Here is a 142242-nt window from a genome sequence, read left to right as displayed (position 1 = left end):
GCTGGATAATTATGGTGAAATTGGAGCCCTAGGTTTTGGTCAATTGGGTTTTAGATAATTTTAATAGTTGTTTAATTTTAGTTTTAATTAGTTGTTGCTTTGCAAGTGATCTTCCCTAATTCTTCATTATTAAGTCTTGTTATTAGTTTTAATTGAAGCATAGTTATTAGGATTAGTAAATTGCATACAAATCTCTGTGGGATCGACCCTTGCTTTTGCACACTAGACTACAAGAGCAATTCGTGCACTTGCGAGGTTATATAATTGTTCATCAAGTTTTTGGCGCCGTTGTCGGGGATTTGTTTTAAGTTATTTAGCTTTCTTGATAACGTGTGCTTTAATTATTGTTATTTAATTTAACTTGTATTATTTTTATTTGGGTTATTTTTTTTCTTTTGTTTTTGTTTTCGTTGGTGTGTTTGTTTTTGAATGCAAGGTCACCGATCACTTGATAAAGAATTAGTACCTTACATGGATAGAGTGGATTTGAATGGTAGAAAGAGGAAGGAACTAGAACTTCCTGAAAATTCCTCAGATTCAGATTCGTCATATTCAAGTTCAAAACCAAAGATAATGGCTGAATTACCTCGTCCTATGAAGGAGTATGCACGTCCTACCATAAGAACGTCGCTATCTTGCATAGTGCTGAATGAGGCAGTAAGGAATTACAAACTGAAGCACATTAACTTTCAGATGTTAATGTCATTCTGTGGCATAGCCACAGAGGACCCACTTACCTTTATTCGTGATTTTTATTTTATTGTTCTAACTTTTCCTTTGCAGAGTTTGACAGAAGACCAGTTGTGGATGCATTGTTTTCCTTAACCTTGAAGGATGCAGCTAAAACATGGTTCATGTCATTAACTCCTACTTCACTTACCACATGGGATGTAGATTATAAAAAGTTCATCGATAAATTATATTCTCATGCCAAAATTGCAAAATTTAGAGGTAAGATTGCTACTTTCTCACACATGGAAAGTGAGCCATTCCATGAAGCTTGGGAACATTTTAAATTGATTTTAGTTTGGTGTCCACATCATAGATATCCTTTAGAGTTACTGAACCAATTTTTCTATTATGGACTAACACAAGCTTATCAAGCCCTGGTTGATAATGCTGTAGGTGGTGCTAGGGGAGAAAAGACTGCACAAGAAACGAATGAGTTATATGAGATGCTTGGAGCCAACTCACAATAGAAAAATGTTAGAGGAAAATCAAGAGGGATGTATGAAGTAAATACTAACACTGAGTTGGCAATACAGGTTTCAGAGTTAGCCAAGCAAATGAAAACTAGGTGTAATATGATGATGGGACAAGGACAAAGTATTGTCAAAGAGGTATGTGCTATTTGTGGTAATATTGGTCATGTTACTAACTTGTGTCCTTCTGGTGGGAATTTTTCAGAGTATTCAGAGCAAGCTAATATGATGAACTCTTACAACTCGAGGCCTAAATATGATTCATTTTCAAATATGTACAATTCGGGTTGGAAGAGTCATCCTAGTTTTTCATGGAATAACAATCATCAGCAGTCTCGCTTAAACGATCAATCAAGGATATCTTCATTAGAAGAGACATTGAATAGCTTCATCCAAGTGCCTCACCAGAACCAATAGAACTTTAAACAAAGGTTTTAGTAGCAAGCGGTGTCCATTAGAAAGCAAGAGATTCAGATAGGATAGATAGCAGAGGCAGTACAAGGCCATGTTCTTGGAAAATTACCAAGCCAATATGAGCAAGCGAAAGTAGTCATAGTGCTTCGAAATGGTAAGGTAATTAACAAGGAAATTAATTCTGAATTTAATAGGCCTTTATTGATCATGCAGGGGAAGATAAAGTGAATGAGAAGCAATCAAGTGTATCCATTCAGAATGAGGAGATCAGCCCCATCATTGCTCCACCAAAGCCTTATGTTCCACCTATTCCTTTTTCGAACCGATTAAAGAAGAGCAATTAGGATAAGTCATTCTATGAAATTTATGATATTTTATCTAAAGTTAATGTGAATTTACCCTTGCTTTATGTGATAAGGAATATACCAGCTTATGCAAAGCTCTTGAAGGATTTGATTACTCACAAGCATAAGTTTGAATCTAATGAAAAAATGATGGTTCCTAAAAAGGAAAGTGTTGTGCTTCAAAGGAATTTGCCACCCAAATTGAAAAATCTAGGTAGCTTCATCATCAACTTTACCGTGGGTGATAAAAAGGAAGAACGAGCAATGCTAGATTTGGGGGCAAGCATTAATATCATGCCTTAGTCCACTTATCTGCGATTAGGATTGGGGGAATTAAAGCCAACAACAATGTCTCTACAATTGGCTGACAATTCAATTAAATATCCAAGAGGTATTATAGAGAATGTCTTAGTTAAAGTTGATAAACCGATAATTCGTCTTAGATATGGAGAAAGTTGTCAACTCATGATAGAGATTTGCCCATTTTGCTCGGCCGCCCATTTATGGCTACAACTAAGACAGTGATTGAGGTTCAGAATGGCAAGCTCACTATGATAGTTTTGAATGAAACAGTGGAGTTCTTAGTTTTAAATTCCTTGGTGTTTCCCTCAGATTCCAATGATTGAGCCTAAAAGACCTTGCATTTTGTCTTATGTAGACGTTAAGTAAAAAACTTACTGGGAGGCAACCCAATTTTTTCAATTTTTTTTTAATGTTACATTTATAATTTGTGTTAATTTTGTTTATGTGTTAGTTATTTATTTTCATAAGTCGAATAATGTAGATCAAAATTATTATTTTTTTATTTTTTTTTCAGGAACATCTGGTTCACGCTGCAACCTTGCTTCTCTATGCTGCGGCACAAAAAGGGCCAAGAAGGAAAAAACTTCATATTGCAGCGTGGAAATTCTCACGCCACGGTGCAAAAAGGTGAGAGCTTCAAACACGAATTCACGTCTTGGCGCAACTTTACCACATCTTTGCATAAAACCACCCTCCAAGATAGAAACTTCATGCCGCAACGTGAAGTAAATGGCGCTGTGGCGCCACACCGTTTTTGATGATGTCTCTAAAAGGGGGGTAACTTTCTCTTTCCTTCTCTATTTTTCCTTTCTAATTGTTATATTAAGGACAATTTAGGTTGTAGGTTGGGGGTGGGGAAGTTCCCTTTTCCTGAATTTTCTTAATTGAATATTTTTCTTAACTTTTGTGATTTTTTTTATTTTTTATTTTTTTTAAGATTTGGTGTGATTTTATGTTATTGTTAATTGAGTGTGTTTCAGTTTTTTCTAAATTAATTTATATTTCAATGATAATAACATGATTGCAATGACATGGGCATTTAAAACAAGTCAAATTTTACTTTAGTTTAGGAATAATTCTGATTGTTGGTTTTGCTTAAGTTTAAGACTCTCATGAATGTGGTTTGTAAGGTGGGTTAGTTCTAGCATTTAGGATGTTTTGTGTGTAATTATCCTATGACATTGTTGAGATCCCCAAATTCTAGAACCTATTTGATGACCACTTGTTGCGAAATACTAGATGACACATGACTAAAGAAATGACTTAGGCCATCTTTGGACCGTTTGTGCCTTTCAAGCCAACCCTATATTTTATTATCTCTTGTCACCCTTGTGTGTCGATATTGAATTTATATTAGCCTTGATTTTCTTTCATTTATCCCACAATAACATACCCTTTTAACCTTTAAACACACTACTCTACCCATGATTTTTAAGAGGATTTAAACTGAATTTATGCAAAGTGAGAGTGTTTTTGTGTGGCTTAGAGTGTTTTCTCAAAATTTTGAAGGATATTCAAAAGAATGGGTTGGGGGTTGTGGTGTATTGTGAATATCAAGGTAACAAGGGGAATGATTGTAATATCCATGCTTCCTAACTATAGTTTCATTCAAAAAAAAAAAAAAAAAAAAAAATTGGAAAAAAAAAGGAAGAAAAAGAAAAGAAAAGAAAAATCTGAAAAAAAGGAAAAAAAAAAATGAGTGAATCAAGGAAGTATGGAAAGTGTGTAAATGCAAATGTGGTGGGGAAGAGAGACGTAACAAAGGCTTGGGAAATTTAGAGAGAATGTGATATGCTTTGAGCGATGTTGTTGCAAATAAGTAAGATTAGTCCTCTTATTTTGTTTGATTTCTTTCCATTCTTTCATAACCCAATACCTTAGCCTACACATTACAAGCTCAATAAAGTCCTAAATATCTAAAGTTGTGTGATTGTTCTACATTGGTAGAGAGTGGTTTGAAAAGTAGGCCTGTGGAGTTTGTAGTTACATAATTTTATTCATATTTCATAATTATTGGGATCAACTTTTTGTCTATGGATGTTGCATATGGAATTATCTTTGGTGTTAGGATTGACAAATAGTGGATTGATGGATGTTAGAGAGTTGAGAACGAAGGTGATAGATTCGGATTCAGCGAAATAGCTACCTGTCAACGATATGGTTACCGTGCAATCAAAACCTTTCATCATCTATTATCTCATCGAGACTAAGGCATAGAAATAGCGTCAACCTCAGTTATCCTCGATATATTTATATTCAGTTACTAGACCAATGACTAGAATAACAAATTAGATTGAGCAACAACTCAATCCTACTATGATCACAAATTTAGTGTCATTGTCATTAACTGAATTGCGCCATGAGATAACTTCTCCCGTACCCAAGAGTGATGAATCCTTTGTCGATCCCCCATAGTTTTGATACACTCCTCGATGCAGCCAATCACTACCATATTGACAGCTCTGAATAGAACTGCGTTGGGCTAGTGTCAAACTACACCAATCGGTGCATAAGGCGCTCCGATGATCTCAAGTCTAAGATCACATGCACCACCATTCGTTAAAAGATTTGTTCCATAGACACTGGGGTTACCATCTATATGGAATCCTCTAGTGGGTCAGTCCAGTGAACTTGCCTACAACAAGCACCTATGTGTTGCACTAGGTTGTCAGCAAACAACCTTGACAAGTGAGATCAGTCACTATCTTTCGACAGGGTCGTTCAACACTCTGATAGCCTTACCGTATTATCTATGTCTTTGGTCAGAATAATACTGGGGCTACGGACATTTCTAGAATGGCCACCATATGTGCTCATAGGGTTCTCACTATCAAGATTTGAAACACTTGATACCGTTGTCACGATTCTACCATCCTAAGGACATATATCAATACATACAAATATGATTTATATGATATAGTAGATAATGTCTTTTATTCATTAATAGACATTATTACAAAGAGTCAATTCCACAATAATTGATAGGCTCTAGGGCACCTACTCCAACATAGTCTAGCCTAATGATTAAAAACCCATTAAACATAAGAGCACTTGAAATCATGAATAAATATGCATCTGTCAGGGCGTATGCACAAATACTAATTATTCAAGAAATCATGAACCAATTTTCATTTTGTCAGGACATATGCACAAAATACTAATCATTCACTCACACGAGCTAGTCAAGATTAGCTAGGGCGTGTAGTCTAACCTTGTCTCACACAATCAGTTAATTATATTTAATGGTTATCAAGCAATAACATCAATTAAAGATTGAATAAAGGACAATGAATAAAACTAGAATTGCAATGGATTGATAAAACAAATAGAATTAATAAAGTTTAGGCTGCATTGGATCCCTAGAAAAGTATTTAGTTACACATGATCATAAGGAAATCAAACCTCAAACCCTTCAAAAACATGAGGTAGAGAAAAAGATGAAACCCTAGGTAGATCTCTTCTCCTTGCCTCTAATTCTCTCCAAGTTGAAGTAAAATTCTCCTTTAAAAATACCTAAAGACATCCTTTTATAGTGCTATGGTTGTGGGAAACTAATGGGAAAAATCCTATACAAAATAGGAGAATGAAATTCAATTCTAGATGAAATAGAACACACTAGCTTTTGAATACAGAAACGTTCTGAACATATTAATTGTAGGTCTTAAATATAATCTTTTCAGCGCTTCAAGAATCATCCAAATCCAAGGTCTACAGCTCGAGTTATTGTAGAAACACTTAAGCATATTCTAGAACCCGCGTCTGCTTGTCTTCCATGCACCGAGTTAACTTACGTCCCCATTTTTAACCATTTTCTAGTTTGAACTGGATCCTGATAAAAAAAAATAAAAGATGTATATCTGTCTCTTAGATTTAAAGCGCCACTAGCATTAGGTCAATCGAAGTTGTGTAGCTTAAGTTATGCCTATTTTTGTGCAGCACGTTCTAGCAGAAAAACTCCTGAGCATAAAATTCACGAAAGGTGCCCGACATGATTTAGTGGTGCTGTAGCATGAAGTTTCTGTCCATTTTGCAACTTTTTTATGCTGCGGTGTGGGAATAGTTCCGCTGCAGCTCATGAATAGTTCTGCTGCGGCGAACAATCTTAAAAAATTCATAACTTCTTCGTTTAAGCTCCGATTCTTGAATTGTTTGTTCCTACACAATTCTGATTCTTTTCTTTTCAATGTCCATGATTTAAATCCTCATTTTTCAGCACCTAAATACCTTAAAATTTACAAAACATACCCATGATTTTAGAAAACAAAAGAGATACAGAAATTAAGGAAAATTAACCAATTAAACTTAATTCCCATACAAATACCCTTAAAATCACTAAGTATGAGTGCACTTCCAAGCACTCATCATTGGTCCATTAATCACTCTTTTTATTAGTTTTGACACATCAAAACAAATGAGGGCTCAACATTCTATGACTAATTATTGGATCAAACTTGTCAAAAATTTCCTTAAATACGACATTTGGAGAGAAATTATAATTTATTGAAGTTAGAGGTTTTTAAAGGTTGTTAGGTGTTTACGTTTAAGGTGGAGAAGAAAGAACTGAGATGAGAAGAAAAACAGTGAAATAATTACACTTCGTGCTTGAGGTTTGAGCTATGTTGTAGATTGCCCCAATATTATGGGATACGAACACTTTAGTCATGTTAGATGATTGACATTAGTATTTTTAGCACATTTTCTTAACATCGTAAGGGTAAATTAAGGATGACAATGAAACCCAGCAGGGTTGGGTACTTGGAAAAACTCACTCCCATCAAGTGGAGAATCCCCAAAAGATTTCAGGTCAAGGTTTATAAAGTTTTCATCCTTGTTACCAAGGACAAGTACAGGGGCAACTAGAGGTGTCTACTCGCAAACATCAATACCCGTCCCCGTCCCCGTCCCCGTCACCGTCCCCGTCCCTAGTTAATAGTTTATTAATATTAAATGACAATAATCCTCCTGAGGTATGATAAAATAACAAAATTTCTCCTAAGGTTTAAAAAATAATAGAAATCCCCCAGCCGTTAAGTTTTAGGTGTTAAAACAAATGGTAGAAGGGTAATTGGGTAATATTTATGAACTCTTAATAGTGTAAATTAACATCTTACTAACAACTGATTAACAGAAGGGGAATTTTTGTTAATTTATCATACCTCAAGGGAGGTTTAATTTAACCCATATTATTAATTTTCAATTAATTTATTAAATAAATGTTATATACATATGACTTGTATAAGTTTTTCTTCATTTATATATCAAAATTGGAAGGAAATGGTTATAAATATATTGATTAATTGTTTAATATATATGTTGGGTGTATTTTTTTCTCTATGTTACAATGACCAATAGTTAGTCCAAGAGACTTCCAAATAATAATCCAATACAACTTTAAAGAGTATTATAATTATAATTTTATTTATTTTTCATTAAAAAAGAAGAAGAAGAAAATGTGTTGAATTTTTTGGAGAAGGGACGAGTATGGGCATGGGGATAAATTGTAAATCTGCACCAACTCGAGTGATCCGATCGACTTTGGTGGGATCAGAACTGGTGCGTGCATGATTACGGGTAACTAGCAATGAATGAATAATGAATGCAGTAAAGAAAATGGCAAAGGGATTTTTAAAATGGTTCGGCGAGGTAAACTCTCAAGCCTACGTCTACTGTTTTTTGTATTTGTTGTAAGAGCTTACAATAGTAATACTAGGAATAATTTCCAACCCCTCTCTCATTGTTTGAGGGGGTTTATATACAGAGTTTGTACAAAGGAAAAAACAAAAATAAAGGGATTACAATTGAATTGAGATGCAACTCTAGTATTCTCACGATTGGGCGTTGTGATTGCGCAAAAATTGATGTCAATCTGATCCCTTTCGAGATATCTAGGATCTAAAGTTATCGGATAGTTGGTTGAATGATCACACGGATTGTTTGTGACTAGCTTGTGCTAGGTCAAGCACTCGACGAGCTTGCACTGGGTTGGACAATCGGTGAAGTCAAGCTATTTTCGGGTTAGGCTATAACCTCATGATACTGTGAGCTTGATGGAAAAATCACACACAACATCTGCCTTCTAGTGTTTGATGCTCGTTTCGAGCTTCGAAGACTATTGCTTGATTTAATATCAAGCTCAGCGTCGTCAGTAGGCCATCAGATGCAGGTTCGATCGAGCTTTGAGGGTTGAACCCATGCTCAATCAATATACTTCACACTTGGATCTTCTCTCTTCTATGACACCTATCAAACTTGGAATATGAATGGTTAGGACAATTATGTAAATTCCACGCAGTTATGTCACATTAAATGCAGCAGCCTTTAACAGTCACGTTTCATCCCACGTGGGCGACTACAGCTAACCACGCGTGGAGTTAAGGCGATGTGTGGCCACAGTTATGATCACAACAGTCTGACGGTTCATCGTCCCTCGTAGATAGCTGACATGTGGCCATGTCCAAGGGCTAGGATTGCTCGATAAATAGAGGGTCAACATTCACTATAGATCGATGGCTACGATCCAACCCCGCCCTTTCGTCTCCCATGCAAACTACTATAAAAGCGAGCAAAGTAGTAAAAAACTTACTCTACTTGGGAAAATTTTTTGACGTCTTTTGCTTATTCTATTGCTGCTTCATTGTCGTCACGGTACCCTTTCCAACGAGTTCTTTCCATTCTTTTGCTCTTGTAAGGCTTTTTTCCCTCTCTTAGTTGCTTTCTCTGTTTTTGCGGCTAAGGGTGGCCATTATCCCTACTTCAACCGGGGCCATTACTTCACACCCATACGAGAGAGAGAATGAAGTTTCTCCTGTCGAGCTCCTAGCCATTGTTCTGTAAGACCACAAGGCTTCAGGCAATTCTTCGGCCCATCTTCCCTTAAAGGCATCAAGCTTTTTTTTAATGGTGTGCTTAATGACTTTATTTATAGCCTCTACTTGACCGTTGACTTGAGGCCGGTAAACAGCGGTGAAGCTCTTCTTGATGCCGAGTTGTTCGTAGAAAGATCTGAAGTCCTTATTGTCGAACTATTTCCTATTATCGATTATTATGGTGTGGGAGATTCCGAACCTACAAATGATGTTTTTGTAGATGAAATCTTTTAGCTTGTTCGACGTGATGGTGGCCAAAGACTCAACTTTTGCCCACTTGTTGAAGTAGTCAACGATAACCACTATGAACTTAACGCCCCCTTTTCCTTGAGGCAAAGGGCCGATCAGGTCGATGCTCTAGATTACAAATAGCCAGGGGCTTGTCAATGTAGTTAATTCTTGAGGTGGAGCTCGTGGAGCATCTACAAATCTCTAGCATCTGTCATATCTGCACACATAGTCTGTTGCATCGTCAAAAACTGTTGGCCAGTAATAACCTTGACAAAACACTTTGTATGCTAGAGATCGCCTCTTGCATGGTTCCCGCAAATGTCATAATGGATCTCTCTCTAAACATAGTCTGCATCCTCATGATTGATGCATCGCAGTAGTGGTACACTACACCAGCACTTATACGACTTATCATTGATGAGCGTGTACTGAGCTAACTTTATGCGGAGTGTTTTGGCTTTAATTCTTCCTTCCGACAGTGTATCATCCCTTAGGTAGGCAATGATTGCATCCATCTAACTATATCTCTGACTGGTCGCTAAGACTGGTTCATATGTAGCGGAGATGCTTGGCCCTGAGAGGAACTTAATTGATATGGAATCAGTTTTCTCTTGGTTCATAGCAGAGGCTAGGCGAGCTAAAGCATCAGCTATTGAGTTCTTCTCCCTTGCGATCTGAAGAATTGTGAAGGATCTAAACTGCTTGAGCTTGGATTTCACCGATTGAAGGTAAGATGCCATTTTGTCTTTCTTCGCTTAGTACTCCTCGGTAATCTGATGGACTACGAGCTGCGAATCACTATAAACTTTGATAGACTCTGCCCCTATTTCCTTGGCGAGGCGGATCCCTGTAAGCAACGCCTTGTACTCGGCCTTGTTGTTAGAGGTGGTGAACCCAAATCTTATTGCGACTCTGATCAGGACTTTCGAGCAAGAGCCCTGCTCCTACTTCGTTCTTGTTTGAGGGGCCATCCACATACAAAGTCCACTGCCATAGGTCGTCGAGCTTTGGCTTCTGCTGCTCGATTTCTTCTAAGATATTTGCCTCTAGCGGGCTTAGTTCCCCTTTTGGCTGATAGGAAAATTCTGATATAAAATCTGCCAAAGCCTGACCTTTGATTGCCATCCTCAAAATGTACATGATATCGTGTTGACTCATTTCCATTGTCCCCGATGTCTCGGGCTTTTGCATATTTTCTTCAACAAAAAGTTGGTTAGCACATGAATGGAGTGCGCTTGGAAATAAGGTTGTGGCTTCCTGGCGGCAATGACAAGGGCATAAACAAGCTTCTCCATTTCAGGATATCTCGTCTCCATATCGAATAGCCTCTTGCTGACATAGTATACTGGTCACTGCACTCCCCCTTCTTCGCATACCAAAGCCGCACTGATAGCGGACTTTGACACTGACAAATACAATAGCAGTGGCTTACCTTGGATGGGTTTTGATAACAAAGGAGGTTACTTCAAATGTTTCTTTAGCTCCTGGAAGGCTTTCTTGCACTCCTCTGTCCACTTGAAACCTTTATTTCCCTTCAAGGTCTCAAAGAATGGTAAGCATATGTCTGTGGCTCGGGAAACAAACCTGCTGAGTGTGGCCACACACCCTTTCAAACTCTGCACCTACCTTATGCTAGTCAGAGTTTTCATATCTAGTAGAGCTTGAATCTTATCTAGGTTGGTTGTAACACTGCACTGATTTACAAGGAAACCCAAGAATTTTCCCAAGCTTACTCTGAAAGCACATTTTAGGGGATTAAGTTTCATTCTATATTTTCTGAGGATGTCGAACATTCCCTCTGGATGCTCAATATGGCTTTCAGCAACCTTTGATTTGACGAGCATGTCGTCAATGTACACCTCCATAGTTTTGCCAATTTGGTTGGCGAACATCTTGTTCACCAAGAGCTAGTAGGTCGCCCTAGCATTCTTCAAGCCAAACGGCATAACTTTGTAACAATAAATCCCACGGTCAATAATAAATAAGGTATGCTCTTCATCGAGCTGATACATCAGGACTTGGTTATATCCTGAGTACGTATCCATGAAGCTAAGTAGTGCATTTCCACCTGTCGCATCTACTAGTTGGTCAATCCATGAAAGCGGGAAGCTGTCTTTGGGATAGGCTTTATTTAAGTCTGTGAAGTCGACACAAGTCCGCCACTTGTTGTTCGACTTCTTAACCAGGACTGGGTTGGCGAGCCAATCTGGGTACTTTACTTCTCTAATGAAGTTGATGTTCAGGAGTCTTGAACATCAATTTCATCTTTAAGCGCTTTAGGACGCTCTAAATCCATAGACCTTCTCTTCTGTCTTATTGGCCGAGATTTTGGGTTGATGATCAACCTGTGGCACATTACTTTGGGACTAATCCCCACCATATCCATATGCACCCATGCGAACATGTCGAGGTTTTTATACAAAAACCCCCACTAGACTATTGGCCATTTCTTTGCTCAGGCTACTGTTGATATTCAATATGTGAGTCGGATCTTTCTCGCTAACACATATTTCTCGCAGCTCTTCTGTTAGCCCTATTGTGGGCTCTTTTCTATGGATGCGAGGATTTATGGTATCCTCGAGAGGTCCAAGGTGTGGTTTAGACTTAAGGTGTGGTTTAGACTTTGTAATAACCATTGTTCTCGGAAGTGGCCATTTTAGTGCAGCATTATGGCCCGGTTGTAACATTCCCGAGATTCTTTGTTCGCAGCTCTTGATCATCGCAACTCCCTTGGGAGTCGGGAACCTCATTGCTTGGCAGTGCACTGATGTGATTGCACTCAAATCATCCAAGATCAACCTTCCAAGCATGACGTTGTATGTAGTCGAGCAGTTTACCACTAAGAATTCAACCATTACTGTCCTAATTTTGGGCTTTGTCCCCAAAGTCACGGGAAGGCCAATCGTTCCCTTGGGGACCAGACCGTCCCAGGTGAATCCATAAAGTGGTAAAGGACATGCCCTCAAGTCCCTTTCTATGAACCTCATCTCTCAAAAGGCTCCTAAGAAGATGATGTTCACTGCATTTCCGTTATCGACCATCACCCTCAGTACTCTAGCATTGTCGATCTTAGCTGCAATTACAATTGCATCATGATGGTGGCGAGGGGATTCTTTGCATTCTTCAATAGTGAACCCTACCACCTCACTCTTATGTTTGGGCCGCTTTGGCGGCTTCTATTCACAGCTTATTACCCGAGGGACCGAATTTGTTTTGGCCTTGCGAGATATTGCTTGTAGGCGTGCCTTGATCTTCTTGCTTTGTCAGGCCCCCCGTAGATCATACCCACCAAGACATCATTGTTGGTGCTGGCTGAAGCTTGTTCGACCTGATTGTTTTGTTTGCCAGTATTTTTGCGAACTGGTGCCTCCTTAACAAATTCTTTTAGATGGCCCCTTCATATCAAGTCTTCGATGGCATCCTTCAAAGCCTGACATTGGTTGGTGTTGTGTCCAATGGTATCGGCAATATTTTTGTCGATCTCTTCTACCTAGAGCCCCTATCATTCTTTCTAGAGCGAGCAGCCTTTTCACCTCACGGGAGACTTCGTAGATGTGAGCTATGTCTTGCGTGAGGGAGATATATTTTGCATACCATAGGAAGGGTTGTCTATCCTCGCGGTTATCTATTTTTTTGGGGACCTATTTTGATCCCTATCATTGTGGTCTTGGCCCCTCCACTTATCTGATAGGCGATCTTGTCGCCTGTCTGGGGCTTTTCTTGGCGAGCTTCTGGCTAGGGCTGCTAGCGAGCTTTCTACTCACTGGTGCTTTGTAGTCATATGATAAAACTTTGTCAAGCTCATGTGATCTTTGCTTTGGAGCTCTTTCCACAGCTTCGTGTTTGGCCTAATGTCTGCAATTAGCAAAGTTTAGATTGACTCTTCGGGTGCATTTGCGACCTTTGCTTGCTTGTTCTGGAACCTTGTTAAATACGAGGTTAAAGTTTCATCTCTTTCTTGATGAATGTTGCTCAGGTAGCTGAGTGGCATTGCGAACTGTCTCCTCACTTAAAATTTATGCAAGTAAAGTGAGGAGAATTGTCACTACGATCTAATGTAGTTCACCCTGAGTCTCTTCTACCACCTCTTGGCATCCCCTACTAATGTGACCGCGAAACAACGACACTTCGCAAAGTCACAGACCTAGTGCAACTCCATCAGGTCATTGAAATTGTCGAGGTGGTCTCTAAGGTCTCCTCTCTTATCGAACTTGCTCTCTGGTGTCCTGAATCCTTGTGGAAGCGGGGTCTGGCGAACCTTCTCTATGAAAGGGGAACTCACTATTTCTTCCACCGCGCCGTTCTGGCAAGCTCTGAGATCGTCGAGCATTTTCTGCACACGATCTAAGTCTTCATTATGATTGCCTTGGCTGACTCTGTTCAGCCTTACCTTGAGCAAGTGAGTTCGCAAATTTGTCGCTTGTGAACCCCCTCCATTATGTGCATTGATGCGCAAAGTTAAGTCATGATGGTTTGGTTGATAAGTGTTATCATGCTCGTCAGTGTGTTGCTCATGACATCGGTTATAATCGGAACGTCGGTCATTGCCAGATTGGTGCATATTACTCGTCTCGCGAGCCTGCGAGGGTCTAGCTTGCTTTGAGCATGGGTTAAGATTGGCATACTAACGCTGGGGATATCGCCAAGTAGGTTAAGCATCTCGTGGGTGATCATTACCTCCACTTTCACCCACTGGTTGCTTCCCTAGCTGCCTCCCTAGATTAGTTTGCCCACGAGACTCACGTTGGTGAGTGGAGTGCACTATGTGACGTCGGGGGTGTTGGTCGCCTCTTGGCGCTGATGAGCCAAACTGGTCTCTTGCTGAATTCTGACCCGTTGGGGTGGTATCAATGAAACATGATTGGTCAAGGTTTGGGCAATTGGTTATTGATTTCTCAGCTCAGCCACGTTCTATTGCACCGCCTATGCAACCATTATTCTGATCATCTCCACCAATTGGCCATTTTTTAGGTTTGACGTCCCTATCCCCTAGTTATTCGTGGCATGTTGAGATGACGGCAATGGTGGTTGACGCCCGACGGTGTCTTGGTGCACCTCCTGATGGGTGATCTCCACATCGTCATGGTTTCTGGTGATGGTTTTTGATCTTGTACGCACCATCGTGGGCCTGAAGTGGTTAGATCGCTATGGCTGTTTGCCGGAATTTCTAAGATGTTGGCGGAAGCCCTCCTTCTAGCGCCAAAATATTGATACAAAAATCTACACCAACTCGAGTGATCCGATCAACTTTGGCGGGATCGAAACTGATGTGTGCGTGATTACGAGTAACCAACAATGAATGTAGTAAAGAAAATGGCAAAGTAAAGTGGTTTTGCGAGGTAAACTCTTGAGCCTACGTCCACTATTTTTTGTAATTGCTATGAGTGCTTACAATAGTAATTCTAGGAATAATTTCCAACCCCTCTCTCATTGTTTGATGGGGTTTACATACATAGTTTGTATAAAGGAAAGAGCGAAAATAAATGGATTATAATTGAATTGAAATGCAACCCCAGTATTCTCACGATTGGGCGCTATAATTGCACAAAGATTGTTGTCAATCTAATCCCTTCCAAGATATATGGGATTTGAAGTTATCGGAGAGTTGGTTGAATGATCGCACGGATTGTTCGCAACTAGCTTGTGCTGAGTCAAGTTGTAACTTGACGAGCTTAGGCTAGGTCGGACTATCGATGAATTCGAGCTGTTTTCGGGTCGACTATAATCTCATGATATTCCGAGCTTGATGAAAAAATCACAAACAACAATCCCAAAAAACTAAATTGGAGAAGGGTCTGGAAGAGCTTTCAGCATGTGATCATTTTCAACCCCTCCAGAATAGTCTATTAAATAATTTTCCCATCTATTTTGCGGGATAATTTGTGTGGAACTGACTACTGAGTCCTTTCTTCCAAAACTGTGCAGTCAAAAACAATTACTTGTAAAGTTTTAACTAAATTATTACATTCACCCCTGCAAGACCGCTAAATTATCAGTATCCAAGAATTTCAGAAAATTTCACAGTCCCCCTGAGCGATCAATTTAGTTTCTAGAAACGCCTAAAAAGTAGCAACCCCATCTATATATTATATATACGATTTTCATTTATTCAAATAAAAGAGGATCAAAAATCCAAAACCCTAGATAACAGCGATGGGAGTAGAGAAGCAAATTTTGACCCCCGGAACCGGCCCCAAACCAACTGCCGGCCAGAAGGTCACCGTTCACTGCACCGGTTATGGTTAGTCCTTACTGCTTGGTTGCTGAGAAACTGTAGTAGACTAAATTGATTTTGGGTTTTTGTTTACATTATTCATTTATATATTATTTGTTTTAGTATTACAATGGTGAGAATATTCGGCTATATCTTTTCCTTTATAATAGAAAATTTGGGATTTCGATAAGATTTGTCAAATGTAAGCTCAGTAGCCTTTCTTTGGGGCTTGTTGGCTTCAGCCATTCACTAATTCAACTGAATTAGAAGATATTATGTGCTTTATTGAGTGTTTTTGTTCAGTCTTTCTATGTTATCAAGTCGGAAAGATGGCTGTGCGTTTAAGTTAGAATTCATGTTTGTTACAAGTTTGATCGTTAATATAATGCACTAAACTATAGTTCCATTGAACCATATAATTTGATCGTTAAAGTTTGGCATGTTTTTTTATTTGTCAATTGACTGTATAAGGAATGTAGTGTTATATCCTAGACTGGCATAGGTATTTCCTAGCAAATTGCTATGAGTTTGGGTTAGCAGAAAGATTGCAAAGGGGTTATGTGAGGTAGAGAACTGCAACCTTTGTAAGAAATGATAGTGAAAGGACTGTTTTGAATAGTTAGTTTCCCTATCTTTTCTACACCTTATTAGTTTTCTGTGCTACAGGCAAAAATGGTGATCTCTCTCAAAAGTTCTGGAGGTGAGGATTTTTCCAGTACACTTTTACTACATTTGGAATGTCAGATCATCCTGGTTTGTCTTTGTCATTTGGATTACTTATATTCACCATTTTTTTTATTTCAGCACTAAGGATCCTGGGCAGCAGCCTTTTAGTTTCCAAATTGGCCAAGGTTCTGTTATAAAAGGTAACTCTATGGTATTCTTTGCCTACTTTTTTCTTGTCCATGGTAGAGTTAAATTTTCTCCAATAAAGGTTTAAAAATAATAACATGTCATTTTTTATAAATAAATGGCTGTTTTGTTGAAATTTTAGTATTATTCAAGAAAAATTACTTACAGTTGTCAGTATCTTTCTATAATATTAGCATTACAAATAGGACAAAGAAATTTAATATATGAAGAATATACTGGTAGTATTTGCTTTAATCATTCCCTTCAATTATGCTTTGCATTTGAATTTCTTGGTGGCATTAGATGAGATTGCTTTTTAGATGGGAGTTTGTTAGAAACCCCAAGCTTCTCCTGCAAAAGATCACTCACAAACAAGCACCTAGATCACTCTGAAACTCCAATAGTCAACAACCCAGAAATTCCAGTCACACCAGAACAATTGAATCACTTCAAAGCGGAGCCCTTTCAGTTTCATCACCCATTTTTGCTGGTCTTCACTCAATAGCCATTCATTTAGGAAGTGTAAACTCCTCTGGTCCGTTTTTATCACAAAGTGTCTGCCTAATAAATAGTGCCGTTATTTTTGGATTGCCATGACCATGGCCATAAGTTCCCTCTCATAGACGGACTTAAGTCTGGACTGCAACGACAACCCTTTACTCAAGAATGCCAATGGCCTGCCCTCTTGCATCAGAACAACCCTTAAACCATGTCTTGAAGCATCTGTCTCAATCACGAATTCCTTGGAAAAATTTGGCATTGCCAAAACTGGTATTTAAGTCATGATCTGCTTCAATTCTTCGAATGTCCTCTGTGCTTCACTGTTCCATATAAATGCGTCTTTCTTTAATAGTGTAGTCAGAGGAATCGCAATTTTACTGTACCCATTGACAAACTACTGATAAGACCCTGTCAAGCCAAGGCATCCTCGGAGAGCTCTTAAATCTTTTGGAACTGGCCACTGAAGAATATTGTCGATTTTTGAAGAGTCAACTGCTATTCCTTCCGACAATATAATGTGCCCCAGATACACGAGTTTTTTCTGCCCAAAGAAACATTTTTTGTGGTTGGCAACTAACTGATTCTCTTGAAGTGTCTGTAGGGTGATCTTTTGGTGTTGCACGTGCTCTTCCATGGTCTTATTGTACACGAGAATGTCATAAAAAAACACCAGAATAAATTTCCTCAAATACGGCCGAAAGATATCATTCATTAGAGCTTGGAAAGTTGTCGGAGTGTTGGTTAATCCAAAGGGCATGACTAGGAATTCATAATGCCCTTCATGTGTCCTAAAAGCCATCTCAGGGGTGTCTTCTTCTCTCACTCTAATGTGGTGGTACCTCGATTTCAAATCCAATTTGGAGAAGATTGTAGCCCCACCCAATTCATCAAATAACTCGTCCACCACAGGAATTGGGAATTTGTTTAGAACGGTCAATTTGTTTAAAGCTCGATAGTCAACAAAAACCTCCATCCTCCATCTTTCTTCTTGACAAGTAACACTAGACTAGAAAATGGGCTCACTCTCGGTTTGATAATGCCTGAAGCTAACATTTCTCTCACAATTCGCTCGATCTCATTTTTTTGGTAGTAAGGATAACGGTAAGGTCGGTTGTTTGGTGGTTGGGCATTGCGTAAGAGCCTAATGGTGTGTTCATGGTTCCTAGTGGGGGGTACTCCAACTAAAGGGTTAAATACCGACTAAAACTGCTCCAATACTTCAAGCAACCTACTGTCCATGTCATCCCCATCATCTGGCTGTTTTTGCAAAGAGTCGAATTCCACTAAATACCCCTGCCCTTCATTCTGTGTTGTCTTCAACATAGCTTTCAAGGATACCAATGTCTTGCTCAATGCTGAGTCACCACAGAGTTTCACAGTTTTGCCCTTATCCTTGAATTTCATTACTTGGGTCTTCCAATCTATAGTTGTTTCCCCCAGTGTCTCTAACCAGGCCATTCCTAACACCACATCCGAGCTATTCATGTCGAATGGGAAAAAATCCAACAGAACCGAGACTCCTTGAAGATCAATACAAACTCCTCGGCACTCACCCTCACTTCTCACCCAATAACCATTCCCTACTCTTACTCCAAATGACTGCGTTCTAGTGACAGGTACCTTTAATTTCTCAACAATCCCCCTACTAATAAAATTATGAGACGCCCCACTATCAATCAAAACAATTAATTCTGTATCTTGAATCTTACCCTTTAATTTCATGGTTCGTGGTCCATTAATTCCCACCACAGAGTTGAGTGACAGTTCGATGTCATTCTGGGTAGCCTCCTGGGACTCTTCGTTTGTGTCTCCCACCCTAATAGGCTCGGTTTCTTCCTCCTCTTCATCCACAAGGATGACTTGAAACTGTCTTTCTCCACAACGGTGACCAGGAAAAAACTTTGCATCACACCTTCTCTTTTCTTCTGAATCTCATTCTCAGTCATGTGTTTAAATGGAAACTCTCTTCGAATAGAAGGACTCTGCTCTAAGGGTTGATTCATCGTGGAGCTGCTACCTCTTTGACTATTGGTTGGATTAACACTTGGAAGTTGTTTTTGTTGATCATGAGGGATGCTTGTTTTGGGTGTGTTTGCGAACGAGGGCTGGTAGTTTTGTGATCGAAACCCATTGTTATTGAATCCTAATTGACGACTTGACCCGACCCGACCCAAGCCCAAAAGAACTAAAGCTTTTATTTATCCCATTAAGCCCACTAGCTCGTGAACACTTATTCAACCCACTCTTAAGCTCATCGAAAGCCTAATTCTTTTCTTCGATCTTTTGGGCTAACTCTATCAGTTGGACTAAAGTTTCAGGCTTGCTCAGTCTCACCTTAGCTTTGATCCCGGGCTTAAGCCCATTAATAAAGGCAGCCCATAAAATGTCTTCCCTAACCTCACGCAATGGAGTAAAGGTTGCCTCAAACTTTCGACGATACTTCTTAACAGTTCCCGTTTGTTTGATCGCCATTAGAGCTTCATAAGGACCTTCCTCTTGAGATCCACTGAACCTATGGATAAGGGAGAGTTTGAAAGTGGCCCAAGAGTTCACCGGAGCTCGAACTTCCATCCATTGAAACCAATTCACCGCTTCGCCTTCCATGCACACCGCAATCGTGTTTAGTCGCTCCTTCTCCTTTGTGATTCGATACACCCTAAAGTACCTCTCGATCCTAAATAGCCAACCATACAGATCATCTCCTGAAAAAAGCAATACATCTAGTTTTCGGGTACCATGCTCTGGTCTTCCTTGTCCCTGATTATCTTGATTGTCATTCCCCCCCTATTTGGTTCGTCCCCACCATGTAATTCAGTCGACCTACTCCCTTCTCCTCTTCTAGCTTCTCCATCTTTCCGTCTCATCCACGCCTGCAGCTCCACTAGACAATCTCTAATCGTACCCAATTCTCTCTCAATATTATCAACCCTATTCTCCATTCTAGTCCCAACCATAACCTTGCTCTGATACCACTTTGTTAGAAACCCTAAGCTTCTCTTGCAAAAGATCACTCACAAACAACCTTCTGAAACTCTAATAGTCAACAACCTAGAAATTTCAGTCACACCAGAACAGTTTAATTACTTCAAAACAATTGAAGAACACAAGCGATACTGAATAACCTCAATTTATATATTGAATAGAACCTCTGTGACAACGCTACTTTAATAACAGTTCATCTACAACTACAATTCAGCATAATAGAAGATAAACATAAACCAAACCATTTAAGATGAATTTGCTAAGAACAAAGAAACCCGCTGGACTTCGAGGGCCAGCACCTCCCCAACCCCAACCCCTTTCCCTTTTTACTATTTTCCAATCTTCCCAGACAGATCCTTTACATTCTCTTTTATTCTTCGTACTCTCGTACTATAACCGAATTCAGCTCCCCATCAATCATTACTTGCCACTTGTCACTCTCTCATAAACCTAATACCACCCACACACTCACACATACAGCCTGATAATTAGTCCCTCATCCCCTTTTTTACACCTTTATTTTTCCTCCCATACACTAATGTGTTGTTGGTCTCATCAGAGTTTTAACTGCATATACCATTCTTCTGATTATTTTCTCAAGCGAGAAAGCAGTTTCTTGTGAACTTTACCTTTTTGACCTGAGAAATTTATCTTCCTATAGATCCAACTATTTTGTTTGTACTGAAAAAACCCTGCATGTTGTCCTCAATGACATTTTAGGGGATGACAAATATTTATGTACTCCACTTTGCTTTTAATACATATATTGGAAACTTTTTCGTACACAAGTTGCATTTCAGTATTTTTGTATACTCATCAACTTTTATGATGATTTTGTCAACTTCTTCCAACAGTTTCTTGACATTTGAATTGGCACTAAAATAGTGTTTTTTAGAATATTCTAATTTATATTTAATGGGGGCGCTATAGTCATGCAATTATTTTTTCAGACAGGGATATCTCCTGTTTTCAAGATATCCCAAGTTAAGAATCGTGCTTTTCTAAGATGGTCATGACTTTCACTTTTCTTTTCTATTCATATATTTTAGACTAAATAACCATTGCTGATATGATATTCTTCAAACTAACTTGGTGAACTGTTTGAATGTGTTTGATTAATTTGTAGGATGGGATGAAGGTGTGTTGGGAATGCAAGTGGGAGAGGTTGCTCGTCTGCGGGTACTTTTCCATTCTATTAACCATTTTTCACTTTTCTTCTATACCACTTTCTCTGTTAATTATGCTTTGGTTTGATACATGAATATAATGGCTGTGATTTTAAACACTAATAAAAATATACGGAGCAATACTTATGACAATGCAGTATCATATTACAGTTTTTGATGCTTGGCGATACCTAGGGAAATATTTGGCGTGTTTTTCTTTTTTTTTTTTTTCAGTAGATAACTGTACTTGATCCTTCTATATTTTGTTGAGGACCCTGGTCATTAAATATAGTTGTTTCATTAACTGTTTGGATTTTCATTTTCATTTTGGTTTTGAATTTATTTGCATCATGACATATTTGTCAAATTATTGTTGCTAAACCAAAGCCTAAATTTTGCAAGGTGTGTAGCTCTCTCTTACAAATTGAGTGTTTGATACCCATACATAGCTGGTACTTCCCAAACCCATCACCAGAATTCATATATCTGGACCTTTTGCCTAATAATTATCAGATGGCTACATAATTCTTCAATGATATTACAACTGTAGTATGCTTGCAAACAGACATAAATTTTTTTATTCATGGCCCTGATTTTCATCAGTAGTAACTCCGTCTTTGCTTCAACAGTGTCCCTTTTTTATTTTTTCTTCCAATGCTAGTGTCTTTTCTGCTTCCAATATATTTCCTGGACTATGTTCTCAATCATGGAATCTACTTATTGCTAGATAATTTCAATAATATTTTGAATTTGTTGCCATGCTCATTAGCATTTGTTTTGCTTTCAGAAATAGTTATCTAGTTGTAAAAGCTGTTATGTGTTGGCGTAGCTTGTATTCTTCTCTGATATCTGCTGATCCCCTTCTATGAATTTGCAGTGTTCTCCAGATTATGCTTATGGTGCTGGTGGATTTCCAGCATGGGGAATTCAACCTAATTCAGTCCTGGAGTTTGAGATTGAAGTCTTAAGCCTACAGTGACTACGTGATAGGAGTTGAAAACAGGCTACAGAACTATCTGGATAATTTGAATGACTTGCATCATCATAGACATTTCTAGATGTTATCGTTATACTTTTGATGAATATGATATGGGATTGATGAATCTATCTGCCTTATTTACTCTTCATTTAATATAATCTGTGCAACTTTTAGCAATAACCTGAATTTTTTATTCTTTCCTCTGGTCCTGTTATTTGATATTTACTTTACCTATTGGGGAGTTGTCTTGCATTTCAGACTGCATGTAGTCCTTCCAGGAAAATCATACTGGTAGATGTGTCTCATAAATCCATATTTATAAACAAAAGACACTTTCAAAGCCTTTAAAATATTCTTTAAAGGAATTAAACCTTGACTTCAAGACAGTTACGGGGTCAAAATAATTCTTTATAATAGATTAAGTTAAAACAAAACTCCTAATTCTGATTTGAGCTAGCTTAATCCCAAATTTGTTATCTAAGATTGAAAATAAAAGTAGGTCAAAATGACTCTTTTGGTAAAAGATCAGACTTATCAATAAAAATGAAACTCCGAATTTGTCATTTGTCAACTTATGCTTTGTATCGTTCAATTTGAATCAACTAGGCTAGAGTCACACTTTTGTGACTTTTTGGACCAATTGCTACTTACTGGTTACAAGGGTCTTCAGTCAATAGAATCCAGCTCAATTAGTCAATTATTCCATGACAAATGAGAATACCCAATATGTGACCCATAGCTATAAATTAAAAGAGGGGCGTCCCACCAATTTTGAATACCACAAATATTGCTCATAGTCACAATTCAACAGCTTAACCAATATCTAGTGAACATGGAGTCAATTTCAGGGCTAAAACCGCGTCAACATGCAAGAACTTTCTCTTTATAATTATTCCTTCCTTTGTTGTCTCTTGACTACTCTTCCCGAATATAAATACATACAATTCTCTTCATTTTCCCAACACAAACCACTTCTCAACTAAGCTGATTTTCTCCAAACTCTTTGCTTTCTAAACCTACATAAAATCTAACTTCAAGGTTTATAAATAATGTAGAACGTCTAGCGGATGAATTCATAGAGTGGGTTGAGCGTTAGAAGCTCATACATAAAGCCCAAAGTTTCTAAATGAGTATTTCTCATTCAAACGTTCATTACTGTTGATCCGGAGGAGTTACCAGACCCGTAAGATATTGACGGAAATCTCTTTTCCAACCCGACGATGTGGCAAACCGCTTTAGCTAGTTGGAGGTCATTTTCAAGGTCAAATTCCACCGTTTTGGCATGTTTCAGGTTGTTTGCGCTTTTTTTCCTGTTTTATTTTGAGTTTTCTTGTTTTAATTAATTTAGATTTTGTTTCCTTTTGTTATTAGGAGTCTTATTAAGGTTGGTTGTCACCCTATATAAACTTATTTTTTGTTTTGGATGTTATGAAATGAATTATTTAAATTTTATCTCAGACTTTGAGGCTTAAGTTTCTGGATTGAGACTTGTTTATCAACCCTAAAGGTATAGTCAAGTGCTAGCCTTGGTTTTTTTCGCTAACTCGCTGTGTCAGTTGGTATCGGAGCAGGCAAAATTCGTTTAATCTAATGGCAGCTGATGAAGTTGTAGGTGGCGGCAGCTCTCATGGCGAATATCAGGGAGTTGAGACCTCACAAGGGGTGGCGTTGAGAGCTTTGGAGCAACGAATGGATCTCAGATTCCAGCGTTTGGAATGACGCTTTGAAGAAATTGCATATCAACTTGATGCTTTGAGCGTAGATGCCAACTGAAATAGGAATGACGAAAGGCAACGTACCAAGGATGACACAGCTCACGGAAGGCCTACTGGCAGACCTGTTTTTGCAAATAGACATAGACAACAAGTTTACGTGGAAGAGTCAGACGAAGAAGATGATTATTATGTAGAATCTGAAAGGAGCGTTGGGTATGGCAGAAATCAGTATGGTGACAGAGAACTCAACAAATTCAGATTGACGATAGATATCTCTTGCGTTAAGGGAAATTTAGATATTGAGGAATTTTTAGATTGGATGGCAGAAGTAGATAGGTTTTTTGAATATATGGAGATCCTAGAGGGGAGAAAGGTGAAACTGGTTGCATTTAGATTAAAGGGAGGAGCTTCTGCCTGGTGGAAAAGATTATAGGCCAAAAGATTTTGTAAGGGGAAAGCACCAGTTAGAACATGTTATAGAATGAAACAATTGTTACAAAGGGATTTTCTTCCTCCTAATTATGAACAGATCTTGTTCCAACAGTACCAGAGATGTCATCAAGGACAAAAATCTGTGCATGATTATACCGCAGAGTTTATGAGGTTGGCAGAAAGGAATGACTTGAGGGAGATTGAAGGCCAGCAGGTTGCTAGATATTTGGAGGGTTTGAAAGCAGTTGTCAAAGACAAAATAGGGGTGCAAGTAATGTGAAATTTAGCAGAGGCACGAAACTTTGCATTAAAGGTTGAATTGTTGTTGCAAGAGAAGAGTAGACCAGATTATTCACGCAAGAATTATAGCAGGGAGAATTGTAGAACAAATAATGAAAAGAATAAGGCAAGTTAGGATGTTCCTACATGCAATGATCGGTTTAGAAAAGAAAGGGCGGTTGGAAAACAGAAGATAATAGATGCGAAGGAAAGGTATAAAGCTGAAAATCCCTATGCGAAATCGATCCTTGGGAAGTGTTTCAAATGTAACCAACCTAGTCATAGATCGAGCGACTGTCCTCTTAGAAAAGTTGTCCATGTTGTGGAACGAGGAGAAGAGGATGATGAAGTTTATTGTGGTCCAGATGGGGATGATGATGATGAAGATGATGGTTAGAACTATGTGGTAAGGAGACTGATCTTGACGTCAAAACAAGAGAACAACACCTAGTGACATCAATTATTTCAAACCAGGTGCACTATCACTAAACTTTTATTTGATGTGATTATTGACAGTGGTGGTTGTGAAAATATTATTAGCAAAGATGTTGTTGAGAAATTCGGTCTGCAAACTAAGAAGCACCCCAACGCATACACTATCGGGTGGATTAAGGCAGCAGGGAAAATTCAAGTAACAGAACGGTGGCAATATAGGGATGAAGTGTATTTTGATGTTATAGATATGGATGCTTGCAATTTATTATTTGGTATACCATGACAATTCGATGTGGCAACACAACATGATGAGAGAGAAAATACCTATGAGTTGGAGAAAGATAGCGTCAAATTCACCTTGCTGCCAATGAAAAAGAGTTCTAAAACTAAAGCTTCTAAAGTGGAAGGGCGAACCTTCTTTATTGTTACACATTCTAGATTAGAGTTAGAAGTTGCTTTCAAAGCATCAAAGGTGATGCATACATTGATTGTGAAGCAAGTATTGACCACTGAAGAGGAGTTGAACATAGAAGAGTACCCAGAAGCAGTCAAGCCATTGTTAGAAGAATTTAGTGAGGTGATTTCAGAGGATTTACCTGATGGTTTTACCACCTATAAGGGATATTCAACACCATATTGATCTAATTCCTGGAGCTAGTTTGTCGAACCTACCTCATTATAGGATAAGTCCAAAGGAGAGCAAGATTTTGAAGGAAAAGGTGAAGGAACTACTGACAAAGGGGTACATCCAAGAGGAGCATGAGTCCATGTGCAGTTCCTGCCTTATTAACGCCAAAGATAGATGGGAGTTGGAGGATGTGTGTGGATAGGAGGGCCATCAATAAAATTACTATAGGGTACAAGTTTTCGATTCCTAGGCTGAATGACATGCTTGATAGGTTACATGGGGCACAAGTGTTTATGAAGATTGATTTATGGAGTGGATACCACCAAATTCGAATTAGACTAGGGGACGAGTGGAAAACAACTTTTAAGACAAATGAGGGCTTGCATAAGTGGCTTGTGATGCCATTTGGGTTGACGAATGTGCCAAGTACTTTTATGAGAGTAATGAATCAGGTACTGAAACCTTTTATCGGAAAGTTTGTAGTTGTTTGTTTTGACAATATTCTTATTTATAGTTAAGCAGATGAAGAGCACATTCAACACTTGCACAAGGTACTAACAGTTTTGCAGAAAAACAAGTTGTACGTGAACCTGAAGAAGTGCAGTTTTATGAAAAATAAGTTGTTGTTCCTAGGCTATATTGTTGGGGCAGATGGTATTCAAGTGGATGAAGAGAAGATTCAAGCAATTAGGGAGTGGCCTACCCCAAAAACAGTAAAGGATGTCCAAAGTTTCCATAGGTTGCAACCTTCTACAGGCATTTTATCAAAAATTTCAGTAGTATCATAGCACCTATTACAGAATGTCTGAAGAAAGGGAAGTTCTATTGGAGTGAGGAAGTTGAAACTAGCTTTGCTGTGTTAAAGGAGAAATTATGCACTGCCTAATTTTGAGGCCTTGTTCGAAGTTGAGTGTGACGCTAGTGGTGTGAGAATAGGAGATTTCCTTTCACAAAATAAGAGGCAAGTAGCTTATTTCAGTGAGAAACTTAATGATACGAGGCGTAAATGGACTACGTATGATAAGGAGTTTTATTCTGTTGTGTGTGCTTTGAAGACTTGGGAGCACTATTTAGTGGGGCATGAGTTTGTTTAGTACTCTTACCATGAAGCCTTGAAGTATTTAAATAGTAAAAAGCGAACTAGTAGAGACATGCATGCCAAGTGGACTCAGTTTCTACAGAAATTTCCTTTCAAGCTAAGACAAAAAGCATGAATACATAATAAAGTTGCAGATGCATTGAGTAGATGTGCTGATTTATTGGTAACCATGAGACAGGAAGTTGTGGGGTTTGAGACAGTGAAGGAACTGTATGAAACGGATGAAGATTTTCTAAAAATATGGGAGCAGTGTGTTACAAACCAACCTGCTGAAGATTTCCACATTCATTACAGGTTTCTCATGCGAGGCAACTAGCTTTGCATCCCTAAAATTTCCTTGAAAGAGAAGCTTATTCGAGATTTGCATGGTGGAGGTCTTGCTGGTCACCTAGGGCGTGACAAAATGCTTACTGTTGATGATATATATATTATTGGCCACATTTGAGGAGAGACGTGACAAGGTTTGTGCAGCAATGCTACATATGCCAAATTGCCAAGGGGCAGTCCCAAAACATTGGTTTGTATATGCCTTTACCCATTCCAGAAAATATTTGGGAGGATTTATCTATGGATTTTGTGCTTGGATTGCCTCAGACACAAAGGGGCGTAGATTCTGTTTTTGTTGTGGTTGACAGGTTTTCTAAGATGGCGCACTTTATTCCTTGTAAGAAGACGTCAGATGCAAATAGAATTGCCAAATTGTTTTTCAAGGAGGTTGTCTGTCTGCATGGGGTCCCTAAATCCATTACTTCCAATCGAGACATCAAATTCCTTGGCCATTTTTGGAGAACATTGTGGAAGAAGTTGTCATATATTCTCTAGCTAGTAATTCTTTGAGAGGTATATGATAAAAATCCACTAAATGTTTCTTAGAAAACATGTGTGTGTGTGTGTGTGTGTGATGTAAAATCCAAAAACACTAATTTCAATTTATTTATATATCTACACAAAACAACTAATATACATTAATAAGTACAAAATATCTTTGGACAGTGCTGCCAAACTCCTCCGCTTATTGACATCCCACCCAACCATATTTCATCTAGTTCCTGCAAAACAGTAAAATAACGGAGTGAGCATTAATTTCTCAGTAAGTAAACCAAAATACACTACTGTTTTTCCTCCATTACTCATATTCTGGCTTTCCTTTCTCACTTCAATCTTTTCTATTATTCTTCATTCTTTTCTATTATTCTAATTTGCTACTTACCGACGTGCAAGAATAATTAATAAAAATGAATATAGTTGGGCACATAAGAAATTCTAGTTAGGGCAAGTAGCACAATACATATGCAAAATAAATAAAATTTTTCTAAGAAATAAATTTTCTTTCTGTTTTTTTTGTCTCTTATTTTGTTTCTCTTTCTTTTTCTTTATTCTATTTTGGTTTGCTAATCGAACTAGGCTGAGGCATGGATTTATAACCCTAGCCGTGTAAGTATATTCTAAAATTCTTTCTAGGTATAGTCCTCATCCACATGCACTTCTAATGGACTGTATAAATTCTGCTTTTCTATTCTGAGGCCGCTTACTGATGGCAGCGTGCATGTAGGAATTTTTTTGCATCTTTGTCACTCACGGGTTCCCCATCGCAACAACCTTCTAACATAACATTTTATATCTCTGAAAAAAATTCTATACACGTTTCTAAATAAATTTCCAAGTTATGGAAATTCTTCAATTGTATTCTTTAATAAGTAGGAAAATATACATATTTACATGTTAGCTTAAAATGAATCTACAAAGCAATTTTCTTTTCTTTCTTTCTCTCACTTTTTTGCTAACATTTTCCTTAATATTCTCACTTACTAAATCAAGTATATATATAATATGCACAATATATGTGTGGCCAAGCCCATTCTTTGATGTTCTTTCCAAATTCAAGTACACAAATTTGAGAATTTATTATGGCATATGATATGTCATGACATAATCTATCATTCTCTACTATCAACAATGTCATATCAAAGTAACAATTTAACATGTAAATCCCTTCTAACACTTTCCCAAAGTCATAAGTTTCACAATTTCTAATTCAATAACTAAATACAATGTGCTATTGAAGAAATACTAAAGGTTCAAGTAACTTGAACCGTGTACTGAAAGCCATTTATCTCATTGAACTAACATAACCAAGTGATATTATAAATTTTGGCTTGGTTAAGCTTAACATAACCTTTCAACTCAAATTCTTTCCTTTCTCTAACAATTTCTTCAATAAGATTTAACAAACTCATGCATGCATTTCTATTTGAATTGTCATCAAACAATTCACATGCACATGCAAATACTTAGTTGGTCACACTTCCACATCTCTCCAAATCCACCAAAATTGGAGCAAAAGCTCACTAAATTTAACTTCAAATCTGGCCGGATTCAACACTTCAAAATTTCATCAACAATTCTTCCATATTTCATCCATAATTCCACCAAATCACCTCATACACATGATTTAATCCATAGTTAAGATTTTGAGTCAAATTAGAAGATATTTAAAACATTACTGTTAAGTTTTTTGTAACCTCATTTAAGGGATTTTACTTGTACATCTTCCTTTAACAATTTGAAGCTTTTCATCACCAAGTTATACTTTGAAAGAAAACTTATCGAGTTTTATAAACATATATCAATTTCCAATTGATGGTTAAAATCGTGTACATGTAAAGATCATAACCATATATAGTCTTACAACAGTTTACTGAACAGTTATTGCAAAACTAGGCTTAAGCGTCATTTAATCAAGTGGGAATTATTAGTATAAATTAAGGGAAAACGACTTTCATGCCCAAGGTTGGCGAAACGACACTTTCCCACCTATTAAGTTTCAAAACGACATTTTCCCACCCTCCGTCGGTTTGTTAGTGTTTTCCGTTTTAAAGAAGGTAATATGGTTAATTTATATCAAGCCACAAAAATGAAAAATAAAAAATTGAAATATAAGTTTTAGTTGTTGAATGGTTGCCACATGGCAGGGAGGTTGACTTTGAAAAAACAAATAACACCAAAAAGTTGATTGTATTCTTTGTAACTGTCTCTCTCTCTCTGCTCTCTGAACCTAAAACGCCCAGAGTTCTATTGTAACTGTAAAACCCCTCCTAGCCGGGTATTTCCTAAGTATCCCTGGCCATTGAGAACCTAGAAAACGGATGCCTAGGAAAGAAGTTTATTTTAAAATCCTATTTAAAGAATAAACTTGTAGTTTAAACAATATATAGATATATGTGTTAATTTTTTTTTTTTAACTATAATAATCATGTATAATCAAAAAATATAATTTCCTTTCTTGGAGTAAATTGAAATCCTAGTAATACTTACTAGAACATACACACTTTTATAAAATTTACTAGCAATTTGATTTCCTTTATTAACACACATATTTACTCCATTATAGAACATGGACATAATTACTACATTATGAGATATGAACATAATTACTACACTAAATATTAGCAAAACCATTCAATAGTCATCATTAAATCCCCTCATGCTCATAGCGTCCCTTGGAATCCTTTCCCAGCTTCATGCCTTAATCGTACCTGCAAAACACTTTTAAAACATTTCGTGGTGAGCGCTAATCGCTCAGTAAGGAATATGGCCATTATAAACTATTAGGGTTCATTATACAAGTAAATTACTTAGGACTTTACCTACCTACAAAACATGACCTTCATTCTTTGACATAACAAGTTCATAAAACATATCATATATTTTGGACTTTTCTCATAAACATAATCATAACATAAAATACATAATATAACATAGAACATAATGACTTATGAAATATTCATGTATGGCATGCTTATTTGTTTTGTCTATATACTTGACGATTTCATTAGTCTTTGTTACCGATCGGATTCATTTGAACCATTACCTTGTTCTTGGTCGTCCCCTCAAAGACTCATGGTTTCCATAAGAATTCCATTCCTCTGATCTTGGTTTATACCTCAAGAGACTCAGGAATTCATTCATTAACATTTCATAATTTTTTTCATAAGACAACTAATAAGCTATATGCATTACCATTATGAATGCAAACATATGGACTAACATCTCCCATGCTCAATCATACTATATTCTTCTACTAAACTTCTTAACTTAATTCATTTAATTTCTCATACAATTCAAGGAATTTTGGTATTAAGTTTATTCAGGGGTTTATTAGAATAGAAACAAATGGGAATTTCCATTAAGAAGTTGGATGCCATATAGTCATCACTTTTCAAGCAATTTTCCTTATTTCCAATCGAACTGGTTCTTGCCAAAACACAAAGTTTTAGTCTGTTTCTCAAATTTTTAACACTTCAAGAATCAACTCAATCAGACTTCTATAACTTCAGTTATGACTGATTCAGTAGCATGTACGTAAAGTCTAAACAGTCAAATCCGAATTCTATTCATTTTAACCATGTCACCTTCATTTGCACATCATATTATTGGCATATCATTCTAAGTATAAAAGGCCATAAAAACCTCCCTTTTTACAGAACCAAAAAGTGCAAAACATCGTCCAACTACAAATCTCTTAATTGGCATAATCATCCCATATGCACACATACACCAATCACACACCCATTTAAACAACTCATAACCAAAACATAGCATCACACTCATATTAACATAAATAATGTAAGTTTCATAAACCCTAGGTGTTATCAATTGTAGTCATAAGGGAGATTTTTTCCTTACCTTAGTATCAAACACAAAGGTACTCCTCCTTGGCTCCAAAGTTTACCTTTCTACCTTACACACATAACCACTTATGAATTTCTCTTTTAACTAAAAAATTCAGAAAAACTAGAGTTTTGAAACTCACCTTAACCCTGAAATTGAAGTTTTTAAGGTGGATGGTGATCTCCTTTAAAAATCAACTTGAAATCCTAAGAAAATTTGAGAATAAAAGCTTGGATTAGTGGCTTTTATGGTGGATTTGAGAGATGAAGAAGAAGATGATATATTTGGGGTCCCCAAGGCTGATACTCTCTCTTAACCTTGTAAATATTCATTCCTTGATACTCTAATGTGATTGGTCAATAAAAGTTAGATATAAAGGTCATTTGGCATAAATTTTTCATATAAGGGCGTTTTGGTCATTTCCACCAACAACATAAGATAAGTACATTTAATGCCATTTGACTTCTTTAAAACACTTAACCATTAAGTAATTCTACTAGGTAAATGACTAATTTACCCTTGGTGCACTTTTATGGACACTAAATCATATGGTTTTGATGAAAAGACCATTATACCCTGGTTACCGCTTATGCCATTTAACCTTATCAATCAACTTTATAACCATTCTACCCTCATTTCTCTTCAATGACACATCCTTTACACTTTATAATGGCCACATCTCGAAATACATATAAATTGACCATTTTACCCTTCCATTCAAAAAGAAATACTTGAAAAGGTAAATTTCAACCTTAGGGCATCGGAATAATAACATGGGGGTTTACAGTAACTCTCTCTGCTCTGTAAAACTGAAGCGTCTTCTCCTCTCTTCTATTGTATCCCTTCTTCTACTCATGGTACGTATTGGCTTCTTTTCCAAACTCAGTTGCCTCTATTTTGGTGTTTCTTGGACTGAGATAGAGTGATCATGGTTGTGGTTTGAATGCACGACAATTCTGTGGACTAACAAAAAGATGATTTTGTGTTTCTTGTTCTTGAAACTGAAGCAATTGGGGACTTAGGTTGGCGACTAAGGATGACGACGGACAAAAAAAGTTTGAAAGGGCAAGCGATGATTGGCTACGACGACGAAAGCTTTGTTTTTGTCTTCTTCTTTTTTTGTTTTGTCTTAGTTTAAAAAAAATGTTGTGTGTTTTTTCGTTTGGTTCTTAGTGGTTAAATTATAGAGCTTTTTAGAAGGAACTAAAAAAGGTTACTTTCTAGAGTGAAGTCCTTTTTGGTGCAAAATATGGATTCTTATAACGTCATTAGTTTGTGAGGCAATTGTTCAACTTTTGTCCCAGTTCTGCTTAAGGAATTTCAGATTTTGCATTGCCATTGGTGCCTTTTGTCTTGATGAGAATCTTCACTTGAAGGTTCTGTGAAATTTTTGTTGCAACATTTTAAAGCCAATGAAGTCCAGAACTCGTCTCTAAAAGCAAAATGTACTAGAATGGATCTTTTACCCTATTAATCTTGAAGTTGAGGAATTTGCTACATGATGAAAATAGATGTCTGACTTGAGTACATAAAATGTATCAAAATAGAATTCCGTTTAATTACTTCATTAGAACTTTCAAACCAAGACGTATGAATAATTGATGTTTTGTGCCTTGTTTTGTGGTTATTTTGATGTTTTCTGTTGAAATTTATGGTTATTTTTTATGGGATCAGTCACAAATTTTGCCTGTCTGCTGTTACTTTGTGTTCTCTATTCAGTTGAAAGAATATTAATAGAATGATATATTTTTTTGTGTAAGGTATCATTCTAACGATGATTTCAAGTGTAGAGCTAATGTTAGAAAGATTGAGATATCATGAAGGCAAGGAGATTGAAGTATTCTAGGAATTTACGGTTTTGGCAACATAAATTATTTTCGGGACAACTTTTGGAAGCAACAAGATAGAAGGGGAAATATATGAAATTTTTGTAATTTGTGGCTACTTGGTTTTACACTTTGCTTCTCTTTTAATTATACAGTACTATTTTTTTGTCTTTGCACAAAGTTTGTGGAAACCTACTTTCTTGGTACTGAATTCCCTATTCTTAGTGGGTTTCAATTGACAAATTTTTTTTATATAAATTCGTTAGTAATACTAGTACTTTGTTTTATTTAGGTTTAAATTGACAAAATTGAAATATAAATGTCAATGTAAGGTTGCAACAACTATAAGGATAAAATGCTAATTTTACAGGTTTTAATATTTTAAAAATCCAACGGTAACTTCATACATTTGAAACATTATTTTTAATAAAAAAAAGGATAAATTGGTAACTTAATTTTCATAAAAGTTGAGGGCATACTAGTGATTTCATTTTTAAAGAGTGGGTATTTTGGTAATTGATTTGTTGATATTAAAAAAATAATAAAAATAATAAAGTCAAATATATAAGGGTATTTTTGTCTTTTCAGTCAAATATTAACGGAAAACACTAACAGAACCTAACGGAGGGTGGGAAAATGTCGTTTTGCCTAACCTTGGGGGTGAAAAGCCGCTCTCCCTATAATTAAATATGCATGAGTTCATGCAAGAAACAAAGTGTTAAAGGTTTATAACAAATATGATAAACCTTATACACTTTGGTCTAAGAGATATGTCCCATGTAAGAGACATTACTCTTATGGTACGTTTGGTTCAGGGAATGTTGTATCACGGGAGAATGTTGTATTACTGAAAAGATAGATTACCAAGGAATCTTTAGAGAAACGTATTTGGTTGGTTGGAATAAATTGATGGGTATGTTATAATAATATGTTTGGTTGAGAGAATAAATGAGTGGGTATGTTATATAGATTACTAAATTGCCCTCCTTTTTAAATAATAATATATTATTATTTTTTAAATTTTTTTTTACCCCGCTACATTTGAAATTTTGCTAAAACACCCCAGCCATATAAATCTTTAATTTGTAGCAAAATTACCCCCATCCACCCCAAGCCACTGCCGGCAGATGCCGTAATGGCGCACCGCTGACCGGATCTGGCTGGTTGTGCACCAGTAAGGCCTAATCCGACCATGGATCAAAGATTCATGGCCAAAAATGGCTAGATCTGGTCGTAAATATGGCCGTGAAACAGCGACCATTTCATAGCCAAAGATTTGCCCTTTTCACGGCTAGATCTATGGCATTTCACAGCCACATCTTTGGCCGTGAAACGGCCAGATCTGGTCATTTATGGCCATGGATCACAAATCCATGGCCAAAAACGTCCTTACCGACACACGAATGGCAAGATCCCATCGGTCTTGCCTCGATATGATGACTTTCGCCAACGGCTAGCGATGGTGGCTAGCGGCCGGCGGTGGTCTTGGGTAACTGGGGGTATTTTGTTAACTTTTAACTTTTTTATAGCTGGGGTGTTTTAGCTATATTTCAAATGTGGGGGGTATGGGCTAATTGTTATTTGGTAGACATATGAGGGCAAATGTGTCCTAAATGATAAAAGATTAAAGGCAAAATAGGGTCAAAATTAAGATTACCTCGGTAATCTTATATTAATACTCCTTGGGAAGGTAATCTGATTACCTTCAATATTACCAACAGTAAACACTTTTTACAATAAAAGATTATATAATATTTTATTACTTGACAACCAAACGAGAGAATCTTGAAAATTAAACAAAGATTACAGGATTAATCTTATATCACCTCGAACCAAATGCAACCTTAGGACAATATAATTTAACTATTAAATAACGTCTACACAGTTATTAGAAGTTATATAATAGTTATTTATCTTGAGAAAACATATAATTTTTATTCATGGTCTATAAATAAGACCCTAAATAAACTCTGAAGATTCACTTTGTTATTCACATATAGAAAATCGTTATGATGTGGGTGTTACATAATCACTCTATGAACAATGTAGCAAAGAGTAGTCGAGGTTTGAGAGTCTTAATAAAATGTGCGGGATGTTAATGAATGGTTTTCATACGTTTATTCTATCCAAACCTCATGGAGGTTTATGGATATTAACCATAATCATAAACCATAGAATGGAAATGTTCGCATACTACGTTGAATAATAAAGTATATTATTTACTAAAGTAAACAACTTTTTTATATAGTTATTATAAGATTGGTGTCTTGGTTGTGGGGAAAAAAGAGAAAAAAAAAAAAAAAAAACCGAAATATAAATGATAAATATTAAATACTATTTATGTGAGGTTGATTACGAAAGTACTTTTAAATAAATAAATTTTGTGTTATTGAGATTATATCTAAAATATGCGTTTGGCTCCCTATTTCTACCCATATTCCTAATTCTATCCTCCAAATATTATTTGACACATTATTCTGGAAATATTACTATATTTTTTAATTACTTTTAGACCCCTTAAGTTTATTTATTTCATTAAATATCCCCAAAAAAAGTTTAAAAATTAACAAAAACACCCCCATCAACCCATTCTTTGGCCTTTTCCGGTCATCGATAGCCACATCTGGCCATAGATCTGGCCTTTTCTGACTAGATCCACCATGGATTTAGCCGGAAAAGGCCATAGCGACATGTTACGACACAAATCCGACCGGTCTATGTCGTAACACAATTTTCGGGCCAAATTTCGACGGTGGTGGCTGGAATCTGGCATTGCAGGTGGTGGGGGTGTTTTTGTCATTTTATATGTTGGGGTGTTTAATTAAATTAGCAAACCTAGGGGATTTTGTTGTAAATTTTTAAATTTTACCTCGTAATACTCCCCTATTCAACTACCCAAATATTATTCCCAAAATCTTATCCAAAATAATAAACCAAACGCACCCTAAATTATTTTATTTTTAAAGTACATTAATCACGTAAGATTGATGGTATGAATTATGATGGGCAATAGTGTGCCAATAGTTGAGTCCAAAGTGTTTAAAAATTAAAATTATTAAATGAGTAAAAGAATTTTTTTCACCCAAATAATGGTTTAATGACACTTTCTCACCCACAGACTTTTAAAATATCATTTTATTATTCGAATTTATATTTTATTTCTAATTCTGACACCATTGCGATCCCACACCACCACCATTCTCTTCCACTATCATCACTCACCAAACCCCTCAAACTCTACTCCTGTCAATCCCGCTAATCGCCAGCAGTCGAGCAATTTAAGTTTATGCCACTGCCTCTTCCAAGTCAAATTTCGATCAATCCCAACCACCAAAATCTAACCTTTAACTACCAAAAGACTCATCTACCTCTTCTCTTCAAAAGCCCTAACTGCTTGGACCAAGTTTGTTTTTTGTTCGCCATCGGAATATAAATTTGGGTAGTAAAGTGATATTTTAAAAGTTTGTGGGTGGGAGGTTCATTAAGCCATTATTTGGGTGTGAAAAAGTAGTTAACTCTTATTAAATTGGTTAAGATTATTTCAACATGTGTCACAGTAATATAACCCAATTAAAAAAAAATTAGACCCATCGATATTGTTAAGTCATTTATTGTCATATTTATTTATATATATTTGACCAACGTATTGCTAATTAAAGTGCGAGTGGAGTCACATGATTCAAGATCATAGTCCCGTGTATAATATTTAATAACTTAGGAAGATAGCATTTATAATAGGGAGAACGATATTTTCCCACCCAAGCTTTGGCGAAACGACCTTTCCCACCCTTCAAGTTTCAAAATGACACTTTCCTACCATTTTTTAGATTTTGTTATGTTTTCCGTTAATATTTTACTGAAAAAATGAAAATACCCTTAAATATTTGACTTTATAAATTTTTTATTATTTTTTAATTAGCCAAAAAGTCAAATATTGAAAAGTAAAAGAAGATAAAATAGTTAACCTTAACCCTACCTAAAAAGTTATGAATAAGTTTATGGAATTGTTTAAAGTTAAATGACCTTCATATTTATTTATTTATAATGTCATAAATATCTCATCATTATTATTCAATAATCTACTAAATATCTAATGTTTTTCATGATATAATAATTTTCATTTTTACTAATTAACATAAAAAATCAAAATTCCTAATTAATTAAATAAACAAAGGAAAAAAAGATATCTTTACACTTGAACTAATAAATAATCAAGTAAAGACTTTGACTTAACTAAATTTTAATTTATAATAAACTATTTAAGGGTATTTTTGTCCTTTCAATCAAATGTTAACAGAAAACACTAACAAAATTTGACGAATGGTGGAAAGTGTCATTTTGAAACTTGATAGGTGGGAAAGTGTCGTTTCGCCAAACCTTGGGTGGGAAAATGTCGTTCTCCTTTATAATTAAATATTACATTTCTATGCTTCCTAATATATCTTATATGGTCGGTGCTTCGATTATTTCTTTTTAAATTTTTTTATAATTAAATGAATATATTTAAGCACATAATAATGTAGATTAAAAGAGGGATTGGTTAGTGAAAATCCAAAATTAGAGTATGTGAAAGTAATTGATTATATACACAATAACAATTCTATAATTCTATAAACAACAATTGCCATGACATATGTAAAAATAAGTTTAATATATATTGTAAAAATTTTCATGTTGAAGAAACAACTACAACTAGCAAATATACTCACAATAATACAATATAATGAAAGTAATGAGAAGGTGATTGTATAAGGACTCCAAGAACATAAATTCTATGGCCAAAATAATGCTAACATTTCCCTTAATAATAGCTTCTGTCGACTCGGACATTAATCAAAACTTAAAATGTTGATGATGAGCCCCGGTGCAGTTCAACCATTAATAATAGTTTCAGTCATCCACACTGACATCAACATACAAAATCCTGCGAAATTTTCACAACTAATAAATATAAAAGCAGCACCCTCCACTTATATATACTTAATTCTATCAACATCAAATTGTATATCCTAGTAAATTATTCAGAGACAGAGAGTGGAGAGAAAGAGGCAGAACTTCAAAAAATAAAATTGAAATACTGGAACGACCATAAGACAGAAGAAGATGCATAATAATTTCAGAAACTATTGTTTTAAGCCAAACTTTTTTATAATTTTATACGTCTTTTCTTCGATTCTAATTACCGTACGAAAACAGAGGCACAAAATGTTCCAAAAACTTAAGAGGAGATTTTCGTATTTTTGAAAAAGGGTAATGATATTTGTACAAAAAAGGTTGTATAAACTGATGTGGTACATTACAAAGTATGTTACATTAATGTTATGTGGACCCTTATATCACGTGACACTCACATGGCATATTACGTCAGTTTGTACAAACTCTCTTTTACAAAGAGTTTGTATAAATAGCATTACCCTTTTGAAAAACCCGAGGGCCTTAAAAGTACCTCTAAAATACTAGACAATCAAGTATATAAGGACTAAAATTTATCTTCAAAAAACTTAAAAATAATAATAATAGTAGGCTAACAAATCTTTTTCACTAACCTTCTCTTATAAATGCGACGTAAGAGTACGTAATTGATTAGACAGAATCTATTGTTAGATAGTCGGGACCCATTGCGAGATGACTAATTTGCGAGAGAAAGTTAGTATGAAAGATTTATCAGCCTATTACTACCCTAAAAATAATACCTGCAAAAGTTTCCAACAGAGACCATGATCTTCTGCTTGAACTTGATGATGAACCAACTGCATATATACAAAGCTCTTTCAGATTCCATTCAACAAGATTCAATAATTTTTTTTTTTTTTTTTCATTCTTTAATCTGTTATCTGTATGTAATCTAATGATCTAACCTGAGTCACAATTTGATGTGGAGTTCAAGTTCCCACACATGCACAGCTGCCTAACCCCATCACTGCCATACCCACAAGTGCCACCAGTGGCCTCACAGGCTCTGCAGAATTCATCGTTCCCTTGAACCGAATACTTCACACGAATCCCATAAGACCACTCGCTCGGCCCATCATTCTGCAACGGCGCAAGACTGTACGCACTAGAATACCCTTCACATTGAAGCTTCGTAAGATTAATCACCTTGATCGACTCAAAAGCCACCGCGCAACACTCCGGTGGGCCTGACCCGAACATCTTGCCCACCCCTTTACGGCCCACCAAACTCCAAGCCGGACATCCGTAGTACTCCTCGCATCCCATGCCCGAAACATTCCTGCACGGCAAGTGCTGCCCCGGAAAACCCTGGAAGAGTGGGGACTGAGCCGAGCATCCTATTAACATGAACACGTTGTCAGCCGTTGGATTGAAGTACGGCGCTCGCCAGTGATCGACGGCGAAGCCGTTGCCCTTGCTGCCGAGGACGATGGTGTCACAGGTTGACATGTGAGGGTCGTGGAGGGTGAGTGATTGAAAAGCGTAGTCGATTTCTAGGACGCGGTAAGATCCTGAGCTGATGTGGAACATTAACACATCATTCACGCAAAACAGGAGGTCTCGGAAACCGGGGTGGCCGCAGCCTTGTTGAAGTGCAAACGGGTAGTCGATGGTTATGTTTCCGCAGTATGATCTGCAATTGTTGACGTGGGCGTCGGCTAAAGTTGAAAGAATGAATAATGGGAGGGCGGCGAAGAAGAGTTTAGACATGGAGGCAAGTAATGAGAGGAAACGGGAAGGAGAAGGGAAGAGAAATGGAGGCAGTAGCGACACTTTGCTTAGTTCAAGAAATGAATTTTAAGGACTTTATTCACATGTATTGTTGAGGAATTTTTCCTTTTTTCTTTTTAAATTAATCATTCTGCTGCTTTTTGTATTTGGGATATAGCTTTAGTTTGCTTTTTGTTGTTGCAGGAAGAAGACGATGGTTGCTTTGTAATCAAGTAAAATTTTGCTTGTCTGTGACTAGAACAGTGGAATTCCAAGGTGCAATTTTTGAACTAAAAAGAGAATCCAGTTGGCCTTGGAGAATGGAGATGTCAAAATATGGGGTGGTTTTGTTGGTTTTTGAAACTCGTGGGGATTGACATCAAACCAAAAGATTTGGGGTGTCAATTAACACTCTCATTAAGTAAATGGGTAATTTGGCTTTTGCCATAACTCTATTATGTTTTTTTTTTTTTTAAGATGAGTGAAATAGTAACTTTGTTCTTATAAGAAAGTGATGGGATAAAGTGATTACTTTGGTCTTATAAGAAAAATGTTTTGCAAACCTAACAACAATGTAACAAAATTAGTTCAAAGAGATATTTGTGGTAAAAAATTTAAACTTTGAAGATCCATTTATGAAAAGAACAAAATTTGTCATTCGAATGATAAATTCAAAAGTCTGTAAGTGTTAGACATGATATTCTCCCCAAATAAAATCAATCGGCCTTAAACATGTCAAAATCAATGATTAGGAACCCGGCTCGACCCAGCCGGTTGAACCGATTCATCTGTGACTCAAAGCCTTCACCAAGTCGACCTACAAATTTTCCTATTCATTCAAAACCCTAGAAATTAAGACATCAATCCGTGAACAATTGAAGGCTAGAATTTGAAGAGGAATGGCTGGTGAGTGGAATGGTGGCAACGACATCAATTTTCGATGAGTGAATCAACCAGAAATCGCAAAATAATGTCACCGAAAAAAACTTCTTGTCACTGGCGATTGGGGGTGGGGGGCGAACGAGGGAGGGTTGAGATGGGTTTTGGTCAAGAGGCTAAGGGGAGTGTTTTCGTGGTGATGGGGTGTAACGCCCCACCCGAGGTACGTAGCTAATGTCTCTTACTTTCCTCTTGTTTGACTTGGAATATTGTTAATATGGTTTGGTTGCCTTGAAATTGTAGAGACTTGGTGGAATTTTGGGGTCACTGTCTTCGCCGCGGCGACGAGCCTAACAAAAAGTTTAATGAAGTTTCTAGAATTCTTCCTTTGGAGCACAATGACCATTCTACCTCTAATTAGCAGGAAAAGTGGGGAGTGAAATGCAAGGTAATTGCATGGAGAATAGTTTAATTGAGGGTGCAATTGTAAGGAATTAAAAGGGAAAAAGTGGAATTCTTAAGAAAGAGTAAGGGTAAAATGGGAAAATATGGAGAAAATATGAGATAATAAGGGTTTAACTTTAGAAACTCATTCATTCATCTTCTTCTCCACCGCCATTCTCCTTTCCTACTTCCTCTCAATTCCTTTTTCATTAGTTCAAGGATTTTGAAAGGGCTTTTTGGAGTGATTGGAGTAGAAAATCAAGCTAAGTCATCCTAAGGTAAGGATTCTTGCTTTGGATGTAAGGTTTTGTGTATTTTTGTATATTAAAGTTGTATGGTTTTATTGTTTAAAGGGTAGAGAAAAGTCAAGCAAATAAAGGAAAGGAAATACTAGTGAGAGTTCTTTATTACAAGGTAAGTAAATCCCAACTCAAGTTAAGATTTGAGAATTCTTTTGAGTAGAGATTTAGTAGAAATGATGTATGCATGTTTTATGTATGTATTTGAGAAATTGAGTAGAGAGATATGTCTACTTGTTGAGAATTAGATTGAGATAAGTATGCATGTTGAGTTTGTTGGATGCTTTCCCTTTATAAGAAGTGTGGATATTTGATGAGTTGAGATGAAGTTAGATGAGAATGAGCTTATATTTTGGGAGTGTTCTTCTATGGTATGGATTATGCCCATGGAAGGGAGTTTTCCTTCCAATTTTGGATGGTTAAAAAGAGAAATAGAGTTATAGTTAGAAAAGAGTTTTATATGCACATGAGTTGTTTGATGAAATGCCTAAGAGAAGCATGAGAATGAGTTATGAACCTTCATTAATGCAACATTGCATATTGGCATTTCCTAAGTGCATTAATAGGCATGAACCATCTATATGCATTAATTGCGCATTGAGAGAGAACTTGAGAAAAAGTTAAGAAAGAGTAGAGAATTACTCTAAGAGTTAAGCTACATTATGATGAGTAGCTAGAGAATTAAAGAAGAGAATAGAGTAAGTCGTGCGATGGAGAACCCGTGAGTGATGAGTAGAATTACGAGAGTGGATGCTTTGTGATCCCCAGCCGTGCCTCCGGTAAGATGGGGCCGTTACCGTCACGTAGAGTGGAACATGAGATTCCAGCCGTGCCTTCGGTAAGAAAGGGTCGTGACATTCAAGAGATATAGAGAAAGAATGTACACTCACATGGCCAAGGGTTTCGAATCCATGCATGACCAAATCCGATCGGTAGAGAAATGAGTAGAAGTCACGTAGAGTGGTAGCGCCCAGCCGTGCCTCCGGTCAGATGAGGCCGTGACACACACCAGAGGGTGTATAGCAAATAATATGAGAAACNTTCTCTCAATTAGTAAAAGAGTTCTCTTCTAGCATCTCTTGTGAGTTTGTGTGAGTGTTTTCTTACTTGCAGGGCTAGGAGCGTGAGCAAGCAAGGCTGACTTAGGGCAATCGTCGGGAGATTAGCACCTAAGGCCGAACGAGTCCGAAGGGAAGCAATCGGGTCGTTACACTAGGCGAGTTAAGCCTAGCCCGCCAAAGCATGTAACCCGCCGCGGGCCGGGCTGGGCGGGTCACTTTTCTACCTTTAGCTAGAAACAAGCCCTATTTGTCGATGCTGACGATCATGTTTGGGGTGTTTTTGCAAGCTTTAAAACCTATAGAGATTTATAAAATTTTTAAGGGTATTTTTGTTATATTTCAAACCTTTAGACATCAGTTTGACCCGTCGGTCAAATCTGTAAAACCACTCGACTCGTGACCTGGTGGCCTAGTTGAGTCACTACATAGGTCGGGTTTCTAATCATTGGTCAAAATACAAAATATGGGGTGGTTTTGTTTGGTTTTGAAACTCATTGGGATTGACTGGTTCAACCAAAAGATTTGGGGTTTCAGTTAATTATCCCTAATATTAAATTATTAAGTACAATAATATTTTGCTTTTCATACAATTTAGTCGGACAAAAATCATATAAAATTTACATAAAATACTAATCTATCTTTTGTTTTTTTGTTTGATTTTATGTATGGTATTGTTCTAATTAGAAATAGGGCTTGAAAGTAATTTCAGATAAAACACAGGAGAATATTGTCATTTCGGAGACTACACTCACCGCAAGAACTGAAGAGAGCCATCACCACACCACAGCGGTTCAAGTCGGCAGCCGAGAAACCGATGGAAAATATATAGAAATCTGATTGATCAAATTCATTATCCCGTACAACCGACTCATCAAGGTTTCAATTTACAAATGGAAGCGCTCGAGAAGTCCGAAGAAACTGTTTCCAAGGTAACTCTCTCTCTTGTTTACTGCATTTTATTCTTTGTGAATTTTGATAACCAACAACAACCTAACCCAAAATTTTTGGATAAAATTTAGAATAGTCAACGACTAGCAGGAACAGTCAACTGGGGAACCGCCACTGTGATCGGAGTGTTCGCAGGGATGTTGTACGGTGGCAGCAAGGAAGCATCTGCTTCAGTGGTAAGTATTGTGTTTGTTCTGTTAAAGAATTTAGTCATTTGTAGCAATGAATGAGAACTAAACTTGTAGATGTGGGTTCATTTTGGGATGTTCATGATAAAAAGTTGAGTAATTTACATCAAAGTTCCTAAGTTTGATATAAGATGGCAGTTCATGTTAATGTTTTCACTATGTAGTTGTATTTTAACTGTGGTTTGATTGTTCTTATGAGATTTTTTTTTGTGTTTATGCAGAGCAAGGATGCAGAAGTGATGTTAAAGCTTGGAAGCACGACAGATAAGCGTGAGCAATATCGGTTGATGAGAGATGCAATGGAGAAAAGGTTTATTCGAGTAACTCGTGGCTCTATTGTTGGTGGAGTGCGCCTTGGAATGTTCACAGCTGCATTTTGTGGTTTACAAAATCTGCTTGCTGAGAAACGGGGCGTGCATGATGTCTTCAATGTTGTTGGTGCTGGTTCAGCTACTGCAGCTACATTTGGGTTAATTAGTAAGATATCATACATCTCTCATCTTACATGTTCAGTCACTGGTTATTGGCTTCGGTTTACATAATCCAGTGGCAACTACTTTACAGTTACTTTCCGTGTAGTCAAATTAACCTGTAATATTTAGCATCATTTGTTTACAAGTTGAAGAGCGATGAATCACAACCTTTCTCTGATTACCCTTCTGATGTCATTTTATTGTACCTCAGTGCCGGGCTCACTACTTTGGCGTGCAAGGAATGTGGCACTTGGATCAGCTTTGGGAGCAGCAATTTGTTTCCCTCTTGGTAATAGATTTACTCCTTTTGTAGCTTATAAAATGGCATGTCACTTGACCTCTAACACATTCTTGATCACCCTTGCTATCTTGTTTGTTGATGATGAAATGTTATTGTTGTTATAGTAGGCATTTTATACGCAAATTAATAATAATAGGAATCACCATATGGTAGTCACTAACCCATATTTGGTTGATAATCATATGAAGTGATAGTATCATTTTAATGATTTTTCATTGCATCAGGTTATTTCTTTTCCACGAAATATCGACATTTTCCTTCTGAATACAGCAAAAGTAGGTTTAGTTTAAACATCCATGCTAAATTTAGTGCGTGGATCTCACCTCTGCTTGATAAGTTTCCTTTTATTTATTCTGTTTTTAAAAGAAAAGCTCTTACATTTTGTAGCTGATTACAACATGTTGGCTGATTCTGTGATGTATTTACAGCGTTCAAGAGTAACTCTATTGTTCATTTACTTTGAGATTAGATCAATCAAATCTACAACAGAGACTGAGAAAAGAAAATTGTGAAATGGAATTGAGCATAGAATGTGTGGTGCAGAACTTGAAAATATGACATTTATTTGATGACAGGTTGGGTTCAGTTGAAGTTGGTAGAGAAAGCAAATGAGGGGAGTATGGCTGCTTACCATAATTCAGGTGGAGGGGAAGCAAAGAGCGGTGTTGGTGCTGCCATTGACCGGCTTGAAGAAAACTTGAGTAAGTAGAATAAAGCCTTCTGATTTTAGGTGGGGAGATAAAAATTCGGGAGAAGGAAGCCAATGGACTGCCCAAAACAGGATGTGACGCTTTTGTCATTCACATATATCTCTATTGTGGTGGCCCAACATATTGAGGAATAACACACTCAATCTCTGTATTACGTAGGAGTTGTTTCTTAGTCTGATTTTATTGAGGTTTATGATATTAATTTCTAATAACATTTCTATTACCCTTGGATTTTGCTTCACATGTAAGAATTTTGTTTGAAATTGTTTCAGTAAGTTATATCTTGATTTTTGAGGGGTTAAAGTCATATGTGTGAAGAATTTGAATAAAGGATTTAAGGTCACTTATCTTGTGACATAAAGTTTTTTGCAGCATAATGCTTTGGCTTTGTTGAAAAAACTGTTTAACGGACATTGTTTTATCTTGAATTCTTCAACACCAACCTCGTCGAGTAAGTTTTATAAAGTACAAAGTAAATGTGTTTGTGACAAACAGAAGTCGTAGCATACAACAGATGAGCTGATAGAAAGAATAATATGCAATGAATAAGTCGAGAAAATAACCTCTTCTTAAAACTAATGTCATCTACAACAGATTGGATGAACAACCTACCAAAATTTTTGCTTCACTAGGAATAACCAAGGAAAGCTAACTCTCTGCAGACCTTTGTATTTGTATGCTTTTTCATACTGCTCCATCAAAACTTGCAAAGACCATGAACTCCAGTAAAGATCATTGGGTGGCCCAGCACTTGCTCTCTTTTCCTTTCTCTTCCCCTGCAGTCCTGAATTTGAAACCTATGCAGAAGATTTTTCAGAGAACTCTCCATACATCAACGTATTCCTTATTCTTCATTGCCTGCAATATTGAGAAGAGTTTATGTGAGGGAGATACATTTCATTAAAATCCAGTATTATTTACCGATAGAGAAGTCAGAGATTAGTCACCATCATTGTGGTTTTGCGATGTGTTCTCTCTTGCCTTCTTTGCCATTGTCCTCTTTGCTGCTTCAGCTGTGACCATGTAGCCCAAAATTAATAGTGACGAGAGGTACATAAATCTTTCAAGCCAACAACTACGAGACAAACAAGAAATCCCAGCCAATAAAACTGTTTCATATTCCTGTTATCCAATCTTACCCTTATATTTCCTTTTCTTGTTAGCTCTTCTTCTCTTCCTCTCTGCCTGCGTTAGTTCTGCTTCTTCTTTCACATCACCTTTGCCAGCAAAGACTTCCTCCGGAGCTAGCATAGCTGCATCTGAAACAGCAATAGGTGCAATCTACCCACAGAAGACATATCAAGTGTATTAGTTTAGAGTTACAGTTTATTACAACAAAGCAAAAACTTCAAATTTTTTTTTCAATAAACCCTTACCTCTTCCATGGCTAGAGCAGGGACATTTGCTTGTATAGACATGTCATCAATAACCTATCCAGGTCAAGACATCAAAGATAAATAAGCAGAGCATTCCCAGAAAATGCATGTATGGCTCCAAATATAGATTATATTTATTATGATAATTGAGAAGCATACAGGTTTCGGAGTGAAGTGGAAATGAGAAAGTGCATCCAACTTCAAGCACAGTTTCTTGAAGAGCATGCTTGCCTAGCAGAAATGACAACAAAAAAGTTAGACGAATATAACACTGCCATTGTAGATTAAATTGAAAGGACACAAAGAAACAGAGTAAAATGGGATTATATATAGTCTAACAACTAATTAGTGAAAACATATTCTTCTAAAAACAAAAAATGCGACGAAGTACAAGAAAGAATGAATTAGGGGCAACAGTGAACACAATAAAACGACTTAGGTAGGTACCTCTTTCTTCTGTTCATCTGAGAAAGACAATGGAGCGGCAGCTGGATTTGTCTTTTGAACATATTCTTCCTGCAAATAAATAAATGACCAATAGTTCAGTCACTAATGCTTGCAACATATATACAACCCAGTCTGCAGAATAACAGATCTAGAAAAGAGGAGGGAAAAAGCATCTAATTCAATAATGTGCACTGGTCATAATGCTCAAACCTCATAAATTTCAGCGAGACCCTTTTTGCTCTTATTCTCATCCTGCAAATTTAACAAAAAGGAGATTGAACATATCACTTTTCATCCTAACAAGTGTAAATAGGGAGATAAAAAATGAAAAGTTAACTATTTCAAAGAAATTGTACTTACCAACTCTTTCAATTCTCTCGGTGCTTTAGTGGGTAAACTAGGAGCCTTTTGAACATCATCAAATTGCCCCTAAAAAAATTATCATAGAAAAGTAACTTGTTAAAAATTTAGAGAGAGAGAGAGAGAGAGAGAATTCAAACAAATACCCAATGATCAATCATAGCAACTGTCAAAAGAATCATTGTACATTGCATATGAAGACAATTAGAATATTAAGTTCACCTCAAGAATCCTCTTTTTAATTATCTCTTCAAGTGATGCTGTAAACTCCTCAGTAATTACAGGGGCAGGCCTCACATTGTGTTGAAAATCTAAATCAACTTCTAAAGCACTGTTCTTCGGTCTTTGTGCAGCAGTTACCTGTTATCAAGAACCATAGTGTCTAAAACCCATGCACAACTTCATATACATAGTTGATTTACATCTAAAACATGCGAATAAAATACAAGCATTTCTAACACAAGATATTGAAGGAATAACAAGCTTACCTCTCCTTGCATGGTCCAAGTTTTTGGGTCCAAATTTGCTTTCTCCATCTTCTCTATTTCAGATTGAAGTTTCTTAAGTTGTTTTTCATGTGTGGAAAGGTTATCATTTTTCTGCAAAAGGAAAGAAACTTCAAGAGTTATCCTCAAGAGTGATTTTCAATCTAATATTTGCTAAAATGAATTGGTTCAATTAATATGCTTAATATAAAAAACAAGTACCTGGTTTTCCATTGCCTTGTCATCATCTTGTTCATCATCCAAGTCCGAATCTTCTTCTGACTCATCAATTGTTGTTGATTTTTTCTGGGGAACTTTTTTCCTTTTCCCACCAAAGAAGTCTTCATACCTAAATATAAAAAAGAAATTGTACAAGGTAAATGAAGGGCAATATAAAGCACACTAAGATTTAGAAATTATAATGTATACAAAAACAAAGCTAGACTCACTTAACAAAAGCATTTGGCACAAAAATTATAAAACACAAGTTCCACCCACGATCTTATAACCAATAAATAACCAGAGCAGACTTGAAAAGAAAAGAAAAAATGCATCTCTGTGATAATCGTCAGAGCAGACTTGAATTTACAGATAAATAGTAATGAGAAAGCACCTGGCATTTTCCAACTCGTCCGCATTTTCATCCTCCTCATCATCAAAAAGACCGAGCTGCAAAACCATGAGTCTTAGGAAGAATGACAAGAAAATAAATGAAAATAAAGAGCTGATTCCTATAAAAAATGCACTGCAACTCCCNCACCAAAGAAGTCTTCATACCTAAATATAAAAAAGAAATTGTACAAGGTAAATGAAGGGCAATATAAAGCACACTAAGATTTAGAAATTATAATGTATACAAAAACAAAGCTAGACTCACTTAACAAAAGCATTTGGCACAAAAATTATAAAACACAAGTTCTACCCATGATCTTATAACCAATAAATAACCAGAGCAGACTTGAAAAGAAAAGAAAAAATGCATCTCTGTGATAATCGTCAGAGCAGACTTGAATTTACAGATAAATAGTAATGAGAAAGCACCTGGCATTTTCCAACTCGTCCGCCTTTTCATCCTCCTCATCATCAAAAAGACCGAGCTGCAAAACCATGAGTCTTAGGAAGAATGACAAGAAAATAAATGAAAATAAAGAGCTGATTCCTATAAAAAATGCACTGCAACTCCCTTGAAAAGATATGGATTATATAGTAAAATTCTCTAAAACCAAGTTCAAACCCATCAAATTTCTCAATATTCACAAACACCGAATAGAAAAAAGAACCCTCACCTCCTCCTCGTCTTCTTCATCCTCTTCATCGTCATCATCCTCGTCCTCATCCAACACTTTTCTCCCTCCTTTCTTCTTCTTATTATCACTATCCTTCTTTATTCCATATTCCCTAGCTTCATCCTCCTCTAAATACTCCTGCAATTCATTTATCTTCAAAAAATCATCTTCTATCCCTCCTTTTCCCTTCTCTTCTTCCTCCATTTCTTCCTCTTCACTCTCACTTCCTTCATCTTCATCTTCATCTTCCTCTTCCTCTTCCTCTTCCCCTTTCACTTCCTTTTCCTCCTCCTCCTCCTCCTCCTCCCTATCATCATCATCATCATCATCATCATCATCAAACCCATCATCCAATTCTTCATCAAAACCATCACTTTCCTCCTCAAGACCCTTCCTTTCCACTCCCAAACCCTTCTTATCACCTTCTAAAACCTTCTTAATCTCCCCAATTTCCCCCGGATTCTTCTCAAACTTCTTCACTTCTCTCTTAAGGCTCGACAACAGAGGCTGCGACTGCAAATCTATCTGCTGCCAAATCTGTTCCGCATCGAACCCGTTTACCAATAATTGATCCAACGGCGATTTTGGGGCATAAGTTTTAAGGAATGAGAACAGCTTTTCTGAAGCACTACGCGCCGTATCAGAAAGCTCCGCACTCGGCGCTAGCCACAATGGTGGCTCCGTTGATTTTAGGCGGCGCAATGCTTCCAAGTCAAGTGACGCTTCACTTGAGGTTGCCATCTCCATCCACTATGCTTCTCTGTAGTGACTCTGGTTAAGGGGTTTTACAGAATTAGGGTTTTGTATTTTTTTAATTTTTCTCATAAAAAAAAAAAAAAAAAAAAATTGAAGCAAGTTAAGTACTTATAGTACACGCGCGCGTGTTCGCACATTACTAAATCATATATTTTGAATATTAAAATTTTCTTAAATAAAATGTAGAAAAACAAAAAAGAAATCCTCTGAGTAAATAGTTTGTGAAAATTCATTATATATGTTTATCGTATAATGTAGATTTAAAAATATTAATAAACAAATAATTTGTGGAGTAATTATTGTATTACTAAAATAGATTAATTAATTTTTTGAGGAGTTATTATTATTATTAAAGGAAAATAAAAAAAGAAGGCAATATGACATACGCAACTTTTTGTCAAACTGAGTATGCTCCTTAATCCGTTTCCGACAAATTAAGAAACAGAATCGAAACAAAGAAAACATAGAAAACGTTTTCAAAATTCTCACCCCACTTTCAAAAATTTCCCCTCTCTATACCTCTCAGTTTGGATCCTCCCAAGTTTTCTTCATTCAATACACGATCTGGGTTTTTATCAACTGGGGTACGTCCTATTGAATCTTTGGTTTTTATGTTAAATCACATCGTTGATTCCGTTTTCAACACCTTGATTCATTAATTAATTGATTCCAAATGAATAATGGAGAGGGAACTCGTGAGAACGCCTCCGAAGTCGCCTCTCCGGACGTGTTTGATTCGTTCCCGCCGAAATCGGACGGTGGTGATGTGTCACCTGCGTCATTGTCACACTACTCCTCGTGCGGGGAATCCGAGTTCGAGCGATATTGTAGCGCGAACTCGGTTATGGGCACACCCAGTGTGCGTAGCTTGTATGGTACTTCATTGAACGATGGTTTAGATTCTGAGTTTGGTTCTTTAAATAGTCTTGGATTCGGGGAGGATGTTAATTTTGAGAATTTTATTTTGGGTGGTGATAGAAAGGTTTCTACTTTAGGTGATCATAAAATTGAGTTTCGCAAACAAAGAAATGATGATAAGGATGAAAAAATAGGGAGTGGTTTTAGTGGGTTGCGATTGTATGATGATAGTTATGAGGGAAGAAATGTTGACGAGGATATGGCATTGAATAGTTGTGGAACCGTGAGTGGAGATAATTTTGCATTGGAAGGTACTGTTGAGAATGTATTGATTGGAGGGAGTTGTAGTAATGTTCGGGTTGGTGAGAGGAGCATGAATGGTGTGAGAGATGCTTCGGATGTTGAAGGGGGTCCTTCGCTTTGTGTGGATAGTGAAGTTAAGGGCAGTTGCCAAGATGGGTTGCATTTGCAATTCTGTTCAGAGTTTGATAGAAGGGAGATGGAGCTGGAGGAAGATGGGACTTCTTCAAGATATGAGCACTCAGAAGGTGAGGATTCGATGTATAACTATGGTAGTGATGAGGAGCATAAAAATATTTCATATTATCCGAGGAAAATGGAATATGTAAAGGAAGCAAAATGCGAGAAGGAAAATCCATTACTTATCAATTCCCGTGTGGCATTTGGTTCGGAAGATTGGGATGATTTTGAACTAGAAGTCGGAGGAAGTACTATGTCTTCACCTATGTTAGATAAATTTCAGGAGAAGAGAGAAGTGAATTTTGAAAGTGATAGGAATCTTTTAGATTCTGTGACCTCAATTGCTATTCCAAGTGACAGTCAGAAAGAGCAAATAAATGATACGAAAGATGTACCTGGAGTCAGTGGAAAAATTCAAGGTGCGGATGATTCTGAAGAAAACATTAATCACACTGTTATGAACCCTGCTTGGTCTTCCTGTCATATTAATCAGGAGTCTTTGGAAAAAGACAAAGACATTCCTGCAGCCAGATATCAAGTTCAAGGTGCTGATGTTTTGGCACAAAATTCCAAAAGCTCTTTCTCAGCCCCCATTAATTTGCCAAGGTTTTCTGGGCTCGATGAAGTTGTAAGTTCTGTTGTCAGAAATCAAGTCCAAAGGACAGAAAATACTAAAAGTTCTTCCCCTACCTCAATTTGTTTGCCAAGATTTTCTGGGGTAGATCATGATGTAGGAGGTATTTCTATTGCCAGTAATGAAGTCCAAGATGCTGATGATGTGACCATGTACCATAATAATGGCTCTGTTAGTAATGCTTTTGTGAGGGAGCAGGACCCAGTGGTTGAGAAGGCTCCCTTGAAGATGGGGTTGGACACTATTGATTCCAGAATGGAAATTATTAATCAATATTTGAGTAACAAGGAACGCAGTACCAATGACAGTGGAAGTTTAGAGAGCGAAGAATTTGGGCATTTAAAAGCACAGTTTCTCCCTCTTGCTGAAATTCCCATAGATCAACTTTGTGCTCCTTCAATTGGATCTGCTAAAATGTCACATTCAGAACCCTTTGAAGACTGTGAACCAACACTATCCCCACCAACATTTGGAAATATCTTGAATCCATCAAAGAATGCTCCAGCCTCGGCAGATCTTTCTGATGACCATCCGGCCTTGACCAAGGTCAGTACTTACTACTTAACATTGAGTAATCATTTTCTTGTTTATTCATTTTTCATCTTTTTTCAGTTTTTCGTGTCCTAATGTTAGTGATTGTACCTTTTTTATTTCAATAATTTATAAGAGTAAGCCCTACTTATTTGTGCATATTATTATAGGTTTTATACTCAGAAACTCCTATATAGTTGATCAACCGCCATATTTGGTGAAGCATAGTGTTAGCTCTTCATTTGGCATGTATTTGTTTCTGTCTCTTCTAAGTTGCTTGTTTTCTTATCTCTATACCATAATATATTGCAGAAAGAGAATCTTGAGTTACATGATTTTTATGACGAGGTTGTTCATGAGATGGAAGAAATTTTGCTTGACTACAATGAGTCCCCTGGGGCTAGGTTCTCTCAGGGTAACCAGATCTTTAAATCTCAAGTTTCTCTACCTCTGAGAGATGGCAGCTCCACAGCTTCTCCTTCTGGTACAGATGATGCTTACCCACTGACTTCACTCCCACTGAGAATTGATGGGGTTGAAGTGGTTGGTGCCAAGCAGAAGAAAGGTGATGTTTCACTCAGTGAAAGATTGGTTGGAGTGAAGGAATACACTGTTTATAAAATAAGAGTGTGGAGTGGAAAGGATCAGTGGGAGGTTGAACGCAGATATCGTGATTTCTTTACTCTCTATCGTCGCTTGAAATCATTTTATGCTGACCACGGCTGGATTCTCCCTTCTCCCTGGTCATCTGTAGAAAAAGAATCTCGCAAGATATTTGGAAATGCATCTCCTGATGTTGTTGCTGAGAGAAGTGTTCTCATTCAGGAGTGTTTACAATCTGTCATCCGTTCCTGTTCTTTTTCCAGCCCTCCTGGTGCGTTGATTTGGTTCTTGTCTCCACAGGACTCATTACCTAGTTCCCCTGTTTCAAACACACCGGTTTCTCGGTCCACATCTTTTACTAGAGGGGCAGATGCACAAAACACTTCTCCTTTAGGGAAGACCATATCTCTTATTGTTGAAATTCGACCACAAAAATCCATGAAACAGATGCTAGAAGCACAACATTACACTTGTGCTGGATGCCACAAACATTTTTTTGATGGAATGACTCTAATACAAGACTTTGTTCAGACTTTTGGGTGGGGCAAACCTCGACTTTGTGAATACACTGGTCAGTTGTTCTGTTCTTCCTGCCATAATGGTGACACGGCAGTCTTGCCAGCAAGAGTATTGCATCATTGGGACTTTACACGATATCCAATTTCTCAATTGGCTAAATCATATTTGGATTCTGTATATGATCAGGTAATTGTAAACCAGCTTTTATTGTGTTTACATTGTCAACATCACATGGTAGATTTGAGTGTGTAGAAGAATTGATGTTATACAAGAGTTGACATAACTAAGAGATTATGTTTACTTTTATCACTTGACTGTCAGGCCACCCCTGAAAGTCCCAACTCAAATCTTGACCATAGTTGAGATTTGCTGATCATAAGAATGGAAAATGAAAGAAAAAAATGTATTGAAAGTGCCTGATGGCCATGCCTACACTAATTTAATAGACTGAAAATCAGGATCAATTGACAACTAAAAGTCTAAATACCCTGTTCTTCATTGGTCATATTTGTTGGATTATTGTCTCTTTTTAACATCTCTAATAAAACCAAAAAAGTAAAAAATGAAAATAAGAAACAAAAGAAAGACGGAAAAAGGGAATTGAAAGGATCTTTTAGCTGGGGTCTCCTAAATTAACTTTTGAATCCTATCTTATGCTGAAGGAAATGTGAGATAACTGCATGTAACTAGATGGTCAAAACTATATTTTTTTATCTTGGATATATTTTAGATTCTTTTGTATAATTCTTTTTTCGATCCTGGACTACTCATCAAGCAGCTCTGTATGTATTGAGATGAAACATTCCCGTGTTTGAATTTCGCCATTTCATGTATTACAGATTCAAGTTAAGCTTTCAAGGTTAACGTAATTCTTAATTAAGACTGTTGATGATATATATCTTTATATTCTTGCAGCCCATGCTTTGCGTGAGTGCAGTTAATCCTTTCCTGTACTCAAAGGTGCCAGCCCTACAGCATGTAATGGGTGTAAGGAAAAAAATAGGAGCTATGCTTCCATTTGTTCGCTGCCCGTTTCGTAGGTCCATCAACAAAGGACTTGGATCTCGAAGATATCTTCTTGAAAGCAATGACTTTTTTGCGCTCAGAGATCTCATTGACCTTTCCAAAGGACCATTTGCAGGTTAACTAATCAATAGCTTCTTTTTTATTTGTTAGTGTGAAGATATTTCTTAAGATTTATGGGCGTGACGGTGGCTCCGTTGATTTTAGGCGGCGCAATGCTTCCAAGTCAAGTGACGCTTCACTTGAGGTTGCCATCTCCATCCACTATGCTTCTCTGTAGTGACTCTGGTTAAGGGGTTTTACAGAATTAGGGTTTTGTATTTTTTTAATTTTTCTCATAAAAAAAAAAAAAAAAAAAAATTGAAGCAAGTTAAGTACTTATAGTACACGCGCGCGTGTTCGCACATTACTAAATCATATATTTTGAATATTAAAATTTTCTTAAATAAAATGTAGAAAAACAAAAAAGAAATCCTCTGAGTAAATAGTTTGTGAAAATTCATTATATATGTTTATCGTATAATGTAGATTTAAAAATATTAATAAACAAATAATTTGTGGAGTAATTATTGTATTACTAAAATAGATTAATTAATTTTTTGAGGAGTTATTATTATTATTAAAGGAAAATAAAAAAAGAAGGCAATATGACATACGCAACTTTTTGTCAAACTGAGTATGCTCCTTAATCCGTTTCCGACAAATTAAGAAACAGAATCGAAACAAAGAAAACATAGAAAACGTTTTCAAAATTCTCACCCCACTTTCAAAAATTTCCCCTCTCTATACCTCTCAGTTTGGATCCTCCCAAGTTTTCTTCATTCAATACACGATCTGGGTTTTTATCAACTGGGGTACGTCCTATTGAATCTTTGGTTTTTATGTTAAATCACATCGTTGATTCCGTTTTCAACACCTTGATTCATTAATTAATTGATTCCAAATGAATAATGGAGAGGGAACTCGTGAGAACGCCTCCGAAGTCGCCTCTCCGGACGTGTTTGATTCGTTCCCGCCGAAATCGGACGGTGGTGATGTGTCACCTGCGTCATTGTCACACTACTCCTCGTGCGGGGAATCCGAGTTCGAGCGATATTGTAGCGCGAACTCGGTTATGGGCACACCCAGTGTGCGTAGCTTGTATGGTACTTCATTGAACGATGGTTTAGATTCTGAGTTTGGTTCTTTAAATAGTCTTGGATTCGGGGAGGATGTTAATTTTGAGAATTTTATTTTGGGTGGTGATAGAAAGGTTTCTACTTTAGGTGATCATAAAATTGAGTTTCGCAAACAAAGAAATGATGATAAGGATGAAAAAATAGGGAGTGGTTTTAGTGGGTTGCGATTGTATGATGATAGTTATGAGGGAAGAAATGTTGACGAGGATATGGCATTGAATAGTTGTGGAACCGTGAGTGGAGATAATTTTGCATTGGAAGGTACTGTTGAGAATGTATTGATTGGAGGGAGTTGTAGTAATGTTCGGGTTGGTGAGAGGAGCATGAATGGTGTGAGAGATGCTTCGGATGTTGAAGGGGGTCCTTCGCTTTGTGTGGATAGTGAAGTTAAGGGCAGTTGCCAAGATGGGTTGCATTTGCAATTCTGTTCAGAGTTTGATAGAAGGGAGATGGAGCTGGAGGAAGATGGGACTTCTTCAAGATATGAGCACTCAGAAGGTGAGGATTCGATGTATAACTATGGTAGTGATGAGGAGCATAAAAATATTTCATATTATCCGAGGAAAATGGAATATGTAAAGGAAGCAAAATGCGAGAAGGAAAATCCATTACTTATCAATTCCCGTGTGGCATTTGGTTCGGAAGATTGGGATGATTTTGAACTAGAAGTCGGAGGAAGTACTATGTCTTCACCTATGTTAGATAAATTTCAGGAGAAGAGAGAAGTGAATTTTGAAAGTGATAGGAATCTTTTAGATTCTGTGACCTCAATTGCTATTCCAAGTGACAGTCAGAAAGAGCAAATAAATGATACGAAAGATGTACCTGGAGTCAGTGGAAAAATTCAAGGTGCGGATGATTCTGAAGAAAACATTAATCACACTGTTATGAACCCTGCTTGGTCTTCCTGTCATATTAATCAGGAGTCTTTGGAAAAAGACAAAGACATTCCTGCAGCCAGATATCAAGTTCAAGGTGCTGATGTTTTGGCACAAAATTCCAAAAGCTCTTTCTCAGCCCCCATTAATTTGCCAAGGTTTTCTGGGCTCGATGAAGTTGTAAGTTCTGTTGTCAGAAATCAAGTCCAAAGGACAGAAAATACTAAAAGTTCTTCCCCTACCTCAATTTGTTTGCCAAGATTTTCTGGGGTAGATCATGATGTAGGAGGTATTTCTATTGCCAGTAATGAAGTCCAAGATGCTGATGATGTGACCATGTACCATAATAATGGCTCTGTTAGTAATGCTTTTGTGAGGGAGCAGGACCCAGTGGTTGAGAAGGCTCCCTTGAAGATGGGGTTGGACACTATTGATTCCAGAATGGAAATTATTAATCAATATTTGAGTAACAAGGAACGCAGTACCAATGACAGTGGAAGTTTAGAGAGCGAAGAATTTGGGCATTTAAAAGCACAGTTTCTCCCTCTTGCTGAAATTCCCATAGATCAACTTTGTGCTCCTTCAATTGGATCTGCTAAAATGTCACATTCAGAACCCTTTGAAGACTGTGAACCAACACTATCCCCACCAACATTTGGAAATATCTTGAATCCATCAAAGAATGCTCCAGCCTCGGCAGATCTTTCTGATGACCATCCGGCCTTGACCAAGGTCAGTACTTACTACTTAACATTGAGTAATCATTTTCTTGTTTATTCATTTTTCATCTTTTTTCAGTTTTTCGTGTCCTAATGTTAGTGATTGTACCTTTTTTATTTCATTAATTTATAAGAGTAAGCCCTACTTATTTGTGCATATTATTATAGGTTTCCTATATAGTTGATTAACCACCATATTTGGTGAAGCATCGTGTTAGCTCTTCATTTGGCATGTATTTGTTTCTGTCTCTTCTAAGTTGCTTGTTTTCTTATCTCTATACCATAATATATTGCAGAAAGAGAATCTTGAGTTACATGATTTTTATGACGACGTTGTTCATGATATGGAAGAAATTTTGCTTGACTACAATGAGTCCCCTGGGGCTAGGTTCTCTCAGGGTAACCAGATCTTTAAATCTCAAGTTTCTCTACCTCTGAGAGATGGCAGCTCCACAGCTTCTCCTTCTGGTACAGATGATGCTTACCCACTGACTTCACTCCCACTGAGAATTGATGGGGTTGAAGTGGTTGGTGCCAAGCAGAAGAAAGGTGATGTTTCACTCAGTGAAAGATTGGTTGGAGTGAAGGAATACACTGTTTATAAAATAAGAGTGTGGAGTGGAAAGGATCAGTGGGAGGTTGAACGCAGATATCGTGATTTCTTTACTCTCTATCGTCGCTTGAAATCATTTTATGCTGACCACGGCTGGATTCTCCCTTCTCCCTGGTCATCTGTAGAAAAAGAATCTCGCAAGATATTTGGAAATGCATCTCCTGATGTTGTTGCTGAGAGAAGTGTTCTCATTCAGGAGTGTTTACAATCTGTCATCCGTTCCTGTTCTTTTTCCAGCCCTCCTGGTGCGTTGATTTGGTTCTTGTCTCCACAGGACTCATTACCTAGTTCCCCTGTTTCAAACACACCGGTTTCTCGGTCCACATCTTTTACTAGAGGGGCAGATGCACAAAACACTTCTCCTTTAGGGAAGACCATATCTCTTATTGTTGAAATTCGACCACAAAAATCCATGAAACAGATGCTAGAAGCACAACATTATACTTGTGCTGGATGCCACAAACATTTTGATGATGGAATGACTCTAATACAAGACTTTGTTCAGACTTTTGGGTGGGGCAAACCTCGACTTTGTGAATACACTGGTCAGTTGTTCTGTTCTTCCTGCCATAATGGTGACACGGCAGTCTTGCCAGCAAGAGTATTGCATCATTGGGACTTTACACGATATCCAATTTCTCAATTGGCTAAATCATATTTGGACTCTGTATATGATCAGGTAATTGTGAACCAGCTTTTATTGTGTTTACATTGTCAACATCACATGGTAGATTTGAGTGTGTAGAAGAATTGATGTTATACAAGAGGTGACATAACTAAGATATTATGTTTACTTCTATCACTTGACTGTCAGGCCACCCCTGAAAGCCCCAACTCAAATCTTGACGATAGTTGAGATTTACTGATCACAAGAATGGAAAATGAAAGAAAAAAATGTATCGAAAGTGCCTGATGGCCATGCCTACACTAATTTAATAGACTGAAAATCAGGATCAATTGACGAGTAAAAGTCTAAATACCCTGTTCTTCATTGGTCATATTTGTTGGATTATTGTCTCTTTTTAACATCTCTAATAAAACCAAAAAAGTAAAAAATGAAAATAAGAAACAAAAGAAAGACGGAAAAAGGGAATTGAAAGGATCTTTTAGCTGGGGTCTCCTAAATTAACTTTTGAATCCTATCTTATGCTGAAGGAAATGTGAGATAACTGCATGTAACTAGATGGTCAAAACTATATTTTTTTATCTTGGATATATTTTAGATTCTTTTGTATAATTCTTTTTTCGATCCTGGACTACTCATCAAGCAGCTCTGTATGTATTGAGATGAAACATTCCCGTGTTTGAATTTCGCCATTTCATGTATTACAGATTCAAGTTAAGCTTTCAAGGTTAACGTAATTCTTAATTAAGACTGTTGATGATATATATCTTTATATTCTTGCAGCCCATGCTTTGCGTGAGTGCAGTTAATCCTTTCCTGTACTCAAAGGTGCCAGCCCTACAGCATGTAATGGGTGTAAGGAAAAAAATAGGAGCTATGCTTCCATTTGTTCGCTGCCCGTTTCGTAGGTCCATCAACAAAGGACTTGGATCTCGAAGATATCTTCTTGAAAGCAATGACTTTTTTGCGCTCAGAGATCTCATTGACCTTTCCAAAGGACCATTTGCAGGTTAACTAATCAATAGCTTCTTTTTTATTTGTTAGTGTGAAGATATTTCTTAAGATTTATGGGCTCTGTTAGGATCCCACATTGAAAGGGAAAAGGGTGGACATGTGGGTTATAAAGGCTTGGGCACCCTCCTTGGCAAGCCGGTTTTCCAAGGAGAGTTCTACCCAAGCTCATGAAAGACCCATGGCCCAGCCCAAATTGTTGAGTTATTGGAGTGAGTTTCTATCAATTGGTATCAGAGTATGATCTTGCGCACGTGTGACAAGCTAACCTTGGGCTCGGGCTGCTACCCCAAGGAAAGGGGATCCGGGCTGGGGCTGCTATCCTAAGGAAAGGGGATCCGCGAAGTCACCCAAGGGGTAAAGAGGCCGATGTGGAGCCCACGCAGCAAGGCCCAGTGGGCCCCCCAAAGGGTCGAGAAGGAGAGTTGCTGATAGGCTTCTAGGCGAAGTAAGACCCATAGGGAGGGCAATAAAGGTCAATGAGGGCGGGGTAGAGGTTGAGGGTGGGCGCTCTCTGGAAAGAAGACCAACGAGGGCATTGGGCCTCGAAGCGTGAGGGAATGTTAGGATCCCACATTGAAAGGGAAAAGGGTGGGCATGTGGGATATAAAGGCTTGGGCACCCTCCATTGGCAAGCCGGTTTTCCAAGGAGAGTTCTACCCAAGCCCATAAAAGACCCATGGCCCAGTCCAAATTTTTGAGTTATTGGAGTGGGTTTCTATCACGCTCATACTATATTTCATTACTACGCTTTTTCTCGGAATCCCCATCACTGTATATTTTGCCTGTATTTAGGTTTGTTACTACTCTTTAAGTTTAGGTCTGCTGCGTTAAGTTAAATGGCCTTTTGAAATAAGTATTGGTATTAGTAATTTGTTGAATTTTCCAAAGAGCTGCTTGGCCCCTATAGAGAAGAGGGTAGCCGTGTAGTATAATCTGCACCATGCTTCTGTTAGAGCAGCATATATATGTTGAATCTGTAGTTGACTGAACTGAAAATGTAACTCTTGTGGCAGCACTACCTGTGATGGTGGAAAATGTTTCAAGGAAAATCCTGGAGCATATTACAGAGCAATGCCTTATATGTTGTGATGTTGGAGTCCCCTGCAGTGCTCGACAAGCTTGTAATGACCCATCTTCTCTCATTTTCACTTTTCAGGTTAGTACCCGTACAATGGCCATAGTTGCCACTAACAAGGATAATTGATCGACCAGTAAAGAAAATTACTCCTTCCCCCTCCTTGTGTGTCAACAGAATTCATGGTGTCTGTATAAGCACACCAACTCATGCTCAGGGCTCTGGCCCAAGCACTATGCATTCACATTCACACGTCATCTCTTTTAAGTTCATTGGCTAGGCCTTGTGAAATTCAAATTTGAATCAGTTGGCATAAGCACCACAGATTTATATCTATAATTGAGGTTCCCACTTTGTATTTTTGTTTGCACGGAATGTGTTGATCTTTTTTCTGCATATTTGGTGTGAGAGTTAAAATATTGTAATATTGTAGTTTATTACTCTTATCATTTCATTTTTTATGAGCTGACAGTGTAAAATAATCAACAGGAAGGTGACATTGAAAAGTGCAAATCTTGCGAAGCAGTATTCCATAAGCCTTGCTTCAGAAAGCTGACACACTGCCCTTGTGGTGCAAGCCTTGGGATGGCTGAGGCTGCAAGTTCCGCGAAAAGGGTAAGCGACAATGCGAGTGGTGAGAATAACGGAGCATTGATCACACTAGGGAAGAGAGCAGGTTCTGGACTATCTGTAGGACTCCTCTCTGGACTATTCTCAAAGGCAAAGCCAGAAAAAAAGGAGCATAAAGACAGTGACAATGTTATTCTAATGGGTTCTTTTCCAAGCACTACTCTGTAATAATCTGTAATTGTAATGTATCATATATATTCTAGCTTGAACTGAAAATTTAATATCATTCGTTGCACCATTTGAGGTAAATACCGTAATAATTGAAGGTGGCCTACATTGTTGAGGCTTGCAACCAAATTTGGAAGGTGAGATTTTTTGCCTTTTTGGGTTTTTTTTTTTTTGTAAAACTGTATCGTATATACAAATCAGAGTGTTAATTGTTTCCTGTAATCTCCCTTATGTGATGTCTTACTTTCAATTCTTTATACTAATGCATAAAGCTGTTTTCTTGTCCCATATTCTGAATTTCTATAAGCACATGAACATACATGCAGGACTAGAACTCGGAATACTTGCAGGTTACCGATTATTGAAATTGCAGAGAAATAAAGGTATAATCTTTTTCCTACATTAGAATGCATTGAAATATCATTCAAAAACTTGCAAGAGTTAAATAAAAGTAAAAGAACGCATTGGGTGATCATAATTTAAAAGCACAAGAATATCATATCCTGTTTTGTTCCCTTGAACCATCGCTGGTAAAGTTAAAAGGTGTCATATTATTATTCTTTTGCCATTTTTGACTAGTTCTTTTTTGACAGGCTATGCTTCCCTGGGGTTACATTTTTACAAACAGATGGCCCGTCACAGTCACTTTTTCCGTTTGGATATGCCTTTACAATTCAATCATTGCTCAATAACACTCTCATTTCAAATCTAGACCAGGCTACTTAAATTACAAATTATGCAGAAATGGGAACCTTTTTATTATATTTTTGCATTTCTTGCTTGTGAAAAGGTGGAGTTAAAAAACAAAAAAAAAAACATTTTGACTAATGAGCGGGTCAAGAATTTGTATAAACTTGTTTGTAAACTTATAATGTGGCTACAATTATGTCTCATATCCATAAATGGATGTATAATAAAATTAAGAATGTTAATTTCTTGTTTCAGGATTCCTGTATTTTCCAAAACTTACTATACAGAATGAAGAAATCAATAAATCTCTCATGTACTGTGGAGGCTGTTGCTGTCCTGTCTCTTCCACTGAAAAAATTTCTCATTTTCTTCAAGGACTTGAATTCATGAAGTTTCAGGCCAAGTTTACATTGCACACAGATAAGAATTTTTGAACCATCTTGACAGCAGATAGTGTTTCACCTTTATTGTTAAAGCGAAAGCGCCATAGCATGGGATATGCATTACTGCTACTGAAAAGTACCTTCAAATTCCAATTGAATTGAGAGTAAAATTATCAGTATTAACTGAAACTACTAATTCCAGTGGGTGATGATTTAAGAATGCATACCATAGAGGAGCATATGAAGATGACAAGTCCAGAAATGGGTATGGCCACCTGTTTCACCAGTGGAAAAATCCCATTATAAAACAAAAAAAAAAAAAAAAAAATGGAATGAAGATTACTTTCCTTTTCAGAAAGACAAAAGAGAGTTGGATTTACCAGAGTTTAACACAAGCATGAACAATCCATTGGACTATAACGTAAGTCACTGTCCATAAGTAGAAGTATGCAACACGAAATATAGGAAAGCGCTGAAAGGGGAAAAAGATAAACAAGTCAATGTTAATCTTGTCAGAAATTGGAAGCGATCAGCCATTGAAACTGATTAAGGAAACTTACCAAGCAATTCAAAGAAGCATCACCAAGCAGGAAAACAGCATTTATTGTGTGCATATTTATAATCAACTGCCCAGAAAAAACAAAAAAATCAAAAACATTATTTAGATAAGAAAGAAAAGAATGTGCAGAACTTGAATTGAAGCAGCAATGTATAATACTTACAATGTTCAGACCATAATTGTTGATTTCAAGAAATGGAACGATTATGAACCAAAAGACACAATCTGTAAGCAAAACCGCCCCTGCACTCATCTGTTTACAGAAGAAACAAAAAATCAAATGAATGACCTTCTGTATAAGAATCAACAAACCAAAATTCTCCATTTTTCTTTCAACATTAAAACCAGAGAGAATACAACTGCATTGCCATTGAAGGATTCAGCTAAACCCTGTAGGTTCCCTCCACAGTTTGGATTATTCTGTATTTATTTAATATAAAATTTGAAACACCGGAATTCAGATGCTGATTATTGACAATTTACCTGGAAAATTATTTGAAAGGCATAGCCCCAGAAGCCAGCCCGTTGGCGAACATGAGCTTCTTCATCGGTGTTGGTGACTTTTGCCTCATTGTTAGAATTTTCACCTTGCGCAGAAGCCACATAAGTTCCATTCTCGGCATCCATCTCCAAATTACCAACCTTTTCACCACAAAGTCTTTTTTGATATTGATAACATCCATATATGGAGAGCAATGATCCAAGCTACAATAATGCAATACAATGAAATGGTAAGCAAATAACAAATGAAAAAGAAAGTGAATCAATTTGAGAGAAAGTTTCTTTCGAATTATAAGAGATACATACCCCAAAATAGACTGTGATTAACGTACAAGTCCACCTTTCCAGAACCAAGAAACATCAAATTTAATTAACTTGAATCCGAATCACAGAAACAATAAAATACATAAAGATAAAATGGAAAACGAAATGAAAGTTGTGAAGAAATTTGAAATACCATATGGGAAAAAGACAAAAATCAAATAGAACTTACTGAGTATAATAGTAAAAAATGCTGCCTCCATCTACAAAAGCGGTGACTACTAGCAACAGCATAAGAACAAAGAAAGCAATAACTCTAAAAGACAGGAGCCAAGCGGGATGGACTCCTTTTAAGCATGGCCGCCAAGTTTCATCATCAAACAAAGCTCCTGGTGCTTCTTTCTCTGTTTCTCGGCTGCTGCCGCGATTCGACTCGCGAAAACCTTCATTTTTCCATATGAGAAAAGATGCAAAAGTCATCGGTATGATGACCCAAATGGCACAAAGTAATACCCTCCAATTAAACCAGTAAGCTGTTGTGGTTGTATCGACATCCATGTCTGGATGCCATGAAACTTTTGTGGATCCTGTCATGTCACTCATGATGTTACTTTACTAATATGAACTGGGATTCTGGAGGAATTAATATCAACAGTTTTTCGCTTGGGTGAAGAGAAACTATAGAAACCAAAATTCGAGACAGTCAGCTAATAACCATCTTTAAAATGATTGAACAATGCATAAAGTCATTGCAAGAAGTACTTTAACAAAATTATGATCATGAGCCTCTTTATATGATTCCCAGAGAAAAAAAGTAAAAATCTTTGTGTAACGGAGGAACATAAAACAATGGAAGAAATTAAGAACAGAAGTTCAAGGGAGCTCCAGGAGAAGAATTGTGAATATAGTAAGTGAAATCTTAGGAAAACCTGAAGAAAAAGCAAGAGAGAATAAATTCAGAAATATTAATTAGTTTGAAGAAATGATCTGTAGGACACGCATTACTGTGAAAAGTGAACAACTCTGTGAGAATAAAGTAAAAGAATAAGTTTGCAAAAAAGTAAAAGGTGAAATGCTTAACAGTGTTTGATTTACAAATAGATGAAATGAAATCCCCAAGTGTCTACACCAAGTAATAAGTACTGGTCCTGAAATTAAACAACTCTTTGTTTACATTGACATGGCAACAACTACAAGTTCTAAAATATTAAACAAAACAAAATTGAATTTGAACCCATTAATCTAGGAGGGTAGCAGAGATTCCAAACTTTAGGAATGTTTTTTCAAAAGATTTAAGTAATGGAAGATTTGCTCCAGAAAAGAAGAAGAAGAAGCTAAATTCTAAACCAAGCAAAGGTCGATACTTGCAAGGGAAAGCAAGAAAATAGATAGGAGATGCTTTACTTGATTGCTTAATTTAGAGAGAAAATGAGAGGAGGGAAGGGAAGAGGGACAAACACGTAAAAGGATTTTGTGCTTCGAGCACAAGCTTCTTGTGTTTCTTTTAAAATATTTTTGTTTGTTTTGTCTTGTAAAATGGACCAGACTTGTGTTGAGTCTCAATCATGTTAATTGTTATGCCCATGCAAATATAAAATTACAAAAAACATGCGAGAGTGTTGGCTACCTTTTCTTGGATTTCCAGTCTTTTTATTTATTTATTTATTTAGTCTTTTCAAGTTTCTGATAAAATTACAATATCAGAGACAGTAAGAGGGCCAGAAACTGTGTTTTGGAATCCTTTTGATGCTTTTGGAGTACAAGCATGGTATTGATGGGTTCTTTTCTGAATATTTTGACATTAAAAAAAAGCCAACGAAATTATATGGTGGACTCAAATACCATCATTTCTAATGAACCCACTTTTTGACTAATGGTTTGTACCATTCTGATTGGCCATCATTTATCAATCAGGAACTCTACTCATGGGGATTCATGATTTTGATATTGAGGACAGTCAGGAACTGGGACCCAATTTGACCCCTGGTCCAGGACTTAACCGCTGCGGAGTAAAGGGTAAAGCTTTCATGACCCACCTGAGAATCCTCCTGGGGTTTAGAGTTTGCATTTCAACATGATTCATGAAGATTAAAACTCATCGTTTTGCATGATTATTATGTGATTCTTTTAATTATCCATAAACCATATCATATCATAAATATTACGGGCAAAAGGTTGAACAAATATGTCACCAGCCTTCATGGCTTTTTCCTTTCACCATAAGAGTTAAAACATAAAAGAAAAGAAAAGAAAAGAAAAGGGGTTAAAGTGATAAGTCGGTAGCAAAAAGAAATCAATCCCCTTCTAATACTCAACCCATTTAGTTATTGTAATTAATGCAGTTTTAATACAAATATGAGAAAGGAGATTGATGGGGATTTGAAAATGGTTGTTTGATAATGAATTGATGACTTAGACAAACTTGGTTTCCAAGAAACAGCAAAAAAAAAAAAAAATTAAGAACACGCCACAAATTACTTGGTGAGTGGGCAACTTCTGCCTCTGCACCAGGACCCAGCAGTTGTACAAACATGAGTCTTGGTTGGGGCTAATGGAATCTGGGTCCATTTGACATCTGGGAAATATCAATTATTTCTTAATATTTTGTCCCATCAAATGCATTCACTTAATTTAAATTGTTTCTTTTTCAATCATACTCGGCTCCAATACAAAAATCCCATTTCATAAGACCATTAAGGTAATTTTATAATGTTTTTTCTTCTTGAATACCCACCAAACTAAATCCCAATTAGTCGGACCATTTAATGTATATCTTAGTTCATTCTTAAATACCCACCTAACTAATACACATTAATATGAAGAGAAAAGAACTAATTAATTTAATGCCTCCAAAATGATTAACAAAACAGAGATAAAAGCAATGGGGGTGAAGAAGACAAACCTAACAAATCCATAAGAATCCTGTTGTTCATCATGAAATTAACCCAAATGAGAAAATGTGTGAAACTTGTTACAGCAAAACCACCAATTCAATCTTCTCTATCAGCTGCATGCATATATATCCAAACTTCCAAATTTGAAACAACACGACTGTAATACGAGTATCAAATCAAGGGGATGGTTAGGTTTTTATAGGGAGAGTTTACATATAGTTGGTTAAACATTACAAAAGCATGAATCAGCTGCCCAGGTGAAACCAACACTCAACTACAACTTTACTATAAACACCGTTTGACAAGTATCATTAATCATAATACTAATTAATTCATACTCTATGGCCTATAACCAATCACACAGTTTTGCAAACTTGAACTACATATAAAATAACTACTTCAAAGTACAAAAACTATTTGTGTGAGTAGAAAACCTAGCTTAAAACCTCATTTGCAGAACACAAAATATTAATTCTGCATGACAAAGATAGATAGAAAGAGGGAGTACCTTTCATGTTCACTGAGTATTGGTGAGCTAACTTCCTGAACTTTCAATGATAATTTAAGGAGACAGGTTATAGATTTGAAAATGTGCACAGATGGGCCAAATGGGTTGAATTTTTTTTCCAAGTTTTATGCAGTAAATTGTGTAAAGCAATTTGTAAGCACCACTTTTTAAGAAACAGACCTTTGAACCGAAACACCAACAAACAAAACTCTCTTTGTTTGATTGCTGAGAATATTTATCAAATTATCCCATCTGCATATCATGCAGATTTATGCGAATAGTGAAGCAGATATATATTTAACCATTCAAAAATCGACATCAACATTAAACAAAAGAAGTGTTTAGCGGAGAAGCTTCAAGCAATTTCTTGTTTATTCAAACAACTCTACTGATTTTAAGGATGCGATAACCAGCTGGAAACGAAAACTATTTCACTAGGAAAATGAAAATTGAGATTTTAATCATTTCTCTGGTGCAAAAGTATTCACAAAGGGGATGACCATATAGGCCAATGCTGCAAAACTTCTTGGTACATGTAGTGCTACCAAATAATGGAAATAATTTTTTTATGTACCATACTACCATACAGCTCAGACTCTCTTGATAAAATTCTCATATAATATACATATTCATTATTTATTTCTTCCATAAGTTCACTACATAGGATGTTGACAATTTACATCCATCTAGGGAAACAATTGATGAGATTATCGACCAATAATATAATTACACTTACACTGCTTTACAATTCTGGTTGAAGTAAGCTTTTCTGAAAATAATATATTTATGCTAGGGATGTGGCACCTCTGCCATTCTATAGGGATGACTAGCACCAATATCAAAAACAATCACCGTCACCCAGTGTGGAGAGAGAAAATGGAGCAATAGCCACATTGAAAGTCGATGACCCTACTCTATCGATGTGTTTCATCTCAAAATCACCTTCCTGTATTGAAAACAAGCAAAAGATATTCTAACTTTCTTGAGTATAGATAAATGATAAGATGTTGAAACAATTTGAGGAATGATGATAACAGAGTTAATCAATTGTAAGACATTAAAATGCATGCATAAAACTAGGTTTTAATTTAAGGACCCATCTCGCGTGGCCACATTTGTTTCTAACCAAGCTTGCATTCAGAATTTATGACATCTCTTTTTAAGAAGTCAAGGGAAAACCACAAACTGGACAACATGGGACATGGCCATAGTGTAGGACCCAACTTATTTAGGATGAGGCAATATGGTGACTTCTAGGTATCAATATGTAAAATAAAAGTCTAAATCCTAGAACGATAACAATAAATGCAGTTTGTAATAATTAGACAACCAAAAGTCTAAAGGGATTAGCAACCAAGCATATCCATACCTGAGACAGTCTTCAAACATAAGAAGTTTTCATCTAATTCTGTGCACCAGTTAATTACTGATGGCATACCATCATGCACATGTTATCACATAGCACAAGCATCATTCGAGTAAACGGAAATTTTTTCTTTTCCTAATTACATTAATGGGAAAAATACTTAAGTTCAATAAGTACAGATGGAGGAATGAAATCATCCCAGCTTACCATTCTACCACTGGAAGTGCTTAATGGACAGGCAGATGAGTATTCAAAACCTGTCTTTGGAAGTATAACCGGCTGTTCGCCTATGACTCCTATTCCCCTGTAAAAAAGGTAAGAGATACAGAGATTCATATTGGAAAAAGAGCCAAAAACAAGAGGAAAATCCCAAGACTGCAGATACCATTAGAATAATTACTCACCAGACATTTTCAGTTTTCCCATTGGCATCAGTGATAATCCAATGCCTTTTAAGAAGCTGAACAGGACGATCTGAGTTATTGGTAATCCTCACTCTATATGCAAAAAAGTACTGCCCTTTTGAAGGTTGACTTCGACCTTCAATGTACACACTCCTGACTTGAACCCTGATACCCTAGAATCCATCATTGGTTTTGTAAATTAAACTTCATTCAGTTTGTATAAGTTCCTCTTTTATTTTACTTTCGTTTCTCTTTTATATTAACAAATTTGAATGAAAAGCAGAGAGAGTTAAAGTAACACAGAATTGAAAAACAAGTCGCAACATGTTCTTCAGGTTGGGCCCAATCAGGTTAAACATTCCACCTAATATGGGGTCGAAAAATAAAATGCAAGCCTGGCCATTTAGAGAAGTAAAACACACTCACACCACTCATTCCTGTCACTTTTCCCAGAAGCTGAGTCATAAGAAATACATATTTAAGACTTCTCATTAGATATTAAGAAACGTCAGTAGTAGGAGACAACAATATTTGGCCCAAACTGGTCTATCGTGGGTGTCAAAAAATGCTACATGAACTGTTGCATAGACTGCAAACAACACTCCAGCAGATTGTTACACATGCACAGGCAATCAAACCCAAAAAAAATTGGACCTAAGCATTTGATAGAAACAACAAAAGCCTGTCATAAGCCAGCTAAAACAAAATCTGAAGGCACCAAACAACATTTGCAATGAGAATTGTTGCCATACCAAGGTTGTTGCATCACTCGAACATTTAAGGAGAGAGTGTGGTGCAATTTCCTTTAGTTCATCGCGACACCTAGCAGCATCCTGGTAAAGAACAATGCAAAAGAAAGAGATCATAAGGTGGGTAATAAAATACAACACCTCAGCATGTATATAAAACCCACTTTGAAACATATTCCTGCAAACAATCTCTAACTCAAAGGTTGTAACAAAAAATTGATATTTAGACCACAACATAAGAATTAATACAGGTCATCTTTCATGGTTTGAAACAAATTTCCAATATAGCTTACAGCAACCACCTAACAGAATGCTAACAATTGAAAATGGAAGATTATTGATCAAAACAATCATTAATAATGCAGTTAAAGCTAGAGGGCTTCTTTGAAGATTGATCCACATGCATATAAGTTCACAAATCAAATTAAAATATTTGCTGTTTTGAGTTCCAAAAGCCATTCTTTGTATTGAAGTTGAATTTGTCCCACATAGCAAAGTTGGTGGGTTGTTATAGTGTATATATGTGATTGAGCTCCCTTCTCCTTTGAGCTAACTTTTGGGAGGAGTTCTACCCAAGCCTACTTTATCATGCTATCAGAGCCACGTTTGTTTGAGGCGATGATGGGTTTGGACTCACCTTACATGTCAAGCATGAGGGAGGGTATTGAAGTTGAGTTTGTTCCACATCGCCAAATTGGTGGACTGTTATGGTGTGTATATGTGTTTGGGCTCTCTCCTACCTTGAGCTAGCTTTTGAGAGTGAATTCTAACTAAGCCCACTTTATCACTTTGGTTCAATTATATAATGAGTTGGCTAAAGGAAATCTTGGAATAACTTGTGGTGCTGTGTTTATGAGTTGTAATGGAGATTTCAGGGGGAGATTTTTTTCTCCCTTTTGAGCATCACTCTGATTTTTATTCAAAGTTGGCTATCAATCATCTAGGTTATTGAATTTGCGCATGACCAAGGCTGGTTTTAGCTTCGGACTAAATGTTACGCCTTGGCAGCCTTAATGCGCTTTAAAAGCCCTTCATACAATCCCCATAACAGCTGAGGAACCATTGAATTGTCTCTCCATGCTAAAAGCATACGAGTTTTCAGTGTCTCATATCTGCAGGGAGGTTGACACTGCTGCAGACAAGCTATCTAACCTGGGGTTGCTTTGTTCTTCTTTACTGTGGCAGGAATTTCCCCTAGCTGGGGTTTGCACAGAGCTACAGGCGGATCTCCATAGTTACAAATTTTCTTGACAGTTGGTCTTGATTCAAGATTTCTCTCAGTTGTTTTATCACATTTTGTACTATTATTTTTCTTCCAGTAAACTCACCTTATTACCAACTTCATAATCAAGGTTCTGCTCCAAAAATGAGGTGAAACTTCATCTTCTTTTATCAATAATGGGAGGCTAACTGTCACAAACAATTTTGAGTCTTACAACTGAACAAGGGGAGCACCACCAAATTGTAGCATTCAATGATGGGAACTAGACCCATTAGTTTAAGCAAGAAGGGAGAGGGGAGGGAGAATTAAATTTGTTAACCTACAATAACATTAATATATCAGAGACCTATATGTGTTAAACCACAAATATTACTCCACATATGATGATCCATTGCTTTATCAAGGTCCAGAAAGCCCATAGACTTTTTCCCCATAACTTGAAGATGATTACTCAAAATCAAACAGTATCAAGAAATTCTTCCATCTTGAAATGAAGAGAAAACCTTTTGACTAGCCACACAGGCAACAATAAGAAAATGTTTGTGCAGCCCATTGCATTCATTTTGCTAAAAATTTGGTAAACTTATATGCATACATAGATACGTGTATATATTAATATAGTTATCAAAGCATAAAGACACAGATAGTTATATTGGGCAGTCACAATTGGTTACCTCAAACCTTTCCTCCACAACTGCCTCTTTCATTAACCTCCGAAGTCGAAGAACAGGCTCCTCTTCCTCAAATGATTTCAATGAATCACGAATTCTCGCAGCTTCTTCATAATCCTGAAATAAATAAAATAAAATAAAATAATTGTAAGGAACTTAACCCTCAAATTCACGAATCTCATAATGTGCAATCTATAAACCCTCATTTGTTTAGCAATAAGAACAAAAGATTAAAAAGAAACACTTAACATTACACTTTTTTGTTACATTTTGTTTCTGTCCACAAATAGTTGTTTCTCATTCTATTCCCTATATTTCTCAGCAACAAAACAATGTCATACAAAAAACAAAACTCCACTCAAATTCAAAATTGCGTAATATATTGATAACAAATCTACAAATTACAAAACCACCTCGCATTCATTTCGAAAATAACACTAAATAATCCCAGAAAAAAGAACAATACACAGCTACTAGGAAAAACAAAAACACTATCATTCATTCTATGACTTGTTATATTAACATAAATACCAAATTAAATTCCAAACCTCGGATTTGGCAGCAACCTCCATTTGGTGCTTCAAGAGAGCATAAGTTTGGCTCCGAGAAAAAAGAGAACTCGGACTTGACCCACCTGAATCCGAACTCGAACTCAGCTTTTCCCCTCCACCACCAGCACCAGCACCAACACAAGCCACAACCCCAAATGTTCTCGTAACATCTTTACAAACCCAGCCAACTCTTCTCCTCCCATACTCTAAATCCACCCAACTGTAACTCTCTCTACCCTGCAACACACACCTCCACGTTGACGTTGCTGCAACTTTAAGACTTATTGCATTCATTTTCTATCACAGAATTAAAAAAAAAAAAAAAAAACAGAAAGAAAAAAGCTTCCTCTCTTAGGTCCAATGGCGAGTTGGCGACTTCTTTAATTTGTTCTTTAATTTGAAGCAGCATATGAACGAATGAGAATTGTTGCATATTTTTTTAAGGGATATGTTTTATGTATGGCCATGGTCATTATCTGCTTGTTTGTGACGGAATTAACCTTGGGAATTGTGCGAGGAAAGGCGAAGATGTGAGGGTAATTTTGAGAGAAATGGTAATATGGTGATTTTTGTTGGTTATGGTTACGGGCTTAGGGCCATGGACCAAAACATGACACGTGGGAATATGTGGTTGGTGCTGATGTTTTTAAGGCCTTTATTAAAACATGTATGGTCTGTCACTGTCTTATTTAATGTACTCAAGCTTGTGTGTAAAATCAAGTTGGACAACGGGCCTAGCCCAATGTGTAAGCCCATGAATGTAGTGGTATTGCACCTTCTTTTCACAATACATAGTACAATAAAACTTCTCCATATTAATATTATATATAAGAATAAACTCTCTAAATAATTATAAAATAATTTAGTCTTAATTTGAGATAGTTATAAATAAGAATAAACTCTACATTGTAATAAGTTATAATTTTTCTAATTCTCGTCTTAAAGAAAGTTACCTACGCATAGTAATAATTATTTGTATATTACAAAAAAAAATATATGTTATATTACATTAAAGGTTTAAGATGAAATAAAATATTTATCTAAAGTTGTTTGGGACAATGATTTATATTTTAGAGTTGTTACCACATCTTTTACCTTGCCAGTATGTAATAACTTGCTAGCATAGACACCTTCTTGTTGAAGCTAAAATATTTTTAGCTTCTTAAGCATGTTTAGAGCTTCATGGTACAAAACTTTTTGTATTTCCTACTATCATCCTTAGAATTATTTCTTTTATCTTTTTGTCTAATTGTAACAATGATTTCTTCTTCGGTTAAAGCATACACGATTCATTGCTCATTTGGATGATCGAGAAAGACGTTAATATCCATTCAATTAGTGTAGTGAAATTGTCGAATCTGATCACTCAATTTTGTAATGACTCTTCTATTTTCTTGTCGAATCTAATCACTCAATTTTACAATAANATATATATATATATTAAATAAAAAATAATAATATTTTTGATATATTGTTAGTAGTGATCAATGGATATGTATGAATGTTTAATTTTTATTTGGATATGTATTGTTTATATTTACAATTTAATTTAGGAAAACATAAAAAAAAAAGTTTTATAAAAAAAGGGGAAAACCGGTTAACCACTTTTTTAAAGCGATTAACCGGTTTTTCGGCTAACCAAAAAAAATGGTTTTCCTTCCAAACCGGTTCGGGAATTTTTCCAAACTGAAAAACTGATTCGGTTCAAAAAAGCGGTTAACCGCTTTTGAACACCCCTAAATACCATATGTTGCTCCTCCTCCAACACCACCACTTGCACCTGCACTTCCTCTTACACATCCACCAACTCCAACCCGCCAACATGACCTGAATCCCACCTATTCCTCCACCCCCGCCTCCAATTACTCCTCTACCACCTATGCCTCCACTAGCTTCGCCTCCTACACCTCCACCCCCACCCCCACCAGTGCCAAAGCCACCCCGCCTCTACCAGTGCCAAAGCCACCCCCATGTCCAGATCTTCACCTAATTCACCCCTAACTCTTTCACCTCCACCCCTATCACCATCACCTCCTCCTCCAACACCACCATCAACACCACTGCCCACACCTCCTCCAGCACCAAAGCCTACTTCGTGGCCAGAACCACCACCACCACAGCCAATACCACCTCCAACCCCGCCACCAACTCCAAAGTCTCCACTTTTACTAGAACCACCTTCAACGCCTCCTCCTCCACCTCCAACTCGAAATTACCAGTTTTTTTGCAGTAGCCAAACCCTATCCCAATCCCCCTTTCACAAACAAAAATCTTGATCACCAAATATTCAACAATTCATCTCAATTTTTTTTCCACAACCAAATCTCTAACAACTTACCAAATCAAAGATTTAACCATGTTCAAACTCTCCAAAATGTCAAAACATAACTTAAAACTCATAGGATCCATTATCCCAAAAGTGAAAAAAAATAAATCATAAGAAAATGTTTTAAAAAATTGATGGTTGCCCAAATCGGGCGACCACGATCTGGCCGTCGCTTGGCCATATCATGCTGGCATGATTTAGGCAAGTCGCAACCAGCTAAGACTGACATGATCTGGGCAAGAGGCGGCCATATCGGACTGCCAATGTTTGGGCTAATAGGGTCTTGGAGAAGGGAATGAGGAGAAAANGTGAAAACTCAAGTTGGACAACGGGCCTAGCCCAATGTGTAAGCCCATGAATGTAGTGGTATTGCACCTTCTTTTCACAATACATAGTACAATAAAACTTCTCCATATTAATATTATATATAAGAATAAACTCTCTAAATAATTATAAAATAATTTAGTCTTAATTTGAGATAGTTATAAATAAGAATAAACTCTACATTGTAATAAGTTATAATTTTTCTAATTCTCGTCTTAAAGAAAGTTACCTACGCATAGTAATAATTATTTGTATATTACAAAAAAAAATATATGTTATATTACATTAAAGGTTTAAGATGAAATAAAATATTTATCTAAAGTTGTTTGGGACAATGATTTATATTTTAGAGTTGTTACCACATCTTTTACCTTGCCAGTATGTAATAACTTGCTAGCATAGACACCTTCTTGTTGAAGCTAAAATATTTTTAGCTTCTTAAGCATGTTTAGAGCTTCATGGTACAAAACTTTTTGTATTTCCTACTATCATCCTTAGAATTATTTCTTTTATCTTTTTGTCTAATTGTAACAATGATTTCTTCTTCGGTTAAAGCATACACGATTCATTGCTCATTTGGATGATCGAGAAAGACGTTAATATCCATTCAATTAGTGTAGTGAAATTGTCGAATCTGATCACTCAATTTTGTAATGACTCTTCTATTTTCTTGTCGAATCTAATCACTCAATTTTACAATAACTCTTTTATTTTCCTTGTCCACTTCATTTGTAACTTGCAATTTATCGAAATCATGGGTCCTAATTTTGCAATGCTTAAAACCATTGACAATTGTCTGTGGCTTTACATCAATTGACTATGCATTAACTGCATTTATAGTTCCATTAATGACACTTATCTTTGCTGGTTCCAAGACACGGTCTTCTATCCATTTCAAAAATATGCAATTGAAGCGCTGAATTGAAATCATAATACTATACTACTAAAACATGAATTAAAAAATAAAAAATCAAAACTATAATTTTTGTAACTACATTTCCATTAAGTTATAACCTCTTTATAGTAATAAAATTAATTAGTCCCATCGTTATGATTATAAAGAGGTTTTACTGTATTTGGTGTTAATATAGGGCGCCAAGACGTCCTAATTCAAGTTTTAAGTTATAATATTTACTTGGATGATAACTTTAAGTACTCGATCTATCAATCGGCAATATGTTCTTGTATTCGAGTTAAGGTAAATCTGGTAAGTGCTTCTTTTTTTCCCCTGCAAAACAAGTTATGGTCAGATAAACTACTCTCTGGGTTCAATGGTGATATAATGGTGAGTTGTGAGTGTCATAACGTGAGTCTGAAACAAGGAGTAATGGAACGCACATGGGGATGTGAGGTTATGCCCATAGAACAACACAATGGTCACAACCCTATGTACCAATTACATTCTGTATCACATTTAAAACTCATTGTTCCTTTTCTCCCACTTTCTATGTTTCTTCCTTTCTTTTATTATTTTGATTGATGAGAGATTGACAATTTTCCACCCAAGGTTTGGCCAAACGACACTTTTCCACCTGAAAAGTTTCAAAATGACATGTTTTCCACCCGTCGTTAAGAGCTTTTCGTTAATTTTAAATGAAGAATGATAGAATGGTAAATTACTCTAATGCCTTTCCCAATTCCACCTCCACCACCAAGTCCATGCCCTCCCCCAATACCATATGTTGCTCTTCCTCCAGCACCACCACTTACACCTACACTTCCTTTTACACCTCCACCGGCTCCAAACCCGCCAACATGACCTGAACCCCCACCTATTCCTCCACCCCTGCCTCCAATTACTCCTCCGCCACCTATGCGTCCATTAGCTTCGCCTCCTACACCCCCACCCCCACCAACGCCAAAGCCACCCCCATGTCTAGATCCTCCACCTAATCCACCCCTAGCTCTTTCACCTCCACCCTCATCACCATCACCACCTCCTCGAACACCACCATCAACACCACCACCCACACCTCCTCCAGTACCAAAGCCTGCTTCATGGCCAGAACCACCACCACAGCCAATACCACCTCCAATGCTGCTACCAACTCCAAAGCCTCCACCTTTACTAGAACCACCTTTAACGCCTCCTCCTCCACCTCAAACTCGAAATTACCAGTTTTTTTGCAGTAGCCAAACCCTATCCCAATCCCCCATTCACAAACGAAAATCTTGATCACCAAATATTCAACAACTCATCTCAATTTTTTTTCCACAGCCAAATCTTTAACAACTTACCAAATCAAAGATTTAACCATGTTCAAACTCTAAAAAATGTCAAAACACAACTTAAAACTCATAGGATCTATTATCCCAAAATTGAAAAAATAAATCATAAGAAAATGAATTAAAAAATTGATGTTTGCCCAAATTGAGCAACCACGATCTGGCTGTTGCTTGGCCACATCATGCTAGCATGATTTAGGCAAGTCGCGGCCAACTAAGACCGACATGATCTGGGCAAGAGGCGGCCAGATCGGACCGCCAATGTTTGGGCTAATAGGGTCTTGGAGAAGGGAATGAGGAGAAAAAGAGAAGGAGAAGATAAAAGAAGGTGAAAGAATAGAGGTGGCGAAGGAGAAAGAAGAAAATAGAAGAAGAAATTGTATTTTTGTCTATATACTGCTTATACCATGTTAGTTTACGGATTTTACTTACGGATCTTAACAATGGTTAGGAAAGTGTCGTTTGGCCAAATTTGGGTGGGAAATTTTCATTCTCCCTTGATTGATTGATTGGTTAGTCTTCCCCACCTCACCCCTTCACATGCAACTCTTCTTCATCTATAACACTTTTCATTTCCCAAGAAGCATCATATAAATTTAAAGTAAAGATTGATTGGTTTTCTAGTAATATAAATCATGTTGGTTGCATACTTGCAGTTTCGGTGATCTAATACCAAACAACAAACATTTCCAACTCATACTTTTCGATCTAAATTTGTTTGTTGGTTTAAATAACCTTTATTGAATTTTGAACAATTTATTGTTTACATTTGGGATCAAGATTTTAACTATACCATGGAATGAACTTCAATGCCAGGATTTATCATAAAATTTGATTAATTATTATTTAGAGTAAATGACTTTTTTCCCACTCAAAAAATGGTTTAATGACACTTTTTCACCCAAAGATTTTTAAAATACTACTCTACTATCAAAATTTATGTTCTGTTTCTGATTGTAGTATCGTTACGACCTCACATCGCCACTATTCTTTTCACTAATTATTACTCACCAAAACCCCTCAAAGCGAGCGATTAAGGTTTATACAACTGCCTCTCACAAGTCAAATTCTGATCAATACCGACCACCAAAATCTAACCTTCTACCACCAAAAGCTCATCGGTCTCTCTTTTTCAAAAGGCCTAATGGCCTAGAATGAGTTTGTTCTTTATTTGCTGTCAGAATATAAATTTAGATAATAAAGTAGTATTTTAAAAATCTATTAATGAAAAAGTATCATTAAATCATTATTTGGGTAAAAAAAAAGCCGTTAAATCTTATTATTTACCTTTAACAATAAGAAAAAGTTGAAAAAATAAATAAATACATAGGGTCTGTTTGGTTCATTCTTCTATAGTTTTTAGAATAGTTTTTTGAAAAAAGTTAAATTGGGCGGATATTACGATGTAGGATTTGAAAATTAACAAAAACATCTCATATGTTTATTTATTTACTAAACACCCCTATAATAAAATATTAAAAGTTAACAAAAACACCCCCAATCCACCCATTAAATACGAATAGCCGGCCACCATCGCCGGAGAGTGGCCAGAGTGTTTTTGTAATTTCTAAAAAAAATATTTGAGGGTGTTTAGTTAAATTAATAAATTTAGGAGGTTTAAAAGAAATTAAAAAATATAAAATAATATTTTGGGAATAATGTCATTTTACTGTTTAACTTTTTTGGGAATACTAATAATAGTATTTCCAAAAACGAACCAAACGGAGCCATAGTTCTTGAAACAACTTCCAATATAAGAAAATAAATATTTATTAATATTGCAGTAGAAGGCAATGGAAATGGCATCGAATCAACCAAAATCCAATCTCTTTTAAAGATTCTTGAAACAAAAAAAAAGTAAACATCACATTCTTTTCTTTCTCATCCATAAATAAAAAAAATATTATATTTAAAACCCATCAAACAAATTTAGCTCATCTAATTTTAATCCCCTTTGACAAATTTAATTTAATTTTAACCAATCTGACTAATTCAATGAATCAAACTCCATAACCAAAACAGTCAAGGTCAAGATTATCACTAAACCAATGAAAATTTTAATTACTTATGACAAAGAAAAAGAAACAGAAGCTGAGGAGGTGAACACCAACACCAGCACCAACAAGACAACAACTACACCACCACCACACCAACAACAAGTGATGGTACAAATGGAATCACGCCTTCTCTTTTTAACCACTAGAAACCCTTTTCTTTTTTCAACACCATTATCAACATCATCCCTCCCATTGACTAGTCTACAACAACTAAACCGACACCTTTGCTTCATTAATACCGACGGTGTTTCTTTGTCTTTCTGCTTAGCCCATTTCTTCTTTTTTCATTTTTTGTTTGGTGTCTTCAGATCGCTCTACCCTCTAATATCATCAATACCAGGTACTCAATCACTCAAAGATCCATTGATTAATGATTACATTAGAGGATGAAAATGAAATGATAATTTATTTATTTATTTATTTATTTATTTTTTGTGTTGGGTATTGTTAGGAATATGTTTGGAGGCGATAGTAAAATCCGATGCTCCTTGTTTTTGTTGGGGAGAACCGGTTCCAGTATAATGCTAATGCATTGCCTCAGCTTCAGTTATTTGGAGATGGTGAGTTTTCACTACCATTTATGGTTCCTTTCTAGAATCTTTTTCATCAATCTGTGTAAAGCTTGTCATGCATCCTTTAAAAATGATTTTATTGATTGGATATTCATTGTTCTAAACCAGGTGTGAAGTTTTTTTCTTAGTTTAACTTGATATTTGTAGCTATATAATCCATAGACTCGCATTTTTGTATATAATGAACTTGGAAATTTGCTACAATTTTGATCAGCTAGTTTCAGATCTTTGAAAAATTTTAACTTGGGGAGTGCACTGTGTATATGACTAGAGAATAGAATCCAATGGTTAATTTTGTGAATCCTAAATCTTGTAATGGGTGTTGAGTGGTAGACATTGAACAAGTTTAAAAATTGATGTCATGTTAATGGATTATTTTCTTCTTATTCGTCATGGTGTTTCAATAGGAGTAATGCATGCGACATTGTCACTACATTTTCAGTATATCTCTATCAACAGATGACCTAAAAAAGCTAAATGAAATGTAGCAATTCATGAATTAATAGAATGTTGGATACCTTCTGTTATCATATAATTAATTAGGAATTTGGCATGAACAGAGGAAACATTCTTTTTCTGCTTGCCTCTACTCTCCTTAATTTTTCCCTTTCCATGGAGTATTAATCATCTAATCCTCCTGCTCGTTCTTACAATGATTGCATTCATAGTCAATTTGTGTTGTTTTCTAGCTGCAATTGTTACAATGTTGGCCTTGAATATAGTTGCTTTCACTTTGTTAATTACAATGTATATTTGTTCCTTCTCTCAAGTGTTCTCAAATGAAGTTGCAATTTGTGACTGTTACAGTTGGGTGTAGTGTTGGTCCCTTAAACTATGTGGGAAATGAGCGTGCAACTACTATGGACCAACAGTTGAAAAGAAGCAAAGAGGTGGAATCTATTTCCAGACAGTAAAAGCATCGTGTGTCTTTAAAAGATAACTTTCATAAAGATGAATCTAGTCAGCCTGGTTGTGTTCTGCATCCAAACCCTGTCTCAACTGGTTTGAGACTTTCGTATGAGGAAGATGAACACAATTCTTCTGTTACTTCTGCTTGTGATAACGTGATATGTACCATCCCTATGTTGTCCCTTGGGGATAATCTTAAGGTTGAGATTGACCGTCAAAAGGAAGAATTGGATCACTACATTAGACTTTAGGTGAGAATTCGATTCCATTTATTATAACTGCTGGTAGACAGGTTTCTATCACTCAACCAACATCTTTTGAATATCTAAGCCTTGGAAGGAAAATTTTGATGCTCATATTTTTTTTTTCCTTTGCTCCTCAGAGATTTGTGACTAAAGAGAATCAACATTTACATNTAAAAATTGATGTCATGTTAATGGATTATTTTCTTCTTATTCGTCATGGTGTTTCAATAGGAGTAATGCATGCGACATTGTCACTACATTTTCAGTATATCTCTATCAACAGATGACCTAAAAAAGCTAAATGAAATGTAGCAATTCATGAATTAATAGAATGTTGGATACCTTCTGTTATCATATAATTAATTAGGAATTTGGCATGAACAGAGGAAACATTCTTTTTCTGCTTGCCTCTACTCTCCTTAATTTTTCCCTTTCCATGGAGTATTAATCATCTAATCCTCCTGCTCGTTCTTACAATGATTGCATTCATAGTCAATTTGTGTTGTTTTCTAGCTGCAATTGTTACAATGTTGGCCTTGAATATAGTTGCTTTCACTTTGTTAATTACAATGTATATTTGTTCCTTCTCTCAAGTGTTCTCAAATGAAGTTGCAATTTGTGACTGTTACAGTTGGGTGTAGTGTTGGTCCCTTAAACTATGTGGGAAATGAGCGTGCAACTACTATGGACCAACAGTTGAAAAGAAGCAAAGAGGTGGAATCTATTTCCAGACAGTAAAAGCATCGTGTGTCTTTAAAAGATAACTTTCATAAAGATGAATCTAGTCAGCCTGGTTGTGTTCTGCATCCAAACCCTGTCTCAACTGGTTTGAGACTTTCGTATGAGGAAGATGAACACAATTCTTCTGTTACTTCTGCTTGTGATAACGTGATATGTACCATCCCTATGTTGTCCCTTGGGGATAATCTTAAGGTTGAGATTGACCGTCAAAAGGAAGAATTGGATCACTACATTAGACTTTAGGTGAGAATTCGATTCCATTTATTATAACTGCTGGTAGACAGGTTTCTATCACTCAACCAACATCTTTTGAATATCTAAGCCTTGGAAGGAAAATTTTGATGCTCATATTTTTTTTTTCCTTTGCTCCTCAGAGATTTGTGACTAAAGAGAATCAACATTTACATTTGACAATGTGACTTTTATGATATGTTAACTAATGAGAATATGTCCTGACTAATTTGAAGGAACATTTCATCTTAGTATAGTCAACATTTTGAGGAAAATCACCTTTTATAGGGAAGATAAATGCCAAGGACAATCTCTAATACACTCTCTTAGTCACTTTCTCTTATGTTCACATGTGGCCATAAAATTTTTATCATTATCTTTTTTATTTAACCATTATCTTATGGAACACTCCCTTCCACTCTCATATTGGATCCAAATGAAAAAGGTACAAGTAAGATAGTATGAAAAGAGATAATATCTGCCTTGTTTCCTCCAATGAAATGAATGCAGTCTTATGAACAAGCATGGGAGTGAGACGTTTTTCAATTTGTCAAATATGAGATAATTGAATATGGCACCTTTGCTTTCATCTTAACCTGCTAAATGCGTAATTAGTAATAATTTCTTTTGGATAGAGTTGATGTTGTAGTTTGATCTCTAATATTTATCCCAAACTTTTTTGATTGGTGTGTTTCATACAGGAAGAGAATACCGTGAAAGGGGTTAGAGAACTAAAGCAGAGACACACATATTCATTTCTCAATGCCATAGAAAGAGGAATTGAAAGAAAGTTACACGAAAAGGAGCTTGAAATTGAGAACATAAACAACAAGAACTAGGAACTAGTGGATAGAATAAAGCAAGCTAGTATGGAAGTTCAATCATGGCACTACAGAGCAAAGTATAATGAGTCTGTAATTAATGTGATGAAGAACAATCTGAAGCAGGCAAGGGTAGAAGGTGCTATGCATGGTAAAGAAGGTTGTGGGGATAATGAGGTCGATGATGTTGCCTCTCACACTAATGTGAACCATATTGTCGATGGTTCAGGAAATTTGACCCCCACGATGAAGCAGACAAGTTGCAGAGCTTGTAAGGTACATGAAGTGTCGATCTTGCTTTTGCCATGTAGACATTTATGTTTATGTAAAGACTGTGAAGGGTTTATTGAGATTTGCCTTATCTGCAAGGCAATGAAGACTGCAAGTGTTCAAGTATACATGTCTTGAGAGTGCATGTATCTAAGCACTTGCAGTTGTTGTGATTACCCCAAAAAGGGAAGAAATTTGTTTAAATTATAATGTTAATATGACCACTAAATGTGTGAATTATGCATGGAGATTTTAATGAGATGGATTTAAACGATTTTTTTTTTTTTTTAATGAAGCATGTTGATAACACGGCTCACAATTAAGATTATTTGTTATAATATTCAGAGTTATTTTTAGTTTTCCATTTGCAAAAAATATACAGTGGATTAGGAGAATGAATAGCCAGGCTGCAGCATGCATTGTGATATGGATAATACTACACTCACGAACCCTTCTTACTAATTTTTTCTCACAAATGTGACGTGACAGCTTGGAATTGGTCAGCTTGCAAGGGGTCATGTCTGTTCAACAATGGGTCTCACTTGACCAATTGCGAGCTGTCATGTCATATTTGTGAGAGAAAGTTAGTGAAAAAAGATTGTCTACCTATCTTTATTGTTGTGATATTGACATTAGCCAGACAGACGGATAAATGCTTCCTGTTTAGGGATGTGAAAAGAACTCTGCCCGGGCATACGTAACACCTAGACCCGAGCTTTTTAGGTATATTATACAAAGTTGGGTAAAATTACCATAACTATTGTAGTCTCTATCTACCTTTCAATTCATAATGAAAAATTACCCATAACCCCTATGGACTATCAAAATACCCCCTCATCATATCAACCAAAATCGCCCGATGCCCTATAGCCTATAGGCTCGGCCTGGGCTTGCATTTTAAAATAAACTCGTTTTACAGCCCTCTTCTTATAAAATTCTTTTTAAGTAAAATTTTGTATAATAAAATATTAAAACTTAATATAATAAACTCAGTTCTGTCTCATGTATCAATAAACTCAAATAATTTACGATTCCAAATAGAGAAAAACTTGAACCATTTCAATTTAATTTATTTGAAAAGGAAAATAGAAAGGTAATAACTATCCCTAGTGAACAAATAATCCATAATGAACAATAATATGTGTTGATACGAAAAATCACACCAACTTGAGGGATCCGATTGACTTTGATGGAATCATAACGGATTAATGTTTGATTGTAATAATCAGGCAGGAAAATGAAATTAAAGGACAAAAACACTTTAAAGTAGTTTGACCAGCTAACTCTCAAGCCTACGTGCGAAAAGCATTTTATTTTGAACATGTTCTTGTATTGAATATGAATAATTACAAGAATAAGAACTCTTTTTTTTTTTTTCTCTAAATTTGCTAATCCCTTATCATGAGTTTTTTAAGGGTATTTATACATGAAATTAATAATGAAATGATTTTAGAGATTGCGGCTTAAACATAGGCAGTTAATCCCATGATTGACGTGATCAACAAAATTCCATGATAAGATGTCGAAAGTATCTCCTTGATTTCAGGGGTAAGGCTCATGCTCATCTGTGATCTGTGAGACAACTGTCTAGTTAGCTCACTCTGAGAATGCTCGTACCCAAACACAACTCGATATCCACTAAAAGTCATAGCTCGCTTAAGCAACCTTGATCCATCCACTCATTGCGAGCTTGTCGTATGTTCTCACACAATAATCTGTATTGTCTAAGAATCTAAATGACGAATAATATGTGTATTAAGAAACAAAAACATGAAAATAAAATGTTTATTAAATTACATCTGCATGTCAAAGCTATAGGCTAAAAAGGCCAGCACCTAGAATTCGTTACTCGTAAACAAAGAATGCTCAAATTAGAACAATGAATACATGTTGAAAAACATTTGATAAATGCACAATCACTATCAATTATTCGAAGATCCAACACATGATCCCATCACATATTCCAATAATTTTACAATCGTAAGTAAAATATGAATTGAGTTGTTAATATAAGAGAATCCCACCCACCATCGTGTCAAATTCAAACCTCAGATCCCACTTGACCTAATTCTTCAATTCCGATTTCATCTGAATTTCTCACCTACCCACCACCCATTTCCCATTATTAATATTACACTTTCCTTCGTTAAATAAAATATCAATTCCTCACTCAGCATGGTACTGTAATCACGTCTCAATACACTTGACCATTCCCCACCTTTCATTGGTCAAAACTTCCATCTACTATAGTCCAGCTTAAAGACACCCAATTATGTCATATTCAGGAATATCTAAGGGCTTTTTTGTAATCTGAACATTATTTAATTACTTTTGATCCCTGAGATTCAGTCCGCTTTTTAGATCCAGTAACATCTAAAAGTAACGCTTAAATCCTTATTAAATTATTAATTACATAAAAAAATTAACATAATCATAAGAAAAAACTGGAATAATTCTACTAATTATAAGACAAAAGGTATTTTGAATTTAAGAAGAATTCTTCAAACACTTGAGTATTACTTTTAGGTAATAATTATTATTTATTCCAGATATAATCACATTTCAGTAACGTAATCATAACGGTACGGTGGCCGTCACATGATATTTTCCCCACCTATCACATTTTAGAATATCCACCAAAACCTTCTCCGATATTCTTTCTCCGTATTTATTTTAAATTATATATACTGTATATAGATTTTTTGTCATTACAGTGCACTACATTTCAAAGTACCACTTGCTGTTACACCAACCTTGCCGGTGGGCGGACTCTTCAACGCCCTCCCGTCTCTCTAAAATCACGCACACAAATACATTTTTTTTTCTCTCTTCCTCCCTCTCTCTCTAGCCGTTTCCTTCGCGCTTTAAATTTTCAGATCTTCAAAATGCAAAGCGCCGCCGCCTTCACCGGGGTCTCGCCGTCGCTCCCGCTCCTCAAGCCGCGGAAGAGCGTTTCGCCGAGCCCTAGATTCGAGCCTCTCCTCTGCTCTTCCAAACGACATGATCTCTCCCTTTCTAGCAATGTCGCTTCGTCGTCTCCCTCGCTCCCTCTGCGTCGATCGTGGTCCTTGTCCTCCTGTAATACTTCCATGTTCAGGCCATGGACCTCCGTCCCCGCTCGCGATCCGGAAACGACTAGTCGTTTCGAAGTCAAGGCTACGGCTGTCCCCGAGAGTGCTGGTGGTGAGGAAGAGAAGTCTAGCTTGGTGAAGACCTTGGAACTTGGATTGCTGTTTGGTTTGTGGTTCCTGTTTAATATCTACTTCAATATCTACAACAAGCAGGTTCGTTTTCTTATTTTTTGTTCAATTTTTTTTGTTTTTTTTTATAATATTGAGATTCAGAAATTTGAATATTAGGAGAATTTAGGATACCGATTCGTATGTTGCAATTCCGAAGTGAATACTTAATAATGCTTAATTTTCACAGGTTTTGAAGGTCTACCACTTCCCAGTCACCGTAACAGTGATTCAATTTGCTGTTGGGACTGTTTTGGTTTTGCTTATGTGGACTTTGAACCTCTATAAAAAGCCAAAAGTTAGCGGCGCTCAGGTCTTTTTTCTGCCGTTTTTCTTCATTGTTTCTATTATTATTATTATTTTAAGATTTTCGGGAGTGATGCTGATTGTGGGCTCTGTTCGCTTTTCAGCTTGCAGTAATTTTGCCACTTGCAGTGGTGCACACTTTGGGCAACCTATTTACGAACATGAGTCTTGGGAAAGTGGCTGTTTCGTTCACTCACACAATTAAAGCTATGGAGCCTTTCTTCTCTGTTGTCCTTTCTGCTATGTTTCTAGGGGAGGTTTGTTTTTCCTTTTTTAGCTCAATTTTGCTCTATTGTGATTTATTTAAATCACCTGGATATGATCGATGGAGATTAAATTGATATGGATCTGTTTCACTTTAAGTTGCTAGTTATTGTTTTTGCCTCGTGAAGCTGTTGTGGATCTAATTCATCAATAAGTATTAATGCGTGTGGATATATGCTGCGTGTGGATATATGCTGGGAAAATGAATCCACATTTTCTTATTTGTTATTTCTGATTGTTCGCTGCTGACTCTAGCTCTTGTCTTCATGCTGATGCAGTTGCCTACTCTCTGGGTGGTTTCTTCTCTTGTACCAATTGTTGGTGGAGTGGCACTTGCTTCAGTCACGGAGGTCTCTTTTAATTGGTAAGAAACTATACCACATATTCCTACAGTGTTTAAATATTGATGCCAAAAATAAGCCAGAGGATGTTGTTGCACTTTAAGTATACTTTATAACTATGATTCCATTCCTGATCTTGGTATAATAATCAATGTTCTCAACGATGATTGATGACATTTTTTTTTCCTTTTTTCATGAATAGGGCTGGTTTTTGGAGTGCAATGGCTTCCAATTTGACAAACCAGTCTCGTAATGTTCTTAGCAAAAAGGTCATGGTTAAGAAAGAGGTAATGTGCATTGTCCTGATTTATACCTTTTCTTTGGCATGGTTTTGGTGGTCGTGGTGGCATTACTTTCGAATCTTTTTTAAACCAGTTTGAGAAGTCAGTTGCAAATGTGAATGTGTCTTTTTACAATCCTTTTTGTTTGGAATATTGCATAACCATTGGGTCTGTTTTTCTTACAGGATTCTCTGGACAACATTACTCTTTTCTCAATAATAACAATCATGTCTTTCCTCCTGTTAGCTCCTGTGGCAGTGTTCATGGAAGGTGTCAAGTTTACCCCTGCATACCTACAATCTGCTGTAAGTTTCCATCTTGTAACAAAACTTGCTATAGATAAAAAGATTCTTGTTTTACTAGAAATGTGATTTATCTGAGTTGGTATTTGTTTACTATATGTCTAATCTTGTGTGACAGGGATTGGATGTTAAAGTAATAGCCACAAGGTCTCTTATTGCTGCACTCTGTTTCCATGCTTATCAGCAGGTGATCATTTTTAATTTCTTTCAGTTCTGTGCCTTCCCTGGAGTCATTATTTCTTGTATTCCATTTTAAGTTTCATTTTAACATTCCGTATTAAGTATGTTGTTTAATTATTAGGTAATTATTTCTCTTGGCATTAAACAATTGACATAGAGTTGAGAAACAATTGCTTCTTATGAGTATTCAGTTGCTTGTCTCAAGATGGGTTAAATTCAATTTTTATGGTTGAGAAACAATTGCTGCTTTTCTGTAGTTATTTTATTTGCTGGATCTTATTGAAAATACCCATGTTTTGGATATAATTTGGATTATACTACACTACAGGTTTTTGAAGACATTCTATATGGATACCTTGTTATATGTTTTACATACATGTTGGTTTGGATTGCTCATATTTTAAATTTTTGATTGTGTGGCCTTGATCGAACCTTAGATTTCAATATTATAGTTATTCAGTTTGGTAATTTATAAGTTTTTAAACTACAGCTTTGTATTACTTGAAAGTTGAAGCATCTTTTATATTTGAAACTTTTGCGTATGAATTTGTGCATCCATGAGAGACAAAGATAGCAGGGCTTGTTCATGAATGCTGAGAGCCTTGGCTTCTTTCAAACCCACATTTTAACACATACATCACACTTATTTTCTGAAAAATATGATAAAACTGTGCAGGTTTCATATATGATATTACAGAGGGTATCTCCAGTTACCCATTCTGTTGGCAATTGTGTGAAGCGGGTGGTGGTCATTGTGAGCTCTGTTATTGTCTTCAAAACTCCTGTCTCGCCAATCAATGCTCTTGGTAAACTAGTCTTATTTGAGTTGTACTTTATTTATTTATTTATTTTCCCCTGATTCATGTCAGTTCTAATATACTACAGTCTTCTCTTTTGAGTTACAGAAATTAATTTTTCCTGAGTTTGATGCAGGCACGGGGATAGCTCTTGCTGGAGTTTTCTTGTATTCAAGGGTGAAGCGTATTAAGGCAAAGCCAAAGGCTGCTTGAAAATTTGCTGGGGAAAATTTTGAGGGTAAATTGGGTCATCATTAATTTGAACACATGTTTTGTAGTTGAGGTCAGGAACTTAATTAGCCATTTTGGTTTGTAATCTTCCTTTTTCTTCCCCTTTCTTCATTTGGGTGATACTGCCAACAGTTATACGGAGAGTAAATGAGAGCTACTCTGTAAACCTTTGTGTTGTCTTTCTAGTTTTAGCTTCATTGGGATTCCTTTGGTTAACGTTGTGCATGTGAAATGCAATTTGGTCATTCTTTATATATTACATTATTCCCGCATAAGGCGACGAGTTGTGGATATTAATGGAATGTGTTGCAGGGTAAAGTCGGTTGATTTTTACCTTATTATGCTTTGCAATTTATATTTAGTTAAGTTTTAGATTGAATGAGCCTTTTGCATTGCTTCGAAACCCTTTCGGCTTTCCCTGCAAGATATATGTTGCTTGGTCAGATGGCTGTAGTTACGTTAGATTTTAATTTGTTGGGTTCAATTTTGCAAGGTTAATCTAGAAGACAGTGTTTTAAAACTTGGCTCGCCCTGCTCTGCCTTAAATTGGGACTTGAGGGCTTTATCAGGTCGGGTTAACAATTTTCTTATTCACTCAAAATCTTAAAATTTGGGATGATGATCGACGACCAAGTGAAGGTTGGGATGTTGATTTTTTATGAGTAAATCGATCGAAAATAAAAAATAAAAATAGGCGACAGTAACAATCGGTTTTTTCAGGCAATTGGCTAGGCTAACGGGGGTGGGGTGAGGTGAGGTGGGTTTTGGTCGAGAGGAAAAGGGGAGATGGGGTGGGTTGTCGACATCGATGTCGGTGAAATCTGACCTAGAATGTCGATGCCAACGTCGGTGAGATCTCGATCAGATTTTGGGTAGATTTTCTAGGGAATCGGCTCAAGGGATGATTGAGATTGAATTTGGGGTGTCGTCACCATCAACCCGTCGATTGTAGACTTGTATTTGGGGTGTGTTTACTAAATTTCAAACCTATAGAGACTTCGTAATTTTGAGAGGTATATTTGTTAAATTTTAAAAGTTTTGACATTCAGTTTGACCGGTCAGTCCGGGTTGGTTATTAAAATATTGCTAGAAGAAACAGAAAACCGTTCTACATAAATTTCTTTTAATTAAGAGCTTTTATTAATTCTTAATTACAGAAAAATCAAATAAAATATCTAATTAATGTTTATAAATATAAAGTTAAATTCACATAATGCAACGTTGCATACAATATTCACGGCCTTTTACTTTTATTACAAATATTATTAATATTTATTTTATTTTATCCTCTCTTTTGAACACTGAATATCACAACATCCGGGAAATTAAAATGTTTTAAATTATCAATTTTCGGCTGTTATATGTATACTGGTTTCTCAGGCTTTACAGATTAGTAGCTTGAGCAATCATCTCCACCAAATCCAGGTCCTCCTTCACTTGAGATTCCATAACTGGAGCCACATCTAATATCGGCAACTCCATTTCAAAACTTTTCTCATCATCATCATCATCATCAACAACAGGATCGCAAGGCATCTGCTCAATAAGAGAATCGATGCTACAGTTTTCTTCAAATAACTTATCATCATCAAAATCAAAATCCGGGACTTCGTTAAAATCAAAATCTTGGACCAAGTGATCGCTCGGGCAGAAGGCATCATCAGCAGGTGTCTGGTCTGATACTAATTTGGTTTTGTTATTAATACTGGAGGAAGTTTTTGCCTGATGTTTGGTGGAGGTTGAAGTAAAATTTAAGGTCTTAATATAGTCTTGCAGAAGAGAGGCTCTCTGGTTTTTTGAACGACATTTTCGCTTGGAGAATTGCCTTCTCTTGGTTGCATTCCAATGGTTTTTGATAGAGTTTTCTGTTCTTCCGGGCAACCTCTTTGCAATTTCTGCCCATTTGTTCCCTATCTCTGCATGCGCCTCTATCAACGCCTTATCCTCCTCTTCGCTCCAAGTATCCTTCTGCATGCACACGTTGGAAACAGAAAAATAAAAATAAAAATAAAAGGGTAAGCTTAAAATAATGCAAGTGTCAATGGACTGGCAAGACGGTATGCAATATCAATGGATGTTATTCGAGCTTTTCAAGTTTACAATACCATTCATATTGGTGCCTGCAACGAATATGTTATCCATGTATAATACCAGATAATGAAATCATTATCATCATAACTATAGAAGTAGGCACAGTGATCTGTGTCAAAAGAAGAAAGGAAGAAAGAAACATAATGCAAACCTTGATATCAGGCCGCAAATGGTTATGCCATCTCTCTCTACACTGCTTCCCTATTCTTCCAGGCAACATCTGCGCGATATGAGACCATTTTCTCATGCCATGCTGTTCAACCAGTCTAATTAAGAGCCTACGGGTATGCATGATCAATACACCATCATAAAACAAAATTAGAAGAAACCAAGATTCAAGCCAAGCATGCATAAATTAATTATAAGTAACTGAAACTCTTTACCTGTCTTCATCAATTGTCCATTGCCCCTTCACTACATTGTACTTCTTCCCTACTTTCAGTGTCCTTCTTGTCGAAAGATATGGCCTATTATTCTTATTCATCCCAGATTTCTTATAGTAACTACTAATATTATCTGCACTTACGCATGAGACTTCATCTGACACTGCAAAATTCGCAGGCCTTATTTCTTGAAAACTTAACGTCATGTGGCTCTGATTGGATCCCGTCACATCAACCAGGGGATTCATAATTTGATGATGATCCTCCAAGTATCCTCCGCTTTGAAAATTGTCCATGACTTGAACATGTCCACCATTATTATTATCAGCAAACGGCTTACACTCATAAAAATCAAAGTTTGAAGATAAGTAACCATGTGCAGAGAAAGCATCTAGAGAGTCGAAACATGGAGTCTGGACTCCAAATATAGGATTTGAGGAACACCCATTTGCATGAAACTGATGATCAAGATGGTGAAAATCTTGAAGATAACCTTTGGAAGAAGGTCCTTCATCAAAAGGAATCTCAGTTTTTATGTGGGTTTTCATGTAATTTTCAGAGAAGAATAATGGAGCATGATTTTGTTTGAGGTCCATGAGATGAGAGCATGCATTGAAGAAAATTGTTCAGCGTTTTGAAACTGTCACCTTTGTGTTCCTTAATATGTGAGCAAGAAAATGCATTTACTAAACACGTTGATCATGACCGTTTAGTTTGAGTAAATCCTACGGCCACTGTCCCTTCTCATTTCACACTTCACACTAATAACCATCAAGCTTGCATTTGTTAAGGTTTTGGCTTTTATTTATTTTTCTTTTTTTCAATTTAAAATAATTTAATTTCCGGTCCTCGAAAATTAAATATTCTAAATTTATAACTGACAGGATTAAATTTACTTCAACTTTAGAGGGACATTACAAATAAATTTACTGAAAATTTTTGTATTAGAGAATTAAAAACCAATTAATTAACCGTGTTAGATTTCAATATAAATTATGACTACATAAATAAAAGAAAAAGGTCAGAGTAACTGTTGGTATTTGCTGTAGCCTTAATTATGCACTTCCTGTTCTTTAACCAGAGTTAAATACAAAAGCTTTAATTGTGTTGCTTTAGGCAAGAACAACAAGTACATATCAATATCAAAGAAAAAGCAAGAAGGCCAATACTTTTTCATTGTGGAATAATACAGGACAACATTACCATGATTTCCAAATCTTTTCATCAAATAGAAAAATTAAACGAGAGAACAAATTTCCAAGCCTTTCTTGACGAAATTCTGAGAGCATTGCAGTTGGAAAGCTTTCTCAGGGTGTTTTCCATCAATTACTGATGGTGAGGAAAATCATATGGCATTTGCTCAGGAGAAAACCATGCTTCTTTCAAAACTCTCACAACTTCTTGGTGAACCACTGCATTGCCTTCTGGCGTAGGTGCAACCCTCACTGTTGTCGAAAAGATAAATAAATAAATAAAACGAACATTAATCGCAAGGATTCTAATAACTAATTCTGATTAAGTAGTTTCAGTTTCTTCCCTGTAATATAAGAAATATTAGGTTGTCACCAATGGAACCCCAGGGAAATTTTTCCATTCAAAAGCCTCATCATTTGAGACACCTTTTCCTAAAAGATCAAAATCGACAAGCTTCTTCCATTCAATTCATTCGGACTATTGCAGTAGTTAACTAGTTTCGTTAATACAAGGAAATACTCCTTACTAAGAATAATCTGGTTACTCACTTTTCAGAAAGCCATAAATTCTGGAAGAAGCTTTGTATATCACACAAACCTGAGGAATTTTTTCTGCCAACCTCTGTTTTCTGCATTTTGGACCACAAATCAATGGCGGATTCCCAGTCCTTGGCCAGCTCAACACACTGTCTTGCATAAACTCCTGCCACTTCATTTGTCCTTTCAGGCTCTTTCATAGCTTTCTCACCATATATGGAACTGCAAGACCACATTACAAATTTATAAGCAACATATCGCAGTAATAATATCACAGTAACAAATTTTACTGTGAAAATTCAGGTTTGAGATTTTGGGTCTTCAGACTCAGGAGGCCAATATTTGAAACTGTATCAATCATAATTATTTCTGCCTAGGTCTCAAATAGCAACAATGCAGAAAATGAAAGAACGAAACATTATTCCCAAGTTCTAATTTCAGATATAGATTACTACATCCCTTACTATTTAAAGTCTAGTAAGCATTTTCATTCAAACAACACCAAATTTCGTGAATCCATGGATTTCCAAGAACCAGACCTTAAACAAAGGACAATATTAGGTGCTCTTTCCAGTGTAAATCTAGCTTTTAGAGGGAAAAACCATGGTGTTTTAGTACAATAAAGGGTAAAAGAGATTACATCAAAGCAGTTATAATATCAAATGGAGAAAAAGTAAAGATATCCAAACAATGTAGCAAACCAAAAGTGAAAAAATTTGAACAACAACACAAATACACGAGGCAAACAGAATTTATTAACATGAATGGGCTTATCAACACATATGAATTAGAGAATAAGATTCTATCTTCATCTAGTTCCATGTAAAAAAACCAGTAAAAATTATATATCACAACTTCTCCACTTTTTTATTACCAATATTATACAGCCAATCACCAAATACAAAATTTTAAGATATTACTATTATCAAAATTAGTAAATAAATAGGCTCTGGTCCACCTTGTAATATGAGGCATCTGCCTCTCATCTCATGTCTGCTCTCACTGTCTATCTATAACTAGTGGGTAGCTCGGTCAATAGACTGGGTGCATGTGGGTGTTGGTGTTTCATGTCGGTAAGACTATTAAGCAGCTAATATAAGGAGAAGAACTATCATACTGTGCATATTCTTTACGCCCTGCCTCATCGATTGGTGGTGGAGTAATAAGCACAAGCATGGTGGAGCATTCCTGCAAAGAGATCGCTATATAAAATGATACATTATCAGCAATTGAAATCATACTTGTTGGAAACCAGATAAAGTTTATAGGGAGCACTATTGCACCAAATAAACAACTCATGGCAATGAATTAGAGCATTGAAACGAGCCAAAAGAAATATTACTGATCAATACAAGAACTAAAGATGGAAGCAAGATGCATCAATCATATAATGCACTTAATGTATTGGTCAGAAGATACCAAAGACAGGGACATCAAGACAAAAAGTTTAACCCCAAAAAAATGGGGCATCTAGTAAAGGAAAGCACAAAATTAAAAAACCTCAATCAAATGAATAGATTGCATAATTATCTACAATGATCGATATTTGAACCTTCAATGCTGAACTATTTTTCTGGATTGTCCTTGTACTCTTCCACGGAATTGGCCTTTCACTCGTTCTCCCAAGAAGGGCTGCATCATTAGCCCCAAAGAAAATTGTGGTGACCGCTGGAGGTTTTTATTGTCCTACAACAATAAAAAGGAGCATTATTGCTTGGATTCAAAATAAACCCACTAAAACAACCAATGCCTCTAATAAGGCGTTTAGCCTAATTAGAATTGACTACGAAAAAGAATAATTAATTACCAGAGGGAATATGTGATGTACAGAACAATGCCCATCTAGTATTGTAACCCACCATCCCACGAACTAACACATCAGCCTATATAAATCAAGAAACAGATAAAAACCCTTTGAAGAAACTAGGAAATAGATACTGGGTATCTTTAGAAACAGCAAATAAAGAAGAAATCAGTGAAAATTTTAACATTAAAGAAATGTAAACCTTGCGAGAGTAAGTGTCAGCAAGAGATGAACCCCAACCACCTAATCTGAAAGCCTGCTCTGTTATGAATCTCCAAATACACTATTCTGGCCTCATTTTTGTTTACGTGTATATAGGCTTGGACTCTATAGGCTGTAGAGCTTAGATTGAGAACAAATGATTGCAAGACTGTGTCGCGCTCTTTTTAACTGTTTGTCCCCGTACTCTTTTGTCTGGTCTGGTCTGAGCTAAACGCACCGTATGGTACACTTACCTCCACCAACTTGCCTTTTTAAACAGTACATTCGCTTATGTCCATAGCAATGGCATGGGCCCATTTTAACATTATATTGCTGCAGGCCTGATCCAGTAGCCCAGAAATTAAAGCCAGAAATTAAGCCCCCAAGGTTTAGCCAATTAGTAATTCTCTAAACCCCCACTGTCATTTAGTTTTAACAGAATCAAGGGTAAAAGAATAAAGTGCACCAAAATTTTTATGAGAGTTACGACATGTTCCCACCCAAAAATGGCCCATTGCTTCTTTTTAAATATCATTTCAGTACCCAAATATAGTTTGGGTGAAAACACATAATTTACAAAAATACCCTTAGCCTCTTCATTGCTGGCTGGACTAGGTGCAGATAAATGAATAGGTGGTGAGCAACTTTGGGGAAACGAAGTTGGAGTGATCTGGAGAGAACACACAATTAAACGCACTGTCGAGCACAAAAACCCAACGATTTGTAGAGATCGCGCAAATCGTGATTCCCACGTGGAAAGATTGGACAAGGTGACAAATGGTAGTACACTGTTGGTAGAGACCATATTCATGCACGAAAACGTAATTATACAAACGAAAAGGGTCACTACACATCCCAAAATCATGGCGAGTACGATGTTGGTAAAGACCAATCATGCACGGAAAAACGTAATTATACAAACGAAAAGGGTCACTTACACATCCAAAATCTGAGCACAATTGTATTGTTCACATGCAAAAACTTAAAGCGTAAAAAAAGCTGTGTAAAAACAAATCATACAAGGATTTAGTTCATTGGAGCTCGGATATCTTTGACTTCGCTCACAACACTATTCACACTATTGTTCACACTATGTTCACACGCACTGTTCACTAATCGATCCAATAGGATCCACTCACGAAATCACTGAAGATAATCCGAAGAACGACAATTGTTTTGCTAGAACAATTCGCTTCAAATAAAAAACAATCAAAGAAAAAGAAAAAATTTCTTTTGCACTCAAAGAGTGAAAACGTGAGAGAAAGCGAGAGATAGGGTGCTAGGTTTTTGTTTTATAAAAGCATACATTGTGTTTTAATTAAGTTGCACTTATATAGTGCAACTTTAAAACCCTATTCAATAAGGAACACCCAGGGCACCAACTAAGCGTCCTTGCAACCAAACACCTGTAATTGGTATTTTAAATTAATTAATTATTATTATATTAAAATCAATTAATATATAATATATTAACATTTAATTAATAATCAATTCATTTAAATATATCATATTATTTAAATAATCTCAATTTAATTTTAATATCAAATTAAATACAACAAACCTCACAATTTAATTGTACTGCAAGATTACCAAAATACCATTTCATCTGAAACGAAAATACCTTTCTCACAAATTGATTCTTAAATTATTTCTAAGTGTGTGATCCTAGGCTCCTTATCATATCGGCATGTGTAGTATTGCGATTAACACCAATTAATATCTCACTATTCACAGATAGAGATGGCAATGGCCCAACATTTTCGGTACCCGCCCGGCCCGAAAGGGCGGGCTTTACCCGGGTTGGCGGGCTTGGGCTTGGGCCTGGGCTTGATTTTAAGGCCCGACCTCGGATACGGGCCGGGCATGGGTATATCTTTAGGCCCGGCCCGGCCTGTCCCAATTTTAGTATTAATTTTACTAATTTACCCTTATACTATAATTTTAATTACAATATTATCCTACACATATATATATATATCCTTTTTTCCCAAACCCTAACCTCAATTTTCATCCCATATTGAAGGTTTAACATGTTAAAATTGTCTTTAAAGAGTTAGATGGTTTTTGGTTCAACTATAAAAGTGGATTTTACCGTAACATATTATGTACATGTTGAAAAGTTAGTATAATCAAATATTATGGAGTTTTAATTGCTCACTTATTGCTTAAATTTTGCAGAAATAGCTTCAATTAATATTTAAAAACTATTGCTAAAATAAAAAATATAAAAAAATTGAAATTTATTAATATTTAAAAATAAATATTATTAAAAAAGGCGGGCTTGGGCCGGGCCTACGGTTATAAAAAACCCGTCGGGCCGGGCTTGGGCTTTGCCTATCATACCCGTAGCGGGCTCGGGCCGGGCTTGGGCCTGTGTCATGAGGTCGGGCTTGGGCCTGGGCCAAGGGGTACCCGGTCCCGGCCCAGCCCATTGCCATCACTATTCACATACCAAGATTGGCCCCTAGCAAGGCATCATGGTCATCCAATAGATTCGGATTCAACAAAACCACAACCTGTCAACGGTATGGTTACCGTGTAATCAAATTCTTTCATCAATTGTTATCTCATCGAGACTAAAGTACATAAATAGTGTCAACCTCAAATATCCTCGACATATTTGTATTCAGTTACTGGACCAATAACAAGAATATTAAATTGGATTGAGCAACAACTCAATCCCACTGTGACCACAGATTTAGTGTCATTGCCATTTACTGAATTACCTAGTGAGATAAATTCTCCTGTACCCAGGAGTAATGAATCTTTTGTCGATCCACCATAGTTTTGATACACTTCTTGATGTAGCCAATCACTACTATATTGATAACTCTGAATAGAACTACGTTGGGCTATTGTCAAACTACACCAATCGTTGCACAAGGCGCTCCAGTGATCTCAAGTCTATGGATTACATGCACCACCATTTATTAGAGGATTTATTCCATAGACACTGGGGTTACCGTCCATATGAAATCCTCTGGTGGGTCTGTCTAGTGAACTTGCCTCCAGCAAACACCCATGTGTTGCACCAGGTTGTCGGCAAACAACTTTGACAAGTAAGATCAGTCACTACCTTTCGACAGGGTCGTTCAACGCTATGATAGTCTTACCGTATTATCTGTGTTCTTGCTTAGAATAATACTAGGCTATGGACATTTCTAGAATGGCCACTATATGTGATCATAGGGTTCTCACTATCAAGATTTGAAACACTTGATACCCTCGTCACGGTTTTACCATCCTAAAGACATATATCATTATATATAACTATGATTTACACGATATAGAAGGATATGCCTTTTTTTATTGATAAATAAACATTTATTACAAAGTCAAACTCACAATAATATATTGGCTTTAAGGCACATACTCTAACACATGGAGGTTTGGGGGAGGGGTGGGTTTTGAAAAAGCAAAGGGTGGGGAGTCGTGGTGGTGGCAAGGGCCATTTTGGGTGACAAAATTGGTCGGAAAAAGGCTAGAAAGATGGGAAATTCACCTGATCTGAAAGACTGCTCTGTTATTGAATCTCCAAATAACACATTTCTGGCCTCATTTTTGTTTACGTGTAATAGCTTGGACTCTATAGGCTGTAGAGCTTAGATCTTGAGAACAAATGAGTTGCAAAGATGCTGTGTCGCGCCGTCTTTTTAACTGTTTGTCCCGCCTTTTGTCTGGTCTGGTCTGAGCTAAACGCACCGTATGGTACACTTACCTCCACCAACTTGCCTTATTAAATCAGTACATTCGCTTTATGTCCATAGCAATGGCATGGGCCCAATTTAACATTATATTGCTGCAGGCCTGATCCAGTAGCCCAGAAATTAAAGCCAGGATATTAAGCTCCCCAAGGTTTAGCCAAATTAACCCCCTATAGTACTGGTATTTAGTAATTACTCTGAACCCCCTGTCATTTAGTTTTAACAGAATCAAGGGTAAAAAGATAAAGTGCACCTAATTTTTATAGAGTTAACGACATTCCACCCAAAAAATGCCCATTCTTTTAAATATCATTTCAGTACCCAAATATTATGTTTTGGTGTAAACAACATTAATTTACAAAAATACCCTTAGCCTCTTCCATTGCTAGCTAGCACTAGTGCAGCAATAATTGGATAGGTGGTGAGCAACTTTGGAGAAACGAAGTTGGAGTGACTGGGAGAGAACGGTGGTTAAAAAACACACTCAACAACTAATTAAACGCACTGATCGAGCACTAAAAACTCAATGATTTGCAGAGGAAACCATCGCAAATCATGATTGTCCCACGATGGAAAGAGTGGGACAAGGCCGACAAATGTGAGCACGGTGTTGGTAAGAGACCCTATTCACGCAACGGAAAAACGTAATTATACAAACGAAAAGGGTCACTTACACATCTCAAAATTCAGGACAAACTGTATTGTTCACATGCTAAACTAAAACGAAAATACCTGTGTAAAAACAAATCTATCACGGATTTATTTTATCCCCACGTTTGGAAGCTTTTTCGAATATCTTGGACTTCGCTCACAAACACTATCATCGACTATTGTTCACTGACTACCGTTCACACGCAACTGTTCACTAACGATCCAAGTAGGATACACTCACAGAAATCCATGAAGATAATCCAAGAACCGAACATTGTTTTGCTAGAACAATTCCAGCTTCAAAAATAAAAAACAATCAAGAAAAGAAAAAAGTTCTTTTGCACTCAAAGAGTGAAAACGTGAGAGAGAGCGAGAGATAGGGTGGCTAGGGTTTTTGTTTATAAAAGCATACATTGTGTTTTAATTAGTTGCACTATATAGTGCAACAATTAAAACCCTATTCCAATAAGGAATACCCATGGCACCCCAAAGCTTGCTCTTGCAACCAAACACCGTGTAATTGGTATTTTAAATTAATAATTATTATTATAATAAAATCAATTAATTATAATAATATATTAACATTTAATTATAATAATACATTCATTTAAATATATGCATACATATATTTAATATATATCTCATGAATTAATTTTAATATCAAATTAAATACAAACAATAACCTTAGCAAATTTAATTGTACTGCAAGATTACCAAAATACCATTTCATCTGAAAGGCAAAATACCTTTCTCACAATTGATTCTTAAATTATCTTCTAAGTGTGTGATCTAGGCTCCTTATCATACGGCAATGTGTAGTATTGCTTTAACACCAATTAATCATCTCCTGGTGAACCACTGCATTGCCTTCTGGCGTCAGGTGCAACCCGTCACTGTTGTCGAAAAGATAAATAAATAAATTAAAAAAACGAATGTTATAATCGCAATTGATTCTCATAACTAAATTCTGATTATAGTAGTTTCAGTTTCTTCCCTGTAATAATAAGAAATATTAGGTTGTCACCAATGGAACCCCAGGAGAAATTTTTCCATTCAAAAGCCTCATCATTTGAGGACACCTTTTCCATAAAAGATCAAAATCGACAAGCTTCTTCCATTCAATTCATTCGGACTATTGCAGTAGTTAGACTAGTCTTCGTTAATACAAGGAAATACTCCTTACTAAGAATAATCTGGTTGACTCACTTTTTCAGAAAGCCATAAATTCTGGAAGAAGCTTTGTATATCACAAACCTGAGGAATTTTTTCTGCCAACCCTCTGTTTCCTGCATTTTGGACCACAAATCAATGGCAGGGATTCCCAGGTCCTTGGCCAGCTCAACACACTGTCTTGCATAAACTCCTGCCACTTCATTTGTCCTTTCAGGCTCTTTCATAGCTTTCTCACCATATATGGAACTGCAAGACCACATTACAAATTTATAAGCAACATATCGCAGTAATAATATCACAGTAACAAATTTTACTGTTGAAAATTCAGGTTTGAGATTTTGGGTCTTCAGACTCAGGAGGCCAATATTTGAAACTGTATCAATCATAATTATTTTCTGCCTAGGATCTCAAATAGCAACAATGCAGAAAAATGAAAGAACGAAACTATTATTCCCAAGTTCTAATTTCAGATATAGATTACTACATCCCTTACTATTTTAAAGTCTAGGTTTTAAGCATTTTCATTCAAACAACACCAAATTTCTGTGAATCCATGGATTTCCAAGAAACCAGACCTTAAACAAAGGACAATATTAGGTGCTTCTTTCCAGTGTGAATCTAGCTTTTAGAGGGAAAAACCATGGTTGTTTTAGTACATATAAAGGGTAAAAGAGATTACATCAAAGCAAGTTATAAATATCAAATGGAGAAAAAGTAAAAGATATCCAAACAATGTGTAGCAAACCAAAAGTGAAAAAAATTTGAAACAACAACAAATACACGAGGCAAACAGAATTTATTAACATGAATGGGGCTTATCAACAGTATGAAATTAGAGAAATAAGATCTCGAATCTTCATCTAGTTCCATGGTAAAAAAAACCAGTAAAAATTATATATCACAACTTCTCCACTTTTTTATTATTACCAATATTTATACAGCCAATCACCAAATACAAAATTTTAAGATATTACTATTATCAAAATTAGTAAATAAATAGGCTCTGAGTCCACCTTGGTAATATGAAGGCATCTGCCTCTCACTATCCATCATTAGTGGATAGCTGCCTCTCACTGTCTATCTATAACTAGTGGGTAGCTCGGTCAATAGACTGGGTGCATGTGGGTGTTTGTGTTTCATGTCGGTAAGAGCTATTAAGCTGCTAATATAAGGAGAAGAACTATCATACTGTGCATATTCTTTACGCCCTGCCTCATCGATTGGTGGTGGAGTAATAAGCACAACTAGCATGGTGGGGGAGCATTCCTGCAAAGAGAATCGCTATATAAAATGATACATATATCTAGCAATTGAAATCATACTTGTTGGAAACCAGATAAAGTGTATAGGGAGCACTATTGCACCAAATAAACAACTCATGGCAATGGATTAGAGCATTGAAACGAGCCAAAAGAAGATATTACTGATCAATACAAGAACTAAAGAATGGAAGGCATCCAGGATTGATGACATCAATCATATAATGCACTTAATGTATTGGTCAGAAGATACCAAAGACAGGGTACATCAGAGACAAGAAGTTTAACCCCAAATAAATGGGGCATCTAGTAAAGGACAAGCACATAAATTAAAAAACCTCAATCAAATGAATAGATTGCATAATTATCTACAAATGATCGATATTTGAACCTTCAAATGCTGAACTATTTTTCTGAGATTGTCCTTGTACTCTTCCACAGGAATATGCTGCCTTTCACTCGTTCTCCCAAGAAGGGCTGCATCATTAGCCCCAAAGAAAATTGTGGTGACCGCTGGAGGTTTTTTATTGTCCTACAACAATAAAAAGGAGCATTAATTGCTTGGATTCAAAATAAACCCACTAAAACAACCAATGCCTCTAATAAACCAAACCCATTTGGCGTTTAGCCTGAATTAGAATTGACTACGAAAAAGAATAATTAATTACCAGAGGGAATATGTGATGTAACAAGAACAATGCCCATCTAGTATTGTAACCACCATAACCACGAACTAACACATCAGCCTATATAAATCAAGAAAACAGATAAAAAACCCAGTTGAAGAAACTAGGAAATAGATACTGGGTATCTTTAGAAACAGCAAATAAAGAAGAAATCAGTGAAAATTTTAACATTAAAGAAATGTAGAACCTTGCGAGAGTAAGTGTCAGCAAGAGATGAACCCCAACCACCTGATCTGAAAGTCTGCTCTGTTATTGAATCTCCAAATAACACTATTTCTGGCCTCATTTTTTGTTTACGTGTATATAGGCTTGGACTCTATAGGCTGTAGAGCTTAGATCTTGAGAACAAATGAGTTGCAACGACCCTGTGTCGCGCATCTTTTTAACTGCTTTCCCCGTACTCTTTTGTCTGGTCTGGTCTGAGCTAAACGCACCGTATGGTACACTTACCTCCACCAACTTGCCTTTTTAAATCAGTACATTCGCTTTATGTCCATAGCAATGGCATGGGCCCAATTTTAACATTATATTGCTGCAGGCCTGATCCAGTAGCCCAGAAATTAAAGCCAGGATATTAAGCTCCCCAAGGTTTAGCCAAATTAAACCCCCTATAGTACTGGTATTTAGTAATTACTCTGAACCCCCACTGTCATTTAGTTTTAACAGAATCAAGGGTAAAAGAATAAAGTGCACCAAAATTTTTATAAGAGTTAACGACATGTTCCCACCCAAAAAATGGCCCATTCTTTTTAAATATCATTTCAGTACCCAAATATTATGTTTTGGGTGGAAAACACATTAATTTACAAAAATACCCTTAGCCTCTTCCATTGCTAGCTAGCAGCTAGGTGCAGCAATAAATTGGATAGGTGGTGAGCAACTTTGGAGAAACGAAGTTGGAGTGATCTGGGAGAGAACGGTGGTTAGAAAAAACACAACATCAACACAACTAATTAAAACGCACTGATCGAGCACTAAAAACTCAATGATTTGCAGAGGAAACCATCGCAAATCATGATTGTCCCACGATGGAAAGAGTTGGACAAGGCCGACAAATGGTGAGCACGGTGTTGGTAAGAGACCCTATTCACGCAACGGAAAAACGTAATTATACAAACGAAAAGGGTCACTTACACATCTCAAAATTCAGGCACAAACTGTATTGTTCACATGCATAAACTTAAAACGTAAAATAAAAGCTGTGTAAAAACAAATCTATACAAGGATTTAGTTTATACCCACGTTTGGAAGCTTTTTCGAATATCTTTGACTTCGCTCACAAACACTATTCATCGACTATTGTTCACTGACTACCGTTCACCGACACTGTTCACTAATCGATCCAATGTAGGATTACACTCACAGAAATCCACATGAAGATAATCCGAAGAACCGACAATTGTTTTGCTAGAACAATTACCAGCTTCAAAAATAAAAAACAATCAAAGAAAAAGAAAAAAGTTCTTTTGCACTCAAAGAGTGAAAACGTGAGAGAGAGCGAGAGATAGGGTGGCTAGGGTTTTTGTTTTATAAAAGCATACATTGTGTTTTAATTAAGTTGCACTTATATAGTGCAACTAATTAAAACCCTATTCCAATAAGGAATACCCATGGACACCAACATAAGCTTGCTCTTGCAACCAAACACCGTGTAATTGGTATTTTAAATTAATTAATTATTATTATAATTAAAATCAATTAATATATAATAATATATTAACATTTAATTAATAATAACAATTCATTTAAATATATGCATACATATATTTAAATATAATCTCATGAATTTAATTTTAATATCAAATTAAATACAAACAATAACCTTAGCAAATTTAATTGTACTGCAAGATTACCAAAATACCATTTCATCCTGAAAGGCGAAAATACCTTTCTCACAAATTGATTCTTAAATTATCTTCTAAGTGTGTGATCCGTAGGCTCCTTATCATATCGGCAATGTGTAGTATTGCGATTAACACCAATTAATCATCTCACTATACACAGACCAAGATTAGCCCCTAGCAAGGCATCATAGCCACCCGATAGATTCAGATTCAACAAAACCGTAACCTGTCAATGGTATGGTTACCATGTAATCAAACCATTTCATCAATTGTTATCTCATCGAGACTGAAGTACAGAAATAGTATCAACCTCAGATATCCTCGACATGTTTGTATTTAGTTATTGGACCAATGACATGAATATTAAACTGGATTGAGCAACAACTCAATCCCACTGTAGCCACAGATTTAGTGTCATTTCCATTTACTGAATTACTCAATGAGATAACTTCTCCGTACCCATGAGTAATGAATCCTTTGTCGATCTACCATAGTTTTAATACACTTCTTGATACAGCTAATCACTACTATATTGATAGCTCTAAATAGAACTACGTTGGGCTATTGTCAAACTACACCAATTGGTGCACAAGGCGCTCCAGTGATCTCAAGTCTAAGGATCACATGCACCATCATTCATTAGAGGATTTATTCCATAGACATTGGGGTTACCATCCATATGGAATCCTCTGGTGGGTCTGTCTAGTGAACTTGCCTCCAACAAACACCTATGCGTTGGACTAGGTTGTCGTTAAATAACTTTGACAAGTGAGATCAGTCACTGCCTTTTGACAGGGTCGTTCAACGCTATGATAGTCTTACTGTATTATCTGTGTCTTTGATCAAAATAATACTAGGCTATGGACATTTCTAGAATGGCCACCATATGTGATCATAGAGTTCTCACTGTCAAGATTTGAAATACTTGATACTCTCATCACAATTCTACCATCCTAAGGATATATATCATTATATATAACTATGATTTACACGATATATGAAGGATATGACTTTTTATTGATAAATAAAAATTTATTACAAAGTCAAACTCACAATAATAGATTGACTTTAGGGCACCTACTCTAACATATGGAGGGTTTGGGGGAGGGGTGGGTTTTGAAAAAGCAAAGGGTGGGGAGTCGTGGTGGTGGCAAAAGGCATTTTGGGTGACTAAATTGGTCGGAAAAAGGCTAGAAAGATGGGAAATTATGCAAAAACTCAAGCAGCGACTGGCACGTGCATTGGGCTCAAGGTGAACGGATTAAGGGTGAGAGAGGCTCGGGGAAAAGAATGGAGGAGGCAATGAGTTTCACGGTGATTTCCGACACCGAAAAAGATAGAAAATCAGGCTTGAAGAGTTGGCCATGTGAATGGAGGTGGTGGTGGGAAATGGTGAGTGATGACGACAAATGGAGGCTTAGGCTTTGCAGAGAAGGTGATAGGGATTCTGTGGGTAGTCTCAGAAGTGATTTTGGATGTCGAAATTTGCCGGAAAATGACAAAAACCACCTGCTTTGATGCTGCTAATGTGCGCCATCTCTTGCTAACGTGCACCTTCCCTTTTTTCTTTTCTCTTCTTTGACAGCCAAATGTTTGTTGACCTTTCAACCCTCACTAATAACGAACTTTTGACGGGTATGAATTTATCAATGGGGCATCTTTTGCGTGGGAACATGTCGTAAACTCATTTTTATAATTACTAAGGGTTAACAAAGACCCTAAAACTTGTAACTATTTTATCCTACAACTCTTGAAACTACTACATACATCCCAACAAATATGGGAGTTGACTGAATTTGACACAATACAATTATGAATTACTATTATAATATTTTGAACTTGACTAATTTACCCTAAACTTTATTAACAACTCATTTTTAAATAAAAAAGGTAAAATAACTAATAAAATTGAAAAAAAAAAAAAAAACTTAAATGCCACGCATCCTTAACCTAGAAACACACATACTAAATAAAAAAAGATTAAAAAACTTCAAAAGATTTTTGAAAAATTAAGAATACTTGAAAATAAAAAAACTACGAAAACCAAAAAAAAAAAAATTTAAAAAAAAAAAAAGAAGCTAAAATCTAAAAAATATTTGTCAAGTTCAATTTTTTTTTTAAATTTTCATATTTGTATTAACTTTTAACTTTTTACAAAGTTTTTCAAATTTTATATCATTTTATTGTTATTTTTTTCATATATTTCTTATGCTTTTCATTTTCCCCATTTCTTTTTCCATTTTTATTTTTTCAGATTTTTTTTTTCAATTTTTTTTTTATATTTTCTTATTAAAATTTGTGATATTTTGCATAATTTAATAATTTTTTCACTCTAAAATGGGCGTTGGGGGCTGCTAGAGATGAAGTGAGATTAAAGAGTGTGGGTTGCGATTGATGGGCATAGCAGGTGAGGGCATTAAGGACATTAACTCTTTCTATGGTTAAATTAACAAAAAGACAGTGACGATAGGGGGTTGAAAGTCATTATCAGTACCACAGGGGGTTTATGGTTTTAGTCAAACATCGGGGGGTTTCATAAGAATCCCTTAAAGCCATTAAACTTTTAACTGTGTGCTCCAAATTCCTATTTTATTAAGATTCGAATCTAAATATATTAAAAATTCCTATTTTATTACCGAAACAGTAAACGTGACGGGCCTAAATTAATGAACTCTGTAGTTGCCCACCAGATTGTTTACTGTTGTATTGTAGTGGGCTATTCCTTTTAAATAATAATGCAAACCATAAGGGCATCTCCACAAAAAACACTAAATTGGCGTGGGTTAGAAAATGGCGCAACACTGTAGTGTGAAAAAATATATATATATATTATATATATATTTTTTTTTTGCTTTTTTTTATTTTGTTAAGTTAATTGAGTATTAAATTATACACCAAAATCACATCAAATTTGAGTATTTGTATTTAATTTAATTTGATTATTATTTATAATAATGATATAATTTAAAAAATGATGAAAAATTAAAAATAGAACTTTATTCAATACAAATATTAAACTATAATAACTCAAAATAAAAATTAACACTAATTTAAAAACACTAAAATTAAAAGAAAATACAACATAAACTCAAATAACAATTTAGCATTCCAGTAAATTAGTTTCGGATCCAGTAAGATCATCAAAATATTGAAAAGAACTAGAGTTATTTTGAGATCATTGACCTTGTTGTTGAGCTCTTTTTTGCATAATTCTTAATTGCTCATTTTGAAAAAACTCACGTAGGCTTAGATCGGTTATAGAATTCAAATTTTCTTGCTCGACATAAACAAATCAAGGATACAGAGGCTTACCATGCTCTTCGAAATGCATTAATTGATCATTTGTAGGAAGAACATACTAATTCGAAAAATTAAATTACTATAAATATGGAATTTTACCTTTGTGTTGTTGTTTTTTTTTTTTTGTATCATTTTATATTAGATGTAATGTTTTTCTATATTAAATGTAATGTTTATTTGATTAAATAAATGCTTCATTTTATTAAATTAGTATAATTTTCAAAATAATTATTATTTAATAAAAAAATCATTCCCAATATTTAATTAATATATAAAAAAATAATGAGTGAAATAGATTAATTGTTGATTATTACAATAAAAGAAAAAAAAATATATTTTAAAGAATATTCTAAAGAATATTCTTTTTGGTGTAATATTTGGTGTTGTGGGTTGGAGATGGAATAGTATTTTGCACCAAAATTTGGCACAATTTTACACCAAATTGGTGTAATGGGTTGGAGATGGCCTAAGCAAAAGGAAAGCTGACATTATCAAAAACTAATATGAATTATTCAGTCTTGAATGGAGTATACTTCTGTCTATGACTGAATAAGTGCTTATGCAAATGGAGATGTGGAATCTGTTAACATTAAAAGTGTCCTCGCCTCTACTGACTTCACATAACCACATTTTTAGGTCAAGAAACTAAATGAAAATAAAATATCAAACATATTCCTATTCGAGGTTTAGTGAAATCTCAAGTTGATACCCATGATTATATTTATTCCATATTCTCACATTTAAACTAACATTGTTAGTGACTGTTGGAGGTGGTCGAAATCAGTGAGTGAGGTCGACAAATGAATGTATGAGTTTTGTAGAGGAGGTTGTGAAGATTTCAATGTTAGACTTTGGAATCAGCCGGAAAAAGTTAAAAACCGTCGACTTAGATGCTGCTAATGTGAGCCATTTTTTACTAACATAAGCCAGTTCTGCCAAAGATAGCGTCGACACACTTTAACGTGTTAACGTGTGTCGTGTTATAGTGAAAAGTTGAAAATTTGTTAAAATAAAAGAAATGACGTTACTTTAGAGGTGGGATTCTAGAATAAATGTAACAAGGGGTATCAACTTGAGATTTCACTAATCCTCAAGTGGAAATATGTCCTTTGCTCTCAAATCTGAGTTTCTTTTTTTGGCGCCTGGGCCCAAAGTAGGATATCAATATTTATTAGTATCACATGGGCAGTGGAAAGACAAGGACGTATCAAAAAGGAATTCAAAGGAACTCAGAATTTGGGGCCCCCGCTAATTGTAGGATAGAGAGAGTGGAATATATTGTAAGCTTACCACTAGCTTGTGTAACCCCAGACATGGGCATGGCTGCTAAATGAATCTAAGCTAGTCATTTTCATGTGTAACCCCAGACATGGGCATGGCTGCTAAATGAATCTAAGCTAGTCATTTTCATATCAGTTTTATTGTATCTTTAGGCAATTGATCCTGTTAGTGCACACAAGATTTGAGCACTGACATCATAGTGGAGCCTCAAAAAGATTGGTACAAGAACTAAAAAAGTTAGAAAATCCAGAAATTAGGTCAAGAGAAATAAAAAGATAATGATATCAGGATCAAGTTATGAATATTTTACATATCTTAGCATCACTTTACTGATCCCAAAAACTGGTTAAGTTGAAGAGTAAGGCAGTATCAGCTATGGCTAAACTGAAAATCCTTCATTTAATATTAAGTTGCTTCCCTGGAGTTGATTTGTTAAAGAATGAAGAAAGATTTATCATTAAGAAGGATTAAATTCAGAATGAAATAAGGTTCATATGTCAGAAACCGAAGGACATTAAGCTGGCACCTAGCTATAGGCTTTTGTACCATTATAATTTGTGAGTGTCAAGGAGATGGGAGATCAAGATAAAGTTAAGCCTCAGAGACATGAATTCATCAGCATCGTTCTCCAAACAACTATAATTTTTCCAGGAAAAAGAGGGCATCTTGATAAGAGAGTGGATGTAGATAAGAGAGATAGTGCTATTCTCTTTTCCTGTCCCCCAACTGTAAATTGACACATGTTGACTCCGTTTATTCATCAGTTTCACTAACTCACTTAGACTCAGTCCCACAGATTTTACATTCTTGATGACAACCAGGAAAAAGAAGGCAAAGCAGAAGCACATTTAGACATTAGTTGATATCCAATACGTCTGTCCACGCAACTTTCACAAGATAATCGTTTAAGCTTTCAATCTTATGCTAATACATTCTTCAAGAGAGTGCAATTCAGAAACATTGTCTCTCTAACAAGTGAAGTGAATGAAACTGGAAAAGGTTTGTATGAGCTGGAAGTTCCTTACCTTTAACTCCAACTAAAGGTATTTTCACAGAACAAATGAGAACTTGTGTTCTTGTGGGTCAGTTTCTTTTAATAGCTTTATTATAATAGATTAAGGGGATAGCAAACATTTGGTAGTATAATAAAACATTTTTTTCATTTCGATAAATATTTCCTCTGCCCAGTTTATTTGAGAGATAAAAGAAAAAGTCACAGTAGAACATGGTAGGATTAGAAGAGGAGGAACAAGACACCTAAAACTTAGTTACATGACTGAAACACACAAGACCTCTCGAGCACCATTGACTTTTAAACACACCAAATTCTGCATTTATGACTTTAGACTGGAGGTGAACCTTGACTGCTTTGTCCAAGACCAGATGGTCCAGGACTGGGAGTACGCTTTATTTCAATTCCTGTTCCACTCAAACCGGGGCTCTGTTTCCCCCTCAATTCTCTGACACGGGGGCTATACATGCTCTCTGACACCCGTGGACTGTAAGAAGGGTTTATATTCTGAAGTGGAGTTGGAGATGAACTGGTAATTTTTGGACTCTGTATGTGGCGGATCTCACCACGGCTTCTTGTAACAATTTCATCTAGAATTTCCCCACCATCAATGTCAGTAGTTCTAGATTGAGTTTGATCCTGTGAATTACAAAAGGCATTCAAAAAAATAATGTTATAAACTTATATAGGCCTGGCCATGGGTAGCCCCATGATCTTAGACTCAAAATCCTTGATTTTTTCAAACTTCTAAAATCATTTAAAAAAGATGAATAATCATTAAATCAAACTATGATTTACCTCAAGATAACCCCAATTTGCCAATATCCATCCCCCAGAAACACATGAATGCAAAGATATACATGCACCTAACACTGATTACTATATACTGACTTGCTAGTACTATATAGCAGAATGCAAGAGCATCACATCTCCCTTTCTTCTTCGTCTTTATTTATTTATTTTTTTCAAAAAGAATTTAGGAAAACCAATATTTGTTTCTAGTTCCAACCAGATTTGCAATTAAGCTTAGATGAAACGAAAAAAGCATTTAGATAACTTACTTCACATGTCATATTATAAGCAACTGCAGGAGCTTCCTCGTATGCTGCAGCATCCAAGTCTTGAAGATGGGCTGCTTTGAAAAACTTAGGAAGTAAATATTGTCGCACTGGAACAAGAAGCATGATCAACAGTGGGAAAAGGACCCCAGCTATTGGGATCCATGTTATGCCAAAGCATGCAAGCAAATAAACTGTCTGGAAAATTGTGAAGGTGGCAATTGTTTTGATGGGAACAGTTTCAATAAATGTTGCATGATAGTCCTCCAACACCCTGAAAAGTCAAAACTGGGAATTAGATGTCTGATTTTTATAAAAATGATAATGATAACTAAGTAACTATCTTGATAATTGTGGTTGCAATTATGTTCACAAGTCGAATATATAATTCAGTTACTTTTAATTTTAAGATTATTCATTCATCATAAGCATTAATTGGGAATATGCAAACTCTATCTACATGACATTGTAACTCCAGCCACAGTACTGAACAAGTAGAAAACAGAATTTATAATGAAAATAGATTATATCTTAGGACCCACGGTATAATGCGACTTATAGCTGCATATATCAAGATACACTTACTTGTATCTTCTACTTGGAGCAGTGAAAAGCAATAATATCCTCTCCCAGCATTGATTACCAGGCAAGCTTTCAATGGCCATGAAGGCAAAGTAGCCCCAAAGAACAGAAGTTGGGATCTTCTTCAGGAGAGGCATGGCAGCAACACAACCACCAACCATAATTGACTGAAGCAAATTGCTGAGACGTTGTTCCTTGACTTCAACAGGCAAAAGATGATCAATATCCTTATCCACATCGAAAACGGTCTGATCAACAGGGGCATCAATGTACCCAGAGGTTGAGGCCAGTTGGATTGTGGATTCTTTCAGCTCTTTCAGTCCCTGTTTGAAATTAAATGTTGGGGCAATGAAGGAAAGAAATTATATCAATCCAAAAGAAAAATGCAAATGAATGTACCAGAGCAGATGGACGTTGATAGACAAGTGGAGTCTGCATTTTGTTATATGCTTCTTGCATGTTACTGTATAATTGACTCAGGTTTGAATTTTTCTGTAAACTTTTCCGCACTGTTGATACAAGCTTATTCCTCAAAAGCTGTCAAAAAGAGGAGCAAAATTTGGATAGAGTTATAATATAAATAAAGATACATACATACATACATACATACATATATATGTATACACACACACACACACACACACACACACACACACATATATAAATAACCCTGCAACAATGCATAATACAACAAATACTATATCAATAAATTGATTGTGGGTATTAAAATGTAAGTTTAAGAACCCAGTAAATTAGAAATAACCTGATGTTTCAGGGTAGCTAAGCTTTTAGTATGCATCGGGGATTGAGGAATCACACCATTGGAAGGGGGAATGCCAAGAAGACCACATAATACTACCTGGTCAGAAAATATTTTAGATAAATTTCCAGGATAATGGATTAATTAACTGTGTGCTTTGAATTTCATTAAGTTCATGAGATAAAAATATCAGTCAAGACAACAGCTCACCAAGAAACCCAAAAGAAGAAGGTCATAATGGTAGGAAGATGGTTTCTTCAGATTGAACTCCTCCTGTTGGGCTAGTTGAGATGCAACACTGTGATCAAAGTAGTAAAGAACAGCAATCATGGTTGCTGGAATAAATGCTCCAATTATATACAAAGGAGGCACATCCACCATTTCCTGTACAACTAAACAAGCATCAGTTTCTTGCATGACTGAGGATGAGACAGAAAACATTTGGCACTGTTTCAAGCAGACGCCAACACAATGTTCATTCATTGAGGAGAATGTTTTGTAGGATTCACCTTGATAACTGTCCAATTTGAGTATGCACCAGCAGACCATGGATTTGGACTGAAAAGTCGCCTTGGAATCCCTCTTGGAACATCGTTTACAGGTATGTACGATACGCCAGTCCATACAAGCACCATAAGAGGGACCCCGTAGTCTGCTATAAATCCTCTTAGCCAACCTAGAGATTTCAGATCCCATTCAACAATCAGTAAAGTTCAAGAGGTACAGAACTGATAAGTGTACTATAGAGGAACCAAACTTAATTCACCCGAGTGGGAAACTGAGGGAAAGATCACAGGCATTGCTTAAGAATGAGATATGCTAACCTCAAACAATAATTTCATTATCAAAAGAATGAGATTTCCTGATTTTTTAAGTAGAATCTAGAACTCATATGTGATGAAATTGAAAGAGTGACATTATACCTGAACCATAGCGCCATGATCTAGCTTTACGACTCCTTAGTGCTGTAAAAAGAAGGCCAAAAGACAGAACCAATGCAAACATTCCATTGCCAAATCGCCAAGAGGGTTGAAGTGCAATCTGATCAGGATTTTCTCTCTTTGGAATGCGAAATTCCTCCACAACTCCCTGTAGAATTAAGTTCATTAGTTTGAAGTACTGAGAAATTAGAGTTTCTACAGCGTATAATTGTGTTCATGTAGTGCTCTTTTAAATTAAAATTGTCAGATTTTAGAATTACCACTATTTCAAAAATCATTCCAGAAACTAAAATTACTCTAGAACTGCATATGTAAGTATTTTCAGGAATATTCCAACCCTCCTTTAGCTCTAGCCGGGTCAATCATTTAATAAAATAAGTTCATGAATAATACTCACCCTTATAGCTTGCTGCATGAAAAGCATTGCAATCAGCAGACCAAACAATTCACCAGCAATACGTGTAAATCGATTAATTATGGAGCATGCACCTAAAATGGCCAGCAAGAAGAGCAGTAGAGACGTCCAAACGCAGACCCTGAAAACCCAACGGAATACAAGATATTTAAGTGTCACCGGGAAATCAATCAGGGTGGTACTATTCAATGTTGCAGAGTGTTGATACCATCCAGTCCAGGCCAAGAATAGATTCTGACCCAAATCTTTGCGATCCTTGGCAAAGTTGAACATAAATGTGTACATCAACACAGTTGGCTCAGCCACTCCAAGTATGAGCAGGGGCTGTCCTCCAACAATTGAGTGGATAATACCACAGAGTGCTGTTGATGCAAGGGTTTGCACTGCAGTCAAACTTCCATCTGTAACATATAACCAAAGAAAGCATGTCTGAATAAATGACAATCTGAAGCGCCAAAAGGACAGGGAAATCTGCATTAAGTATGGTCCTACTTGTATTTCTTTCAAGCTGCTCCCCAAAAGATATAACTGGAATAGCAGAGGCAAAGAATATGTATGTTGTCGGAGCTAGGATCCTAAATAGAAGAAAACATATAAGCTTAGAAGATACTAATACTTCAAATCATTTTAAGCTGTGTACATTGAGACAGAAATGCAGGTCATAATAATAAGAAAATAATCTATGAAAAATATGTTGTTCTCTCTAGTCAACCAAGTCACAAACCTGAAACCAGCACGAAAACCTCCAGTCCAATCTTGCTTGTAGCATACGATCCTTCCTTTGAGATCATTCTTAATTCCACGGAGGGGAACAAAAGTTTCTTCCATGATAATTCAAATTTTTAACAAATAAGACAGAAGTGAGGTGTTTGCACCCTCTCCTATTTGTTTGAAGATTTCAAAATTGATGAAATTCAAAACACAAGGTTGAAACACAGATTAAAGTGACTCGAGAGGCCAATCTAGCAACTAGACTTGCATAAGCAAAGAAAAGGACAAGGACCTATGGGCAGAAAGACAAGTATTTCCTATTCCTCATATAAAATTTCAGAATAAAATGTGAATTCACCATTTTTGGATGCATAAATAAGTAAATAATCCAATTATTTTTTTAAAAAAATTTACATTTCGTGTAATCTATAAAGAATGATATGAATATATTGCTATAAAGAACAAAGAATCAGTTAGGAGTCACTACTGAAATTACTTAGATTCCATATAAAAGTGAAAACAGAAAATCAAAGATATTAGCGAACAATATCCATAATGATCAGAGAAAAAAGTCCAAGTTAACGGAATGAACAGATGCTCTCCATAACCTCAGAAATTCAACTAACGACTAACTTCAACAATACTAAGATCCATCATTAACTGTTTTCTACTTACTCATCAACTGAATCCCGCCAAAAAGAGCATCAACAAAAACAAAATGCATTACAAGAAAACTTACATGATATAACTTACATGCTGACTTAAAAATTGAAGTAAAGCACAAGTCAAAGTAGAGAACTTTTAAACTTTGAGCACAAAAACTTCCAAATTAACGAAATCCCATTATCACAAACAGGATTTAAAGCAAATGGGCCTCAATAAAACTCAAAGAAACCGGACACGACACAGCAGGATTAACGAGAAGACATGATTGACCTCATTAGAAAATCGGTTTATTCAAATTTGAAGGAAGTGGGCATTGACCAACGAACAAGAAGAGTTGAAACCAAGATTACATTATACAAAAGAGAGAGCTTTGAGCACAATTTATGAAGTGGGAAACAAGATATCGGATTTAAGGATTGCAGTTACATGAAGAATAGAGAAGATAAACGAAGATATCTATAACAAGAAGAAGAATGTAAAAGTGATGAGGCGTGAGGAAATCAAAGTGAAAATGAGAGAGATTTTGGAAAGAAAGTCTAAAATGGAAGGATTTTCGCGTGAATAAGGTAGTGTGTGGTGACTAAGCATTATATAAAACAAACTGTGTGATGATGAGAGAGACGCATAGCAGTGAAAAATGAAAAAAATAGACCAACGGTTGCTGAAAGGACAGAAATTACACAAAAATATAAAAATAAAATATATATATTTCAACAAATAAATGATTATTTCATAATTGAACTTACCTAATCTTAATTAATTTCATCATTTATATTATATGATTAATTACGTTATGTTAGCGCTAGGCTTCTCTGCTGTTATTGCAAGGTTGGGGACGATGAGAAAGAGACAAAAATAGTCAGTAATGTAACAGAAAGCTTTCAATCGTGACAAGAAAGGGACTGGAGAAAGAAAGTATTTAAGGAGAATTTTCAAAAACATTCCCCAAATTACCCTTCTACTATCTCATATTCTTAATTTCTTCATTTCCGCCATTCCCCAGAAGAAGACGGATCATTCCGACAAAATTACTTATCAACCCCTTTTCAAAACTGAAATTAAGAAATGACCCATTTTTATATGGCTTTGTTAGTTGTTACCAAGACTTTTGTCTACAAATTTTTGGATAAAAATAACCCCATATGTATTTCAATGTCATATACACATTGAGTGTTGTCACTCTTACACCTCAAGAAGGAATTCACTCGGGCATCCAAGTCTACTCTACGTGAGCATTTAGTAGGTGAATTAATCTACTCTTTGGGTGTAAGAGTTCACAAGAGTCACTTTTGCACCTTAAGAGGGAATTCACTCGAGCGCTTGAGTCTAATTTATATGAATATTCCTTTTGAGATGCAAAAGTGAAGTCAAGAGTTAAGGCACAAGAGTTCATAATAATAACCACTTGTACTGTCTAAGAATGACTTTACTCATCTGTATAAACGATGTACTCTTGAATGACACGAGTTTTATTCTTTCATAATAAAACCTACTTGTACACCGAGTTTATTCAATAACGCACAAGTTCATTCAATTGTTTCGGAAATTGTTTCTACAACTATTTTTTTTATTTATTTCTTTTAATTCAATCATGCATTTTTTTTCAAAGAAAACAAACAAATCACCTAAAACTAAAGACATACTACATAAATAAACAACTAAATACACCCACAAATCAAAATATAATCTTAAATCTAAAAAAACTGATAGAACATCGAAACTATTCTTTGGGAAATTGAATACAAAGTCCTGTAAGACAAATTTGTTGCCTTACTCAAATCAATAGCTTCAATACCAAGGTTTCCAAAGGTCTTTTTTTTTTTTTTTTTTTTTTCCTCCGTATAGTGGTAGGGGAAAAGGAAGTTAAGGGCATTTTTGGTCCAAAAATATTGAAAAAGGCCTTTATTATTGATGCATTTAAAAGTAGATGATTCCTTAATTTGAGTATGAGAAAAGGGTCTTGTTTTTCTAAGTGTTTTTCAGATCTTAATTAGTTGATATTTTGATAATTAATGGCAATTAAATAAGAAAACTTTCCCCCTTTTTTTAATTAAAATTTAGGAGCAATATACTAAGAAAGTGGCGAATAAAAAAAAAAAAAAAAAAAAAAGATCTTCAGCCTTACGGAAAGATATATGCGATTAAATATCTAAATCAAGCTTTTAGCATGTTAATTAAATATGGGAGAATGACATTTTCCCACCCAAGGTTTGGTGAAACAACACTTTCTCACCCTTCAAGTTTCAAAATGACACTTTCCCACCCTACATTAGATTCTGTTATGTTTTCGTTAATATTTTACTGAAAAGACGAAAATATCCTTAAATATTTGACTTTATAAATTTTTTTATTATTTTTTAATTATTCAAAAAGTGAAATATTAAAAAATCAAAATAGAAAAAATAGTTAACTACACCTAGAAAGTTAGGAGTAATAGAATTATTTAAAGTTAAACGATCTTAATATTTATTTATTTATAATATCATCAATATTACATCACTATTATTTAACAATCTATTGAATTTATAATGTTTTTATTTTTACTAATTAATATAAAAAATTAATATTCTCAATTAATTAAATAAACAAAGGAAAAAAAATATGTTTACGCTTAAAACTAATAAATAATCAAGTAAAGATTTTGATTTAATTAAATTTTAATTTATAATAAACTATTTAAGAATATTTTCGTCTTGTCATTCAAATATTACTAGAAAACACTAACAAAATCTGACAAAAGATGGGAAAGTGTCATTTTGAAACTTGACGGGTGGGAAAGTGTCGTTTTTTGCTTACCTATAATTAAACTTTTAGGAATTTGATTCCCTTTCTTTGTAAACTTGATACTTTGTTCCAGAATATATTGCATATCCTCTTTGGACAAACATGCGCACATTTATGGGTGCGTTTAGATGGGGGCATATAAGATAACGGGGATGATCTTCGTTTATTTTGCAAGATTCTGGTGTTTGGTTTGTAAATAATAAAATATTATGAGAATCTTTTTTATAAATAGTGTTTACTGTTGGTAATGTGGGGGGTAATCTGATACGCTCCCCCACCCCCTAAATTAAAATATTACTGGAATAATATGATTTTTATACCTATTTTGACCTTAATTAAATACCATTTCGGACACAATTGCCCCCAGTCATCCAAGACCATCACCGACCGTTACTCACCACCATCGGCTGCCGGTGTCAATCACCGTAATGGTGCATGACCGGTGGGATTTGGCCGACCGTGCACTAGTAAGGCCTTTTCCAGCCATAGATCACAGATCCATGGTCGGAAATGACCAGATTTGGCCGTTTCTATGGCGTTTCATGACCAAAGATGTGGCCATGAAATGGCCACAGCTAGATCTTTGGTCGTGAAACAGTTATGAATTTGTGATCCATGGCCGAAAATGGATTTGTCGGTGCACGACCGGCCATATACGACCAATTGTACGCCATTCCGTTGACTGTCGACAACGGTTGGCAGTGGTGGCTGGCTGTTGGTAGTGGCTTGGGGTCGGTGGGGGTGATTTTGCTATAAATTAAAGTTTTATATGACCGGGGTGTTTTAGCAAAATTTCAAATGTAAGGGGTTAAAAAAAACCATTTAAAAAAATAATATTATATTAATATTTAAAAATGGGGCAATTTAGTAATCTATGTTACATGCCCATCCATTTATCTTTCCAACCAAATATATTATTCACCAATTTATTCGAACCAACCAAACACATTTTCTAAACATTCTCAATAATCTTCAAGGTGATCTATCTTTCCGTTAATATAAGATCATCTATAATAAAATAGTATATGATCCAAATGTCCCCTATTAGTTAAAGAATATTATATTATGTCAACTCCTAAAGTTAGATTATTTAGATAAACTTAATAATTAATCCATGGTCAATTGAAAGGTTATCCTTTCGGGTTCGTTACGCCAACTTTATTCTAATAAACGACCCCCCCTTTTAACATTAGTGAATTATTGATGATTGTGATTTGTAAATTTTATATTTATAACAATCAAATCAAGATTATAGGTTTGGTTAATTCTTTTTTTAACATCATAATCGTTACAGAATTTAACATACTTCAAATTGCAATGTAATTAACAATAAATTATTATATATTCTTTTATTGTCACGTCATATTAAAGTTATTCTCATGATCCTTTTATTAGAAGGGCTCCCAAATATCTAAATTCCTATTGGTATTCATGCATAATTGCTCTTTAATTATGAGGATTGACTTTAATTTCATATGGATAACGCGAAATTGAATAAAATTGTTGCAATGATCCTATGTCCCTGTTTTTGCTTTCTTTAAACCCAAAAATACCATATATATATATATATATATGTATTAATGCTCCCCCATAAATTGGTAATTCCATAATCAAATATCCTTCCCTTTAATGCTAAGCCCCTGTTTGTTACACTATTCTGGATTATTATTCTGTTATCTTATTTGGATTAAAAAGTATAATAACTATTTGTTTACTTTTTAATTCAAATAGGATGACGGAATAATAATCCAGAATAGTGTAACACTCACCATTCGCCAGCCTCCACTCACCCCAGGGTTTGCGATTTTAGTGTTTTTTTGGGCTCGATTAGAGTTTGTTTCTAAGGAATTGAAAGGAGATTGATCTTTGGAGTTGATTAGGATTGTTTTCGAAGTGATTTGTGTTGTTTTTCTGGGCTTTTGAATCATTTTCGGCATTGGAAATCAACGTTTGTGAAGTTGGCACTCCACCTGTTTGACAAAAAGCCCAAAAAACAAAATTAATGTTAATTGACTATCCTGCCCTTACTTATAACAGACTTTTGACTATCATGCCCTTCTTCATAACGAAATTGATTAACAGAATTATACTGTGAATAGTAAAATTGTATTTTGAAACTTTTTGGGTGGAAAGTATCATTAGGTCATTGTACGGGTGGGAAAAAATCGTTTACTCTATAATATATAATACTAACTCCTAAAGTTGGATTATTTAGACAAAATTATTAATTATTAATTAATTAAGCTCATCGTATCACTAATCCATTGTAAAATGAGAGTTTAACCTTTTGGGGATTTTAGCCAACTTTATTCTAATAAATGACCTCTTTTAACACTCGTGAATTATTGACATTGTGATTTGTGAATTTTATATTTATAACCATACTTTACTTTTAAAAATTTTATTCTATTTTACTTGATTTGATTGTTGCTACAATCAAATCAAGATTACATGTTTGGTTAATTCACTTAAGTTTTAACATCTTAATAGTCAGAAAATTTTACATACTTCAAATTGTAATGTAATTAACAAAATGGAAAACGGTAATCATATAAATTATTATATATTGACAAATGTCGTACTTTTCTTTTATTATCACGTGACATTAAAGTTATTGTCATTCTATTCACGATTGAACACACAAAATGTCATTATATTCTAGCCAGATTGATGGCTGAAAACAATCAGATCCACGACCATTTGGTCATTTCTGGCCTACAATCTGGCTAGAAATGGCTAGATCAACGCATGACCGACCAGATCTGATCGGTTGTGCACCGTTTTGATAACTGCAAGCGATAGACAGCAGTGATGGCCGACAACTGACAATAGTCTTGGGTGATTGAGGGTATTTTAGGTATTATTTATGTAAATACTGAGGGTATTTCTATCCAAAAAAATTAATTTATGAGTTTATAGAAGTCATTTAGCAAATTTGGGTTAATTGTTATTTAATAGACATATGAGGACATTTGTGTCCAAAATATTTATTAATTAAGGGCAAAATTGGTATGAGGTGTTGATTACCCCGATAATAAAAAAAAAAAAACACCCTTTTAGACAGTAATCAGATTATCCCCTATATTACATACAGTAATAACTATTGGTATTGATTGATTACCAAAATCTTTTATTACTAGACACCCAAATGTTGCAATTACCGAATTAAAAGATAGATTACCAATGTTATATTTTATAACCCCGAATCAAACGTACACCTAAAGCATGATAAAGTAACAAAAATCTCTTTTTAATTTCATAAATAATAGAAATTTATCTGATGTTAAAATAAACGATAAAAAGACAATTTGAAAATATTGAGTTATTTACTAACTCATAATAGAGTAAGTTTTTATGACCGACAAGATAATTTTTGTTATTTTAAATACTTTAGAAGATTTTTTGTTATTATATCATACCTCATGGTTCTTTTTTTTAACCCTAAATTAAATCATATTCCATATTAAGAGGTAATGACCTAAAATTACGAGCTTAAACATGAATCAGCTCCCCCAGAAGTTGGTAATTACATAATAAAATATCCTTCCCTCAAATGCTAAGTTTACTGATACTAGGGAATGTTCTTCATACTGGGAATTAAAAAGATTATTCCAACTTGAGAACCGAGATTAATTGCTATGTAATATCACAACTACTTCACCATAAATCAACGATTTTATTTATATTGTTTATAATCATATCTTTATCTTATAATATTTAATTAGTTTCTACGATATGGAGCTGTCGCTTTAAGGAAAATGCTTTAAACAATATTTTGAGCAGGCATTTGAATAGTCAACACAAGTACACAGAACCATGTGCAATTTTCAATAAGCAACTACCTTCCCATCAATATAATATAATATATTTTATGAAATTCAAACCCCTAAATTAAAAGGCAAAATTAAAGAAAAATGAGTTTATCTTATCATCAAATTGGCAGTCCACTGAATTTCCATCTGTTGGTTAGTCATGCGTGTTTCTAATTCAATGAATATAAATGATGATGCTATGGAGAATGCGAAAAACAATTAAATATCAAATATAATCTAATTAATTAATTTTCTCTTTTTATGTATTATAATATATTTTTTAATTAAATTATTGATGTTTCCTGAAGCAAGAAACGGTTAGCTATACCCATTCAAATAATTTAATGTAACAAAGAGATGCAATGTCCCATGCTTTATGGCCGACACTTATCATATCTATATATATTTATAATAATTTATATACAATTTGATTCTAATATTCATCGGGGTTATATTAATCCTAGCATCAATGTGAAATCCATATATACTAGTTGAATAACATTAACAAGTTCAATTAATAAAAGTTGAATATTTATCTCTCGAAGTTGCATGTTTGGACACAAATAATGTTATAGACACCGATTTTTTTATCCCGAAGGACGTGACATCTAATTAGACGCGATCATGTTGGAGACAAAACACATCTTTCGTGAATAAACGATCGTCCAATAATCATGGATGCCCGTTCATATTTAATGAACGGCCGTTCATCACGAATAGATGATCGTCCACCAATCTCGTATGAAAATAATAATGAACTCCCGTTCATAATATATGGATGGGAGTCTATTTCCTATAGACGACATCCCCCTCAAATGGACGTCCATCTATAAATTTTAAAAAATATAATAATGGACGGCCATCCTTATTCAATGGACGACCGTCCATAGGCAAATAATTTGCCTCATACAAATACCAAGGTACTGAGTATTTTGAATATTTTAGTTTTACTTCTCATTTAGATTACAGACATATTCTCATGTTGGTAAATTGTCTATTGATTTATTTTGATTTTGTAGGGCTAGCAATGAATTTCGTGTAAAACAAAAACATCATTTGACTTCTAAAGTCTAAAGCTTTGTATTTCCCCATATCAGAGACCAATAAAAACTCATATATTTTTTAATATGTTGTTATTATTATTATTATTGAAAATAGATGCCCATCCATATTATATGGATGGGCGTCCACCTTTATTCTTTTATAATTTAAATTATGGACGGGCGTCCACCTCGATAGGAAATGGACTCATGTCCATATAATATGGACGAGAGTCCATTGTTATTTCGGTATAAAAATTTGTCCGGATTGGTGGACGATTGTCCATTTCTAATGCACAGCCATCCATAAAATATGGACGGGCATCCGTAATTGTTAGTCAGCCTCATCGTGATGAACGGTCATCTATCAAATATGAAGGGCGTCCATAATTGTTGGACGATCGTTCATTTAAGAAAGAAGAGTGTTATCTCTAACGTGACTACGTCTAACTGGATGTCATGTACGTCGGTACAAAAATTCGGTGTAAATTATTGGTGTCCGTAGCATTATTCATTTGGACGCGTAAACTTTATATTAATGATCCTATAAAAGCACAACTTTCCATGTCCCAGTTTCTGCTTTTTTTAAAGCCAAAAATACTATATTATTAAGGGTTAATGGTATTAATACCCTTAAAGTATGATAAAATAATAAAAATCCTTTTTTAATTTCAGAAATAATAGAAATTTCTCTGGTGTTAAAATAAATGATAGGAGGGTTATTTGATAATATTTACTAACTCATAATAGAGTAAATTTTATGAACAACAAGAGAATTTTGGTTATTATATCATACTCAAGGGTCTATTTCTTTAACCCTAAATTAAATCATATTCAATATTAGAGGTAATGACCTAAAATTAGGAGCTTAAACATGGATTAGGTCCCCCATAAATTGGTAATTCCATAATAAAATATCCTTTCATCAACAGCTAAGTTTACAGATACTAGGGAATATTCTTCACACTGGAAATTAAAAAATAATTCCCTAAGATTAATTATAATTAATTACTATGTAATGTAATATCACAACTATTATGCAACAGAAACATAAATTCAATGCTAACTATTTAAATATAATAATAACAACTACTAAAGCAAAAATAAATTGTCAAAATAAATGCAAAAATAAAGAATACAAGGAATTAACGAGGTTCGATATTATAACCTACGTCCTCGAGTGTTGCAAAACAAAACTCCACTATCTCCAAAGAATATTACAAACTTTTTGGATATATTACAAATACCCAAAACAAAGAGGAGATATAACAAAACTTTTCAACTAAACGGTCATTAATGAAAGAACACTATACAAGAGGGGTGTAATGGAAATATAATTTGGGATGCTTATAACTATGGCTTGGGTCCTTATATATAGGCCCCAAAAGTTTCCCCACTTTCATTCCTAAGCAATATGGGACATAATAACCTTTGGCCTATTTCATATAAGTCCCTAAACCTTTCTCCATTTTCACTTCTACCCCATGTGGGGTTTTGCTAAATGAGCTATTTTTCCAACAAATCTCCACTTTGGCGAATTAGCAAACCTTTAAAGTTTTGTATTCTTCTAACAAATTTTGCAACACTTTCAAATGTGCCAAATGGCGCAGTCAAACTTGCAGGATGTTGATCAATCTCAAACAAAAAGTGAACTTGACCCTTGTCACTACCGTAGTCAACATGTCTGTAGGATTATCTTTTGTTCCAATCTTCTAGAGAATCATTTTCCCATTTTCAATATAATCCCGCACAAAAACTAAACCAGTATCTATAGTACCTAAAATATACCGTAGAAACCATTTCACAACTTGCCAATGTCCTTTACCAGGATCATGCATATGCCTGCTCACCATACTAACTGCTTGTGAAATATCAGGCCTTTTGTACCCATGGCCCATCATACATTAATCAAATCGCTTGTACCACTGTCTTGGTGACTGCTTCAAACTATATCGTGATTTCTTCAATCTGCAAATCCAATTTTCCTTTCCAGCAACTTTATAATCATCTAGCTGAGTCTTGTAGATTTCCTTTTCCAAACTACAATGTGAAAACGTGATTTTCACATCCAATTGAACTAGTTCAAAATCGAACTGTCCCACTAAGGTTAGCAAAATCAGAATGGAAGAATACTTCACTACTGGAGAAGACACTTCACTGTAATCAAATCCTTCCATTTGAGCGTATCCCTTTACTACCAACCTAACCTTGTGTCGAACATCTTCTCTTTTAGGAAATCCCTTCTTCTTTACATACACCCATTTGCACCCAATCGCCTTCTTATGTAGGGATCACATCTCATCATTCATGGTCGGTTTCCATGATTCATAATTTGAACTCCTAACTACTTCTTTATAAGTAGTAGGAATATCATCACCTACGATTGAAAGTACATAAGCCACCATATTAGCAAAACGAGCAGGCTTGCGAATTTCTTGTCTTGGCTTATTGTATGCAATCGATTCTTGTTGCTGTGGAGATTCTTGGGGTAAAATCTCCTCATCATCTATAGTATCCACATTAGTCACCTCAAAATCACTTTCTGTCTTGTGGACACTATTTGGTTCAACTGTTGTTTCAAACTCCACCTGCTGTCGAGTATGCTCCACTTGTTGCGGAGTACTGTTAACCTTCATCTGGCTTCTTGTTTTCTTCTCTAACATAGAAGACTCATCAAATGTCACATCCCTACTAAATAGTATTTTCTTCGAACTTGGACACCAAAGACAGTATCCTTTCACACTTGAGGTAATCCTCATAAATACTGCTTTCTTTGCTCTAGGATATAACTTAGACTCTTTCACATGATAATAAGCAGTAGAACCAAAAACATGTAAAGAGTCATAATCAGAAATAAGTTTCCAAACCATACCTCAACTGGCGTCTTGCCTTCAATTGCAGCTGACGGTAGACGATTAATGAGATAACACGCATATATAATTGTCTCAACCCAAAACTCTTTGCCCAACCCAGAATTGGACAACATACATCAAACTTTCTCCAGTATAGTTCGATTCATGCAATATGCCACCCCATTCTACTATGGTGTATTCCTTACTGTAAAGTGACATACTATACCTTCATCTTGGCAAACTTTTAGAAACGGATCACTACGATACTCCCCACCATTATCTGTATGTAGTTTCTTGATCTTTCTACCAGTTTGAGTCTCAATCATCTTTTTTTATTTAAGGAAAACACCAAATATATCATCTTTAGTTTTCATCACATACACCCAAACTCTTCTGGAAAAATCATCTACAAAAGTGATAGAATAGTGCATACCTCCCAAAGATGCTGCTTTGATAGGTCCCCACACATCATAATGAACATAATCCAAGATACCCTTAGTATTATGTATTGCGGTGCCGAATTTCACTTTTGTCTGTTTTCCCAAAATATAATGCTCTTAGAAATCCAGCTTACAGGTCTTTGCACATTTCAATAAGCCTTGATTCACAAAACTAAGTAAGGCCTTTTCACTTGCATGCCTTAAACGCATATGCCACAACCTGAGTTTTTCTGAATCTGCATCCTTCTGTGCGACTAGTTGTCGTTCCAATAACTGTACTGTCATTATAGTAATACAAGTTGTTTCTCTTTATGCCTTTTATTACCACAAGAGCGCCTGAAGAAACCTTTAGAATTCCATCTCGCATATTCACCGTGAATCCTTTAGATTCCAAGGCTCCCAAAGAGATGAGATTCTTTTTCAACTTTGGTACATATCAAACATTTGTCAGCGTTCTAGTTAAGCCATCATGATTCGTCAACCGAATTGAACCTATCCTAGTTGTTTTACAAGCATCATCATTGCCCATATAAACAACTTCATCACGTTCTTCAAAATTAAAGAACCATTCCTGGTGAGGACACATATGATAGGTACAACCAGAATCCACAATCCACTCATTTGATCCAGAGATGGATAGTAGGCTAACTAGAGAGAAATCTGAATCATCTTATTCACGCTCAACAACATATGCATCAGAAGCAACTTTGCCCTTTTTCTTTTGCAACTTCGGACAATCTTTCTTCCAATGCCCTTTCTCATGACAAAAGGCACATTGATCCCTATTAAGTTTTCCCTTTGAATGAGATCTTCCCTTTCTCTCATTCTTACGACTCTGACTCTGACTTCGCCCTCTTGCTACAAGTGCTTCTGCTGACTCATCTCTATTCTCCTTCTGATCCTTTTTCCGAATTTCATGATTGGACAAAGCAGAACAAACTTCTTCAAAGGACAATTTTTCTTTCCCATGAAGAAGTGTAATACTAAGATGATCCAATTCATCCGAAAGAGATCCAATCAACAACATAGCTTTATGTTCATCTTTGAATGTTTCATCCAAATTTAACAAATCAGCAACTAATCTGTTAAATGTATCAATATGGCAACTGATATTCGTATTTGGTTTCAACTGAAGACGAAACAATCTTTTCATCAAATAGAGTCGATTCCCATTGCTTCTTTTTATGTATTTGTTTTCCAGCGCCTTCCATAACTTACCGGTAGAAATCTCTTTCATGAATAGATATTTTTGCTCTCTATAAAGACATGAGCGAATCATCCTACAAGCTTTTACATTCAACCTCACCCAGTCTTTCTCATAAATATCTTCTGGTTTTTCCTACTGCAGAACGATATCTAGATTCTGTTGATACAAGCTATCCATTACCTCACTCTGCCACAAGCCAAAATTATTTTGACCATCAAATTTTTCAACATCAATTTTTGCATTTGTAATTGTTATCTTCTTTACTGGCAAGGATGGTGGTGCCGCGGACGGTGATGCCTCAAACGATGAATCCTCGGATGATAATGCCATTTATGCCTTACTCAATTGGCTTGGTAGAAAAAGTCCCCAATAACCAAGCTCCACAAATTACTATATTCAATAGCTAACAAAAACTTAACAATAGCCTTAGATAGTAGTAAGTGCTTAAATGATTCAATACGCACCAGGTAAATTCCCAAGAAACAATGGAGGGGTCACAAATGGTCCCATTTAAAATTCAGTCTCCTTAGACTCTTATCGTCTTGTTGAAAGAATTCTCCTAGACATGCATATAACCATACAAATAGCTACTCACTATTCTAAACCTAGGCTCTGATACCACTTGTTATGCAACGGAAACATAAACTCAATGCTAGCTATTTAAATATAATAATAACAACTACTAGAGCAGAAATAAATAGCCAAAATAAATGCAAAAATAAAGAATACCAGGAATTAACTAGGTTCGGTATTATAACCTATGTCTTTGGGCGCTGCAAAAGAAAACTCCACTATCTCCAAAGAATATTACAAACTTTTTGAGCAATACTACAAATACCCAAATTATATGGTCATAAAAAAAATTACCCAAAACAAAGGGGAGATACAACAAAACTTTTCAACTAAAGAGTCCTTAATAAAAGAACTCTATACAAGAGAGGTGTAATTGAAATATAATTTGGGATGCTTATAACTATGGCTTGGGTCCTTATATATAGGCCTCAAAAGTTTCCCCACTTTCATTCCTAAGCAACGTGGGACATACTAACCTTTGACTTATTTCATATAAGTCTTTAAACATTTCTCTATTTTCACTTCTACTCTATGTGAGATTTTGCTAAATGAGTCATTTTTCCTACAACAAATACTTCACCATAAATCACCGATTTTATTGTTTATAACCATATCTTGATCTTATAATATTTTATTAGGTTTCTAAGGTATGGAGCTGTCGCTTTAAGGAAAATGTTTTGAAGTGGTTCAAATTGTAATTAAACAATATTTTGAGCAGGCATTTTCAATAATAGTCATTGGATGGCTTTCAATTGTTTGTTAATTAATCGCCATCTCCAGCAAAAATTAATAAAATTATTCATACCTATGCCTTGTAATCATGGACTTCTTCTTCTTCTACTTCACGTAAAGTACTCCCTGGTTTTGATAAATAAATCATAAAAAAAAATTAAGATAAAAAAAAAAAAAGAGAGAGAAAATTGGAATCCACTGTATGACTTAAAAAAAAAAAAAAAAATCAACACAAGTACACTGAACCATGTGCAATTTTCAATATCCCATAAATATAATATAATATAATAATTTATCAAATTCAAACCCCTAAATTAAAAGACAAAATTAAAGAAAAATGAGTTTTCCTTATCATCAAATTGAATTTTCAACTGTTGGTTAGTCATGCGTGTTTCTATTTCAATGCATATAAATGATGATGCTATGGAGAATGTGAAAAATAATAAAATATCAAATATAATCTAAATGTTTTTCTCTTATTATGTATATAACAGGTTTGATTAAGAGTTTAGTTTTTTTTTTTTTTTTTTTAATGGTTAGAAATAGAAATGGTTCCATTTTCAAATGGGCATACATAATATGTTTTTTAATTAAATTATTGTCCTTAAGATGAGGCCGATGTTTCCTGAAGCAAGAAATGGTTAGCTATACCCATTGAAATAATTTACTATAAGGTAACAAAGTGATGCAATCTCCCATGCTCGATGGCCGACACTTATCATATCTATACATATAATAATATATGATTTTAATATTCATCGGGGTTATATTAATCCTAACATCAATATGAAATGAATTAATGTGAAATTCATATAGAGTTGAATATAAGAAAAGTTTCCCATAACATTAACAAGTTCAATTAATTGATCAAATCAGAAAGATTATATCTATAGGCTATCAATAACTCTATTATCCCCATACTGATAATTAATATACGTTTATCATATACATGGTACTTGGGTGACTTGATACATATAGCTCGAAGTTGCATGTTTGGATACGTAAACTTTTCATTAAAAAACCTAATTACAATAACAGCTATATATAATATATGCATTTTTATTGAGTAAAGTATTATGAGAGGAATAGTGCGTACCTAATATGTTATATCATATTGTATCTTATTCTTTTTTAAACAAGCAATCTGTATAAATATATAAAAATATTAGTTATAGTGATGACCTAAAAGGTGAAAAGATCAAAATGATAGCTAGGTTTCTAAATAAAAATGATTTCCAAATTGATTTATTTATTACTTAAACCGCTGAGAAAACAAAAACAATGAGATCAATGCACAAACCCATTACCCATTGTTGATGCGTGATTTATGCACCAACCAATCGACACGTACGCAACGTTGATTGGACAAGGAACGCACGTGAATATGGATTATCAATACGAAATAAATGCTATGAGAGCTTTTAAAGTGGTTCGGATGCTAAGGTAGTAAATCCTATGTCCACTGATTTGTATTGATATTGACAGTGTGGGTCAGGTCGTAATAGCGGACTGACTTACAAGAGATTTAGAAAAAATAAACGTCTTGTTTACAAGAGAGAGAGTTTTTATGTAAAATTGTCGAATCCCCTTAATGAAGGGGTCTCCTTCATTTTATATCAAGCTGAAGCGTGTAATCATCATTAAATCCATAGGTTGGTGTGATTGTCAGGACCTAATCTGATTTTACGTCCCATTACCCATCTTCCAAGCCGATTTTACGCGATTTGGAGCAGGTTAGCAGACACGTGGGAGCACCAGGGCGTTGGGCAGGCCTGACATGCGCTTACTGTTCTGACGGGAGTAGGCCACGTTTCGTCACGTAACTCCACGTCAGCCTTTAATTTCTTAGTCATAACACCCGTATTTATTTTTATTCTCTTCAAGTGGAAACAGTCTATGTTTAATTTCTTGTGTTACTGGTTGGGTGCCTTTTAATTAATATTCTATCAAACCTAAAACAAGATATAAAGACAAAATTATCTTTTATATAATAAAGTCATGTTGATTAGATGGATGAGGAACAACTCACGTTGGTTGATCTTCTTAAAAATTATTATATAAATGTGGGGTGGTGGCAGTAATCCTATTATTTGCACTCCCAATCTAACATTATTCAGTCATTATAAGACATGTAATTAAATAATTAGCAAATTAGCTAGTTTTATTTTATTTCATGATTTGACTTTCGTAAGCTTAGAAATAATTTTATATCTTTTTTCACCTGATCTGGCTGCTCGCTTCTCAGAAACTTTTATGATGTAAGATAGAGAAGAGGATGTATTGTGGGTTTCATTAAACTCCAAAGTTTTTAATCGCCTCAGAAATTTGGTGGGAATTAATTGTACATGATGAACGTTTATTGATGTAGTTGAAACAAAGCAAAGAATAATAAATTAGTATATATAAAAATGGGGTATTTATTGTACTATTTAAATTATTGCATAGGTAGTGAAGAAAGTTAGGTTATTTCAAGCTCTGTGGAACCCATTTGGCTATAGTTGGAAACCTACATGTTTCTGTAGCTTTCTTCAACCACCGTGGGTAGGGATACGATTCCAAATAATATTAAGATTAAAGAGGAAGATGGATCCGCTAATGAAACCAAATATATGCGAAGCAAAGGAATCAGATTCTCTTTATAACTTCTTAAATTCCAAGAAAAAGAAGTGCCCCTCCCGCCCCATTGTTGACTAACCCTTAATTAATTAATATTATAAAATTAATAATACAAAATTACAAATGTCAACTTGCACAGGGAATATTTTTTTATACCATATCATATCCACCGATTAATCATTTTTATTGTATTAAAACCACATGTCTCGTCCTATAAATGAGTTATTAGATTCAACAATATTAATGCTTTAATTAATATAGATATACTCCAAATATGAGAAGACTTTTCATAAGTTAATTATATATCATAGAACCTAATTTCTTCAACTAATAATCGGTTATTGTAAAATAATATGATTTGTTTAACTTCATTTAGTCGCTTTAACTAAGGTTTGTTTGATAGTATCATACATAGTAGGAAGAGGAAGAATAATTGCTGTGACTGTGAGTCGATTTTATGTCATTTTTAGGGCATTCAGTCGATTTTCAAGTGGAAGGAGCATTACATTCAATTTGAACCAAGTAGAGAATGAAACAAAATTGTAAAGATCGATCATCGGGAATATCAGTCAGATATAAAGAAGAAAAGTGAAAGCGGTCTAGGGAGCCAGTGTTAGAAGTTGTCACCTTGCTAACTTTGGATGTTTCACAAAAAAATATGACAATGAAAATTGTTATGCCTAAACAAATCATGTCACCTTGCTAACTTTGGATGTTTCACAAAAAAAATATGAAAATGAAAATTGTTATGCCTAAACAAATCATGGTTGAGGTAAGCTTACATCAATGAACACCAATTAGAGTTCAGAAAGACTTTATGTTATCCAGAATCTACTACGTCACCCCAAGACAGAGAGAATATGGTTGTCAATAACCTAGTAGATTCAGATATTGTCTATGAGTGAATGAAGACTACACACTTATTTAAACCCCTGATAATTTGATGATATTTCCTAAGTTATCAGTTAATAGGATGCAAGGAAGGACTTACACAGCACCTACCCACTTGTAGACTTATAATCATCACTTTGAATTCAGTAGCTATAAATAGAGGACTCCCCCTCACAAAATCGGGATCTATGATTTTCATAACAATCAATAGCAAAGACAACCTACGAGAAAGAAATTGGCTTAATATTCTCTTTGAATACATAGTACTCCTTGTGCTTCTGTTCACTGTTCACTATAAGCGACCTCTTGTAACACATTTATATAAAAGAAATAGTAGATGTAGAAATCGCTTTAAGTATCTAAACCACTATAAAATTATCATTATCTTATTTATTATTCAATCTTTGTAATTCAACAGAATCTTATCCTAACTCGCAAAATCAATCACTATTAATTTCTAAAACTTGCTTAACATTTTATACGTATTCATTGGTACCAAAATCAAGCATCAATAAAAATAATACGCAGTCGACCTAGAGTTCATGTATTTCAGTTTCACTCACTTTATGTATCAGTGTCAATGTAGTGAAGTTATCGCATCCTTTAAAAATATTGTTTTCATCTGTTTGCTTTTATGTACAAGATTGCGGCTTCCATTATTGAAGTGACCCTGCATGCAGTCATGTTTGTTTTTGAAGTAAGATAGAGCTAAGACTCTACTCTCAAATAAATGTATGTCATTTCATAGCCAACTGATTGCATGATATTAAACTTCTGTAGCGTTGAATTTGTTTTTTGTTTCCTTCCTGTTATTACTTGAAATTATATTAGAGATATCATATCTACTATACATGAAGAATAAAATGACCTCGATTTCCTTTCTATTTTATTTGAGTCGCCAACAAGAGAAGAGCAGAAATTATGAACTGGGTCCAACCATAATGTAATTGTTAGCACTTCTATTAATTAATGATCACCATTCTTTAGCGGCAAATGGGACAGAAATAAGAAATTGCCACCATAATTAAGAAACTCATTCTTGACTGTATAAACTTATCAAATATAATTATAAATTAAGCTTTTGTCAAGCCAAAACATAGTTGGCGCATATTCCACTGAGTTGTATGATCAGTCATGTTAAATATTTTGGCATTTTGATTAAGATTGAATATTGATGGTAAGTCTTAATACGCTAGCTAGCGAGTTATCGTTGAAGAAGCATCTTGCTAGTAGGATTGATGTGACATGAGTTTGATTGAGAGGTTTTGTCTCATTGGACGACAAGAAATTAGAGAATGAGCTATCACTAACAGCGATGGCTTGAGCTTGAGGGTCGACTTCTTCTTCTTCTTCTTCTATAATGCGATATCCTGTCATATGTGATGTGTACTAGCAAAACAAGCTCGGCTTCACACCCCTAAATTTGAACCAATAATGCAAAAACCAACCACTTTTTCGTTTAAAGCTAGCTTTTCTGGTTGGGAGAATTAAAGTACCAAATACCAATCACATATCTAATTTGTGTTTTAGTTTGCATGGATAAAGTATAAACGTCCGTTTTGTATTATGCAGAAAAAGTTTGTTATGCAAAAAATACACACTGATATCAACACCACCAATCAAAATGAGCTGTCAGTCCCATCAATCAAAGTTCGACAAATGCTTAAAAACAAAATAACATTAGTTGTCAAAACCAAACCGACTTAAACTGTTATTAAGAGCATTTATATTAATCATATCTTATTTTAAGATCGGGGATTAATGAAGGTCTTTACGTGTCAAGACAATTGGCAAAAACACTCGTTACATTAAGTTCAAAGGTATAAATAGACATCTCTCTTCATAGAAAAAAGGGAGTTGGGCATACGAGAGCTGTGAACAAATTTGAGCTTCAACAATTATTTTTCTCTGTAAACAAAACATTACTCCTTCTTTGTATGTCTTACAGGGGATATCATAAAAATAGTCAGAAAATAATAAAATAATAATAGACGTAAGATTTGCTTCAAACATCGATCTAAACTATTATAAAAATCTCTCTTATCAATTTTTTATTTATGTTTTTTCAAATATATATCATCTCAGCACCATAATTAACTTTTATAATCATCTTACGTGTGACTTCTAAGCATTTTACATGTGCGAAGTTGTTAGTGTTAAAATCAAGTATCAACAAAATTCAAGACTCAAACGTATATTTTACTCTAATTATTAAACGATAAGGAGACCTAAATGATGCTTATCCTTTCCTTTTATCTTGATGATTAGCTAAAATTGTTTTCATTTCTTTTCAATGAAAAAGAAGAATATTACATGGCATCTGATGGGCCAACTATTATAAGAATTAAATTTAAAAAAAAAAAAAAACCACCATATGAAGAAACTAATTGTTTACCTTTCCGTAAAAATTAAGTATTAAATAGAATTATAATTGTATTGTATATCCTCTAATCTAAGATTCTTTGTTTTCATTTCACGAAGTCAACAATTACCAACCAACGTAATGCTCTGCTAAGTGCTAATATTCATCTCATGTGAAAGAGAGGAGACAAGACGACAAGTGTTTTATCTTATTGTCTGCTAATGATGTAGATAATGTGTAATTATATATGTTGTTGAAATAATACTACTGTTGAAATAATACTACTACACAACCCAAACATTATTTCAAAATGAAGTGATGATTTGGTGAATGACACGACGACGCATCATTTGAGATTTTGATATATATTGTAAATTTTATGATGTATTTTGAGATGTGTGATAATATTTTTTTTTTCTTTTAAAGTTCTAATGATAAGTTCAATCCATTAGTTATATGGGCATTTTTTAAAATACTTTTTTAACATTGTATTTTATTCATAGACTTATAAGTATTTAGGCTCTTAACTATGAGTTTTACCTATTAGGATATGATAATTAGCCCCCATCTTCTTTTCATTCAAGGGTAAAATTATAATCAAAGTCTTTAATTAAAAATAAATAAATCTTTCAATTTTAGATATCTCCTTTTTTAAATTCAACTATAGATCTATCTTTTCAACTTAAATTCAACGTCACTCAAAATTATTGGCTTTGATAATTTATATTATATGATTAATTATGTTATTCAATCGTGACAAGAAAGGGACTGGAAAATGAAAGTATTTAAGGATAATATTCAATGACATTCCCCAAATTACCCTTCATTCTATCTCATATTCTTAATTTCTTGTCATTTCCACCATTCCCCAAAAAATAGACAGATCATGCCGATGAAATTACTAATCAACCCCTTTTCAAAACTGAAATTAAGAAATGACCCATTTTTATATGGCTTTGTTAGTTGTTACTAAGACTTTGTCTATAAATTTTTGATAAAAATAACCCCATATATATTTCAATGTCATACCCGCATTGAGTGTTGTCACTCTTACACCTCAAGAGGGAATTCACTCGGGCATCCAAGTCTACTCTACACGAGCATTTAGTAGGTGAATTAATCCATTCTTGGGGTGTAAGAGTTCACAAGAGTCACTCTTGTGCCTTAAGAGAGAATTCACTCGAGCGCCTGAGTCTAATTTATACGAATATTTCTTTTGAGATGTAAAAGTGAAGTCAAGAGTTCATAATGATAACCACTTGTGTGATCTAAGAATGACTGTATCCATGCGCACAAATGATGTACTCTTGAACGGCACGAGTTAAGGGCATTTTTATCAAAAAAATATTGAAAATGACCTTTATTAATAAAGCATTTAAAGTTGGATGATTCCTTAATTTGAGTATGAGAAAAGGGTCTAATATTCTAAGTGTTTTCCAGATCTTAATTAGTTTATATTTTGATAATTAATGCCTATTAAATATTAAAGTTTCCCCTTTTTTTTCTTCGATTTTTTTAATTAAAATTTAAGAGTAATATACTAAGATAGTGACCAATGAAAAATAAGATCTTCAGCCTTACCTAAACATATATGTGATTAAATATTTAATCAAAAGGTAACGTATAATTAAACCTTTTAGGTTTGATTCCCTTTCTTTGTAAACTTGATACTTTGTTGCAGAATATATCGCATATCCTCACTGGACAAACATGCGCGCATTTATCAGTTAAAGAATATTATATTATAAAATAATTAATTAAGCTCATCGTATCACTAATCCATTCTAATAAACGACCCCCCTTTTAACATTGGTGAATTATTGGCAATTGTGATTTGTAAATTTTATATTTATAACAATCAAATCAAGATTATATGTTTGGTTAATTCACTTTTTAACATCATAATCGTTATAGAATTTAACAATAAATTATTATATATTCTTTTATTGTCACTTTATATTAAAATTATTCTCATGATCCTTTTACTAGAAGAGCTCAAATTTCTATTGTTATTCTGTATTCATGCATAATTGCCCTTTAATTATGAGGATTGACTTTAATTTCATGTGGAAAACACGAAATTGAATAAAATTGTTGCAATGATGATATTCTATGTCCCTGTTTTTGCTTTCTTTAAATCCAAAAATACCATATATATAATAAAGGGTTAATGACATTAATAAACATGGATTAGCTCCCCCATAAATTGGTAATTCCATAATAAAATATCCTTCTTTCAAATGCCAGGCCCCTTTGTTACACTATTCTAGATTATTATTATGATGTTATCTTATTTGGATTAAAAAGTATAATAAGTGGTTTTTTAGGGCATGTTTGGTAGATTATTTGAAAAATGTTATTTTGAAAAAGTATTTTAAGTTGAGTTGATTTGGATTAAATCGAATATGATCAAATTCTGAAAATGTATTTGGTAATATATTTGAAAATTGAGAAATGTTAAATGTACAAAGACTCTCATAAAGAGTTTTTGTATAAAGTGATGTGACAGTTTCCACACCACTAGTTTGTGAAAAGAAAGAGAAGATTGATGTAAACTAGTGGTATGACAATTGTCACATCACTTTGTATAAAGACTCTTTGTAAGAGTCTTTGTACATCTAGCATTACTCTTAAAAATTATATTAGAGTTGGAATAGTTGTTTGGTACATTTTTTTTTTTTTTAAATGTCTTTAAGACAAAATAGTTGTTTGGTACATTTTTTGAAAATATTTATTATTATTTTTAACTCCTTACCTTTTTTAATTTAGCTAAACATGCCCACAATAAAAGTTTAAAAATTAACTAAAGTACCCCAGCCACCCAAGAGGACAGCCGACCACCACCTCCGGACGACAGTCATTGCAATGGCCCACGACCTGTTGGATCTGGCTGGTCGTGCGTCGATATGACCATTTTTGGTCAGATAGCTCTGGTCGTTGTTAACGGCCAGATAGCTAGATAGATCTTGTCATTTCTGGCCAAATCCATGGTGAATTTGGTTGGAAACGGCCAAATTGGCACACGATTGGCCAAATCCAACCTATCATGCACCATTCCGACCACGTCGTTGGCGGCTAGGTGCTGGCAGGTGGTGGTGGTCTTAGGTGGATTAATTTTCAGATTTGAATGACAGAAAGAGAAATGTTTTAAGTTGAATAAAGTTGGGTAGAAAAGTGTTTTAAGTTGAACAGAGTTGGATAATACGAAAACAAATCCCACTGTCTTTTCATTTTTAGACCAAAAATCCTATTTGAGTAGGATTGATTTTCATAATGGGTTCCCTTAATAATTAAACAAACATTTATTCTACTTTAAATTCAAATAGGATAACAGAATAATGATTCATAATAGTGTAACACTCACCATTCACCAACCTCCACTCACCCTAGGGTTTTCGATTTTAGTGGTTTTTTGGGTTCGATTGGAGTTTGTTTCTAAGGAATTGAAAGGAGATTGATCTTTGGAGGTTGACTAGGATTGTTTTCGAAGTTGTTCGTGTTGTTTTTTTGGGCTTTTGAATCATTTCCGGCATTGGAAATCAACGTTTGTGAAGTTGGCACTCCACCTATTCGACAAAAAGCCCAAAAATGAAATTAATGTTAATTGACCGTCCTGCCCTTACTTATAACAGACTTTTGACTATCCTACCCTTCTTTATTATGAAATTGACTAACGAAACTGAATTGTGGAGAGTAAAATTGTATTTTGAAGCTTTTTGGATGGGAAAGATCATTAGACCATTACTTGGATGGTAAAAAATTGTTTACTCTATATTATATAATATTAACGCCTAAAGTTAGATTATTTAGATAAAATTATTAATTAATAATTAATTAAGCTCATCATATCACTAATCCATTGTAAAATGAAAGCTTAAACTTTCGGGGTTTTTTCGCCAACTTTATTCTAATAAATTACCCCTTTTAACACTTGTGAATTATTGACGATTGTGATTTGTGAATTTTATATTTATAAACCATACTTTACTTTTAAAATCTTATTCTATTTTACTTGATTTGATTGTTGTTACAATCAAATCAAGATTATATGTTTGGTTAATTCACATCTTAATTGTTAGAAAATTTAACATACTTCAAGTTGTAATGTAATTAACAAAATGGAAAACGGTAATCAAATAAATTATTATATATTGAAGAATATCGTACTATTCCTTTATTGTCAGGTAATATTAAAATTATTGTCTTTCTATTCACGATTGAACACACGAGATATCTTCTTATTAGGAGTGCTCAAATGTCTTAAATTTCTATTGGTATTCATGCAAAATTGCACTTTAATTATAAGGATGGACTTTAATTTCTTATGAATATCATATGGAAAACAAGAAATCAAATAAAATTGTTGCAGTGATCCTGCAAAAGCACAACTGTTCATGTCCCAGTTTCTGCTTTCTTTAAAGCCAAAAATACTATATTATTAAAGGTTAATGGTATTAATTCCTTTTAAGTATGATAAAATAATAAATTTTTTTTTTTAATTTAAAAAGTAATAGAAATTTCTCTAATGTTAAAATAAACGATAAGAAGGTTATTTCATAATATTTATTAACTCATAATGAACTAAATTTTATGAACAAGAGAATTTTTGTTATTATATCATACTCAGTAACTCGGGGGTCTATTTCTTTAACCTTGAATTAAATCATATTCAATATTAGAGGTAATGACCTAAAACTAGGAGCTTAAACATGGATTAGGTCCCCATAAATTGGTAATTCCATAATAAAATATCCTTTCCTCAACAGCTAAGTTTAGGGATACTAGGGAATATTGTTCACACTGGAAATTAAAAAATAATTCCCCGAGATTAATTGTAATTAATTACTATGTAACGTCATATCACAACTACTTCACCATAAATCACCGATTTTATTGTTTATAACCATATCTTTTTATTGTTTATAACCATATCTTTATCTTATAATATTTTATTAGTTTTCTTGAAATCATGGACTTCTTCTTCTTCTTCTACTTCAAGTAAAGTACTCCCTGGTTTTGATAAATAAATCATAAAAAAAAATTTAAGATTAAAAAAAATGAGAAAATTGGAATCCACTGTATGGCTTTAAAAAAAAAAAAAAAATCAACACAAGTACACTGAACCAGGTGCAATTTTCAATATCCCATCAATATAATATAATATAATAATTTATCAAATTCAAACCCCTAAATTAAAAGGCAAAATTAAATAAAAATGAGTTTTCCTTATCATCAAATTGAATTTTCATCTGTTGGTTAGTCATGCGTGTTTCTATTTCAATGAATATAAATGATGATGCTATGGAGAATGTAAAAAATAATAAAATATCAAATATAATCTAAATGTTTTTCTCTTATTATGTATATAACAGGTTTAATTAAGAGTTTAGTGTTTTTTTTTAATGGGTAGAAATACATCCACTACAAGAAAAATGGCATTTGACGTCTATTGAAAATAGATGTTAATAGTCAAATTTAGACACCGATTGTTTATCACGTTTAAAATTCTTAGTCGCTAACTAGTTGCAAAATCGTTATCACAGAAAGTATCCGCAACTAAACTCATGGTTAGACGCCAAAACTTTTTCTTTAGCGACCAGCAATTTAGTTACTAATTGTCTCATTAAATAGTCCCCTAGATTAGACACCCAATGAATAAGGGTAATTTGGTTAGCTGCAGAATATAGCTTTTTAGTGATAAAAAATGGATATTAATTTCCAAAAAAAAAATAGATGCCAAATGCTTAAGGGTAATTTGGTAAAAAACATTTTGCAACTACTTTTTTAGTTGCAAAATGCCTCTTTTAGTGACTAAAACTTTAATTGTAATTGTAAAAAAAAATTAGTCGGTGAATGTTAGACCGAAATATGATAATCTCCTTTCCGCAACCATTAAATTAGTTGCAAAAAGTGTGTTTTAATGACTAAATTATCAATGACAAAAGCAGCTCAATTTTAGTTGCTAGAAGTGTTTGGCCAATTTGCTTTCTTTGATTTCATAACTAATCATTTGGTTAGAAAAATAGATTTTTCTACATCTAAGTGGTATAATTGCCCATAGTACATGAGATTTGGAAACTAAGTTTTGTAGTCAGTAATAATGGATTAGTCCAGGTTGTTTATTATTTTAGCGACTGAAATTTAACAACAAATAGGATTACATTTAAGAGCAATGTTGCTGTTCTTTATAATTCACTTGGTGAACACATTGAACATCGATAAAATAAGAGAGACACAATACAAAAACGTGGATCAATAACATCAATTATCTTCATTGTATATAAAGTCAATAGTCCATACATGGATTTTTTAGCAACATGAGCCATGAAAATCCAAAATTGCACTATCATGTGTGCATAACCAAAAACAAAAATGCATAACCCAATCAGTTCGGTCACCTTTTGGAGCTTTACCTCGGTGGAAAGCCAGAGTCTTTATCATCCCCACACCTTAACTTTTGTAGTGAACACGCCTATCCTTTCCTGTGGTCTTCTAATACCCAAAGTCAGTAGCACAATTCATTCCAACAAGTCTACAGAAGTTCATTTCAAATAATTGAAAATAGAAACCTAGAGGAATTTCATTTCTAACAAGCCTACAGAAGTTCAATTACATAGCAACAGTACTTGCAATAAGCAAGTAGTTGACCTTGGGCAAACTTTCACGCCATTTCATCAAGCAACCATCTGCACATGTAAGTCATAAAAATATCAATTAACACTAGAAGTTTCAGAAAATGTGAAAACCATTTTAATAGATGCATACAGAGTGACCCATCCAGGTATATACAAAAAATGGAGCATCCAAATATTATAGTTATTTTTCGTGCAAATAAATGCTTTATCAATGATTGGAAGATGGAGGGATAATTGACAAGCACATGAACCATGCAGAAACATACCTATAGTCAAAAGAAGGAAAAAACTTATGAAGGGTATTCACAATCAGCTCCACAGTGGCATGATCTGCAGCCGCGGTATCGGTCATGTGAGTATACTGAACTTGAATGTTGAGGAAATAATTTTGACATAGAAAGCAATTAAGAAACATTCAAGTCCTATATTTGTGCATAATTTGCATAGAAACTTGGACTCTGCTTAGCATACTAAATGAACTTTGAGGTAAAAATGACAGTGAATAAAACCTTAACAGCAACTTTTTGCCATCATGCGTACGAGCAACATGAACTTGTGCAAGGGAAGCACTTTCTATAGGAACAAGATCAAATTCTTCAAAAACCTGCACAAAAAGACTTAAACATCAGCACGCGCTTATGTCTCCATTGGGAACAACAATATGACCACTCAACATGAGAATTTCTGCATAAATCTCATAAGCACCAATATCACTTGTAAATAATTCATGAAGTAAAAATTAGATTATTGGCTGTTAAAAAGCAATCCAGATTCATGAAAAAATGTGCATCCTTGGTAGAGAAACCCAAGTTGGACAAATAGTAGGGACAAGTAGACAATGTGGACGATGGTCCAGGGCACACAATTAGTTTTTTAAACTTGTTGAATATGATAAAAGTTTCCCATAACATTAACAAGTTCAATTAATTGATCAAATCAGAAAGACCATATATATATATATATATATATATATATATATGGACTATCAATAACTCTATGATCCCCATACTGATAATTAATATACGTTTATCATATACATAGTACTTAGGGTGACTTGATATATATAGCTCGAAGTTGCATGTTTGGATACGTAAACTTTTCATTAAAAAACCTAATTACAATAACAGCTATATATAATATATGCATTTTTATTGAGTAAAGTATTATGAGAGGAATAGTGCGTACCTAATATGTTATATCATATTGTATCTTTTCTTCTTTAGACAGGCAATCTGTATAAATATATAAAAATATTAGTTAT

The 142242-nt window shown here is 35.3% G+C and overlaps 13 protein-coding genes, 1 long non-coding RNA gene, 1 other non-coding gene and 1 pseudogene across 17 annotated transcripts; 6 read left to right on the top strand and 10 right to left on the bottom strand.

The window, feature by feature from the left end:
- Positions 1-941: 941 nt before the first annotated feature.
- On the bottom strand, positions 942-1049 carry LOC116136966. The gene has a single exon (XR_004129104.1). It is a non-coding gene; the product is annotated as a small nucleolar RNA R71 (small nucleolar RNA).
- A 14221-nt stretch (positions 1050-15270) lies between these two features.
- On the top strand, positions 15271-22234 carry LOC116136918 (peptidyl-prolyl cis-trans isomerase FKBP12). The gene is made up of 5 exons (XM_031422591.1): positions 15271-15601; positions 16241-16274; positions 16379-16440; positions 21036-21088; positions 21953-22234. The coding sequence occupies exons 1-5, from the start codon at positions 15514-15516 to the stop codon at positions 22052-22054; spliced, it is 339 nt and encodes a 112-aa protein (XP_031278451.1). The 5' UTR covers positions 15271-15513; the 3' UTR covers positions 22055-22234.
- Positions 22235-37849: 15615 nt separating this feature from the next.
- Positions 37850-39866, bottom strand: LOC116136903. Its single transcript, XM_031422567.1, has 3 exons — positions 38998-39866; positions 38833-38889; positions 37850-38063 (listed from the first exon to the last, which is right to left on the bottom strand). The coding sequence occupies exons 1-3, from the start codon at positions 39800-39802 to the stop codon at positions 38011-38013; spliced, it is 915 nt and encodes a 304-aa protein (XP_031278427.1). The 5' UTR covers positions 39803-39866; the 3' UTR covers positions 37850-38010.
- Positions 39867-43181: 3315 nt separating this feature from the next.
- LOC116136370 lies at positions 43182-45190 on the top strand. Its single transcript, XM_031422087.1, has 5 exons — positions 43182-43414; positions 43505-43609; positions 43843-44098; positions 44306-44383; positions 44971-45190. The coding sequence occupies exons 1-5, from the start codon at positions 43376-43378 to the stop codon at positions 45102-45104; spliced, it is 612 nt and encodes a 203-aa protein (XP_031277947.1). The 5' UTR covers positions 43182-43375; the 3' UTR covers positions 45105-45190.
- A 337-nt stretch (positions 45191-45527) lies between these two features.
- LOC116135606 (U3 small nucleolar ribonucleoprotein protein MPP10) lies at positions 45528-49857 on the bottom strand. Of its 2 annotated transcripts, none has more exons than XM_031421327.1 (13): positions 49060-49857; positions 48815-48870; positions 47996-48122; positions 47777-47887; positions 47511-47648; positions 47289-47357; positions 47139-47180; positions 46929-46997; positions 46641-46712; positions 46482-46535; positions 46245-46386; positions 46053-46118; positions 45528-45963 (listed from the first exon to the last, which is right to left on the bottom strand). In XM_031421327.1, exons 1-13 carry the CDS (start codon positions 49804-49806, stop codon positions 45950-45952), a joined length of 1707 nt encoding a protein of 568 aa, XP_031277187.1. In that variant the 5' UTR covers positions 49807-49857; the 3' UTR covers positions 45528-45949. The 2 variants fall into 2 exon arrangements, with proteins under 2 accessions (XP_031277187.1, XP_031277182.1); XM_031421322.1 differs by lacking the exon at positions 48815-48870 and adding an exon at positions 48387-48442 and having other exon boundaries at positions 49060-49856.
- A 375-nt stretch (positions 49858-50232) lies between these two features.
- LOC116135597 lies at positions 50233-54636 on the top strand. The gene is made up of 3 exons (XM_031421315.1): positions 50233-52333; positions 52631-53626; positions 54356-54636. Exons 1-3 carry the CDS (start codon positions 50489-50491, stop codon positions 54584-54586), a joined length of 3072 nt encoding a protein of 1023 aa, XP_031277175.1. The 5' UTR covers positions 50233-50488; the 3' UTR covers positions 54587-54636.
- A 514-nt stretch (positions 54637-55150) lies between these two features.
- LOC116135513 lies at positions 55151-61585 on the top strand. Its single transcript, XM_031421226.1, has 5 exons — positions 55151-57251; positions 57535-58530; positions 59260-59485; positions 60504-60646; positions 61055-61585. The coding sequence occupies exons 1-5, from the start codon at positions 55407-55409 to the stop codon at positions 61361-61363; spliced, it is 3519 nt and encodes a 1172-aa protein (XP_031277086.1). The 5' UTR covers positions 55151-55406; the 3' UTR covers positions 61364-61585.
- An 850-nt stretch (positions 61586-62435) lies between these two features.
- On the bottom strand, positions 62436-66791 carry LOC116135507. The gene is made up of 9 exons (XM_031421220.1): positions 66660-66791; positions 63990-64344; positions 63803-63836; positions 63479-63700; positions 63159-63248; positions 62997-63062; positions 62817-62908; positions 62664-62711; positions 62436-62576 (listed from the first exon to the last, which is right to left on the bottom strand). Exons 1-9 carry the CDS (start codon positions 66691-66693, stop codon positions 62459-62461), a joined length of 1059 nt encoding a protein of 352 aa, XP_031277080.1. The 5' UTR covers positions 66694-66791; the 3' UTR covers positions 62436-62458.
- Positions 66792-67740: 949 nt separating this feature from the next.
- LOC116135883 lies at positions 67741-72504 on the bottom strand. The gene is made up of 6 exons (XM_031421592.1): positions 72120-72504; positions 71575-71688; positions 69682-69762; positions 68930-69102; positions 68733-68829; positions 67741-68105 (listed from the first exon to the last, which is right to left on the bottom strand). The coding sequence occupies exons 1-6, from the start codon at positions 72414-72416 to the stop codon at positions 67998-68000; spliced, it is 870 nt and encodes a 289-aa protein (XP_031277452.1). The 5' UTR covers positions 72417-72504; the 3' UTR covers positions 67741-67997.
- Positions 72505-74010: 1506 nt separating this feature from the next.
- On the bottom strand, positions 74011-77030 carry LOC116136739 (glycine-rich cell wall structural protein 1-like). Its single transcript, XM_031422402.1, has 3 exons — positions 77011-77030; positions 76401-76813; positions 74011-74327 (listed from the first exon to the last, which is right to left on the bottom strand). The coding sequence occupies exons 1-3, from the start codon at positions 77028-77030 to the stop codon at positions 74011-74013; spliced, it is 750 nt and encodes a 249-aa protein (XP_031278262.1).
- Positions 77031-79510: 2480 nt separating this feature from the next.
- Positions 79511-83100, top strand: LOC116136876 (annotated as a pseudogene).
- Positions 83101-85648: 2548 nt separating this feature from the next.
- On the top strand, positions 85649-89124 carry LOC116136162 (phosphoenolpyruvate/phosphate translocator 1, chloroplastic). The gene is made up of 9 exons (XM_031421860.1): positions 85649-86128; positions 86274-86396; positions 86494-86646; positions 86932-87017; positions 87197-87281; positions 87461-87580; positions 87696-87764; positions 88434-88563; positions 88691-89124. Exons 1-9 carry the CDS (start codon positions 85730-85732, stop codon positions 88765-88767), a joined length of 1242 nt encoding a protein of 413 aa, XP_031277720.1. The 5' UTR covers positions 85649-85729; the 3' UTR covers positions 88768-89124.
- A 1044-nt stretch (positions 89125-90168) lies between these two features.
- Positions 90169-91807, bottom strand: LOC116136726 (transcription factor MYB98-like). The gene is made up of 3 exons (XM_031422393.1): positions 91260-91807; positions 91028-91154; positions 90169-90753 (listed from the first exon to the last, which is right to left on the bottom strand). The coding sequence occupies exons 1-3, from the start codon at positions 91805-91807 to the stop codon at positions 90169-90171; spliced, it is 1260 nt and encodes a 419-aa protein (XP_031278253.1).
- A 587-nt stretch (positions 91808-92394) lies between these two features.
- On the bottom strand, positions 92395-102891 carry LOC116135917 (GDSL esterase/lipase At5g62930). 2 transcript variants are annotated; one of them, XM_031421635.1, is made up of 7 exons: positions 102655-102891; positions 102450-102527; positions 102173-102313; positions 101712-101788; positions 100604-100768; positions 100217-100242; positions 92395-92680 (listed from the first exon to the last, which is right to left on the bottom strand). In XM_031421635.1, the coding sequence occupies exons 1-7, from the start codon at positions 102751-102753 to the stop codon at positions 92586-92588; spliced, it is 681 nt and encodes a 226-aa protein (XP_031277495.1). In that variant the 5' UTR covers positions 102754-102891; the 3' UTR covers positions 92395-92585. The 2 variants fall into 2 exon arrangements, with proteins under 2 accessions (XP_031277495.1, XP_031277487.1); XM_031421627.1 differs by having other exon boundaries at positions 92395-92660; positions 100197-100242; positions 102655-102890.
- Positions 102892-110033: 7142 nt separating this feature from the next.
- Positions 110034-115603, bottom strand: LOC116135759 (probable boron transporter 2). Its single transcript, XM_031421480.1, has 12 exons — positions 114385-115603; positions 114153-114235; positions 113869-114061; positions 113643-113781; positions 113228-113393; positions 112814-112980; positions 112515-112688; positions 112308-112403; positions 111944-112081; positions 111548-111867; positions 110966-111236; positions 110034-110543 (listed from the first exon to the last, which is right to left on the bottom strand). Exons 1-12 carry the CDS (start codon positions 114486-114488, stop codon positions 110235-110237), a joined length of 2160 nt encoding a protein of 719 aa, XP_031277340.1. The 5' UTR covers positions 114489-115603; the 3' UTR covers positions 110034-110234.
- A 25022-nt stretch (positions 115604-140625) lies between these two features.
- LOC116135347 lies at positions 140626-141826 on the bottom strand. The gene is made up of 3 exons (XR_004128871.1): positions 141491-141826; positions 141248-141311; positions 140626-141032 (listed from the first exon to the last, which is right to left on the bottom strand). It is a non-coding gene; the product is annotated as an uncharacterized LOC116135347 (long non-coding RNA).
- Between the last annotated feature and the right edge of the window lie 416 nt (positions 141827-142242).

Source organism: Pistacia vera, unplaced genomic scaffold (assembly GCF_008641045.1).
Source record: "Pistacia vera cultivar Batoury unplaced genomic scaffold, PisVer_v2 Contig109, whole genome shotgun sequence".
NCBI lineage: Eukaryota > Viridiplantae > Streptophyta > Magnoliopsida > Sapindales > Anacardiaceae > Pistacia > Pistacia vera.
This window is presented reverse-complemented; position numbering and strand designations above follow the sequence as displayed.

What these genes read in the sequence shown, in the direction of transcription:
- LOC116135759 (XM_031421480.1), bottom strand. Translation starts at nt 114,488, where the DNA reads ATGGAAGAAACTTTTGTTCCCCTCCGTGGAATTAAGAATGATCTCAAA. An exon ending in CAAATTGGACAGTTATCAAG is followed by an intron (nt 112,689 to 112,813) that starts GTGAATCCTACA and finishes TTAGTTGTACAG; the next exon opens with GAAATGGTGGATGTGCCTCC. An exon ending in TTCTTCTTTTGGGTTTCTTG is followed by an intron (nt 112,404 to 112,514) that starts GTGAGCTGTTGT and finishes TTTTCTGACCAG; the next exon opens with GTAGTATTATGTGGTCTTCT.
- LOC116136739 (XM_031422402.1), bottom strand. Translation starts at nt 77,030, where the DNA reads ATGGTTAAATCTTTGATTTG. An exon ending in ATGGTTAAATCTTTGATTTG is followed by an intron (nt 76,814 to 77,010) that starts GTAAGTTGTTAA and finishes TGGAGTTGGTAG; the next exon opens with CAGCATTGGAGGTGGTATTG. An exon ending in TGGAGGTGGAATTGGGAAAG is followed by an intron (nt 74,328 to 76,400) that starts GCATTAGAGTAA and finishes GGTAATTTCGAG; the next exon opens with TTGGAGGTGGAGGAGGAGGC.
- LOC116135606 (XM_031421327.1), bottom strand. Translation starts at nt 49,806, where the DNA reads ATGGAGATGGCAACCTCAAGTGAAGCGTCACTTGACTTGGAAGCATTG. An exon ending in ACAAGGCAATGGAAAACCAG is followed by an intron (nt 47,888 to 47,995) that starts GTACTTGTTTTT and finishes TTCCTTTTGCAG; the next exon opens with AAAAATGATAACCTTTCCAC. An exon ending in TTAAAAAGAGGATTCTTGAG is followed by an intron (nt 47,358 to 47,510) that starts GTGAACTTAATA and finishes TAATTTTTTTAG; the next exon opens with GGGCAATTTGATGATGTTCA.
- LOC116136370 (XM_031422087.1), top strand. Translation starts at nt 43,376, where the DNA reads ATGGAAGCGCTCGAGAAGTCCGAAGAAACTGTTTCCAAG. An exon ending in CCGAAGAAACTGTTTCCAAG is followed by an intron (nt 43,415 to 43,504) that starts GTAACTCTCTCT and finishes GATAAAATTTAG; the next exon opens with AATAGTCAACGACTAGCAGG. An exon ending in AGCAATTTGTTTCCCTCTTG is followed by an intron (nt 44,384 to 44,970) that starts GTAATAGATTTA and finishes ATTTGATGACAG; the next exon opens with GTTGGGTTCAGTTGAAGTTG.
- LOC116135883 (XM_031421592.1), bottom strand. Translation starts at nt 72,416, where the DNA reads ATGAATGCAATAAGTCTTAAAGTTGCAGCAACGTCAACGTGGAGGTGT. An exon ending in TTGTGGAGGAAAGGTTTGAG is followed by an intron (nt 69,763 to 71,574) that starts GTAACCAATTGT and finishes GTTCTTTACCAG; the next exon opens with GATGCTGCTAGGTGTCGCGA. An exon ending in CGAGTGATGCAACAACCTTG is followed by an intron (nt 69,103 to 69,681) that starts GTATGGCAACAA and finishes GATGGATTCTAG; the next exon opens with GGTATCAGGGTTCAAGTCAG.
- LOC116136918 (XM_031422591.1), top strand. Translation starts at nt 15,514, where the DNA reads ATGGGAGTAGAGAAGCAAATTTTGACCCCCGGAACCGGCCCCAAACCA. An exon ending in CGTTCACTGCACCGGTTATG is followed by an intron (nt 15,602 to 16,240) that starts GTTAGTCCTTAC and finishes TCTGTGCTACAG; the next exon opens with GCAAAAATGGTGATCTCTCT. An exon ending in CTCTCTCAAAAGTTCTGGAG is followed by an intron (nt 16,275 to 16,378) that starts GTGAGGATTTTT and finishes TTTTTATTTCAG; the next exon opens with CACTAAGGATCCTGGGCAGC.
- LOC116135507 (XM_031421220.1), bottom strand. Translation starts at nt 66,693, where the DNA reads ATGATGAACAACAGGATTCTTATGGATTTGTTAG. An exon ending in GATTCTTATGGATTTGTTAG is followed by an intron (nt 64,345 to 66,659) that starts GTTTGTCTTCTT and finishes GTGACATGACAG; the next exon opens with GATCCACAAAAGTTTCATGG. An exon ending in CATGCTTGTGTTAAACTCTG is followed by an intron (nt 62,712 to 62,816) that starts GTAAATCCAACT and finishes CTGGTGAAACAG; the next exon opens with GTGGCCATACCCATTTCTGG.
- LOC116136903 (XM_031422567.1), bottom strand. Translation starts at nt 39,802, where the DNA reads ATGTCTAAACTCTTCTTCGCCGCCCTCCCATTATTCATTCTTTCAACT. An exon ending in CACATCAAATTGTGACTCAG is followed by an intron (nt 38,890 to 38,997) that starts GTTAGATCATTA and finishes GTATATATGCAG; the next exon opens with TTGGTTCATCATCAAGTTCA. An exon ending in TCTGTTGGAAACTTTTGCAG is followed by an intron (nt 38,064 to 38,832) that starts GTATTATTTTTA and finishes AAAATTTCGCAG; the next exon opens with GATTTTGTATGTTGATGTCA.
- LOC116136726 (XM_031422393.1), bottom strand. Translation starts at nt 91,807, where the DNA reads ATGAAAACCCACATAAAAACTGAGATTCCTTTTGATGAAGGACCTTCT. An exon ending in TGGACAATTGATGAAGACAG is followed by an intron (nt 91,155 to 91,259) that starts GTAAAGAGTTTC and finishes GCATACCCGTAG; the next exon opens with GCTCTTAATTAGACTGGTTG. An exon ending in ATTTGCGGCCTGATATCAAG is followed by an intron (nt 90,754 to 91,027) that starts GTTTGCATTATG and finishes GTGTGCATGCAG; the next exon opens with AAGGATACTTGGAGCGAAGA.
- LOC116135917 (XM_031421635.1), bottom strand. Translation starts at nt 102,753, where the DNA reads ATGAGGCCAGAAATAGTGTTATTTGGAGATTCAATAACAGAGCAGACT. An exon ending in CTGACACTTACTCTCGCAAG is followed by an intron (nt 102,528 to 102,654) that starts GTTCTACATTTC and finishes TGATTTATATAG; the next exon opens with GCTGATGTGTTAGTTCGTGG. An exon ending in GTTGCACCTGACGCCAGAAG is followed by an intron (nt 92,681 to 100,216) that starts GCAATGCAGTGG and finishes CTACGCCAGAAG; the next exon opens with GCAATGCAGTGGTTCACCAA.
- LOC116135597 (XM_031421315.1), top strand. Translation starts at nt 50,489, where the DNA reads ATGAATAATGGAGAGGGAACTCGTGAGAACGCCTCCGAAGTCGCCTCT. An exon ending in ACCATCCGGCCTTGACCAAG is followed by an intron (nt 52,334 to 52,630) that starts GTCAGTACTTAC and finishes AATATATTGCAG; the next exon opens with AAAGAGAATCTTGAGTTACA. An exon ending in TGGATTCTGTATATGATCAG is followed by an intron (nt 53,627 to 54,355) that starts GTAATTGTAAAC and finishes ATATTCTTGCAG; the next exon opens with CCCATGCTTTGCGTGAGTGC.
- LOC116136162 (XM_031421860.1), top strand. Translation starts at nt 85,730, where the DNA reads ATGCAAAGCGCCGCCGCCTTCACCGGGGTCTCGCCGTCGCTCCCGCTC. An exon ending in CAAAAGTTAGCGGCGCTCAG is followed by an intron (nt 86,397 to 86,493) that starts GTCTTTTTTCTG and finishes TTCGCTTTTCAG; the next exon opens with CTTGCAGTAATTTTGCCACT. An exon ending in CTCGCCAATCAATGCTCTTG is followed by an intron (nt 88,564 to 88,690) that starts GTAAACTAGTCT and finishes AGTTTGATGCAG; the next exon opens with GCACGGGGATAGCTCTTGCT.
- LOC116135513 (XM_031421226.1), top strand. Translation starts at nt 55,407, where the DNA reads ATGAATAATGGAGAGGGAACTCGTGAGAACGCCTCCGAAGTCGCCTCT. An exon ending in ACCATCCGGCCTTGACCAAG is followed by an intron (nt 57,252 to 57,534) that starts GTCAGTACTTAC and finishes AATATATTGCAG; the next exon opens with AAAGAGAATCTTGAGTTACA. An exon ending in TTCCAAAGGACCATTTGCAG is followed by an intron (nt 59,486 to 60,503) that starts GTTAACTAATCA and finishes CTCTTGTGGCAG; the next exon opens with CACTACCTGTGATGGTGGAA.